Source organism: Callionymus lyra, chromosome 1 (assembly GCF_982586985.1).
Source record: "Callionymus lyra chromosome 1, fCalLyr1.hap1.1, whole genome shotgun sequence".
Taxonomy (NCBI): domain Eukaryota; kingdom Metazoa; phylum Chordata; class Actinopteri; order Syngnathiformes; family Callionymidae; genus Callionymus; species Callionymus lyra.
In genome coordinates this window covers 9,475,195-9,597,090 of record NC_141818.1, presented here as the reverse complement: position 1 = coordinate 9,597,090, position 121,896 = coordinate 9,475,195, and the positions used below count along the sequence as shown (strand labels likewise).

The window sequence follows — 121,896 nt, the reverse complement described above, 5'->3', positions numbered from 1 at the left end:
GGCAATATTAAGCAATAATTAAGATGACATATTTATATTTACATCTTTGTATTAATACATGCAAATATGCATTTTAAGTATAACAATATTAAGCGATAACTGAGCTGACATGTACTGTATTTATATTCACGTTTTTTTTATTAATACATAGAAATACTGTATGTATTTTAAGTATAACAATATTGAGCAATAATTCAGCTGACATGTATTTATATTTACGTTTTTGTAGTAATACATATAAATATGTTAAGTATAACAATATAAATAAAAAGTTCAACGTACATATATTTATATTTACGTTTTTATATTAATACATAGAAATGTGTATTTTAACTATAACAATATTAAGCAATCATTGAACTGACATACATTTATTGTTATGTTTTTTGTATTAATACATATAGTTTTCTTGTACTTTATAAGCAATATTGAGCAATAACTTAACCGACATATATTTGTTTTTGTCCTAATACATGATGATGCAATATACTGTATCACAATATATCGTTTTGTTGCCCCTGTATCGTGACAACTATCCTATTGCAAAAGTTTTGCCAATACACATCCCTATTATTTACCTTTGATAGAATTTGAATATGTATTTTAAAAACTAACATAACTTCTCAGAGGTTTATTCGATCCAAAACATTTTAAAAGCACTTGCAGTATAATGGAGAACAGATACACACAGCTGTCATTACAGTAACACAAATCACCTCCACCTAAAGTTGATTTTTCTTTTTTAAAGCGGAAAACAAGATCTTACCAAAGATACCCATGACTGAAAAAAAATAAAAGATCAATTGGATTTCGCAGTTTAGTTGAAAAATGGCAAATTAGGAATCGTTTTTTTGTTTAAGTTTAGACTAATCTCAAAACTAGGACCTTCCGAAATCTTTAAATTCCTACCATGTAATGAAGTTTAAAAACTTTTTTTTTTTTTTTAATGTTTCTTCTTTTACTTTATAAATATTAGAAAGTAAAAAAAAGTGAATAAAATAGACAAAACAAAAGATGACTTTAAAAGCACACTAGTTTTATTAAACAAAAACTCAGCACATGAAATTAAAAACTCTTTCCAGCAAAACATATTCACATCTTTTACATACACAACCAGTTCAATTACGCTTCACACGCACGACAACAGGGGGAAACGCAGTGAACATCGTATCGAGGGGGAAAATGCAGAAGTCGTTTCAAACGTTTTTTTTCCTTTGATCAACCACCTGTTCAATAATATTGCACGCAGGTAGTATTACACGCAGGTAATACACGCAGGTAATACACGCAGCAGCAGCATCAGAGCCAAACCTGTCGCCGACATGCTGCGGGTCATAAAGTGCCAGCTTGAGTACGATCAGAGCCAGCCTCGGGATTATTTGGTTCACAGGTCAGGACCGTAGAAGCAGATTATATCAGAATCGACGTCTGTTGATTGACAGGAAAAAAGGGGGAAATCGGACGAGATACATTCGAGTTTAAATCACACGCAACTTAAAACCACTTGTATTTGACGGTTAATGATGAATAGAAAATATTGTTACAATGGATCGATGTTTAATTCAACATAAAAAAAACAACAAAAGGCAGCAAATAGAAGGACCCACAACCTTTTACCACGACAACATCCACCAGGAGTGACCTAAACTCAAACTGAACGCAGCTTATTGCCAGATGTTCACAACTAGGCAGGTGTATTTAAAGAATATTTTTTAAAAATAAAAAAGAGGAAAGGATCGGTCGTTGAGGTTTCTCCAGGTCAAGAAGAGGTAGTTAGCATCTGACCCTCCCCCACGATTAGGACATTAAAACCTGAGAAAAACTCACAACTGTGACCCAAAACCTCTAGAAAAAAAAAAAGAATGTGGAAAGTGATGAGCAGGCACATAAGTGTGTGTTTTTGTGTGTGTGTGTGCGACTCTTCCCGTCCCCGTCGGCCTGATCAGCACCAGTGTTGTGTCAGCAGTGCAGAAGTAACAGATGGTGAGAGCACTTGTAGTGAAACCTGAATCCTTTTGCTAATAAAGTGGAGCACCAGAACCAGAACCAGAACCCAGTGGCGCGTCGAGGACCTTTTCTCTCCGGACGCGGATCAATAACAGTGACAAACTTTTCTCTTAGTGCACGTTTGTCCGATGAGAAGCCGTGAGGATATTATCCGTGTGCAAAAAAAAAAAAATAATAATAAAAGAGGAATAAAAACGGTGCAGTGTTACAGTGAAGGATTTTTTAAAAAACAACCATAATATGCTACTGACGTGAAAAGTGAGATTAAAAGTTACATCACCATCGATCGCAAACATCTGCTCTGAGTAAACCGAGTGTTTCCGTCAAAAAAAGAAAGGCACGGAAGGCGCGAGCTGTACGAGTCGCTACAAGGCTCTGGAGGTCCTCGAAACATCTAAAAACACAGAGAGCAGTGACAGCCGAACGATCCACGACATCTAGGAGTTTGGCTCGTGAAGTTAAAAGTAGGATTTGAACCGTGGCTGTGACCCAACATTTTTCGGTCGGTTTTCGGAGACTTTGGTTTAGACCATCATCTTTCATCAACAGACCCAGACCACTGCACCTCGTCGACCCCCCGTTACCCTGTCGTTAAAAAACCCTGTCCCGGCGACCGGACCCCCCCAATCCTCCTCCTCAGAAGGTCAACCTCTTGGCCATGACGAACTCCTCCAGCGCCACCTTGCCGCTCCCCATGAGTCCGAAGGCCGGGTACATGGTCCCCGAGCAGTCCACCTGCCGCTCGTAGAGGCAGCGCATGGTGTCGGCGTCGTAGAAGAACACCCGGCAGGCGTCGTAATCCAGGCACACGCCCAGGCGCTGGGGCATGGGGAGCACCCGGCCCCCCGGGTCGCCCGAGGACGCGCTCGCCGCCGAGGAGGAGGAGGCGGAGGACGAGGACGAGGCCTTGGGGATGAAGATCTTGCCCATGCCCACGGTGAGGAGCGTGAAGGGCTGCGAGAGCTCGTAGCAGGCGTCCTCGCTGCCGCTGTCGTGCCCGCTGTCGTGGTCGTACCTGGACAGAAGACCTGTCAATCACTCGGGGGACAACGAACATGATTCCACGCCTTCTCTTATCAACGGTCTAGACGGGTCCGCGCTGATGTCCACTTAATGATTCACAACATTCTTCCTTGGATCCACTAATGACTACTTAGATAGACTTGTACCTTCTGTGCTCAGACACGCTCTTGGATTAATGCCCGGAACTTCTTACAAAACCAAAAAAAAAAATCAGAGACTGACAGTAATTATTATTCCATAAACTTACTTTCTCTAATGTGATACAAGTTTTATTTTGTCGTTACAAACTCACTCGAAACCTACTGTCACGCGCGGAGGAAAATATTCAGTTTTCAGTACGTATTTTTAATAATTAAATATAATTAGTTGTATAATGTTTTTTGCAAATAATCAAACATATGAATAACAATCAAATTCAAGGAAACTTTTATTTTAATTATATTTTTTTTAAAGGAGCTAAATCTTCTTTTAGTATTATCTTTATACAACATTTTATAATACATTTAAATGGCTACAAATACGTTTTATTGGAATTCGAATATCAAACTGTGTAAAAAATAAAATTGTTGATTTTGTGTGTTGTGAAAAATAACATTTCAAGAAAGTTCAAGACATTTTTATTTGTTCAGGCTTTTCCTTGATTTTCTGGAACTCCTGTTGTGTTATCAGTTTTATCTTGATCTTTTAAGTATATACTTTATTGAATATTGTTTTGATTTTTTAAGCGCTTTGTGACCCTGGTCTGGAAAAGCGCTATACAAATAAAAATTACTTACAATCAAATTCAAAGAAACCTTTTTTTTAAAGGAGCTGAATCCTCCAAGTATTCCATTATACAACATCTAATAAAACATTTAAATGGCTACAAATACTTTTTATTGGAATTCGAATATCAAACTGTGTAAAAAATAAAATTGTTGAATTTGTGTGTTTTATAGTCGACTTAAGACGTTTTTTTTTTGTTCAGGCTTTTCCTTGACTTTCTGGAACTCCCGTTGTGTTATAAGTTTTATCTTGACCTTTAAAGTATATACTTTATTGAATATTGTTTTGATTGTTTAAGCGCTTTGTGACCCTGGTCTGGAAAAGCACTATATAAATAAAAATTACTTACAAGATTTCAAATGATAATCTTTGAATCCTTTGTCTTTGATCTATTTTTCTCTAGCTTTAGACTAAGATTGTTTCTTCTTGTTCTTTCTCTTTATTTCCCTTTGTTCTTGTTGTTTTTATTTTTATGAATAATTGCTGTATTGCTGTGTCTAATTGGGAAAAAAAACAATTTCCCGAAGAAGACCTCCTGAGGGATCAATAAAGTTCTACCTTACCTGAAAGGTAGAACTTTTGATTTATTAAATTGATTTATTAAAGTTTCCACATTTAAAGTGTTAAATTAATTCAATATTCTGACGCCGTCCTCTCACATCACGATCTTGTTGTCGTGTCGCACACACACACGACCAGACGCTCGGATTAACCTGCTAACGTTGAGCATCATCACATGAGGGGGGTAAAGGCGAGACCGTGGCGTGAGTAAAGCTCTTTAAGGTTAATGCTGCTCTTACATCACAGGATTACAGAAGCAGTTCAAGCTCTGCTTGTCAACTGTGTGTTTGTCCAGAAGAATGAACAGGTTAAAAGTGTGTATTCCAGGTGTGTTGTCGTCAACGGACGTGTGTTTACCTGGGACTGCTGGTATCTCTGGGACTGTGGAACCACTCGATTAACTTGGAGTCCGAGGCCACGCCCACTTTGACCATGTAGGAATGTGGCTCCACCTTGAACGCCCAGTAGTGTCTGCAAAATTAAACAAAAAAACGTTGTTGCGACATCAAAACTAATGAAGGTAAAGACAATAAAAATGGATATTGTTGTTAATTCTGTGATATGTGTCACACGTACAGAGGATTTAAAGTGACGTATATGAAGGAGAGAAAACAAAGCAGTGTTTTCTAAAGGTTAAGACTTCGTTATAGTGTTGTAACTTTCAGAACTAAAAATTGTAAAAAAAAAAAAGTTGTATTATATTAGGGTTTAAGGGGACGAGGAGGGGGTCTAAAAGGTTAGAGACCAGAGCGCCATCTAGTGGCCTTTAAACATAAGGACACTGTACCATAAAACTTCATCAATTCAGGCTTAGATTCAACTTTGTTTCATACAACTATTTTTTAAAAGGAACCTGATAAACTATGAAAGACTTGCTTCACCTAAACGGTTATTAACAATCAGTTAATTAGACATAATTTTCATCTTGTTATCCTTCGTTTTCTGTAGTGCAGTTAATCCTATTATTCATTTATTGTTCCGAGCAGATCAGCCTGGTTACAACTAAAGATTATGATTATTTAAATTGAATTAACCGGATCATAAACACATTGGTCACAGTTAACTACAGCATGAACCTTCATGCAGAAATGTTTACAAATACACCATTTTAATCGTATATACATGAAGAGATATTCACCTGATCATTTAAATGCATTAACCATTATATCAACCATTATATTTTAAATCGGTGTATTTCGACATACCGCCCCTGAGAGATGCCGGTGTCTCCTATGATGTAGTCCAGGGCGACGTAGCTTCCCGTCTGCACGCGCTCGGCCGCCAGCAGGAACGCCATCCCGGCCACGCTCTCCACCGCGTCTCGCCGCTTGCTCAGCATCAGGCGCTCCGTGCTGAAGCCGCACTTGTCGCTGAACAGGAAGTCAAAAGCTGCACGAGAAGAACGGAGACACATATTTGATCAAAAGCTGAGAAACGGGTGAATTATTATTGATCTGGGATCGATGAGGGGGAATGATCGTGTCCGGACACACGGGGGCGCTGTTGCACAGCCTCAACTAATCCTCTGAGACCTGCTCCGACATTGAAGCTGTCGATGAAGCAGAATCCTTGTGTTCCTCAGTCAATAAAAGGTCTTCTATAAATACTTTATGGGGTCGAAGCCTGATGAGAATGATCTCAAGAAGGTGGAGGTTTCCATCGTTACAGTCCTGGGAGGACTGGACCGTTCACGCGTGTCTGGGGAACTCCTCACAACTAGAGCATGAGATCCAGTTAATGCACAACTAACAGAGCATCATTAAAAACAGGTTTCTAGCATCAGGAGGCAAGAGTGGCCATTGAAACTGACTTTTACGGAATTATACAAGTCCCATCACAATATTGAATGGTTCAACTCACGATTCAAAGTAAAAGAATTGACATTTATTATTATTTGTAAATAAAGGAGGTTGAATTTGTTTTCATTTAATAATTTTATGTAATTTTTCTATAAAGAAAGGTTGAATTTGTTCATTTTTAACAAGTTATTTAGATAAATTGTTTCATAATTATTGGAATTTTAATACCAAACCATATGTTGAAAAAAAAAAAAATTCAATTATTGAATTTTAAATAATTCAATACAATTTATTGAATTCAATAGTTTTAAAATGTAGGAACATTTAAAAGTTTTTTTTTAAGCATTCCATTTTTTTTATATTTAACAATAAATATTCTGATACCACTGACATACTTCCATAGATTTTTGAATTAAACATTTAAAATAATCTTACATAAGAATTATACTTTGATGTTTTGCATAGATGGCAGGTGTTGAGTTCCTTGTTTGAACATCTCATTTTCTGACATTCTAGTTCTTCATTTATCCTTCTTCCTCATTTTTAAATATTACATTTTATACACACTTTTTTTTAATCGTTCTGTTGTTTTCTTGTGTCGTTATCTCACAGGCATCAACAGGCGTCGGAGAGAAAAATTAGCTCCATTTCCAGTGAAATTAAACTTATGTAATAAATAAATAAAACAATTTTGGAAATATTCATCATTTTTTGTAGAATCAAACATGAAAATACAAGATCACTGTTACACAAACATTAGGGCTACACAATTAATCAAATTTAAATTGTGACCCTGGTGAATAAATCCTGACAGATTTGATTTCGGCTGAAGTTTAAATGTACTAATGATCATCCAACATTGGTTTAACCAGTAGTCAGCCAACCACTAGGGGGCAACATGATTAATGCAACATTAAACAGCATACAAACTAAAAAGCCTTAATTTTGTATCATTCATCATTTGACATCATTTAAAACTAAACATTTTGCAATGGCTTTATATTGCAGTCGTGACTCAAGTTCAGCCAATAATAATCATGAACAATAGGGGCGTCATAGCTCAGATGGTAGAGTGGTTGCCTGCAGTCCAAAAAGGTTGCAGGTTCAATCCCAGCTCCAGACAAGCTTGTGTCATTGTGTCCCTGAGCAAGACACTTTACCCTGATTGCTCCTGATGGCAGATTCGGCGCCATGTGGTGCAGCCTACTCCCATAAGTATGTGTGAATGGCTGTCAAAGCGCTTTGTGACCCTGGTCTAGAAAGGCGCTATATAAATAGATATATTATTATTATAATAACTCAGAATGGAACGGGTGTAAAAAAAATGGCTCCATGTGTGAAAGAATGATCATCTCGACATGATATTTCTCACTGAGCATCTATATAAATCACAAAATAATCAGTTGTCAGCTGATGCGTTGCATAAGTAGCGGACGCCGACAGTAGTACACAGTTGTCGTTTTCCATGAAGCGTCATAAATTAACATGTGTATACGTGTCATGTGCGCACGTGCTGGCGTCCCTCTGGGCTCCACTCGGCCCTGAAATTCTACCTCATTACCACGTCCGTGGATCCGTCCACTCACGCTTCCACGTGTCACATGGCACAGGAATGTTCGCGCCGCAGTCACAACACAGGCGACAACTGACGGAGGGACGAACTCCAAGATCAATCTGAGCCTAAATCATGTCGTGAAAGTGAAATCAAGGCTTGAGACGGTCATGGATAGTTTAGACGTTCACACTTTTAAAGCTGCTCTGAAGAAGAAAAACATAAGTGACTGCGTTTAAACCTTCATGTGGACTCTATTGTTCCACCGGTGTTCTCCACATCACGTCATCAGATGGCGGACGCTCGACTCTTTTCAAAATCAAAACCCTAATCATCTCAAAAAGGCAGCACGGGGTGGAAATAATCAGAGCCGCAGTAAAGAGGATCTTAGAAGCTTAGACGAGGCTTTGTCCAGTGAAGGCCTGAATCATGGCGACCGGTCTTTTGGCGGCTCAAGAGTTTAAGCTCGACGGTAAATGTTGCCGGATGAGAGATAAACAATCAAACAATTTGAAAGAAGTTGATGCATGAAATAAAGAAGGAAATTCGTTTTTGCTTCTTCTGGCATGTTGATAAATCAGTATATTGAGGTGGAAATTATTTTACATTTAAAAATGGCTACAAATAGTTTTAAATTCAATCCTGACTTTTAGTTTATGGACCAAATATTGTAATTTTATGTACATTATATATCATCATAGTGATGTAACATACATAACAGTAACATAATTTATAATATTCATTCATACAGTACTGGTAACTGACACATTTCAGACACCATCTCTCCTGCTTGGTCTGGGATCTACTCCTCTGGGATCTACTCAGTATTCTCCAGAAAAGAGCTACAAGAATGTTTTCGGGGAGGAATGTCTGGGTCTCTTTGCTCCGGCTGCTGCATCTGCGATGTTTTGGGAACAAACACGTTTTTCTACAAAGCTAGCATCAGCAGCAGAAGGGTCAAGACTTTCAGTAGACGACTGAAGAAAAGGACGACCTCCCAGACCGTTGTCAAAAAGACTATTTGTCAGATAATAACGGCAACGAAACCACGTTCATTGAAGGCTCAGTGAGAAGTTGGGGATGGAAAAGAAGGAGATGCTGGTAAAAGCAACACAACATAAGAGGATGGAGAAAGTGAAACCCAAGTCAAACTCACCAGCTGCGGGGGGGGTGTGAAAAGAGACTTCTGGGCTATACGGGCTGTTCATGGAGTTCCTGCAGCTTCGTACTCTGAAGGCGTACAGACTGTCGGGCTCCAGGTCAGGCACCAGAGTACTGGAACCATACACCTTGTCCGTCGGCCTCCAATCACCGCTGTCCTCGCCGTCCTCCTGGAAGGGGGACTGGCTTGGACCAGAGAGTCTAGAAAAAAAACAAAAAAAACAATCAACACTGATCGTAGACCACTTGAAAAAGCCACGATTTATTCGTACGCACCTACGGTACTCCAGCGTGTGGTGGTCTGTGGGCAGGTGGTCTTCTGAAAGCTTCCAGCAGATTGTGGCCTCATTATAAACCTTGCTCTGCGAGAGGTCAATTATCGGCGGGTCTGGAACTGAAGAGGAGGAAAAGTTGTTTACACAAGAAACATTGATGCTAAAAAAAGAAATTCAATTATGTTTTTTTTTAAACTGGTGCTTGTTGTAATCCAGAAAAATCCCTCCCCGGTCTTGATGATCTGCGGTGAACAGAACTTTCCCCTCAATAAGTTGGATTTAGGCAAATGAAGCGCAGCATGGATTAGACGTGCCAGGAAAAGAAGCGTCCACTCAGGGCTGTCTCGCGTCAAGCAGCCTCTTAAGAGGTTTTCTCATACACAGTGGAATATCTGACAGGAAATGCACTTTGTAAAAGCTTCCACACTCACACTAATATCTTATTTTCCACATCCAGTTACAAGAGGTTATCTTGACGCAACACTTTAAGAACTAGTTTTGCATCGTCATCAAGTATATTTTCCAGATTACATGAAGCCTTTAAAATACGTAAACATAAAAAGTAGAGGCAAGAACCTGGTGATACGATATGCATCACGATACATGGTGAACAATAGGATATTTTTTGATACTGTAGTAACGAGGATATATATGTAGTATTGTCGAGTACTTGACTCCAGTGTTGCAGAATTGACAGACTCTTGACAAACTCGTAACTGCTTTCATTTGTTTTGAAACCAAAATATGTCCAAACATCAGCTTTAAAAGCTGCTGGAGTCTTCTGTATCTTCTCGTCCTCAGTCACCTCGGTGGATGTAATTTTTCCTTTAGCTGCGGAGAACGTAATGACTGCTGCCATCTAGTGGCTGGAGGTGTTATTGTAACACAAAAATGAATAAATGGCTTGATAATGTAAATTAAAAGTAAAAGTATTTTATACACACTTAATTGAAAAATAAACCAGTAAAATGCTAGAAAAAAGGAATCATTTAAAAGCAAAAAAGAGGGGTAGAAAAGGTTTATTAAAAAACAAAATCAATACTGTGCCATTGTTTAGCAGTATAGTGTCTTGGAAAAAAAAAAGACTACTAGGTGTGAGAAAATATAGTAACACTGACGTATAAACATTTAGGATTTAATAAAAATACTAAAGAAAAACAAAATGTAATCTTGCTGCATCATAATTTCGTCGATATAAGCTACATATAAAATTAGAAAAGCAGTTTTTTCGGTCAAATCAGTTGAGAATTAATTTGCAAACAAATGTATGTTCTAAGGAAATGTAAAAAAGAAACAAAAAATGACCGACATTTAATTCTAAACCTAAAAAACAACTTTAAATGCAGAATGTTCATCAGCTGCATGCAACACATCCGAGTAACTTCCAAAGTCAGGCACAAAGAGAAGACACCAGAGTTCTCTGAGACCATCCAGCAGCTTCGCCGACAAACAACGCTCATTGTTTTCATTCACGCAAAGCAGATGGAGCAACAGTCAGAGTCTGAAATCGGGCAGCGAGCCAGCTCACACAGCAGGTCGCTGCTGGGAGTCTGAGAGAAAAACACCATTGATCAGCTCAGGCCACTGCCAGGCCGAGGAGACCAGATCCAAGTGACACTTTTGGGTGCGGCTTGACTCCGGGCCAGACTCACTTCAGCCTCGGATTTGTGCTGCGACTATAAAGTCAAGATTTCCTCCAATAGATGAGAAGAAGAATAGTAAACAAATAAATATAGTACTTCTTGTTGTAATTATCGAGTGTCCAAGTTTGCACCGAATAATTAAGCAATATTTAAATCACAATCTTAATTTTAACTGCAGAAAAAGAAAAGTGTTTAAAACGGCTCAATAACAACTGCTGCCTGAAGCTCGGCCTCATTAGTTTTGCTTGTCGTCCACTAAGACAGGGGTCAGCTGTTCGCCACCACTCTGGAGCCACAGGCTTCGACAGCCTCAGCTGTTTTTTTGCAGCCTCAGCAATGCTCGACCTCTCCATACATTTTTTTAAAAAGAAAGACTCCGATGATCGGTGACCCGACAACACGACCGTCTCCGACTTGCAACAATGACCGAGGTCAAAGTCCAGCGGAAAACACAATCAATACCTCATTTGCAAGTCAGAGCATCAACTACACGCGACCACGTCATTAGTGCAAGAATGTGGTTCTGTCGGAGTTTCGTTGTAAATACTAGTCTGGTGGCGCTTTCATTGTAATGTCTCTCCTCACGACTTCGTTTCTTAAACTACACACGTTTTACACACAAGACTAACCTTTTTTGATCCATGTTATTATTGTTGTTTTGCAAGATTTTATCAATAGCAGCTTCTTTTTTTCAGGGAAATGAAAACACACATGGCTGGTGTTTTTGAAATGTTTAAAATAAAAGCTTCATTCAATTCATCACAAAATCAGGAACTACTTAACAGAAATTTTCTTCATTATTAGGAAATTAGCAATAAGTTTTAAATTTTCTCGTGGAATCTGGTCTTAAAAAAAGCTTGTATAAAACATATTATCTACCATCAATGATGAGTGTATTTTAAATCCCCTGTTTGAATAGTAGATTTCATATGGCTTGTAGTGTATTATAAACTAAACTGGGCAAAACTTTGGACATGGTTAAGCCCATTTAAAATAAATACAAATGGGGTAAGTGGGTTTAAGGGGTGTCGTTTTAGTGTCTTGATCCGGGGGCGCAATCACACAGGGGGTCTAAAATCTTTAAGAACTCTTGGTCACGACCTAAACTAATTTCACATTGAACAAACAGACTTTAACAGGAATGATTTACTTCAAACCAAGTTGTACCGTTGTTGAAAGTCTCTGTATAATAATTGTAAACATCTATATTCTCTGTTCCTTATCTTACCTTAATCACAGACATCTTTACAAGTCATCACATCAACAATATGAACACTAATGTACTTTGAATTAAATTCATTAGATTGACATGTGGTAAAGAACTACACAACATAGGTATCCGTTTCTGCTTTAGTTGCATTTTTCTGTCTGAAAGTAGTGAATAAAGTTTAATTTATTTATAGGAATGGATGAAAAAAAGGCAACGTTGAACAACAAGCATCACGCCTTCCAAACAAACGGTCAGTAAACTCATCAAACACGACGTTTGACCTCCGACTGCAACATGCTCCTGACATGTGATGAGCAGATTAACACGGATTATTTTACAATCCAGTTCTTCTAAACACACACGTGTGAAGACGAGATCAGTGAAGCTGCGAGTATAGTCAGTGAAGAGATCTTACCTCCACCGAAGCACATTTCTTTGAGCAGGGTTTCCTCCTTGGACGTGTCCAGAACAAACTCGTCAAAACATGGGTCCGCTGACGGGTGGAAGGTCCGGAGAGACTCCGTCGCCTTCTGGATTCTGAAAGTAATAATGAATTATCACATTTTATTCCCAGGCTGGTTCCTGTAACTCGTACGACGGTACCTGACGTGCAGCTGTTTTGCCGTCTGTACGAAACACGACTGATCCGTCTCCTTCAGAACTTCCTGTGCGTAGCCCACCAGACCACTGTTCTCCAGCATCCCCTGGTACTCGTCCACCTGTTGACCCACAGACTGTAAAAACAGGAGACCACGACACCATGTTCTGCCGGGTCATTGTTCCACGTCACCTGTGCTTTGAGTTGCTCGTAGCGTCTGGTCCGGGACTGCTCGATGGACCTCAACATCTCGGACTTTCTCTCCTGCAGCGTCTCGAAGAGCCGGTCGAAGTGCTCGATGGCTTCGCGCTCGGCTAACTCGCCGTTATCCTGTTTTGAAGACAAAACGTTATACTTTTTTGATCCACGGCAGTTTCTAAATATTTCAACAAATCAGTTTTACCCGTGTCTGGCTGATGAGGGACTCGAGACCGGTAATCTGAGTCCTGACCTGGTCCTCTTTGCTGATGAGATAGTGGATACTCTTGGCCAGCTTCTCCTGCAGAGACACCAGAACATCTCATCGGACTCACACTTTTTTATGTTTGGACGTCTAACAAATGCTCATATATCACTTTCATTTATTTGTATTTATTTAATATATTTTAAAGGATTGTTTTGCTTTATTTTCTACATGTTTTCAATGAACACAACTTATTCTAAAAGTTAATTTACAATAAAAACAAAACAGTGTTTCTTTTTGTTGAGACACCAAAGTATCTTTTAGTCTAATTAACTAAATCTCGCAACAGAAAAGAGCCAATAATATGAGCAACAATTGGTGAATTCAACGCAGATGCAAAGAAATAACGTTGTTTTTTGTCTCCATATTAATAGAGATAATCAAATTAGTTGTCATTTTTGAGCGATTAGGTTTCATTTTATTATCTTAAGTAACAATTTTAAAAAGTACCCGTTATGATCGAATACATTAATGCTTAAATATAAAGAATAACGTGCGGTAAACTAGGCATTTGACATTTAATTGACTCCATTTAATTTCAATTTGTTAATTATATATTGTTCTTTACTTTATTTCAGATAATTTGGGGTTAATCAAATAGCAATCCTTGTCTGGAAGTAAAACAAATATGTACCGATTAAAAAAACAAAACAAGCTGTGATTGACAAGACAAGTGAGGAACACAAGTGAGTGTCCATATTTGCATGAAAATACAAGTCTAATGTGATCTTATGGGCTCTGAGACTTGAGGAGTAATAAAAAAAACAGACAAGTTAAAACCCAGCGTGATTTCAACACATCAGGTTGAACAAACTTAATGACCTTCTCATGCGGCAACAATAAAATCCAGTAGCATTTCTCTTCTGAGACGTTCAAATACATTTCTTGTTCTCAAACGTCTCGAGTTTTCAACTTATACAGTAAAAGCGAGTTACCTTGAGGATTTTGTAGGCACTGCTCATGGAGGTGACTTTATGGTTGGCGTGGGATCCTCCGAGTTTACAGAGGTGACACACGGGTCTTCTGCACACTTCACAGTACATGTTCACCTTCTCCATTTCATGCTCGGGACACATTAGAACCTATTGAGCCATCAAAAAACAACATTAATTTCCTTCAAGGATTAATTTTTTTGTGATTGCTCGGTTTGACTCGAGCTGCTCTAGCTGAGAAGACGAAAACGCTTTTTAAAAACATGAAGGGGATTTCCCTGTAATTCAAAAAAAAAAAAAAAAGGAGATAACCAGACAAACTATTGCATCCGACAACACGAAGTGAAACTGGGAAATGAGACGCTTAAAAAAAATAGAGTTTAGCACATTTTCACTCAGCTAGAGCGTGACAGACGAGACAACTAGTTTCTTTAACTACTCGTTCTTCCTCCTATAAATGTAATAATCAATTGTTGGATTTTCACTTAAAATCGGTTTTGAAGGTTTTTCCTCATCAAATCTTCAATTTGAAGTTCAAAATCCTCAACAAAACTAGTTATCAAGTCATCACTGTTGTCTCTTTCTAATTTAGTGTCTTAAATTATTAAACGTTTGGACAGTATTGACAGGACGACGATCTCATCACCACTGACACGGATTTTCAAAGCTCAGCCGATTGTGAACTACAAGTAAGTAAGTAAGTAATATTTATTTATATACAAGCCGTTCGGAACCCCCACCTTGGGCCTGAAGTTGGTCGTGGGTCCGACGTACTCGTGCTGGGCCTTGGGCGTCCCCCACGGGTGGTGCAGCTTGAAGCACTCGTTGCAGTAGCTGGCCTTGCAGTCCATGCAGCTCTTGGTGGCCTCCTGCTGCTGCGGAGGCTTGCAGATGTTGCACATGATGGCCACGGCGGCGCGGGCCGCCTGCCTGTAGCGCTCCACGATGCTCTCCAGCGTGAAGTTCCGGAACAGCATGCTGATGCCGCGCTCCCCGAGGTCGATGTCGTGCTGGCACCCGGGGCAAGGGATGGCCGTGATCCTGGGGGTCACCGACCCCCGACGCCAACCCGGTGACGAGATGGAGCCTGGACCAGAAACTTTAGTGAGAACAGAACTTGCGTGCGATCGGCTCCAAGACTGGCCAAGATTCAGGATTTGTCGGGGGGGGGGGGGGGCCCTACATGCAGACAAGAAAGGTCTCTACTACTTGTTCATGAGTCGTCATGAGGGTCAAAGAGGGAGGAAAAATGTGGAGCGTTTGTGTGTTTGACAGCATCTGGGCTGGCTTTCATAAAAGCACCATGACGTCAGTGTCACCATTACGCAACAATGCTTTTATGAAGAAATGACCTCACAAACGTCATCATTTCTCTGCTCTTTGGAGTCCACTTTCACAATGACCTTCAAGACATGGATGTGTGTTACAGGCAAAGTACTGTTCAACCGTCGATGGGGGGAACACGGAGACGGGATCTTCATGTTCAAAGTACACACTACAGTGCAGTCGGGACTAAAACTTTGGGAGTGAAGTCGGTCGTGATGGCAGAGATTTGGGCACATCTGGCATCTTCTCAATGTCTTGAGCAAAAGTTCTTGACTTTAGATCCATAAACAAAAAGCTTCTAAAAACATGCCTCACTTGCCCAAGTCACTGCATCACTCAGATCAATCTATCCTTAAAGCAACAGTGTTACTTTAAGAGTCAGTCACAGGAGTGTGTTTCTGCTGATGCAGCAGCATCGTTGCACAACACACTGGCTTCGTTTGCACGGACAGCAATACGTTAACGGGGTTATGCTTAAGTTAATGAGCAGACAAAATAAAAAGGTAAAATAGAAGGTGTGTATTTTATGAATATTTACAAGATATTGGAGATTAATTTTGATGAAGTTAAAGACCTTTAATCGGAGGTGTAAAACCCCGAAAAGAGGCCAGAATTATTAGGTTTGGCCTGAAGAAAAGTATATTTAGCCAATATGATTGATTTTTACATTTTAAGGCTCAATTTGTCTTAATTATATCAGCATAAATACAGAAACAGTCTCTTATCTCATATGAAACACTAGCATTTACACAGGTCGCAATATCAACATGAACATTAATCTACTTTTAATTTGAAGAACCATGCGGAGGGGAACATACATGGGTTAGACTGTATGAGCTATACATTTACCCACAACTGCATAAAACAATGAGGTATAAAACTAGCAAAGTCATCTTTGGAAAGTCAATAGTTTGTTTTCAATGTAATTACATTAAAATGTAGCTTTTAAGGGCCATTTTTACTTGTTCACTTTGATTACATTTACAAAACAATTACATTTTAAGTGCTGAATTCAATGTAAAGATGTATAGATTTTGGAATTATATTTGCGCTGTTAAAACATGACATTATTTCATCCATTTACCAGACATTTAGCGGAAATCTACTAAATTAAATAAGTGTTTGATTATCATGCATGTACGATGCATTTCCAACACAAGATTAATCTGGTTATTGCTGTACGTGTAAACTAGGCCACGACACGAAACATTACACATGACACACACACGTAATATTCACAAGCAGAGGAGATCATGAGAGAAACGATGAACACACACACAAAAAGCCAGCAAACTTAAAAGTCACTACAGGCCAAAGTCATGAACAAAAAAAAAAAAAATAAAATAAAGTTGCTTCACGTTTTTGGGAAACAGGAGAAGAAGTGAGGAGTGCTGGATTTATGTCATTTTGAAAGCCTGTATTTCCACTTCGTTTCCGAGGACCTGTAAATTAAATCAAACACTCCTCAGGTAGGCAAAACAGAGGGAAACGGCATCCAAAGGCCACTCTGCCAAAAATAACATGTAAAAAAAAAAAAAAAAAGGAGCAGGGAATATGGAGCTGTGCGACATGTGAGGTCACGTTGCTGTGAATATGGCGTGAAGCTAGTGACTGTGTGACATGATCGCGGAGGTGACATCGTGAGAAAATAAATGATGTTTATGAAAGCCATGATTAAATTAAAATTTACGAGAGGTTCGTGTCCTCGGGATGGTGCGGCTTGTTGAAGGCGAAGTGACGAACTGGCTACAGGTGTGAGTGAGTAAGAGAGGCTTGACTTCAAGTGCGTTTTTTGTGCTAAATCGAACACTTTATTGATCCCTTTATCAACCTCAACATGTCAATTTATCGTCTTTTATTTAAGCTGCAATCTATTAATGTATTCATTGGATCTTCTAGACCTTAAAATTATACATATTTTTTTATTAAACCACACTTGTGGTCGGGCTTAAAGAGACGAGGAATGTTCAGTTGAAAATCCTTTAATGACCTGCAGACTCCCGTCACGCTCGTCTCTACAGTAATAAGTGAAAACACTTAAGTGTCTGACATGCTCGGTGGATATTCCTCAAATGTGTCGACTCATCTGCCAAAATAGTTGGTTTTTTTCCCTCCTGCTCATTTAAATTCGACAGCTGACTGACACACACCGGCTGGCCGAGACAAGTCTGTGTTTTCGTTGCCATAAACCGTCATGATTATTGTCGAGAAAACCAAACGCTTCCCTGGAGTCAAAACGCATTAATCAGTCGACTCAGCAAGTTTGAAGTCGACAAGCCCGAGCACACAGAGGGATTTCAAGCTAAATCATTAAGTGTTTTATTGGGAAATAGTCCCGACTTCAACATGCAAGAGTTTTTAAATGTATGAACTTGTATTTTTCTCCCGAGTCGTGTGCGTCAACTATCACTTCCCCTCCGTGCTTCTGTTCACTTCCTGTCTGTTCGATGCTCAGTGGACATTTCCATTAAGAGTGATTCATTCACGTCTACTCTGTGCGGTGTGTGTTGGTGTGGAAGAGCCATCAGGGGTCTAAAGTAGAAGGAAAAGTAGTACCAGACGAGGGTTTCTTTAAGGGTTCTAAGTAGCACTGTACTCACTACAGCTACGCAAAAAACGGAGGCCGCGTCTACCTCGGCTTCCACACGCCCTTCGAATTGAGGCTGCAAGCAATGAACAAAGAAGTGAGGTGAGACCAACAAGTCAAAAAAGAGAGAAAGAAAGAATAAAAAAAAACAAGTGTGAAGTGTCTCGCCCCAAAGCAAAAGATCAAAATGTCAATGTCAAACTTAAATAATGCAGTTCAAGTGATATACACAGTACATGACATGTGAACACGTATTTGCAGGTTTCATTTAGATTTGAGCACAAACATGCAGAACATGAACAGACCAGACTAACAGAACACAGAACTCTCTTGAAGGTTTTTACCATGAGTCACAGGAAACGTCACCAGAAAAACTTTCCAGTGTTTCCATACATAGTTTAGAAATTTGGTATAAATGTTATTCAGTATATATATTGGGACTGTTGTGGGGCGTCCTCGAGCCATACTGACAAACAATAAAAGGGAAGTTTTATATGATGAGAAAACCTAACATATATATAGAAATGGATATTACATTAGGCTCAAGTTTAATTTGGATTATTTTCAATTTATTTAGTAATTCAATTATCCTCAGTATAAATAATAAAAAATAATATATTTAAGAATACTCAATTAAAGAAAGCGAACACCCTGAAACAAAATACTTTAGAAATAAATTAACATGATTTAATGAAGTACAGATGAATCAGCTGAACGACAGTTAAATGAGTCGAAGTGAAGTTGATCTTGCAAATAGTCTTGGTTTGTGTCTGAAAATGCAGATCAATCTCAAAATGGGTTCAAACTTCAGGCGACAGTTGACTAGACAAACAACGCCAGAAGGAAGTGAATGTTAGATTAAGGAAGGAGCTGTAAAAGAATGGAAGTATATCAGTGACATCAGAGTATTGAACGGTTGAATATAATTTACATTTTAAACTTTTTTTTTTAACTGAAAATTCTTTTATTAATTAAAAATAATATTCACTTCCAGGTCCATAGTTTGGCAACTTGTGATCTTTCTGTGTGGAGTTTGTATGTTCTTCCCCAAAAACCCCATAAGGGAATAAGTGGCAGAAAATGAATAAATGAATTGAGTTATTTGTATATTGAAAAGTTAAATTTGTTTGTTTTGTTAAAATGAAATTAAAAACTTTAATCTTTTCAAAATAAATGGAGGGTTGTTTCAACGAGTTTGATATTCTGAACCCCACAACTCTATGAATTCTATATTGTTTTTAATAATAAATAAAGTTTTATATTATATTTCTAATAATATTGTGCTTAATTTAATATTTGTAATTGTTAGCCAAATTTAAATTCCATATAAAAATGCGGATATAAATCATGACGTAGAACAAATTCTATCATTTTGTCATTAGAACATTTAACTATTCCTGTTATTTTTAATTTGTTTATCAATTGGTTAAAAAAAAAAATATTAAAAATCTACCTTTCAATATAAAAATGATTTAAAATCCTAAAGAATAAAAAAACATTTAAAAAGAAAATCAAAGTTTCAACAAATTAAACTGTTCATTTCATTAATTGAATATACTGATGACACCGATATAGTCACTTTATAAAAAGGCCTTCAAGTTTCAAAGTGCAATAACATTTTTCGCTACATTCCTGTGAGCGACACACAAGCGAAACACCAAGTAGAGTTTTAGCAACATTTTAAAAGTCGGCCAATCTTTGATGCTCCATCTCGAGCGATCTTTTCAGATGGCAAAGGGGTGAACATGAGGCTTGTGAGGTGGCCAGACAACACATCTCCCCTCCTGGCCTCACAAGATTGGGAAAAGGGGACAAAAAAAAAAAAAGAGCCAGTTTGGCACCAATATAGCGTCAGGAGCTGCCAGGGAGGCGGAGGTTCTGTCCTAGTTTAAATTTGCACTTCTTGTTTGAATGTGGAGGAGCAGACACCACACAGCAGGTACTGAAGTGCAGCTCCAACCACAAATAATTAGGCCGGTATCCGTGGCAACAGGAGGCCGGGGTGTGCCGGCTCGGACGAAAAGACACCCTTTTGTCCAGGTGATCGTCAACACCGAAGAGTTTTTGGGGGTCCCTGGACCACAAGAATCCATTAGAATATTTTCACAATAAGATTGAAATGAAACCGGTTCAATCGGGATACGGCGTCCTTCATCTGTTCCCGCTCAGCGGGCTTGACCGTTTAATTATAAATATAGCAGAGTCCCTCCTGTTTTCCCTCCGCCGCCGCTAATCCCTCGTTCATTCCTTACAGGCGGGTCGCGTCGCCATGACGACCGGTGATCTGATCTGGCCACGCTGGTGTTCAGGACCGCGCCGTTGTTCTGGTCGCGGGGTAATGAGCTCATGGCGGTTCAGGATTTTCGGAATATTCATAACTCTAGGGGGGGGGGAGAATGCGGTTCTTCAAGAATTCCCCATTTCGTAATCGACGTGGCGAACACACAGAGGACATTATGGGATGATAATCCTGCTGGAGTGTACGGTTTCCGACCCACGACCACTTGACGCGTACAGTAGAAGAGTCGCGCGGAACTTAAGACGCGGCGAGGCGGAGAGACGGCGCCATTGTTGTCGCAAATAAAGAGCCTTCAGTGCGAGGCAGCATTTGTTTACACTCACGTCCGATTTCCATCTCACCTTTCAGAGCTGAAGAAACTCATTGAGGAGCGAGTGTGTGAGAGAGAGGAGGTTCTGTTCACCACACCTCCACTTGTTTGGCACTTTCCCTGAAAACACACTGAGCCTCTTTGTACGTTTCCGACTGCAGCGGAAATTTAAAAACGCTCCACCTTTTGTATTAAAAACATTTTTTATTTTTACAGCTATGAAGACTTGAAGAGAAATCCTGTTCAACTTTCACGACATGATCCGAGTGTCAATTGTTGCAGTGTATTATGGGATTGGTAGACCATTCCATCGTACACATTAAATAAGGCATAAAAAGATGTTTTTTTTACGTCTGAATTTGCTCTACTGTAATATAATATTGGATTACTTGGCTCCTGGAGAGGGTTTGAGTAATGTTTATTGACGTCTACATTTTTACATCAAAAGTAATAAGCAAAACTAGGGACAAAAGGAAAAAAAATTGGAAAATTATAAAACATTATATAATTATACCGCAGCTGTTGCAGTGCATCATGGGATTTGTCGATCATTCCATCACTTGCATTAAATAAATAGATGTCGTTTTTTATGTCTTATGTCTTACTGTTACAATTTAGTCTACTGTAATATGATATTGACTAATTTGAGACCTTGGCTCCTGCAGAGGGTTTGAGTAATGTTTATTGACATCTAAATTTTACATCATAAGTAACAAACGGAAAAATTTGGGAAACCATAAAACATTATATAATTATACTGCAGCTGTTGCAGTGCATCATGGGATTTGTAGACCATTCCATCACATACATTAAATAAGGCATAAAAATGAGTTGTTTTTTTATGTCTAAATTTGGTCTACTGTAATATGATATTGAATAATTTGAGTCCTTGGCTCCTGCAGAGGGTTTGAGTAATGTTTATTGACGTCTACATTTTACAGAGCAACAAGTAAAACTAGGGGAAAAAGTGAATAATTGGGATCTCTATAAAATTAAAAAATATATAATTATACCGCAGCTGTTGCAGTGCATTGTGGTATTTGTAGGCCACTCTTACTATCCCATAAATCTATTTGAAGTACTCTTATCAGTTTTCCATCCAAATTGTCTCTAAAGATCATTAAACTATATCGAATTATGGTGGACCCTGGCTCCTGTTTTGATTCAAGAAATGTTTTACTATAACATTCATTTGAAAGAATTAGGATCAAAATAATGCATAATAATGCCGTCAACTCAGGACCTCAAGCAGCGCCTTGTGCAGCATTCTTGGACATGTTGACCATCTTGATTGTTGAGTAGTATATAGACAAATATAGCAAATATAGACAAGAATAAATGTGTTTTTTATACGAATAAAACAATAAAGAATATATATATGCAACAGTACTGTAAAAGTATGCTTAGACCATTTATCCAAACTTTATATTTATTTACATTTTATTCATTATCGTTTTTGTTATTTTATTTTGGAATGTGTGTACTGTACGTTTTATCCATTTCTTGAAAACTGAAATGTCTCCACAGTTGAGAGAACAAAACAATATCTTCTCACATGTATTGCAGGTACAGAAGTTCTTGCTGGTCCCGATTGTGGGAGTCAATTAAAAAGCAATGGTTCAACGATTCAAAAGTACTTATTTCTACCATTTATCCTTCCAATATCTATAATGAATATACATTTATGAGGTCACAGCTACATGGAGATGAACAACACTGGACTTGCGTGACCTATAGCGGAGCATCGATGACTTATGGAAGTGACTCGAGACAATATAAAAGCAGCCTCTTGTTCCCGATGTGACGCTAACAATCCTCCTGCATCATAGAACTTTAACCATGTGCCGACCGGAAAAGCGTGATAAAAGAAAACGCCCCAGAGATGAGATTAGGAAATGTATCCCAACAGATTAGACGATACACCGAAGTTAATCTTCTAGAAACGACAGTTATCGTCCGAAACCTTTTTTTGTTTGAGAAGTTGAAGTTTGATGCCCTCGGGCGACTTCAGGCGCCGCCGACAATGAGAAGCTTGTTAACATGTCTTTTGAAAACAGCTTGTCGAGGTTTGTGTCTTTAATGAAGCGTGAAGAGACAGATTACAGGCTCCGGTGTTGACTGACACCATTATGGACGAGCGCTAAACTTATATTGTTTTGATCGACTATATGTAGGACAAAAGAAAGGGGGGCGGGGGGGGGGTCTGACCAACGACAACAACAATGTCTGGCCCATTTTCTTTTTGTTCCATAAAGATGTCCTTACTTTGTCTTTCAATTAGTAAGAGTTGATGAAATCCTCTTAAGTATTAAACCCCCCTGAGTGAAGACGAAATATTACTGAAGATTGTTTGTTGCCATGGAAACCAAGAAGTCCTTTTAATTCAGCTGATAATCAAAGTTACACTGAATATTTCCTACCAATCAAAACATAAAAACCAAACACTTCATTGTAAGTTTAAAAACAAATAGGTTTCTTACCACGAGACCCACCTGATCGTACGAGCCTGTCCAGCCTCTCCATGGAGGGAGAGGGTACCCTGGACCTGGGGCTGCCCGGCATGGAGCACTCGGAGCCGGCGTCGAAGGAGTCCTCGTGGTTGAGCATGAGCAGCTCCCTGACACACTTGTGGCAGACGCTGTGCTGACATGGCAGGATCAGAGGGTGCGTGAACAGCTCCTTGCATATGGGACAGATCAGCTCCCGCTCGATGTTCTTGATCGGAACCTGCAGGACGACCAGGACATTTGACATTAGAGGAGACACAAGTCATGTTTAGCTGCAACTTGACAGTTTGTTTTTTTTAATATTACTCTGATGTAAGATAACGCGAATAACCCATCAAATATACAAATTCACAGATGGCAAAAATCATTTAAATAAAGAAAACTTCCTGGATATATATAGATATAATCATACATACATGAATGTACATTTACCATCAGCCTGAAAATAATAATAAGGTATCTCTAAAAAAATGAATATTGGCTTGTTTGTTTCAAACTCAATTAAGACTATTCCCAAATATATCATTCAACCTTTATGTTTCGCAGCAATATATTAACAATAGACGGACACAAATATAATTATATTGTTTAATATGACATACAAGTAAAATGTTGCTTCATATTTACTTCAGCCGAGATCAAATATCATCAATATTCAAATTTGTGAACCACAGAAGTATGTTATTTAAGTTTTAGTAAACATAGGATCATCTGACCAGATTTATTTATGCACATATATATGTGTAAAGCATTTGAATCACACTTTTATTGACACAATCTAAAATAAAATAAAAACAGTTGCAAATTATATTTAAAAAGAAAAAAAAAAAAAAAAGAACCCTGAACTGTCATTTGTAGTTATTTTTGAAACTTTACAAACTGTATTAAAAAATGAAAAAAGCAAACGTATAAACTTTTTATATTTAAAGTTTTATTTTTAACATGCCGTTCTTTGATGGTCTGCATTCAAGAATCCAGGGTTTTACTTCAAAAGGTGAATATTTACTTTGCTTGTTTACAAAGTCCTGAAGAAATGACACTGAAATGGAAATATACTTTGTTTTCTACACTTTTTTCCATGTTTCTGTGTCATCTGAACATAATTTTCTTGTTAAATATACTTTTAAATAGAACTAAGTATATCACAGTAAGTAAGTCTAAATATTGCTTCATATGCACCCGACAATAAAATAGAATATACTAAATTGTGGACCACATGGCTACCTAGGTTTTTTTTTTCCAAATTTGATCCCACGACCAGATTTATTTACGTACATAGATAAGTACTAAGCATTTGAATCACACTTTAAGCTATATAATCTAAAATAACGATAAATAGCAGTTGCACATTTTATTTAAAAAGAAAAGAAAAATGTTTAAAAAAAAAACAAATGTAAAGATATTTATATTTTAACATGCTGTCCTTTGATGGTCTGCATTCAAAGATCCATAGTTTTACTTCAAAGGCGAATATTTACTTTGCTCTTTACAAAGTCCCGAAGAACTCACTGAACAAATGACACTGAAATTGAAATATACATCATCTTTTTGTATTATTTTCAGGTACAAAAGAGAAGTCCATGTTATTTATGAGAAAATATAAACTTTTATTTCTCACATGTTGGTTAAAACAAATGTGACGATGCAAAAAAATCGGGTCCTTACATTTTCCTGTTAATCAATATTAGTCCTTGAACCTCTTTGGTCTTTTTGTTATACATTAACAATAGAAGGATGTGAACATAATTCTATTGTTTAATGTAACTTTAGAGACAACTACATACATTAAATATTGCAAAATCAGATTTATTCACATAAATAAAAAGTATTAAAGCATTTGATTCACACTTTTATCTATATAGTCTAAACAATCATAACAAAATTTCTTCTTTTATTTTCCAACAAATGTAACCATTAAATATTTACATTTTAAGATTTTGATGGTCTGCATTCAAAGATCCAGAGTTTTACTTCAAAGGCGAATATTTACTTTGCTAGTTTACAAAGTCCTCAAGAACTGTAGAACAAATTATACTGAAATGGAAATATACTTTGTTTTCTACACTTTTCCTTTCCATGTTTCTGTGTCATGTGAACATAATTTTCTGGTTATATATACACTTTTAAATAGAACTAAATATATAAAATATTGCAGTACGTAAGTATGAATATTGCTTCATATTCACCCGAATAGAATATACTAAATTGTGGAACACAAAACTACGTACGTTTTTTTCATATTGATCATACGAACAGATTTATTCACATACATAAATAGTAAGTATTAAGCATTTGACTCACACTTGTCTATATAGTCTAAACAATTATAACAATATTTATTTTATTTTCCAACAAATGTAACCATTAAATGTTTATATTTTAAGATTTTGATGATCTGCATCAAGTTTTACTTCAAATTTGAATATTTACTTTGTACAAAGTCCTAAAGAACTCACTGAAATAGAAATATATTGTCTTTTCTACCGTTTTGTGTCATTTCCAAGTCCCACCAAAGACAAAATCATGTCATTTGTGAGGAAATAAGATGTATTTGTTGGTTTTCTACTGATCACAACTAAATAAAAAAGAAGTTCCAGCTTCTCCCACATGTTCATACAAAACGTAAGGATGCAACCAGCAGAACACAACGTGTGACAGTTGCTGTCTTCACCATGACTATGACATAAGAGAGGATTAAGCTCAACTAAATATAGACAAACACTAAAAAAAAATGGCTCAACAGATCACGTTTTTTACTACTGACACCCATTTAACTTCAGGTGCGAGAGGAAGCATCTCCGGCTGAGAACAACAATCGAGGAGGAAACAAAAGCTGCACGAGTGAAGGACAAAAAAAAAGTGACAAAGACCAGAAGTTTTGAAGGAAGTAGAAACAAACAAAGTGGTTTGATCCGCAGCGACAGGTTGTTTGGCCCTCAGAGCTCAGAGGTGTTTGAACGCAGCGCAGCGTCTTTTCTCGACAAAAAAGACGAACAAACTGTGACTTTCAACGCTTACCAAGCCGCTGCTACTGCGCCGCATCCCCGCAGACATGACGCCGAGACCCGGGCGAGACGTGGACGTGAGTTTTCGTGCGGAAAGAGCGGAGTTTTAATTCAAGAATGGAGTAAAAGCCAGAAGAACGAGGGACGAGGACGAGCAGCAGATGCCGACACGCCGGCGAGTGAATTTAAATAGAGTGACGCGGCAGGAGGATGAGCGCAGCTGGGGGGAGGGGCCGAGCAACGAGGGTGATGCGTTCAGGAACCTCCGGGACAAGTCGCCGCGGGGGCCGAATGAAAGAAAAGTTTTGGGGTTTTTTTTATAGGAAGGAAAGGGTTAAAGGTCAGGGGCCGGGAAATAAATTTACTTAGGCGGTAACTTGTACACTGCTGTGAAGAAGGGATGAATGAAGAGAGACTTAAATTAAAAAAGAAATGAATAAAATATAAATACAATTCCGGAAACTACATATTCTAAACAGTTCTGATATGACATTATAAAATATTATTTGGTCGTATTTTATTTTCTTATCTAGCTTTTAGATTAAACATAGACTTTAACAAATGATAAACAATTAAATAGTATTAAACTAGAAATGAAAAACAGAAAGTACAAAATAAAATGGTTATTTCTGTTCACATATTATTCTCTTAAAAAAATTACATTTTGCGTCTCACTAAAGGGTTTTTTACTTTACTTACTTAAACTAAGTGTATACAACAAACAAGTTTTTACATTTTAAATATAAATACGCACAAATAATCTAGGAGAATAGTGCTTAATATTAGCAAACACTTCTTCTGTCCATCATGCAAGATAAGTTTACTTCTAAAGGTAGATAAATAGAAATGAAGAGGAAAACATTTAAAATGCTGAAACTACGAATATTATACAGTTTGATATGGCGACAAGATTATATTATAAAATGAGCCAAAATTGTTATTTATTTATGTATTTAATTCATTTATAATGTTTATCTCAAACTTAAAAAACGTATATTCACGTTCAACTAGTAATAAATAATTATCTATCTATCTATCCATCTATCCATCTATCCATCTATCCATCTATCTATCCATCTATCCATCTATCCATCTATCCATCTATCCATCTATCCATCTATCTATCTATCTATCCACCTATCCATCCATCCATCCATCCATCCATCCATCCATCCATCCATCCATCCATCCATCTATCCAACTATCTATCTATCCATCCATCCATCCATCCATCCATCCATCCATCCATCCATCCATCCATCTATCTATCTATCTATCTATCTATCATCTATCCATCTATCCATCTATCTATCTATCTATCTATCTATCTATCTATCTATCTATCTATCTATCTATCTATCTATCTATCTATCTATCTATCTATCTATCCAGTTTGCATAAAGTTTGGCCAATATTTTAAATATTAATATAAATAATTCATATATTTCTGTCCATCAAGTAAGATAAGTTCATTGCTAAAGGTAAGATAAAGGTAAGTCTAACATTTTTGAAGTTCAGATTATCTTGAAAAGTGAAGAAGAAGTAGAAGAAGAAGAGAGGAGCTGCCTAATATAATCAGATTAGATTTGAGTTTTACGTTATTTTAAATGAATGATGGTGTGACGAGCCATTCAAAGCCTCCTTCATCCCTCAGCACGACTTCTGAAAAGTAGACGAATGGTTCTTCGATCGGCTGCTGTTACGACAGGAGATGAATCGTCCGGGTCGATCCATAACGTCTCTTTTGTGTGTGATTCACAAAATGGATGTTTCTCGATTCTCCATAAATTCACCTTCAAACAACCCACCGTCAAAACTGCCGAGTCACTGCGGGGCCCGGCGGGTCAGGCCGGGCCTTCGCTGAGTCATTCACTTCGACTGAACGGTTAATTCACACAGTCTCCCGAGTGCAGCTATTGATGGAGAGCACTCCTGCCAACACCAGAGACGAGCTGCACCCCCTAATTTATGCTTCAATTATCTGCTCACGGCTGTATATCAGCGGCTATAAAAGGCTTCGTCCACAACAAGGGTAGGAACGCTGTGTCACTCCAATAACACAAGGAAAAAGTTTTAAGTTTTGCACTTTCTTAGCGTTTACTTATTGTAAAAGTGGGTTATCATCAATGCAAATGACCTACGGAAACAATAAAGCATATATTCCTTTTAATATTATCCATTTTTATTGTGGCCAAGGTGTCATTTTCCGTCAAGGATATCTTTACCACCACATAAAAAAACATGATACAGTTCGTTTGAGATGCAAACTGTTCATTTATTTGTATCATTCAGATGGTTTCTGTCATGGAAATGTTCTTTATTTGCTATTAGATGTTGCAGTCTTGATATTTAATTGAAGATTCACAGTGTTACAGGGTAGTACGTTTCATTTTAGAATAACTACAAATACCAAATAGACCATTCAGTTATAATTATTATTAATAATTTAATGTTTGGGGCAGCAAATCGGGGTCCAAAAATGACCGTAGCCGACCGCGAATCAGTCGGAAAACTTGCAAGAACACAATTAGAATTACTGTATATAATAAGGAATACAATTGCCTATAAGTTTTCTATTGTAGACTTCCCCTGTTTTGGCGCCTGTTCGGGGCTTAAAATGGTCGTAAAGTGGCCGCAAAAGGTTACGTTTCCGAATGGCTATCGGCCACTAACAAACGACTTTAAACTTTGCACCGACAGAGTTTAGAGTTTTATCCCAGTATTGGAAAATCTCAGTCTGCTTTGGCCACAGGGACGTTTTCGAAAAAATCGCAACCTTATACCATAGTGACCTCAACTGACCTCAGATCCCTTTATTTCGAGTCCGCCCTACCTAATTTAAGGACGAGGATCACGGCTAACTCCGATCCAAGCCTCTATCTCGACCCTTCCTCGACCCTGCGATTTAAACCCAGTGAACCTTCACTCTTGCCCAACTTTTCGTTTACCCAGCAATTTTCTGGGTGATGGACCGACTGACACAATAATAAAGCCATTACCGTTTTCTTTTTGTTTTATAGTTTTCTTTGATGTGTTATGTGGTTGTAACAGGGTTGAGTATAGAAAGATTATTTATGGGGTGGTAAGCAGGGGACATGAACCTTTGAGTGGCAGCTAATTTGATGAGTTTAGAAAGCAGAATTTGGGTGGCAGTAAGGGTGGCATGCCACCCCCTGGTAGATCGCCCATGCCAAGGATAAGCTTTATGTACCTTAAATAGTTACCAAAAAATAGCAAATACGCATGTGACCTTGGCTCCTACGAAGGTTTGAGTGATCCCATCTGTTGGCTGTGATGTATTTGAGAGAGCCCGGCCAGGGTTTGCTATGTAACGTTACGGTTGAGCTTTTTAATTATACATTTTTTATTTTTAAGGGGAATTAAAATGTAAAGTTTATTTTTATTTTATTCTCCTTTTTAGAAAATTTGATTTTTACAGTTAGCAAGTTAACTCATCTTCACCATCCCATAATGGACATGATGCACAACATTTAAAAAATGTATATACATAATTTGTGTAAAGAAAATTCAATATATAAACTTGTTAAATGTAGCGTTTATGTTATTTTTCGATGTGTGACTTTCCAGACATGGTTAAAAAACTGGGTAAAACGGTGGAAGAATTCAATTTATAATGCAATAAAACATGTACCTCAATTACCATTTTGATTATTTTATCAACATTTTGACTCACATTATGACTCACTTATCAAATGGACTGAATAGAAAGAATAACCCAAACATAATCTATTAAAAATAAATCCTTCCCAAACAATTGAATATTGCACATACATTCAAATTAGCGGTTAAAATCAAACGAAATCTCCTCCACACAGGGACCCGAAACAAGTATGACCTCAATTCTATTTCTGGCATTTTTCAAATTGGCTGGACGTTCCCTTGTTAGCCAGGCCTGATTACACGTCGGAAATATGACTTCAGTCAGCGACATCACACGCTAACGTATCGCCGACACGTATGACTTGAGTGTCAGCTCCACATTGACGTGAACACCTCAGTAACCCACTGCCCTCTCTCGCTTCACAGCTGCTGCCGAGTGCTTCACATATTGACAAGAATGTGTGTGAGTTGGTTCCGCCTGCAGCTCCGACCCTTAATTACATTCTTTATTCTCACTTTTCTTTAGCAGAACAGAGGAGAAGCCTTGAAGCCACAAAACTGGAGCCTATTTATAGACTGTGTATGCTTTTTTTTTTTACTAAATAGAGCATGGACGCTACTATTAATTCCTCACGCTTCATTAGACAAAAGAAACGCACGGCGGAGGTTTTTGAGTCATTGTTGAATCATCAATAACGTAAAACAACATTAAATATATATTCTCTAGTATTTAAGATCTTCATGCGACAAGACTTAAATAAATACAAACGCATGTTTAAAAATGAGCTGCGTTTCTCTGTCTAGGTCTGACTATTGGTTTCCGGAGCCACTGCAGAGCTCATGCCTTCATTATTAATTCAGGTTGAGCAAAGATAGTGTTCCAGGAAATGTTGTTTTTTCAGGTGAAGAAGTGAACGGAAAAGTTTATGTAATAGATCATCCGCGTTTAGCGACGTAGACATGTGTTCTTGTTCTCAAAAGAATGTGTTTTCTATATTTTTTAAATATTACAATTTATGTCAACTATAGTCAAGAAGAGTAGTAGGACGTAGCGAGCTAACGCCACGCAGATGTTAATGTTGTTAGCTTACCTAGCTTTACGCGACTATAAGCGTAAAAACGAGTGAACGTATTTATTTTCTACTATTGTATATGCTTATATATTGGCATAATTATTAGTTTAAAATAATATATTTGTTCGCAAAATAACATAGCATACAAAAAGTCGATAGTAGCATCTTGCAGTTTGCTAACGTAGCTCAGTGCGGCTAAAATGACGTCCTTGAATGACTTCCATGACAAACACATTTAACATTGTGGGATGATATTTATTATTATTTTCTCATTATTCTTTAACTATTTCTTAGTTTTAAGCGCAACATCGACCAATACTTGTGTTTATTGTTAAGCTAAAATGGCTCAATTAGCACTTAGCCGCTAACTAATAAGAATTGCTCGTTGATTTCATACACTTGTCGACAAAACCATACAGAATGAAATCAATAAAATAACATTCAGAAGTAAAGTATGAACTAAGAGAAAAATAGTTAAACATACCGACCTGACGTAGGACTAGCTGTTACGCTAACTCGAGCTAAATCATCTTTATACTTTTTTAAATTGCAGGTTTGGTTAAATGTTTATCATAAACCATGTCAAAGATAACGTTTAAATGTCAGGTAAAGAAATAATATAGTTTACCTTCCTTCGTCTAATGTTGGAGGAAAATCTATACTCGATAAAATCTTTTTATAAAAACTTAAAAACACAAACTTAAGAATGTTTTTCTCCATTTTTCTCTTCTGTCTTTTAAAAAGTGGTGGTATTTGTCAGCATGAATACAGTGGAACTTTATTTCATTTTAAACCTGCGGCTCATTTCTATACATTACAGGGACTAAGTTGAAGTCTTTTGTTAGCCTGACTTAATTATAAATTTTAAACTTTTAAAATGTCACGCAAGCTTTTTTTAAATAAAAAAAAAACACACAACATGAAGCTAAATACTGTAATGTTTATCCTCGTCTCTGTGAATAATTGTAAGTTAAATAAATACACGCTTTATATTTGGATCTGGAAATGAGGTAACTAACGTGTCACTGGCCCCTCGCTCATTTACACCTCATAAAACGTGGCCCTTCTGGAAAAAAAATATCTGGACACCCGTGCTCTAGAGGATACACGAACATTCTATTTAATATAAATACTTGAAATAAATGACGACACATTTATCAATAGAAAAATATTTAAGCGTTATTTTTGTGTGCGTGTCGTCATTTATCAAAAGGATTGTTGCACAAACGTGTCATCGTGCACGAGCATCTCCGTCCATCTGTTGGCGCGCGTTTGACGGACACACCGTCGCTGACTCCCCGCATCTCACTCACCTCTCCCCGCATCTCACTCACCTCTCCCCGCATCTCACTCACCTCTCCCCGCATCTCACTCACCTCTCCCCGCATCTCACTCACCTCTCCCCGCATCTCACTCACCTCTCCCCGCATCCCTCACTCACCTCTCCCCGCATCCCTCACTCACCTCTCCCCGCATCTCACTCACCTCTCCCCGCATCTCACTCACCTCTCCCCGCATCTCACTCACCTCTCCCCGCATCCCTCACTCACCTCTCCCCGCATCCCTCACTCACCTCTCCCCGCATCTCACTCACCTCTCCCCGCATCTCACTCACCTCTCCCCGCATCTCACTCACCTCTCCCCGCATCTCACTCACCTCTCCCCGCATCCCTCACTCACCTCTCCCCGCATCCCTCACTCACCTCTCCCCGCTCGATCCGCTCCACGATGCTCGCGAACTCCGTCATATCCTCCGAGTCCGACATGGCGGTGCTGAGGATGACTGAACAAGGGATTGAAAAAAAAAGAAAGACGCAACAGAACAGGCTTCACAGATGCGATGAGATGAGAGACAGAAGCAGCATCATCCTCCTCTTCATCATCATCCTCCTCTTCATCATCCTCCTCCTCTTCATCCCTCCCTCCTTCTCTCTCTGGTCATGCGCCGGCTGCAAACAGCAGATTTTTACTTGGAGGGAAACTCCTCCCTTTTTCTCTCATCCGTCCATCTCTCCTTGCATCATCCCTCCCTTCTTCTTCTCCTCCTCTGCTGTCAAATCCATTTAAGAGATTCGATTTTGGGGGGTTTATATATACATATATATAAATATATATATATATATATATATATATGTGAGTGCTCTACTGCTGATGTTGGATTAACTTTTGATTATCTTTTACTACTAAAGCCACTTCATGACCAGATGTTCTCCATGCAGATGTTCAACCATGTGACCCAATAAAAGAATAAGACCAAATGTCGCCTCAAATACGTCCATCATGGATATGTGTCAGGGTTGTCTACTGGTGTGGTCTTCAAGCTCTTCAGATGGACCAACTGGACGACTGTGCCATTAACTCAATGGCCCCGATCAATAAGACGTATTGATCGGCTTGTTCAACTAAGTGGTATCGATTCAAGGGACTGTTATTCTGTTTAAGTCGCTTGTTTAAGATGTATTTGTTTAAGGGTTGGATTTAGTGTCGTAAGAAGTGGTAGATTGAGAAAATTATTTAAAAAATATATGTTAAATCCCATTTTTTATTGTTGGACATTTTTCCTCAGGGGCCACAATTTATACAGTTGCTGTCATGAGGGGCCAAAAGCAAAAAATAAAGGAGCGAAAAGTATAACATCAAGATAAATATGTTATTATTTTATTGTATTTTAAATGACTTAAATTATATATATTATATAAATATATATATATATATATATATATATATATTTATATAATATATATAATTTAAGTATATATATATATATATATATATATATATATATGATTTTCCAAATGGGTTTTATGTTCACGTCTTTTTTAAGGGCCAATAAATACTCACAAAAGTTCAGTAATCATAGTAAGAGATCATTTATGAAATAAATCCAAAATAAAAACGTTAGTATCGACTTGATCTTTGACCTCATGAGGGCCACATAAATAGGGTCAAAGGGCCACACTTTGCTCAGGTCTGATCTTTGACCTTATGAAGGGATTTGTGCAAAAATAGAATAATAAAGTTATACAAGATATTAAAGTTATAATAGAGGATTAGAAACTATAGAGAATCACTTTGAAATTGAGATTTAAACAACATCGTATGGAGAATTACTGGGGAGATGGCATGAAAATAAACAACATAAGCAGCAATGAATATTATATTTAACTTCACAGGTTGTGTAATTAATGGATTAATTTAAAAAAAACATTTAAATGTATTTTATTTTAATATTTTTTATAGGACTAACGTCATAATTTGCTGTACATGTGTGTGACAAATTGGGATTAGTTGGATTTTTTTCAACTTCAGACCATAAACGCTTCATTTAACTAGTGTAAATATTGAATTTTTCTACACAAAAATATGTATATAACTTTTTTAAAGGGTGTGCATCATTTCCATTATGGGATGGCGAAGATGAGTTGACTTGCTAACTGTAAAATTCTAACTTTCTAAAAAGGATTTTAAGGGAGTTTCTAACAGAATAATATACTTACTAGCTTGTCCAGCAGTCCAGGTGAAATTGACCCTGTAAATCATTGATATTTTCAACATTATAAATATCAAATATCAAACTATAAAGGCTTATAACAAAATCAATGAAAGTAAACATTTAATTTATTTTAAATAAATGTAAGTATTATGTATTAAATAGTACATCTCGGGGAGAGGAGGATTCACTGTAAAAAATGTTATTTTGTCTGAGGTGGGAAATATTTTTGACACAACGTAAATGTAGTGACTCGGATATTTGGTTCCTAAGCAACACGATTGGACTGTAGGGGGGGGTGAAAGGTCAAGACGAAGCCACACCCGACTCGGAGCTGCAGCTGGCCCCTGATGGAGGTCTCAAGTTTAAATCCGGGCCGAGGCTTTTATTCTCCGGGGAAAGAAAGAAGCATTTCTCCGCCTCGACAACACCAGCTTTGTTCCACAGAAAAAAAGTTGTTTAAAATTTGAGCAGCTCCAGATTGAGTATCAAAAGCCCAGGATTGGTGGGATCTCATTACGGAGGCGCTGCCAACACTGCACTGCAGCAGCGTTTCATTAAAGTCTTAGTCACTCACACTGACCTGGAATCAGCAGCAGCCTGTAAAGGGCTGGAGCGCCACAGCAGCCACGCCGGGCTGAAGGAGGGGAGTCTGGGAAAATGCAGCGCTAAGAATAGAGGCAGACGTCGAGCGGCGCATCACATCAAACGTGGAGGCTTCACAGGCGACAGTTTTAGACCCTCGTCATGCGTGATATGATGATGTTGAGGAGAGTTGCTGCAGCTCGGGCTCTTAATATCAGGGCCTCATGAAAACCGAAATATATACTTTTAAATACTGTAGTTTCTTTGTGTTACAATAATTAAAGCTAAGTTATTGAGGATATTTTAAAAGTACAGTTGTTTGTTTAATTTATAAACTTTATTTTATTTCATTAAAACACTTTTTTTTTTTAAAGAATACACAGTTACAATATATAGTTTTTTGAATTATCCAATATTTTAAAATATTTAAAATGTTTCATTGACCTTTGTTATTATTTTTTTCTTCTTTGTCTTAATTTATAAATAAATAATGTGGATTTAGATATTTAATCCAGATTTTCTATATTATTATTATATTTGATAAAGATTTCATTTTTGAAAGCTTTAATAATTTTTTCCTTATCTTACTCATGGAAGGTCAAATTTGACTTAATGTTACGTAACTTCTTTCGAAAACATGCTTTGTAAACAACACATACGGATATAATGTTTTATTATTCATTCCACAAGTTACATTACTACAGAATATACTTAATTAGCTTCTGTTATGACCTTTTATTCTGATTTCTTTAAAAAAAATGCCCACATAGTGTTTTTGAAATTATATATATATATATAAAACTGTAAAACAATGCTCAATAAATGTCTACTCTCTCTTAATTTAAATATGTGTTATATTATTGCACCTAAAGTTTGTGTCAACATCAGAATAATATTTTAAGAAGTACTTAAATACACATTTTAAAAAGAACATCTTGGTTACATGCGTTGGACTCTAGCTAACATGCTAGCACGGCTCATGCTAGTACGGCTCATGCTAGCACGGCTCATGCTAGCACACGCACAAGAACAGAAGCCACTAACACCATTTTTCAAACATGTTTATTGACAGGTTTCTCTTCCGCCTGTACAACAATCTTTTACTTTCACTCTCACGTCAAACACACCGAACCATCTCACCGACGTAAACATTTTCACCGTCTTTCAAGTCTCGCTTGAATGAATTTATCTACAACTTTCTACAAGGCGTAGAAAAAATAAATTCATTTACAGTATTTGTCAGCGTTTTGTAAGCGACTGACGGATATATTTCCGCTGCTTGTTTGACGAACATGAATGGAAGCATGACGAAGGAATCCATGTTTCAACACCGTCACACACGAGATGCATCTTCTTGGAACTTAAGGTTTGCTAATTTTGTTTTCTTACTCCGAGGTAGAGCTGTCAATCACGGCTGAACAAGATCAGCAAACAAAGAAGTGGTTCAGAGTTCAAGCTAAAGTTAAAAGTTGTATTAGGGTGCGTAATAAAAGAGTCGACACCACTTAAACCCTTGCAGGAGCCAAGGTCTTAAGAAGTTTCTTCTCAATTTGACTTATTCGCTCTTTTTCGGAAGTAAAACATCGTCCGATAATCTCGTCTTTACCGTCACGTGACACACAACCGAAGGGGGAAATTAAAATATTAAGTTGAATATTTTGGAAACTCAAGGCCCGGGGGCTAAATACGACCCACCAAAGTCATTTTAAGTGGCCCGCAAAGAGTTTGGTTCCAAAATCAAAGTAGATTTACATTTATATGGTGACTTATAAAGACAGCAGTGTTTAAGAGAAAAGATTCAATTATGTCCGTCGAAGAAGAACAAACGCAGAAATAAACATCAGATAAATTGAGCCTCAAAGGATGAAAAGACAATATCGAAATAAAAATGTAACTTTGATTGACCTATATCTTAGATTGCGAAATGATTTGAGCCTTTTGTAATTGAGTTGATAACAAAGCTATTCGGTAGCATTGCTAGAGTTTTAATTTACAGCGCGTAATGTAAACAAAAAAGTACAAAAAAATAGGTTAATGTCAAAATAAATGTACGTAAAAATGATTCATTCGATTTAAATGGCACTGGTTTCATACGACTTGACGTCTTCCTGTCTTGTGTCTATAGAACAGCCGAGCGATCGTTCCGTGGATGAAGAAAACGCATCATGTTGATTCAATTTCCAAATCGACCCGCTTCGGGGAAGAGATGCTAACTAGCGTAGCGGCATGCCCGAGTCAAGCGCAGAAGGAAAAACAAAAACAAAATCCATTCACATAATCCGTCAGCGGCGACTCCAGCCTCCACACCTTGAATTATAGATGCAGCCAAAAGCATTTATTTATTTATCAAGCTTCGTCCTCTGGTTTTTGGAGTGAGTGGCGTGGTTTGGGGCGGGGCGGGGCGGGGGGGTAATGACGTCAAGGTCGAGAGCATCTTCACACATTCTTCCTTGCTGTTATATTTGCCACCTGCTGGGCTTTTGTGTTCGCTTCCTTCTTTTAGGAGCAGGTGGTGAAAAGAAAGGGAAGAAAAAAAAAGGGCGTGGCTACAGATCCAAGCTGGAAGTACATGTTTTTGTTCAGCATGAAGGAAGAATTAATATTTAATTAAAGGGTATTTCTTTCTTCAACTGGACAAAGACGATTAGATTTTTTTTTGTTCTGGCTTCTATTGATTCAGCCTCTCAGCAAACTGAGCGGCTTCTCTCTGGAGTCTCCGTTGGCTGGAGGTGGGTTTTTAAAAAATAATGCAACAAACTGTCTTCAGGCATGATCTGTAGACTCCTCGGTTTATATTCTATTCATCCGAGCAAACAGTTCCTGGTGGTGTTGGATCTGGAAGGAGGTGAAAAGCCTTTCGGGAGGGAATCACCTCTGGAGGCTCCAGGATCAGCAAACAAACACCAAAAAAAAAACATCTGTTTAGCAGCAGGTTTTGTTGCTTTTCTAGCAGATATTTAGAGTCTTTGCTGTCGCAGGTTATGGCAAAAATGTAGAAAACAATTTATCAATATGTAAAAAGAAAAATCTACATCTAATCTTAGTTTGTTTTTATTAAAGGCAGCAAAAGTGTGGCTTCTATTGCTAAATATGTGAAAAGCAACCATGGCGCTCTCCTTGAGGAGTCTTTTTTTAAAAACGAGGGGTGGTTAGTGATCCTTGTGTGACGACCTGCTGGTCCGGCTGTCAGTGCTGCCTGTCGTCCCTCCACGTCTGCTGCAGCTGCTGCAGGTGCTGGAAGGCTCTCTGGGTGACGTTGAGGGCCGGGTGGACCTTCCTCAGGCTGGGCTCGCCGATCAGAGACAGACCACACAGACCCAGGTAGGCGTGAAGAGGATCTGGGGGACGACAAGAGAAGCTCACTTTCATCCGTCTGCTCGTGAATTATTCAAAGAGCCGCCCGTGACCCCGGGTCCCCCGGGATCAAATAAAGGCGACGCGGGCCCGTAAATGGAGCCGTAATTGAATTATAATGAAGTGACGGGAGATTGATCCTGACGTCGGAATCAATCAAAGCCTTGTTCACGGATTCTGTCAGGATTTATTGTCAGTGTGGCTCAAGAGTTAAGGGACTAAAGATGACTTTTACCGACTGAAAAGAATCATTTGACTGCACAGAATGAAGAATACAGTTGGATAGGAGTTGATGAAACACTTGGAAAATGGATCAGAGGTTGTTCTATGGATGGAACTATAGTGGAGGTTTGAACAGTTTTGACTACATCAACATGTCGTGCTGTTCGACTGATGGCAGCATGTGACAGTTGGACTGATAAGGGATGATAAGTGGCTCTACTTTTGGTCTCCTGATAAGCTACGGAGAATAAAAAAAGTTTTTTTACCTTTAATTATGCACTACATTTTAGTTTATTAGTGGTTCAACTTTATTCTTTCTTTTTAGGTGAGTATTTCCTCCAAATTAATTCAAGAACTATAATAATTAATTTTACATTTACTACAGTTAAATCAGATTTTTTTTATTTTACTTTTAATTATTAAGAGTACATCAGAAAAAATGACATATTTTAGATGTAATAACAAAAGGCAAACGCACAAATAAAATAAAAATAATAAAAGTACTCTAACCAAGTCCAAAAAAACTAACTGTTAGACGTATGTTTTATATTTAAAAATAAATGTATGACAAATGAAACGGCATCAAAATAATGAAACAATAAAAAAAACATCAAGCAGAAATGTTTTTTTTATACGAGAAACTACCTTATACGCCAATTCAAGATAACTATATACAAGTAGTTCAACTTCTTAAAAATAATTTTTTCCACTATTATATATATTTTTTTAATAAGGATTTAATGCATTTTGCTATTACCATAATATTTTTTTCTTGTATTTTTTTTCTTCTGATTTATCAACTAACTTTATACTATACAAAGTAACCAGTAAAATAATACTTTACAGTGTTTGGCTATAATAACAAAAAACCCACATATAACATACAAACAAATTAAACGCATATAATTAATTGTCTATAGGTTCTCTTAATATGTCCAAAATAATTTCACTTTGTTTTATAGACTCGTTTGTCTCCGACTTGCAGCATAAAATTCATTCATTCATGTTGATTCTTTTAATCTTCCATCATATTGAGGCTTTTGTTTCGTTCCTTCTTGCATTGGCCTTCACAGACTCTGATGACATTCACAGAATATATATGAACGTTAACCATCCATCTCTGACCCATCATTGGATCTAAAATGGAAGCTTGTTTTAGGGCAGAAATATGACCTTGACTAGCTCAGTGACTCTCTCAGTTAACGCCCTCGATAAGGAGGTTCAAGTCTCTCTCACCGGGGTCACAGTTGCTCAACAAACATCTGGAACCTCCAGTTACAGTTTCTCCCTCACTAGTGTTTCCGGACATCGTTTCTTAAATCATCTTTTGTCCGCTCGCATTTGTGACGCCGTTGTCTCGTCTATTGTCGGCGTAACATGAGGAGCAGCGTCTCGTGTGTCCTCCGGCCAACGGCGAACAATCGGCTCATCAATTACACAGCACAGGTCCAGCAAAGCTCACACGAGTGTGGACGTCTAGGGTTTCAATAGATGGTCTCCAGTGAAACAACTCCACCCGGATCTCTGTGCTGTTGTGAGGGAAGAACAAAAAAAACTGGACAAGCAAGGAAGACAATCGTGTCCGTTTACTTAACATCCGTGCGTGAAAGAGGCAAACATCTCAAAAAGAGAATCAGGAAGAAATTCCTGGTGTTTGGTGCCATGGGAGTCGACCATGGGGGGCAGATGAGGAGCAGCAGATGCTTCTAGTGTGTGTTTTAATCAATGCTCTTTCACATCTTTGCCATTCGCTGCTGTAGCTCCGAGAGGTCTCAGCTGTTAGATCGAAGAACTTCCTCTCTCTCTGACCTACTCCAGCGAACACAAGCTCTCCTGAGATATTATTGCAAATCACGGTCAGAAGTGGACGTCACATGTTTAACTCAGTCATACCATCCATTCATGAGCTCTTGAGAAAATATTTTTTAAACCGCAATTAAAATGATGAAATCTGTTGTTGTTTTAGTTGTCATTGTAAATTTGAATCAATACATTTATTTTTTACTAAAGACATGACATCAACAATTTTTCCCCAAAGATCTTTGACCAACTTTTTTATTTAAAAAATGATATTAAATTGTGTAGAGGTGGGTGCGGGTCTGGATTTCCGAGACCACAGGGAGATTTTCTACAGGGTGGGATCTTTCTTTGTTTTTGTATTCTACCTTTTATTTTAATTATTTTTTATTTTATTTTTTTGTGTGTGTGTCAAAATGTATGTCTTGATATCTGAAAATCAATAAAAAGATGTTTAAAAAAAAAAAAAAAGTGCTATTAAAACGATAGAAAGTAAAATCCTAATTAACGATTGAATGATTTTTAACCCGGTTACATGTTTTTTGGGTTGTATTTAAACCATAACATAAAGAAAAAAATACATGTCCCTCGTTTTATGTTCTGAAAACCCGTGCAATAAACATTATCTGCAAAGTTGTGACCGTTTAATTCTCCACTTGTTTAAATAAACGTTTACATTTTGAACTTGGTAACTCAACAGGTCCTCAGTAGAAAGCGACCCAAAAAAGCTACCGTAGTGCTTTGCCGCCCAGCCGACCAATCAAAGCTGACAAACACTTTCTAAACAGCAACTAGACGGTGAATTAAGATACAGTATTGTAGCGACCAATCGGCTGTCACTAAATGGAGCAGTTTGTCAAAAGGCATCATGGGAATTTACGGTTTTGTTGGCATCATGAGTAAGGTCGGTGCGGTAGTAATTGCCTCCCACTAAGTTCAGTGGTAGTGTTAAAGATTATCTTTTGTTCAAATATAAAACCTGTTTATAACAACGGCAATGAGTTTCCTGGCTGAAGCTACAATATCGGTAAATATGCAGAACCGTGTGCAAAAAAACAGGCCGTGCAAGGTTAACCTGGATATGTTGAGGGACCGCCGTACATGCTAGCTTAGCTTTTTGATATCATTCAGTCATTCCGAGATGAATATACTCCTTATACTCTTTTAAATATTTAAATAAACATGATTAACTTTGTATCAAATTATACTTCCATCTTCATGCAAAAGAATCATCTCTTCTCTAGTAACATCTCAGGGGGAAACACCGCACAACAAGTTGTCGAGATGGATTCCTAACAAACACCTTCATCAAACATTTACCTGGATGACTGTCAGGCCACTTGGCGAAGCCTCCCACCAGACGGTCCTGCGTGGACAGGATGAAGCTCCTGTTCTTGTCGAAGTCTGTGTATTTGAAAACGTCTAAAAGCTGTCGGACAAGAAAGACGAGTCAGGGGAATTGAACTTTTAAAGACATTCACATTTTTCTCAAACCAGCAACAGAAGCTCTAGATTCGAACATATAAGTTGGTGTTGGAGCTCGACTGCTGGAGGCTGCGCTCTGACCTCCCTAATTCAAAGCAACGTTCTCTTGTGCTCGGATCCCGGATGACTCACAGACGTTTTTTCGGAATCGTGTTCCTCTGGCAGAGTAATGACCCACTTACTCGACGTCTACCATAAACGCTCTCCGTGGTCTGGACCAGGTTTTTACCTCTAATGTAGCTCCCACCCAGAAGGAGTAGCACGTGTCCACGGGTTTGTTTGGGCGACCGTGGAAGCCGCTCTGCTGCCTCATGATGCACCAGCGGCGGATCCTGTCCAGCTCCCGCTGACTCAGCGCTTCCTCCAGTCGACCCATTAGACAGAGCGAGGCGATGGCGCAGAACGTCCAGCCGCCTGGAGAACCGTGAGAGCGGCAGAAGAAAGACACATTCATGTGAAAACATTTCTCATTGTAACCATAATGTTTTGCTAGTTTACATGTTTGTTAGGCTTTTTAAATGGACACGAGTAAAGTTTACTCTGTATTGACTGCAAATACAACAACATAATGATATTAATAATAATATTTAAAGAAAATAATGATATACTAAGTGGATGGATGGATGGATGAAGATTGTCAGAGTGCAACAGAAACAGGGAGAGATTTAGAAAGAGAGAAAGAAAGAGGCAGAGAGAGACTGAGAGAGTAGGAAAAAGGAAAACAGAGGGAGAGAAAGACATGGAAAGAAATAAGAGATGGGGGAAAGAAAGAATAAAAGTAAGAGGGCAAGAGAGTGAAAGAAAAAGAGATTCATAAAAATAAAGAGATGAGAGGGAAATAAAGAGAAAATGAGAATAGGGAAAACAGAATGAGAGAAGGGGGAGAGAGAGAAAGGGAGGAAAGAGGGAGAGAGAGAGAGCAAGAAAGACAAGTGAAAGAGTGCATGAGACAGACAGGTAAGAAAAAGAAAGACAATGAGTAGGAGAGCAAGAGGGAAAAGCAGATAGAGAGAAGGCAGAAACAAGAGACAGAGAAAAGTGGAGGAAGAGGTAAAGAGGGAGAGGAGGAGAAAGAAAGAGACAGAAAGACAAAGTGAAAGAGTGCATGTGACAAACGGGTAAGAAAAACAAAAGAGAGAGCAAGAGACGGATACAAAGAAAGAGAAAGACAATGAGTAGGAGAGCAAGAGGGAAAAGCAGATAGAGAGAAGGCAGAAACAAGAGAGAGAGAAAAGTGGAGGAAGAGGTAAAGAGGGAGAGGAGGAGAAAGAAAGAGACAGAAAGACAAAGTGAATGAGTGCATGAGACAGACAGGTAAAAGAAAGAAAAGACAGAGCGAAAGAGGGATACAAAGAAAGAGAAAAACGATGAGTAGGAGAGCAAAAGAGGGAAAGGCGGATGGAGAGAAGGAATAACCAATATAAAGAGAGAAAAGCGGAGGAAGAGGTAAAGAGAGATAGGAGGAGAATGAAAGAGACAAAAAGACGAAGTGAAAGAGTGCATGACAGAGAGACAGGTGCAAGAATGAGAAACAGAAAAAGAGAGACAATGAGAAAGAGGGAAAAGCAGAGGGAGAAAAGGAAGAAAAAAGAGAAAAAAGGGGAGGAAGAGGAGGATAAAGAAAGAGACAGAAAGGCAAAGTTAAAGAGTGCATAACAGAGAGACAGGTGCTGGAATGAGAAAGAGGAAAAAGAGAGAGAATGAGAAAGAAAGAAAAAGAGCAAGATACAAATAAAAACAAACACTTCAAAAAATTCAAATAAATATATCTAAATATAACTTTGACATTAAGGTGGAAGTGTGATCTCTGCTAGAAAACACATCAACACAAATCACGCTCTCACTCATGGTGATCTTTGTTGCTGCAACAATAGTTGAAAGTGAACAAATAAGGGATAAATGAGGACAATACATCAGCCATGAAGGATTGTGACCATAATCCCTTTAAACCAGCGACTCCCATCAGACTCTCAGCAACCCTCTGATCTTCACCTTCAAACATCACCATCGACCTCCAGGAGCAGATAAAAGCTGCGACCATAATAGAAGACATCAGACTCACCATGTGACTCCCGCCCCGATCCCTGACCGAAGCCATTGTCGTACGTCTGAGCGAAGACAAAGATGACATTATGTCAGACAAAGACAGAAGAACACACGTAGAAAAAAAACAATGTTCCTTATACAACATGGAAACAAGATGGCCGACAGACTGCTACTCACCAGACTATCTCGGATGTAGTCTATGGCCTTCTGGACGTTCATGCCGGACCAGTCGTCCAGCATGTAGCAGATGCAGGCGGCGCAGTAGATGAACCTGATGTCGTTCTCGCTTCCTTCTGGGACGGCGTAGTAGCTGTGAGGACGTCAACACTTAACATCCGTTTGTGTTTGAAATATTTATGCTTCGTTTTTCATCTGAGCACTGATGGGTCGACGAGGCTTCGTGAAACAGATGATGAGGTTCATGATACAGCTTCTTTACTCGCAGAGGCCACTAGATGGCACCGTCTGATTTTATTGAAACCTCACATTATTTTTAAACTAGAGCGCCACCTAGCGAGTTCCAACAACACTGCATCATGAAACCTCGTCAATCATTTCACTTTAAAGCTTTGAGCTGTGAACATGTTTGTCTTCGTTTCCATGTGTTATATGATCGATACGTCAGATTTTAGTTTTAAATATTAATATAAAGTAATTGATATGATGGGCCCGTTGTTTAGGTCTTTATTTTCTTATTTTTATCTTAATTTCCGTCGTCCTGATTTCTCATTATAAAAAACAAATTAAAAATAATTGAAATTTTTTGCTTTGGTAAATTTCCACCGTAAAATAAAACCAAAAAAAAAAAAATTCCACTGCAAAATAAATCCCCCAAAAAAAAAAAATTCCACTGCAAAATAAAACCAAAAAAAGTTAATTTCCACTGCAAAATAAAACCAAAAAAAGATAATTTCCACTGCAAAATAAAACCAAAAAAAGATAATTTCCACTGCAAAATAAAACCAAAAAAAAAAAATTTCCACTGCAAAATAAATCCCAAAAAAGAATAATTTTCCACTGCAAAATAAATCCCAAAAGATAAAAATTTTCACTGCAAAATAAATCCCAAAAAAGAATAATTTCCACTGCAAAATAAAACCAAAAAAAATAATTTCCACTGCAAAATAAAACCAAAAAAAAAAATTTTCTCTGCAAAATAAATCCCAAAAAGAATAATTTCCACTGCAAAATAAAACCAAAAAAAAATAATTTCCACTGCAAAATAAAACCCAAAAAAGAATAATTTCCACTGCAAAATAAATCCCAAAAAAGAATAATTTCCACTGCAAAATAAAACCAAAAAAGAATAATTTCCACTGCAAAATAAATCCCAAAAAAGAATAATTTCCACTGCAAAATAAATCCCCAAAAAGAATAATTTCCACTGCAAAATAAATCCCAAAAAAGAATAATTTCCACTGCAAAATAAAACCAAAAAAAAATAATTTCCACTGCAAAATAAATCCCCAAAAAGAATAATTTCCACTGCAAAATAAATCCCAAAAAAGAATAATTTCCACTGCAAAATAAATCCCAAAAAAGAATAATTTCCACTGCAAAATAAAACCAAAAAGAAATAATTTCCACTGCAAAATAAAACCAAACAAATTATTTCCACTGCAAAATAAATCCCAAAAAAAATAATTTCCACTGCAAAATAAATCCCAAAAAATTATAATTTCCACTGCAAAATACAACCAAAAAAATGATAATTTCCACTGCAAAATAAAACCAAAAAAATTATAATTTCCACTGCAAAATAAAAAAACAAAAAAAAATTCCTGTGGAAAATAAGTGACAAATAAACCTGATGTTCAATGCTTCTGTCACTATAATTTTTTCTTCAAAGAAACCCACACATTGAGGTTTTGATCACAGTTTGGTTACAAAAAGAAGCATCTTTCGATTCTCTGTGCTACAAAAGCATTTTAGTTTGTGCCACAAAAGAATTGAAGTTCAATACCCTAGTTATTGCCAATAAAAACAATTTAGCTAAATTGGACTTGATTCTTCAGAAAACCGTTTCATTGTGATTCGAAAATACGAAAAACTGTCAAAATGATCGTTTTCTAACTTTAAAACTTATATTTAGAGCAAAAAACCTTACACAAAAAAATAAACAACTACTTTTTTACTAAATTGAGTTTAAGCTCAAGACCAGTCACAATAATGTTTATTTTGCTCAACAGAACAAAACAACATGCAAACTTGTGTATCTTTTGCTTGCTTGTGTCAAAACCTCATGTCAGTAACAAAAGGTACATAGTAAGTACACAGTAAAGTACATAAAGACATCAGTTTGAGCCAGCTTATTAGTGAGCGACAGACAGGTTCCACTGATACAATAAAGACAGTCTATGGTTCAACTTTCACTTGTTCTCAGTGGTCACATGACCAAAGAAGCTTCCATCTGAATAACTTCATTTTTCTCTGTTATGCCAAATATTTTTTCATTTCACTTTTTCATTTAAGCTTGTTTGGACACGTTTAGTTTGACATATTTCCGCCGTTGTGCTGACAGACGAGGCTTTGTTTCTCTTATTTTCAACAAAACCTTTCATAAACACATGTCACAGAGTGCGTGTGCTTGTGTGTGTGTGCTTGTGTGTGTGTGTGTGTGTGTGTGTGTGTAGGTGTGTGTGTGTCCTGACCTGCCGTCCTCTAGCTGCAGAGCTCGTAGACCAGCCAGGCAGCCTTGTTTGTCGACCCGACTCAGGTCGTCTCCGAGGATCAGCAACGAGCACAAGCCTGTGTAGGTCATGGCAACATGGCCGCTGTCGTAAGGGTGAAGAACTCCAGGACCCTGAACGTGGAGAGAATAGTCGTGTTCAAAGACATTTGTATTCCCCAAAACTTTTTCTTCATCCCTTTTAAAAGTCAATCCAACTACAGCCATTTCTCTAAACATGAGTTTACCTTAGTGCTGTATGGAATTCCTATATGCGAGGAGCCTCTGAAACCACAGCGGCTCAGGTTGGATTCTGGAACATATTGAGGAGAAACGTGAACAAATAGATGAAAAACAAGATGGTCATGAGAATTTAGGTTTTAGGTTCGAGCTCTGAGGGTCTCTGGCAAGAGAGCAACGTTTAGCTGCCATCTAGTGGAGGAGTAAATGAGTGCAGCTACGAACAAAACCCGTTTGAAATAAGTCATATCGTGGTTTCAGAAACAAAGATTTGTTCAATATAGTAAAATTACATTAAAATATGAATCATCAATGATACTAATATCACATGGACTTGTCAATAATCTATAGACGCACTGCAGCTACAGAGAACCAGTGACATATCATCATTTTTATGACATTATTTTTGGCTAGAAAGGGATAGATCTGAAACACCTGACATATGGCACAAACAAAAAAAATGAAGCCAATGAAGCTCGACTAAGCTGAGAAGTTCTTGAATAATTAACTAACCGGTCAAATACACAGATGGCGCAGTGGAGCTCGCCTGAGAGAAATCAGGTCATTAAATAGTACGCTTACTTTTTACAGTTTGAAAAATAAAGCTACAAACAAATAATACATTTATGATTAAACCAGTCATGTTCGAGTGACTCAAAAATAAAAACAATAGTAGCAATAATGGGTTTTTTTAACCATCTTATCTCAACTTAAAGTTCTGAGAAATATTTTTTGGAATCATCTCATCGTAATTTAAGTTTGCCAGGTTTTTCTGCCGATGCAAGCAATATGGGAAAATTGAAATGGAAAATTCTGGGCCAACAATTGTGTTCAGCTTATGAAGAAAACCTTATTAGTTTAATGTAATTGAAATACCCAGATGTGGCATTCATCACATTATTGGCAAAGCTTTCTTTTCTACTTCAATTGGAACTTCCTACTTTTACAACTTTAAACATGTTCATACCTTCAGAGAACAAAAACTACAAGAGCAAACACAAGAATTGTTTTATTATTTAAGATATGACAGCCAATATTTGTGTTTTTTTTAGAGAAAACTGGCAACAATATCTCAATGAATATTTTACTCTATTTAGAATACTGTGTGCATCGATATGTTCTGATATTATGTATGTATGTATGTATGTATGTATGTATGTATATATATATATATATATACGTATATATATATAGTTAGATTGTTTCTAATTTCATTTATTCTCTCCTTAACTTTATTTCATTCATTTTCAAATCCCAGAATTGATTAATTTCGTGATGCAGTGGTTTTTACTTTTTATTTGGCTCTTCTCTCTTGGTTTTGTTTTTTGATTTTGGGAGGGAAGGGAGTTTTTGATTAAAAAAAATTAAAAAGAATTTGATGTACATAGATAAGAATAATAGAAAACTACCAATGTGTATTTTTAAACCAAAAAAAAATCTAAAATGTATTCAGGTTACCTTGTTTATTTGGATTTTATTTCAGTTTTGGTGTCATTTTTCACTCTTTAATGCCACCGAAAAAAACTCCTGTGTTGTGTTTACAAAATTGGCAATAATGGTTTTATGATTCTAATTCTAGAAATGTGGAAAATATAGCTTCAAGTTAGTTTTTAGTGTGGTAAAAAAAACTATTTTTTTGTAGTAGTTTGGATATAAATACTAACATTGCATGAAACAAATTCCATCAAATAAATAATTGATCTTATAAAATAAATGAAATAAAAATAATTGACTGGTACATTAAGTTTACATACTGTATTTATCGGCGCTCACTTTTTTTTGTTGATTTTATCAATTATATTCATACATGTAAAATTATTTTTTTAAACCATAAACAATTACCCTATAGTTCACAGTCTACATTTCAACTTAGTATTTTGCTGATTTTTTTAAGTTCGGAAGCGATTTAGCCCTGAAATGTTCAGTTTACCTCAGCTTCAAATATGACATGTAAATTAATATAAAATCTCTTAAAAGGTAGAAGTTTGTAGTATAAACACAAAATATAAACACCTGAAGAAAAACCACTCACGGTGTCACAGTACCAGATTAGCAGGTCGCCAAAATCAAGTGTCATTTTGTTGTTAAAAACACATGTTCCTTTTTCCCCATGATAAACTACATTCATAATTTCTCAAAAATACAGTGAGCTTTTATTAAACAGTTTAAATATCTTTGCTACTCATCCAGTCACCTCTCACTGGACGCATCACTGGAGCTGCTGGCATTTATTCATCATCATCATCAATAACGCACATGCCATATATAATTGTTCAGCTGTAATTTTCTATTGAAGCAAATAAGTAAATTAGTAAGTAAGTAACAGTTATTTGTAAGGCTGGATCAGATCACTGATGTAAGGAGGAGTCTGACCATGAATAGATCCGAAAGTAAGAACCAGAATTTAAAAATTGATCCTGAAAGAAACTGGCAGCCAGTGAAGAGATTTAAGGATCGGAGAAATGCGAGTTCTTCTACTAGAGCAGGTCAGAATTCTCGCAGCAGAGTTTTGTATTAACTGCAGGAGAGACAGATACTCCTTGTTCAGACACCAAAATATGTGTTACAATAGTCTAAACGAGAAGACAAAAACGCAAGGATTACAAGCTCCAGATCGTGTTGTGACATCATTTTCCTAAATTTAGAGATTTTTCTCAGTTGAAGGAAACAGTTTCTGGTCAGTTTTCTGCAGTGTTGTGCTAGAGACATGTCTTTGTCAAATACAACACCCAGGTTTCTCAGGCTCAGTTTGAATAACATGGTGACAAAAACAGCAGCTTTTAGTTGAACCGTGGATAATACTGGAGAAACTGAAACTGTATGATTTTTGTGTCGACTTTTGTAATGGGCATTACAAAATGAATAAGATAAATATGATCAAGTATAAGTTTAAATCTATAAATACATGGAATAAATGTATTTTTAAATCCTTACATATTTTAAACTAGCAATAATATCCAAGCTGCCAGAAGTCAATTGGAAAAGACAATTTTGAAATGACCAGTTGTTTGTACCACTTCAATGTCAAACATGTCTCTCATCCTGAAGCAGGGTGTGATGGTGTCTTACTGTCTTCTGAAGGCAGGACCTGCAGCGAGTAGATCCACTCGATCATGGCACTTCTGTCGATCACATCCAGAGCATCCAGCACGTCCAGGCCGGAGAGGGCGAAGAATATGATCGTCAACCTGCCGAGACACAAACCATACTTTTCAAACTGTTTCCTCAACCCCAGCGACGACAATTCACTTTTAATAAGAAACTGAAATTAATAATAATATTCTTCAAAATCCTCCAACAGCACAGATGTTGAACTGGACGAAATATTTATGAAGTTTCACTGATGTTTGGGCAACTTCCCTGGATGCTGTCAACATGCTAAGCTAGCTAGCATCTCCCATTCATCAGGCTACAACACAGTTAGCTTAGCATTACACGTTAAGTTACCGCGTTTGACGTCGCTCACCTGGTGGTCTCCAGAGACGCGTATCTCTCCGGCAACACCTGGAGCGTTCTCTCGAAGAACCGCACGTGTCGATCTCTTAAAAAGTCTATTTGTTCAAATTCTTCAAACTGATTCTCCTCTTCCGCCATCTTTGCGTCCGCACCTATGAGCAACCTCTTCCGGCGCCGAGGTAATTTTCAAAATAAGAGCGCAACTCGAATACAAACATGCTGCTTTTATTAAAACAATGACAAATCACATTTACTGGAAATATAAAAAAAAAAATTTCAGTGGTGTCATATTGTCCTCCAGTCAGATCAGGTTTTGTCTTTTGTGTTCTGCGATCATCAGACTGACTTCCAGTTGTCGCAGCTTCTCCTCCTGAAACACACAACATCCTCATTGCTGCAATGATCGTTCATCTTTAAAAAAAGTATTCATACTTTTGTTGACTGATTTATTTGTGTCCATTCAGTCCCATCGTCTTCTTCTTTGTCGTTCTCTTTCTTTGCTTCTTTCAACACCCTTGTTGTTGGCTTCCTTTCCTCAGTTACCCTGTAAATTAGTTGTTACTTTCTGGTTTTGATTGATAAAATTCATAATTATTTATTATTTTTTTACTTGTGTGTGTTGCTCTTGGGCCTCTCCTTCTTCCTCTCCTCCACTTTTAAATGGCGTTCCATTTCCTTGTTTACCTTCCACAGCTGGATAGCCTGAAAATCCAGTCCGGTTATAGACAGTAGCACAACCTTTTTAGTGATCTTTTTTTCTTGTATAAGCACGTATTATTGTATTCATTTTTGGATATCTACACTATTTTCCTCATAATATTTAACATCCAGAAAGTCCTACAATTATTTTAAAGTCCTCTAATTATTTTATAGCTTTTTTCATTGAAATTAGTGCAAAATATAACGTAAAGAAATACATAAAATATATAAATAAATATAGATTAAAAAATAGTGCACAAACTACTGTCCATCATGGATGATCTGAACACTGTCATCAGTGAACAGAGAAGCAGATGAAGCACGAATGCTCCTCCCATGATGCAACACTAATAGACTCAGGGACTCATTCATTCCTCGTGCTATTAGACTGTAATAGGAGGCGAAGTGAAAGGATGATGTTATTCTATGTTAATCTTTGTATCCTTTTCTTTGAGTCATTTCCTTTGATCTATGTTCTTTATATTTGCATTTTGTAATCCCTTGGACATTTTTCCGTTTATTTGCACTTTGTTTTTTTAATGAAACTATCGTCTGCTGTGAACTGGAAACCCAATTTACCAAAAGATATCTACAGAGTGATTAATAGTCTAATCTAATCTAATCTAAAATTACATATTGTTGCTTTTATTGATGCTTTTACTTTATCAGAACCAGAATCAGTAAAGGTTTATTTCCAGTGTAGTAAAACAAAACATGTTTTGTAGTGGTTTGGATATAAATCATAATATTGAATAAACAAATAAAATGAAAAATAAATTATATTAACAAAATAAACTTTTAATAAATACAATACTATATATTTTTTATATTATTTATATTTTAAGTTTATTTTCACACACTATTCATTTTTTATTTTTTTTTAACTTAAAACATACTTCATACGTGTAGAATTATTATTTAAAACTATAAACAATAATCTTTCATAAGTTCACAGTCCACATTTTGTAGTTTTTTGCTGAATATTTGTTGAATGAAATCAAATATTTGACCAGATCACAAAATTATATTTTCAACTAAAAATATGATATGTATTTGTAAAATAAAATAAAAAATAATGAAGGTAGAAGTTTGTAATATAAACACAAATTAAATACACCTGAAGAAGAGCCACTCACAGTCAACAGGTAGCCAAAAGTTTTTTGTTGTTGCATTAATAACACATGTTTATTGATATAGATAATAAAAGTAAATAAAAACGACTGATACTTCAACATACTTTTACATCTGCAGCTAAAGTTCGTTCACTTTGACTGTGAATAAATAACAAGATATATTCAGCTCCGTGTCTTCTACCTCTCTCTTCTGGTCCTCTAGCTGCACCAGCTGCTGGTGCCAGGCCTCGTGATCCTCGATGTCCTTCAGACTTTTACTGGGCAGACGCATCTTGGCTTCTTTCCTGTAAGTCTGCTGCCCCCCGTGCTTCCTCCAGACCTGCCACAAACATTCTTCTTAGTATTGGTGACTTACTAATCTGTCGGTTCACCATTTAAAGAGCGTCATCCTGGTCTAAACCTTAAACAAGTAGAACAGATTTGCTCCACATACATGACCTGGTTTCTAAATTCAGATTGCGGAGCAGTGGGAAGTGCTTTGGTCGTGTCATAACCCTTATTAGCTAGTCTGTTGTGAGTGCAGTCTTTATTAAAAAAAAAAGAGGATCCTACCTTGACAAATACTTCATGGTCAAACTTCTCCCAGCCGCCGAAGCTTCCTCCTCTCTTTAGAAAACATCCGAGTGCTCTGGCACCCACGGGAAGATCTCGGCCCAAAGACTGAGAATCCTAAACAGTACATTTGTGTATGTGTTTTTAAGGCTTTTGTGTTGGTTGATTTATTTGTGGTTACAAAACAGAGAAACATTTCTTTAAAAAAAAAGGAAAATCCTCAAAACAGACCAGAGCTTTTGAAGTATGTTTGACGTCTGAATTGACTGCCAGGCTCCAGTTTTCAATTTTCCTCTCGTAAGCGCCGACTTCCTGTCCACATGTCTGCTCTTCTTTCAGAAGTTCTTCAAAGCTGAAATGAAGAATAAAGTCAAAACAGCTTTGAAATGATTCCTGAAACAGGAAGTTAAAAAAAAAATCCATTTATAAAAGCTGCGTTTGAAGATCACAACGGTTCTTGTGTAGAAAGGTCTTCAGTACCAGGTACACTGCTCCTCCTTCAGGCCATGGATGGAGGTCTCTGCTTCTGACATGCATTTCTTCAGATGGTCCAACACTGAAGATAGAAAAATAAACACTCAAACTCTTCTTAAAACTTAAAAAATATTATGATACACTGAATAATATCTTACATTGAGGATCATGGTTCATGTCTTCCAGCTGCACCTGAAACCTTCTCACCTCCTTCTTGATCTTAGTCAGTTGTTGTCGCAGGAGCAACTCTGCAAACAACACGATGTAACTCATCATACGTCACATCCAGCGGCAACATTAAACACACTTTCTGAACGTCTGTCTTCCGCCATCTCTCTCTCATAGTCCTCCAGCGCTTGAGTCACGTCCGTCCAACCGTTTCTCCTGCTCAGGACCATGAACGTTCTGTCCTTTTCCAGCTTCTCGATCCTGTCACAAAAGTGGAAACAGTCGACATCTTCAGAGGTGCTCCACTTTGTTGATTCTTTCATTACAGTGGATTTAGTAGAACGCACACTTTGCAACACGGATACACAACTTACTGCCTCCGGTTCCTTTCAGCTTCCCTGAAGAACTGAGAAGCTCCTTTTCTGTCTTTCCTCTGCTCTTCTTTATCTCTTCTGACCGAGGATGACGACGATGTGAAGGACTTTTGGATTTTATTCTTTCAAAGAGGAGGCCAGTTATCTTAGACACTCACTTACTACACAATATGCATCCATTTAACATTCACATTAGATACTTCCTGGTCTGGTATAATAACCTAAATGTATATTTTTTAAATATAATATGGATGTATATTAGTTTTAAACTGTGTTTGTTGTGATGACAACTTTGCTAGCTAGCATCACAACTTCACGTCAACTAGCAACACAAACGTAAATCTGACACAATTTTAAGCGTTAAAGGAAAGACACTGAATAAATAGATTTAGATATTATTGACAATCTGTTGATATATGATGATACATTTTAGAGTAAACGTACCGAAACGTGTGGAGCTGAACGTTCAGTCGTTGCTAAGGACGCCATGTTAACACACAGTAACAAGAGTGAAGGTTCATAGTACAGCCAGCAGAGGGAGCCATTCTTTTTTAATTGTTATTTATTCTTAGTAGCCGTAGAACATAAAAAGTCGTATTCTTTTTAAATGTAGGCTTAAATGTATTTGACGAGTCCATTTTCTCCTTTATTTCTTGTTTCTTCCCATTAAAAAGAGTTTTGTTTTTTATCATTCTTTAGGATTTCGTCCCCTCGCAACAGTGCATGATGTGTTTATTTGTACTTATATATTTAGTTTTTCTAAGTAGTATTCATACCTTTAATTTAATTCCTAAGCCCTGTTTTATAGACACATCATTTAGTAGTGAGTAACTTGATGTTTTTTTTAGCACATGTCATTATTCATTTTTGAAAAAACAACTAAAATAAATGAATAAATAAATGAACAAGAAGTAAGCGTATACACCAAAAATGACATTGATAATATTATGAATAAGCGTTAGAATAAAATGAAGGGCCTCAGAAAAAGTGACAGCTTGAATTGGCATTGAAAATAAATTTTGGCTGTAAAATTTGTTGGATTAAATAATAATGGATGGAGAAAAAAAAATTGACATGGAAAATTGGAATTAAGCGACCAAAAGACAAAATATAAATCTTTGACTTTTAATTTTGATTTATATTTCCATTAACCTGTGGTAGTACATCTAATGTATTCTACATCTTATATATTTATTTCAGCCAATATATATATTGTTAATGCCAATTCAAGCTGGCAATTAGAAACAGGGTTGATGCGTATGTATGAAAAAAACAAAACATAAAAATGAACTTTTTTTTGTTCCATTAAATCTTGTGTAGGAAATGGTTTATTCTTAACACTGCACAATGAGGTGGGTGTGTCACTCAAAGTATCTAAAAAACAATCATCTATTATTATCATTATAACATCATAGCAGAAAATTGTTTCCACTGTTCCACCCAACACTGTCATACAGACATATAAAAACAAACTTAGACTTGAAAAACATACATAAAAAAGTGATTTTTGATCCTAACTATACAAAAAAAACTAAATGTACAAGTGACTAAGAAGCACAAGCTACACAGAGTAGGTTATAAAGAAGGATAAAAAACAAGTTAGAGTTTTTACAGAAGCATCTCTGAGGAGTTAAAAGAATAATAAAGCTGTTGACTTCATATCTAGAACGTCCTACTAAGCGTTCTGTGAGTAGCGTCCGCACCTGAACCCCGTCAGATACGCGTCACAGTTGAGGGTGTACGTGAAGTAAAGAACCCCTTTGTTGAGCTGGCAGCCCACGGAGTGGGTTCCTCTCTCCGGGAAGATCCTGCATCGACCCGCCACGTCGTTGTACAGCACGTCTCTGTCCCAGACCTCCAGCCTCAGCTCGTGGCCCACGTCCACGGACCCGAAGAACAGGGTGGTGTTCCACACGGGGTTGTTGTCGTCCATGATGGTCTCCGTCTCCTCGTACATGCTGTTGTAAAAGATCTTCACGTAGGCGTCCGTCTTGGTGAAGGTGTCGGCCTTCAGGTTGGCGGCCCGCTTGATCTTCAGCGCCAGGGTTCCCCTCCCGGCCCGCAGGGGGCAGCAGTTGTGGTCCAGGTTGGCAGTCGGGGAGCAGTTCTTGAAACCCGCCTGGTCCTCCTGCAGCTTGTTGGCCTCGATGTACTGGGTGACGACATCTCTGAGGTTGGCTCTGATCTGAGGGTCCTCCACCAGGAGATGCAAAGGGAAGATGGCGTAGGAGACCACGTCGGGGTTGTCCTGGAGGCTGTTCATCCAGTTGTAGTAGGCCTCGGTGGGGTCCTGGTGGTGGAGGACGTCCGGCAGGTACCGCTCGCCGCCGATCACCTCGATCTTGTTGGCCATGAAGCCCTGGTAGAAGCCGGTGCTCGTGTTCCCCTTCAGCATCCGCTCGCATTTGTTGGAGAAGGAGGCGTTGGCGGGAAGGATGCCCAGGGACACGCGGAGCTCCAGGTTCAGGCAGGTTTTGATGTCGGACTCGGAGAATCCCTGCAGGGTGGCCTGGCAGCTCCTGAGGGCGGTGATGCGCCGCACTTTACCCCCGAGGTGCACCTGGAGGGGGGGAAACACAAATGACTTAAACCTTTGTGTTTTCGGGGCTCCGGGTCACCTTGACCCTGAGATAACACAAGGGTTAAAGAAGTATTAAAAGTGTCAGGTTTTTTTTATTGAAATGTTTTTTCATTGTTTCTGAATAATTGAAATCAATAATTTAACATTGAAAGGTTTGAATTTGTTTTTTAAAATAATTTAATTAAATGATTTGTACATTAAAATACTACATTTTAATAATTGTATACAATTTAAAAAATATATTTTTAGAAATATATATATATATATTTTACACATAGATATTGTAATTCCAATAATTTGAAATTAAATCATCTATAATCAATATTTTCCAATTAGTAGCCTTTTAAATAATTTAATAAATATATATACATATATACTTTTTTTTTTTTTACTTGATTATTCAGAAAAATATATATTCAACCTTTAAATAAACAAATGATTGAATTCAATTATTTCAAAAAACAATAAAGAATTCAAAAGTTTAAGTTTTTAACCTTAAGCCTAACATTTGAAATCTAAACCCTGTTAACAAATGTGTTTGTGGTATCCCTTGTGTAATCTCTAGGTCAAAGGTCAACGACCTCCCTGGCTTCCATAAATACATATGCAGTGGTGGAGGTCGTTCATCTTGACCCAGAGACTACACAAGGGATACCACAAACACATTTGCATTGAGGCCACTGGGTCAACTTGACCCCTGATCTAGCACAAAGGTTGAATTCAACGTCTGATATTCTGTCGCCACGGATACGCATCCAAGCCTGAGACCTGGTGGATGTAGTGAGTCCCGTAGGTGTCGATGAGGCGTCGGTACAGAGCTCGCTGCTGGCTGGTGTCCAGAGCCCGCGGGAGTCTCCTCAGATGTTTGCTGAACTCCACGCTCAGCTCGGGATGATCGGCCAACCTGTAGCTGCGGAGGAAAGACAACTTTTAAAAAAGATCTTTATTTTTAGAAGCGGTTCGTCTAGTCGTGAACCACTGACCCAGTTCGAGGCTGCGGTGTTTTGTTGTTGAACGCAGATCACATTTTTCTCTTGACCCACTTTTAGAATCGAATTTAAGCTCGTTCGGCAGATTAGTCATGTTTCAATCCAACCCACTGCGTTTCTCAGCATAAACAGATCTGCTGTTGTTTACTGCATGTTATCGTCTGTGTGACTGATTGTTTTCTTTCACTGCTTATCAGTCAATACTACATTTCACTGCTACACTTAAACATGTCTTTATGTTTATGGTGTAGTGAGATAGAACAAAAGAGTTACTGTGTCTTTAACAAAGACAAAGAAAAAACACACAAAAAGAGCGCAGACAAGCTTCCACACGCATTTTTGAAAGCCAATATAATTATCCTGTCTCTACAGACAATACAGAAGATGCACAAAACAGAAGGAAAACAGAAAAAAAGAAGCACTATCGCCCTCTATTGACAGTGACAAAACCCTCAAAATATTCCTATATCCGGATGGATTTCCAAAAACAAGACCATAATTCAAACAATTTTGAAATAAATAGCATTTAAATAGCATTTACTGATATTCTGACTTATATTGCTAATAGTCTCAGATAAGTAGATGACAATGACCTCCTTGGCAGAGGTAACAATGAGCATTATCTGTGAAGATGTTGAGCTCGACTCCGTTAAATTAAAAATGTTAAATTAACATTGTTTAGTAACCTGATTATCCTTAAATTGGATTTAAATGTTGTTATTCTATTAAGTATTGGATTATTATATTGAAGAATTGAGTCCAATAATTTGTATATTAAAAGGTTGAATAAAGAATCGAATTAGAATACTTGAATGTATTCCAAATCAATGCATTTTTACACATTAATTTTTATATTCCATTTTTTATTCCGAATTCATGTTTTTTTAATTAGTAGCCCCATAAATTCAATATAAAAATGTTGGTATAATAGAGCTACCAGAAAATTTTGTTAGAGCTTCTTGGTCATGTGATCAAGTCGCTTGGTACTGTTTTAGAATTGTCTTTTATATTGAAATCATTTAAAAGACCACGATTTTAAAAATGTTGAATTTAATTATAATTTTTTAATCATTATTGGAATTCAAAATCATAATATATGTGTAGAAAAAGTTATAAATTATTTAATTAAATGATTAAAAAATAATAATAATAATAATTAAATGCTTAAAAAAACAACTTCTTTAAATAAAAATAAAATAAAATATAATAAAATAAAATAAAATAAAATAAAATAAAATAAAATAAAATAAAATAAAATAAAATAAAATAAAATATATTGAATTACAATGAACAAACAAAAGACATTACATTTCCTCATGTTACAAACAATGAAGTAGCTTTGTATCAGGTACTTCTGCTTTCTTTAAAAGTACTTATTAGAAACTGTCATTTTCCTTACATTTATATTTTGTAATTTAGTATTTTTTAAATTACAGTAGTATTGAGTAAAAAACTAATTTATTAAAAAAGTGAACTAGTGAGAGATTTTAAGGTTTCATTATGTCTTAGCATAATCTGCTCTGTAGTTGTTATTACCTGTAGCGAGTGCAGCTGATCTCCTGGATGACGAACGTGGCCTTGTTCATGCTGTGCTGCGAGCGAGCGAACTTGGCCAAGTCCGAGCGACTCCCTCCCAGGACCGCCTTGCCGATCTTCTCCAGACTCAGGTCCACGTCCCAGTTGTTGTTGACCAGCGAGTTGGAGCTGCGCAGCAGGGAGTCCACGGAGTGATGCACGGCGCCGGTCAGCTGCTTGCTGCAGCGGTTGAAGGGCCTCCAGTCCAGGACGGCCGCCGGCAGCCTCTGGAGCTGCGACCCGGGGAAGGAACAGACTTCAGCTTTGGATCAGGTGCGCCTCACTGGTGTGTTGAGGTCACCTGTCCGTCATGGTAGCGGTTCGGGCACAGGGTACAGGTGCGGTTCTCACTGAGGTGACCTTTGACATTGATGACGTACGCTCCGGTCCGATGCATCCGCACCACGTCGAAACCTTCTCCGGCCAGATTGTAGCCCGGAACAAAAGAGGCCTTCTCGCACTCGGGGCCCTGGACCGTCCGACAACCGACCACCTGCTGGACCTCAGTTACCAGTGACCACAGCAACACCAGCAGCGCCACCTGGCTGCTGCCTACTGCCGCCGACATCCCTGCACTGATGGTGAAACATATTAAAAAACATTTTCCTACTTGATTATTAACAATATTATTTGTTATTGTGAGCCAGGTGTGGTTTAAACTAGTTTCTGAAAGAGAAAATAATTTATATGTATTGAATATAATTGTCTGAAAGATGTTTTGTTTCAGAAAAAGATGGTATTTTCTTTGAAATGACGCTCGTTTCAGTCAAGTTTACTCCAAAAAAAACAACCTATAAACGTGAAAATGAGTAAAACACAAACTATATGAGGCCATCTTGTTCTGAATCATCTCGCTGATTCAGCGTAATGATGAGATATACTAGTTTACTTTGGATCTGAAAATATAATGCAGACTCTAAACTGATCCGGGGAAAGAAAAAAAAAAAGTTGGGGACCCTTGTTTATATTACTGACCATGAATAGATCTGAAAGTAAGAACCAGCATTTTAAAGTTGATCCTGAAAGAAACTGGCAGCCAGCGAAGAGATTTAAGGATCGGAGAAATGTGAGTTCTTCTACTAGAGCGGCTCAGAATTCTCTCTGCATAGTTTTGTATTAACTGCAGGCTTTGTTTAGACACGAAAATAAACTGTTACAATAGTCTAAACGAGAAGATACAAACGCATGGAAAATTGCAAAGGAAAATGCAGTGACATTGTAATAGACACAACAATTGTGTTACATTTGTATGTAAAGCTATGAGGGGGGAAATAAAATCTAATTTACCAAAGGATTAATATCTATCTGAATAAATCATGATTTTCACACAACAAATTATACATAAAATAAAAAAAAGATTAAGTTTTAAATGCCATAATTTTGTGAATTAAAATTTGGCTAAAAAATTGTATATGTCCAACTTTTGTGTGGGACTTGTCCTTACATTATATTGTTAAATAAATAAATATAGTTTTGAATCTTTTTTCAAGTACTTTTGGACACTTTACAAACATACTGTATCTGGGTATTTTTGGGGTAGAAGCAGAATTTTTACCATTTAATTCTGCCTCATTCAGTCCAAATTCCACTAAAACCTTGAGTTTAATTGAATGTATTGTGTCAAGTTTTAATTGTATCAGGTGAGCTGAGTGTGATCTTTATTTTTATAATTAGTTCAATTAAACTCTGTGTTTTATTCTTGTTTTATTCTAGTGTAAAAGTCACTCACTGAAAGCCTGGTTTGAATTGTCACATTCATCGTGTCATTTTTCTCTGAATGCAAAAGGTTTTCAAGCATAAAAAGTTGAAAATAAAACCATCTTACCTTCACTTTACCTTTTTTATTTCAAGAACCTTCCGACCGTGAACCAGAGATGATCCAAAAGATGAACTTCTTCTCTTGTTACGCACATTAATGTTCCCGAGCTGAGGTCACTGTGGACAGATCTTCGTCTCGCTGCACTGTTTTTCAAAGTCTGTCCTCTTTTATGTGTTTCGCCCTTAAAAAAAAAGAAAAAAAAGAAAAAGAAAGTCGCCTCCGGCTCCTTCTTTCTCCCTCTTTCCCTCTCTCTCTCTCTCTCTCTCTCTCTCTCTCTCTCTCTCTCCACGCCTCCAGCTGTGATTTCCTCAGCGTGACAAGAGTTTGTTTTCGGTCCAAGTTCGGCCTCTACGTTTCCCCGGCAGCTGTGCAGGAGTGGGGGAGGACGAGATTCTGTTCCAGCCCAGAGGATGCACATGAAGCACCTTTTACTGGAAGTGCAGGCATGTTGTCTTTTGTGTGGCGCTGAGCCGGCCTGTCTGTGTGGTGATAACAGCAGAGAATGTTGAGGTCACGAGCGTTGATGCCGTCTTTGTAGGTGGAAGAAAGAAAGACCTTGTTTGCATGTTGGTGACTCATGTACGTGAACATATAGATCCTGCTTTTACGACGTGTCTTCTTGTGTCGTCCACAATCTGTGTTCCAGTCAGGTTGGCTACTCTCTCGTAGGTCCTACAGAACTCTTCTTCTGGCCTCAAAATGACCGCCATGTACTGCTTTGTGTCCGGACTAAGGCCCCATTTGTCTCCATAATAGTCGTCCTTGTTCCTCAAGATCAACCCCCAAAACTAAGGATTTGGCGACCATCATCATCATCAAGTTGTCCATTAGCATCAACATAAAATGCAGCAACAGTTTTATATCCTTAGCGTGGGCTTGCGGCGTTTTTTTTTTTTACGATTATCTACTGCCAGGCGCAAAAATGTCGGAGAATAATTTTTTCGACACATGGTTATACTTCTTGATCAAACTCAGGATTGTAGAATATACTGAATACAGGTATTGTTGTAGGTTAGCTTGACTAGCCGACAACATGCTAACGTAACAAGTTCAAATTAGCGCTAGTAACTTTAAAACATTAATAATGTATTAATCCATTAGAGATAAAGCCTTTAAGCATGTATTGTTTTAGGTTAGCTTGACAAGCCCAGCACATGCTAATGTAACAAGTTCACATTAGTGCTAGTAACGTTAAAAGATTAATGTTGTATTAATCAATTAGTGATAAAGTTTTCAAGTGTGTATTGTTGTAGGTTAGCTTGACTAGCCGACCACATGCAAATGTGATAAGTTCACATTAGCGCTAGTAACGTTAAAACATGAATATTGTATTAATCCGTTAGTGATAAAGTCTATAAGCGTGTATTGTTGTAGGTTAGCTTGAAAAGCCCAGCACATGCTAAAGTAACAGGTTTACATTAGCTCTAGTAATGTTTAAACATTAATGTTTTATCCATCTACTAGTAAAAAGAAAAGTCTTAAAGCGTGTATTGTTTTAGGTTAGCTTTACTAGCCGACAACATGCTAACATAACAAGATCAAATTAGCGCTAGTAACTTTAAAACATTAATATTGTATTAATCCATTAGAGATAAAGCCTTTAAGCATGTTGTTTTAGGTTAGCTTGACAAGGCCAGCACATGCTAACGTAACAAGTTCACATTAGTGCTAGTAACGTTAAAAACATTAATGCTATATTAATCAATAAGTGATAAAGTTTTCAAGTGTGTATTGTTGTAGGTTAGCTTGACTAGCCGACCACATGCAGATGTAACAAGTTCACATTAGTGCTAGTAACGTTAAAACATGAATATTGTATTAATCCGTTAGTGATAAAGTCTATAAGCGTGTATTGTTGTAGGTTAGCTTGACAAGCCCAGCACATGCTAAAGTAACAGGTGTACATTAGCTCTAGTAATGTTTAAACATTAATGTTTTATCCATCTATTAGTGAAAAAGTCTTAAAGCGTGTATTGTTTTAGGTTAGCTTGACTAGTTGACCACAACAAGTAACAAGTTCAAATTAGTGCTAGTAATGTTAATATTGTATCAATCTATTAGTTGTGGAGTTTTTAAGCGTGTTTATTATTTTAGGTTAGCTTGACTAGCTGACCACATGCTAATGTGACAAATTTACATTAGCGCTAGTAATATTTGAATGTTAATGTCTTAGCCATCTATTAGTGATCAAGTCTTAAAGCATGTATTGTTTTAGGTTAGCTTGACTAGCCGACCACATGCTAATGTAACAAGTTCATATTAGAGCTAGCAACATTTAATTTTAATATTGTATTAATCCATTAGTTATGAAGTCTTTGAGCGTGTATTATTTTCGGTTAGCTTGCCTGGTCGACCACAAGCTCACGTTACAAGTTCACAGTAGTGCTAGTAACATTTTAACGTTAATATTGTATCAATCCATTAGTGATAAAGTCTTTAAGCATGTATTGTTGTAGGTTAGCTTGCCTGGCTGACCAATAGCTAACGTAACAAGTTCCCATTAGCACGTTAAAACCTTAATATTGTATCAATCCATTAGAGATGAAGTCTTTAGGCCCATTTTTTGGGGGGGCCAAAAAGGCCAAAAACAGTTGTGTGCTGAAAAACTAAAATATAGCTTTGTTGCTGAAATATTAAGCAAGTTACAGCCTTTTAAAAGTTTTCGGTCTTCTTTTAACCCTTTATAGCTTCTGCGTGGTTTCTCGAGATCTTTCACGATGTGCCGAAAAATGGCCTTTGCATTTTTCTTGTAAATTATATATTATTAAATATTGTATTTGTGGTTTTGTATCTTATAAAAATAGCCCTTTTTTAAAGCCCAAAATGGTGTCAGAATTTTTGGTTTACTCCGAGGTGATGTTAGTGTTCTGACCCAACCTGGAAAACACATTCAAACCGGCCTTTGGCTTCTGTTTTAAATTGTGTTTGTCCCATTTACATTTTTACTTATGCTGCATGTCATCAGGTTTGGTTAAAGTTGAGCTTAACTCACAAAACCAGCAAATAAACCAGATAAAATCGCCTGCTTGAGATCTTGAGGTCTATGAAAGAAACAGTGACATTGTAATAGCCACAACATGTAAGTGTTCGGGGTGGTGTGCAAAGCTACAGGTGGACATAAGATAGAAGATTACAAAATATTAATAGAGTACTATAAAGTACTACCAGTATCTAAATCACGATTTATTTATTAATGTTTTTTTATTACCACAAAGTATTAAATAAAAAGAAAAATAGCTTCAGGACCCTTATTTTGTGAATGCATTAAAAAAAAAGAAGAAAAAAAAGGGAAATTTTTATTTACATGTGCATTTACATTTTAATAAAACATGAAAATCATTTGTCATTGACTCACAGATGGTGTAAATGTTCTGATCCTTCCTCACATTTCTTAACCAGCCTTTGGCTCCTGTTTTAATTGTGTTAATCCGATTAATAATTAGATTTCTGCTGCAAGTTCAACAAGTAATCGTCACACTGGCACTAAGAGTGTGTTTGTAGAATCTGAAAGTGAGCAGGACATTAGCTAGGGGCCACTCATATTACCCATAATGCAAAGCAACTATTCTTGACACACATTTGTGTAGAAAAAGTTTATAGAGTAAGTAAGTAAGTAAGTAATTTATATTTATATACCGCTTTTCTAGAACACGGTCACAAAGCGCTTAAACAATCAAGAAAAAAATTAATAAATAAAAAATACTCCAGAAATATATAATAAAAAGGTCAAGATAACACCGAGAACAACACAGGAGTCCCAGAAAATCAAGGAAAAGCACAAATAAAAGTGTCTTAAGATGTTTCTTAAAGGAGTCAGTAGATCATCAAACACAGAAGAAGATCGTTCCAAAGCTTAGGAGCAACAGTCTGGAAGGATTTCTCTCCTCTGGTCCTGAACCGTGTGCGTGGAACCATCAGTAGATTCTGATCCACAGACCTCAGAGCCCGAGCTGGGGTGTAAGGCTGGATCAGATCACTGATGTAAGGAGGAGTCTGACCATGAATAGATCTGAAAGTAAGAACCAGAATTTTAAAATAGATTTTTTTTATAATTTTCGAGCAAGTTTCACCCGGATCTTTAGAATTTCCAGATTTAGGAAAATATATTTAAATATACATTTTTATTTTACTAAAACTGTTCCAGAAAAATTCAAGCATTTTCAGATACAAGTCTTAACCCTTGTCACCCTGACCCGGAGATAACACAAAGGGTTAAAGCAGAAGTACGTAACACTTTCACAATATTATTTTCTTTTCATATTTACTGTAATGACTGCTATTATTTTGAAATCTGGCTCAAATAGTCATGTATTGTGACCCGCAGGTTTGTTGTCTTAAAAATCGTTTTCATAATTACTGAGATGGGAATGTATTTATCTAGTTTAGTAACAAGTGTACATGTGGTATGTGGCAACGGAGGTTGCACGACATTGCTCTGACACAGGGGTAACACATGTGTTGCTGCTTTAAACTCATTGTTTTCCATGAAAATCTAATCAAAAGTTGTTAGATTCATTTAAAATATTTTAAACCTCAAGATGAAACCATCAACCAGACATTTTATCTACTTAAGGACTCACAATCGGATCAGTTTTAACAAACATTACTAGTTTATCTGCCATTATTTAAAAGATTGAATCATGTCTACAAGTGTCGCCCTTGGTAGCTGGGACAGCTCCCAATAGCATGTCAAAAAGAGTGGGATATAACGAATTAGTGATTAAAAATAGATAATTAAACGAGTCTTGAATCTGACTTGAATGTATTGGGTAATATTGTTGACCACTAGAGGGAGCCATTTATCAATCACCACCGTCACTGAACTGGACCTGACGTGAAACTGATGTTTCAACATCAATTCCATTTTTTTTCCCGTTTTTTCCCGAACTTTCTCCGGATTGTAAGAACCTGGATAATTCTTACCTATCTCCTTAATTACACTATGATTTATTATTAAAAACAACAAATTCTCAGTTTTATGATAAAAAAAAGAAGAGATTATTTATCAATCACTATTTGAGGGAGTTCTACTGACTTCATTTAGAATTTTATTTTAATTCCAAAATGTACCAGAAAATGCACAAATATAAGCCATTTATTAAGATAAACATGTAATACAATCACATAATTACCATTAGAACTATTTTTGACGCTGATAATCGACAACTTTTGGCTTCACACGCACTGAGACAATAAAAACAAATTATTTCTAAGAATAAAACAAGTATTTTAATTCACTCTCGTTATTTCTGACAGCAGCCTTCAAACACGCCCGGCGGGCGATAATCATCAGCAGCAGAAGACAATAAGGTCAGTAAAAATAGATATGATTCTCTCTCCCTCGGAGACAAGAGTTGTCATAGCAACATAAATAGCTCTCACATCCTGTCCTCGTGCTCTCCGGGGGTCGTCTCTGAACGAGCCGTCAAGAGGGGATCAAAACCAACGGAGAAAGTTGGGGTTCAAAGGTCACGCAGTGAAATTACGTAGCCATTAGTCGAGAAGTGGCTGTTGCTATGGGAACATGTTGGATTATTCGATTTTTTATCAGGTGTTTGATCTTCACCTGAAGTTTTTCACCATTAAAGTAAAGCAAATATGTTTTATTTATTGAAAAAACTTGTCATATAGAGGCTGTTTTTCTAAATTTCTTATTCAACTTCCTGTGTGTTTTCAGCCAACATGGCGACGTTTACTGGGGTCAAGCAGCAGGCCAACAGAGGACCACATAAAGCAGCATGCAAACAAAAATATAGCAGAAGCACACACTCAACAAACCACACACACACTTCGCTCTGACACCTGACCAGCGGCGTAACTCAATATGGTGGTAAAACTTAATGTGAGCTGCACATGTCAGACTCACTAGTGTGTGTGTGTGTGTGTGTGTGTGTGTGTGTGTGTGTGTGTGTGTGTGTGTGTGTGTGTGTGTGTGTGTGTGTGTGTGTGGCGGACGATCTTGGGACGAGCCGGGGAAAGTGATCAGTCGCAGCTATTCCTGCTCCCTCTGTTATCTGCATGTGACGAGAGTGAATGTTCCCGTGAACATGTGCGCTGCATGCGTACGGCTGAGAAGTTGTGTAACTTTCTCACATGCAGGTGTTTGGATGTATATATATTTAAAAAACAAACAACGGCTTTCGACCAGAGAAACTGTAGTAACTGTAGTTTTCAATCACCAGTTCCTTCATTAAAATAAAATGTTTTCTATTAAAAAAGATTGATTACATCAAAAATAAAACTGTATTTTCCAAAACAGTTTTATTTGGTGATTAAAGGAACCTTTTTTAAACGAAGCAACTTTTTTTTATAAGGCAAAATGTTTTGATCAAAGCATTTTTTGATGGAAGCAACTTTTTCTCAAACATGGCCCTTTTTTTTAGGCAATTTATTAGGATCAAAGCAACCTTTTTTGATCGAAGCAACTTTTTATATTAGGCAATTAATTTAATTTATTTACCTTTATTAGTCAAAGCTAGCTTTTTTCTTATCCTAGCAACATTTTTATCGAATCAACTTTTTTTTAAATGAAAGTTGTTGTTTTTTTGTTTTTTAACAAAGCAAATCTTTTTTTATTGAAGCAACTTTCCTTTTGTAAAAAAAATGTTTTGGATTAAAGAACATGTATTTCTATTTTAAATGTTTTTTTTAATGAAGCAGCTTTAAATAATTATAATAAGAAGAAGAAGAAACTAAACTACTCCCATACTAGCCTGATTCTATTTTCCACTTAAATATTTTTCCAAATCCAAAGATATATAAAGTCATTTTTATTGTGACCCATGCACCATTTTTCATTGATCTGAAGAATGAATCTTCACGGCCCGTAACGTACGACAAGCATCCGAGACATGATGTGTACATTTAAAAAATATATATATATTTTTATTGTCATAAAAATGTCTCCAATTGGATCCAGTAGTCCTACAGTAACCAAGCTAGCGCGTAAGGCATTCTTCTAAAAATCGAGTTGTTTTTTTAAAAGAACTTCAAAAAGAAAAGATGTGTTACTGTCCGGGAACCTTCCTGCTTGAGACCTTGGCTCCTAAATAATTTTAAATAAAAAGTATTGGTGTTTTGGACTTTATAAACATGTTAAACAGATACAAATCCCCCCAAAAAAACCCTGTAGCTTCTAAGCACGACATCACAAACCCTTCTTTTTCGTCTGGCTTGTCCAGTTCTCAAGCTGATCGGACACATTGGACCCAACGACCTTGGAGCTGGTGCTGAGAGACTCTCCGGTCCTGACGCCAGGATCCCACGTCCTGGAGTGACTCCCCAGGATCCGCCTCGCCTCATTACCTGCTGGACACACACAGGTTTCTGTTTCCCGGCTCACGTGTTCTTTCAACCAAATATAGTGAATCAAATTAGATGAAGTGGGTCGTGGTGTCGGAGCAGCACAAGTCTCAGGAGGTTCTGTTGGAGCCTCACGTGCTGGTGCTGGACCAGCTTGTCTTCGGTTCTGATTGATCGTTGAAGCAGCTGTTGAATCTTTAACAACCTTATTGTGTGTTTGCTTTTATCGCTGGCACTTTTTTTTTAATATATTTTGTTTAAAAAAAGGATTCAAAGCTATATTCACTTCAATTTAAAAAACAACAACTTCAAAACTTTTTTTTCTTCAAAATAAAAAAAACATTTTTGGGGGATTTAAGCCATTTCGTTTTTAATTGAAGCTATTTCTTATTGAAAATGTATATTTTTAAAGAATTCTTTTTTTTTTTTAACAGGGTTTTTTTTTTAATTAAAAATATATTTTTTGATTTAAATTTTTTTTTTGTTGAACTAAGTTTTTTTATATTGTCGCTGTTTCTTTATTAAAAATATATCTTTTGATTGAAAGTAAAAAAAATATTGAACCGAGTTTTTTTATATTGAAGCTCTTTTTTACTGAAAATATATTTGTTTTATGATTTTTTTTTTTATTGAAATGAGTTCATTTTTTAAATATTTAATTTTTTTCTTATTGAAAAAGTATTTGTTTAATGAATTTTTTTTTATTGAACTGAGTTTTTTTTTTATATTGTAATTCTTTTTAATTGAAAATATATTTGTTTAATGAAAGTTCTTTATTATTGAACTCTGTTTTTTTTTTTTATATTAAAGATCTTTTTATTGAAAATATATTTTTTGATTGAAGCAACTTTTAAGACAAAAAATATGCGACTAAATAAAAAAATATAACTTCAATTGAGGAAAACATTGTATTTCATTGACAAACATTGTTTTTTATTGAACTTCATTAAAATTGAAAACTATTGAAGCTACTTTTTAAACTTGAAAATATTTGTTTTCATTAAATAAAACTTTTTTTTTAATGAAAGCACATTTTTATCTGTTAATAAAGAAACTTCAGACTTTTTCTTGGATTAAAAAAAAAACACTAATAGAGTTTCAAACTTTCCTCACCAGGATCTCCGGTCGATCCCTTAGCTCCTTGAAAAAGATCTCATCGGTAGAACGTCACGAAGGTTCATCGATCAAGAAGCTCGTAACGTGTCTGCAGTTATTAGAGGTGTGTGTGTGTGTGTGTGTGTGTGTGTGTGTGTGTGTGTGTGTGTGTGTGTGTGTGTCATGTTTCACGAGTGACCCTGGCCCTGAGTGCCCACCAGTCCCTCACGGTTCACAGGGTGTGCTTACAGTTTGGTTTGCAAATGTGTCTGTGATTTCACGAGCCTCCCAACGTGTCCGTTTGACATTTGCAAAGAAACGACCCTCGACCCTCGACCCTCATCTCCCTCAAACTCTCCCTGTCGGTGCAAAAAAAATTCAAATCTTGAGTGACATTTGATCAGTTCTGAAGCTGACCTGGAACCTGGAACTGGATCTCCCAGCATGCATCACTTGGACGCGGTAAACGCGGCAGCTAAAAGATCAAGTTGGTGAAGAGAAGTCGGCGTCGACTGCTCTTGTATCCGCGACACTCCGGCCCACGCCAGTCGTGCTGCAGATGCAGAGGAAGGTGATTTATGAGCCACTTTATCAACATTTCTTCAAAAACACCACAAGAGTGGGTTGATATGATGCGTCAGCAGCGCCTCGTGGCAGATGCTCGTTCAGTTCAGTTGAAGAGGAGCTCGCGCTTCACATCAACCGAGAATGGGTTTGAAAAAAATGTAGAAAATCCATTCAAAATGATCATTTTTAAACAAAAAAAGCCTTTGATACTATACATTTCATTTTAAATATATACAGTATATTATTTTAAATTATTTAAAATGTATCTCTTGCTCTTAAATATCACCCCTTAAATACCTTTTACAAATACACTGTTTCTTGTATCACTCTAGTCCTTGCAGGAGCCGAGGTCTCAAGCTTTTGATATGATTAATTAACCTTTTTTATAGGTTGTTAGATGGTTCATTTCAACACCTCTTAACACATTACAGACAAACTATTTAAAGTACGTTTTTTGTTGTTGTTTATTTTTCTATATCTGTAATACAAAGTGAAGGCCATGCTAATCATGCTAGCTTAGCAAAGTTGATAACAGTGCTAGCTTAACAGTGCTAGCTTCTGTGCTCTGGGGTGAAATGTACCACCCCGTAAAATTTATACGTATAATCTAAATTATGTTCATCTCCGATAAAATCACATATCTAAACCTTTTTCAGTTTTATCTTGACCTTTAAAGTATATATTTTATTGAGTATTGTTTTGATTGTTTAAGCGTGACCCTGGATTGGAAAAGCGCTATATAAATAAAAATGACTTACTTACTTTTAATGTTTAATTAGCATTAGCATGTTAGCCTTTTGTCTCAAATAGACTGCATTTTGTGTGTTACACGCTGGTGAAAATGACAATATTAATTATGTATACATGCCTACGATAATAATAAATAAATAAATAAATAAATCCATATTTTTTTGCAGATCATATGTAAATAGTTTGTGTTTTTACTCATTTACAAACGTTTTTTTTGTGAGTTTAATTAAAACAATTGTACTTTGAGTTGGGTACTTTTCTTTAGGACGCCACGAGAGACGTTGTCTCCGGGTGGATGAGGAAGGTTCCTAGTGTTCTCCCAGAAGATCTGTGTGAGGACAGGAGAGTCTGAACAACCTTCTCTCAGCGACACACTAACAGCTGCACGACTCCTGAGAACAGAGTTACCTGGACTGAACCCAGAGGAGCACGAGGTTGAAGAACCACAAACAAATGATTCCAGTTAATGAGTCGATTAGTGCGGACACACTCTTCACTACACACACACTTCACTACACACACTCTTCACTACACACACACTTCACTACACACACTCTTCACTACACACACTCTTCACTACACACACTCTTCACTACACACACACTTCACTACACACACTCTTCACTACACACACACTTCACTACACACACTCTTCACTACACACACACTTCACTACACACACACTTCACTACACACACACTTCACTACACACCGAGTGTGTGTTGACTCTCGGTCGTCCTCACAACATTTCACACAAACACCAGAAGATTGAGACTTCAGAGCCTGGCACGTCACCACCTTCTCATTGAGACGTGTGAGTGTGTGTGTGTGTGTGTGTGTGTGTGAGTGTGAGTGTGTGTGTGTGTGTGTGTGTGTGTACTTTTGTTTGTAATCACTGCCATGCCAGCTAATTCTCCCGCTATTTATACGTGTGATGTTTGGACAGCTGACCGGAGAAGTGGAAAGTCTTGATGACAGTTTAGAAGAGATCGCACAAACACACACACACACACACACACACACACACACACACACACACACACACACACACACACACACACACACACACACACACACACACACACACACACGTGCACACCCACATGCACACACACTCTCACTCTCACACACACATACATGCTCACACACACACACTCTCACTCTCATGCTCACATACACACTCTCTCTCTGCCACACACACATACACACACATTATCTCTCTCATACACACTTCTAGACACTCACACACTATTAAACCTAGACACCCACACGCACATTCTATCTCACACACACACTTCTAGACATGCAGAAAAGCACGCACATACACACATGCATGCCAACACACATAAGCACACACACACACACACATACACACACACATACAGATAAAGATACAGATTCAGACACACAAGAACATACACACACGAAAGCGCACACACGTACACAGGTGCTATAACCTACAGACATGCACACGCATACATGCACACAAATATACACATACATGCACATACATGCACTTGCGCACAAGCGAACATACTCACAGACACGCGCACATACACACAGTGTGCATGCAAACACACACAGACAACTTTAATTAAAAGTTGTCTGTGTGTGTGCTTTGTCTTTTGTGTGTGTGTGTCTTTGCGTGTGCACAGTTTCTTCTTTATTTGTGTGTGCATGTATGTGTGTGTGTGCAAGTGTGTTAGTGTGTCAGCATTTGTGTAATCATGTATGTGTGCAAGTGTGTATGTGTGAGTGTGTTTGTATGTGTATATGTATGTAATAATTTGTGTGTGTATGTGTAGAAACTGGAAGCCAGTGAAGAGTTTTAAGGATGGGAGAAATGTGAGTTCTTCTACTAGAGCAGGTCAGAATTCTCGCTGCAGAGTTTTGTATTAACTGCAGGCGAGACAGATCATTCATATGTTTTTAATCGTGTGTGTATGTAGGTGTGTGTAATCATGTGTATGTGCAAGTGTTTGTGTATGTGTGTGTAATCATGTGTATGTGCAGGTGTGTGTGGGGGTGTGTGTGTGTGTGTGTGTGTGTGTGTGTGTAATCATGTGTATGTGTAAGTGTGTGTGTGTGTGTAATCATGTGTATATGTGTGTGTGTGTGTGCATGTGCATGTGTGTGTGTAATCATGTGTATGTGTGTGCATGTGTATATGTGTGTGTGTAATCATGTGTATGTGTAAGTGTGTGTGTGTGTGTAATCATGTGTATGTGCAGGTGTGTGTGTGTGTAATCATGTGTATGTGCAGGTGTGTGTGTGTGTATGTGTGTGTAATCATGTGTATGTGTAAGTGTGTGTGTGTGTAATCATGTGTATGTGCATGTGTGTGTGTGTGTATGTGTGTGTAATCATGTGTATGTGTATGTGCAGGTGTGTGTGTGTGTGTATGTGTGTGTAATCATGTGTATGTGCAAGTGTGTGTAATCATGTGTATATGTGTGTGTGTGCATGTGTGTGCATGTGTGTGTGTGTGCATGTGTGTGTGTGTGTGTGTGTGCATGTGTGTGTGTGTGTGTGTGTGTGTGTGTGCATGTGTGTGTGTGTGTGTGTGTGTGTGTGTGTGTGTGTGTGTGTGTGTGTGTGTGTGTGTGTGCATGTGTGTGCATGTGTGTGTGTGTGCATGTGTGTGTGTGCGTGTGTGTGTGTGTGTGTGTGTGTGTGTGTGTGTGAGGGCCAGAAAAGGAGTGAGAGAGACAAAATGGCTTCAGACAGTATCAGCTTCACTCACTGATCCACATGTTAATTCCCTGCACATCTATTTCTGAGGCTCTTATGTAACGGCTCACGTTTTTCCAGCTCGACTCTGGACTGCAGCGTCTTCTCTTACAGCAGGTGCTGCATCCGTGTCATCACATCACGGTCCACACGCAGCACTGAGTGAAGCTGGGACACGGAACATTCACGGACCTGGGGTCACACTTTCACTGGGGGGGGGGCGTTAGGTGGAGGACCTCGGTCGAGCCCGGACTCAGAGCTCAGACGAGGTCCTCGGTTCAAAACCCAAACTGTCAACGAGCAGGACTCTATGGTTCAGAAGTCATCAGTTCACAGGTCCAATGATTACATTCTATTTAATTGTTAAATTCACAATATATTTTATAAAGTTTGAAACGATGAAGTCACAACAAAATATGAAATAACTAATAAAAGGTCAAATTTATTAAAATTTTATTCCAAAATGGACTTATTTTTAAAAAGTTAATTAATTGAGTTTTCTTTGTAGTTTTTTGTGTTTTAAGTCTTTGGAAATTAGTGTCAAAACCACAATATTACACATGCAATTATTTTTTATTATTATTGGAGTTTAAAAATTAAATTAAATAAATCTTAAATAATGTTATAAATATTTGTATTATATCAGTTTACAAGTCTATTAATTCCAAATGTTAAATTCATAATATATTTAATACAGTTTAAAACGATCAAATCACAATAAAACTGACTCATAAATGGTCAAATTAATTTACATTTTTATTCCAAAATAGACTCATTTTTAAAAAGTTAATTAATTTAGTTTTCTTTGCTTTTTTTGTGTGTTTTTAGTATTTGTAAATCACTGTCAAAACCACAATACAACACGCTTAATTATATTTATTATTATTGGAGTTTAAAAATGAATTAAAAATAAATCTTAAATAATGTTATAAATATTCGTATTATATCAGTTTACGAGTCATTCAATTCATTATATATTTAATACAGTTTAAAACGATTAAATCACAATAAAACATACTCATAAATGGTCAAATTAATTCACATTTTATTCCAAAGTACAGTCAAATAATTCGATTTTATTCTTTTTTTTTATAATTTGTTTTTTTTGTGTGTAAAATATTTGTAAACCACTATAAAAACTAATAATATGAGTATAATAGGTCGATTGATTCGATTCTATTTATATTTTTATTCATAACATTCATAACATATTTAATGAAGTTGAATAAAAATAGAAAACGACCAATAAATGCTTACATTTAATTTGAATGAAGGCAAACAGGAAGTGATGTCAGTGAAAGATGTGAGAATACTTTCAAAACGACTAAAAGTCGCTGCCATGGTAACGAGGAGGCGCGCGGGGTCACATGCAGGAGGTGCACGGCGGGGCCACGGGGAGCAGGGTTGTGTGTCTGGTGACTGAGTTCAACAGGAGGTATTGAGAGCTTAATGTAGGGCGTCCCTCCAAGCGGGCTTTATTCGGCCCTAAAGATAGACGCGACAGAAGTGGTTCTGAGCCGCTGCTGCTGCCAAAAGGCCGTGAAAATAAGCCTTTACGCGAAGCCTAGTGAGGAGAGACGAGCGGCTCGGGTTCACTTTCACAGATCAACATGTGATGGAACCTCAACTGCAGATCAACATGGAGGACGAAGAAGAGACGTGTGACAAGATGGTGGAGGTTTAATGAAATATAAAGTGTTTTTTAAAGACCTTTGATCTCGTTTTTATTTGGTTCATTCGCTACTTATGTTTAAAAGATAATTGATTGTCTTTTTAATAAAGGCAGACCTGTGGCCTAGGGGCCAAATATGGCCCTCTGACAACCTCTGTACGGCCACCTTTTCCAAAAATGTCATAGAATAAATCATATTTAAGTTTTTTTAATTAAATGATCAGATCCAGAAACATAAACTATTTGATGTTAAAAAAAATATAGATTTTTTTCTGCCCATTTCAAAAAAAAAAAACCAACCTTTCAAAAAAAAAAAAAAAAGTTTATTTATTAAATTATTATTTTTAAATATATAAATAATTTACCATATTAAAATTAAATTAAAATATAAAATCTTATATAACGTAAAATTAATTTAAATATGATAGTGTTTTTTTAATATCCTCAAAAATGTGTTGTTGAAAATAGAAATCATTTTCCATGTTAAAATGACATTAAAATATAAAATATAAAGCGTTTTTTTTAAACCCCTGAAATATTTATTTTAATCAACTCCATGTTCTTAATGTTTCCTGCTTTTGAGAATAAAGTCACTGTGTTTCTTTCCTATTATGTTTTTTAGAAAATAGAAATAATTTTCTGTCAAATAATTACAATTAAATATACATAAAACATTTTTTAATTGTAAATCCCTAAAAATGTCTTGTAAAGAAAGTGGTCACTGTAGTTCAAGATTATAAAAACATAATTATTATAAATAATTTTCCATTTAAAGATTACGATTCAATAAAAATGAAGTGTTTCAAAAAATTACTTAAATATGATTATAATCAATTCAGAGTTGATGTTTCCTGTGTCAGAGAATAAGGTCACTGTAGTTCTTCCCACGTTCATGTAAAAGAAAACATAGACGCCCCAAAACCCTGAAGAAAACTTATATACACACTGACACACATTAACTCCGTGTTCCTCAACACGTGCAGCTACACAGATGAAGTTACATGTTACATGAAGTTACATGTTAAATGAAGTTACATGTTAAATGAAGTTACATGTTACATGAAGTTACATGTTAAATGAAGTTACATGTTACATGAAGTTACATGTTACATGAAGTTACATGTTACATGAAGTTACATGTTAAATGAAGTTACATGTTAAATGAAGTTACATGTTACATGAAGTTACATGTTAAATGAAGTTACATGTTAAATGAAGTTACATGTTACATGAAGTTACATGTTAAATGAAGTTACATGTTAAATGAAGTTACATGTTACATGAAGTTACATGTTAAATGAAGTTACATGTTAAATGAAGTTACATGTTACATGAAGTTACATGTTAAATGAAGTTACATGTTAAATGAAGTTACATGTTACATGAAGTTACATGTTAAATGAAGTTACATGTTAAATGAAGTTACATGTTACATGAAGTTACATGTTAAATGAAGTTACATGTTAAATGAAGTTACATGTTACATGAAGTTACATGTTACATGACGTTACATGTTACATGAAGTTACATATTACATGAAGTTACATGTTAAATGAAGTTACATGTTAAATGAAGTTACATGTTACATGAAGTTACATGTTAAATGAAGTTACATGTTAAATGAAGTTACATGTTACATGAAGTTACATGTTACATGAAGTTACATATTACATGAAGTTACATGTTACATGAAGTTACATGTTAAATGAAGTTACATGTTAAATGAAGTTACATGTTACATGAAGTTACATGTTAAATGAAGTTACATGTTAAATGAAGTTACATGTTACATGAAGTTACATGTTAAATGAAGTTACATGTTAAATGAAGTTACATGTTACATGAAGTTACATGTTAAATGAAGTTACATGTTAAATGAAGTTACATGTTACATGAAGTTACATGTTAAATGAAGTTACATGTTAAATGAAGTTACATGTTACATGAAGTTACATGTTACATGACGTTACATGTTACATGAAGTTACATATTACATGAAGTTACATGTTAAATGAAGTTACATGTTAAATGAAGTTACATGCTACATGAAGTTACATGTTAAATGAAGTTACATGTTAAATGAAGTTACATGTTACATGAAGTTACATGTTACATGACGTTACATGTTACATGTTACATGTTACATGAAGTTACATGTTACATGAAGTTACATATTACATTAAGTTACATGAAGTTACATGTTACATGAAGTTACATGTTACATGTTACATGTTACATGAAGTTACATGTTACATGTTACAGACGCAGGTTTGCTCTGCAGACGGTCGACTCACGTCATGATGGAGGAGGAAACGTCTGCTCAGGTTTGAATTCATCCAGAAGCAGCTCAGTGACTCACAACATTTAAATAATAATAAAATAAAGATCAAGAATCTGTCGATGATCTGACGAGCAGAAGGAAGAGGATTAAACTACAACTGGAACCAAATGATATACTTAAATATGAACTAAACATTTATATGTATGATGAAGTTTGTATAGTATTTCTTAGTATAAATGAAAAATGTATTATGCAATTTAAAAAAATATATATATAATGGATGGATGGATGGATGGAGGGAGGGAGGGAGGGAGGGAGGGTTGGTTGGTTGGTTGGTTGGTTGGTTGGTTGGTTGGTTAGTTGGATGGATGGATGGATGGATGGATGGATGGATGGATGGATTTTTTGAGAAATGACAGGTTCATTGTTGACATAATAAAGACTTAAAGCTTCAACTGTGATAGTTATGATTCAGTAAGTTTTTCAGCAGATTTTAGCAGTTAAAAGACACAAATAAACACAACCTGGTCTCGTTTTATAACTGCTGTGATTGAGGTTTTATTCACCTTATTAAAGTTAAGTGAATATATAGAATAAAAACCATAATATAAACAGGGCCAGATTTGGACCATTTTGTTCGACTCAAGTGAGCTTGAAACGTTGAACTGGTGACGATACGAGTCAAAACATGTTTCAACAAACTCTAGAAAGATGGAAAGAAAACATCTATTAAGAAAGGCCCGGGGGCCACATGCGGCCCTTCCTGACCTGATTTACGCGCCCGCATAGGCCATAATAATACTATAATACTGACCATTTTGAAAGGTTTATGATGGCTATTTAACCATTTTATTACTGATTAAATGTAACTTGTTCCTTTTGATATATTTTTTTCATCCTTTTATTACACCTTTTTTTGTATTGTTAATGTTTTACATTTTTTGGGGAAAATAAAACGCACTTATATCACATTTTAAAGTGGAATTTATATTAAATGAAATATTATACTTGTTTTTTGTAGGTTTTACGTATTTCATTATTATTTTTAAGTCATATACCATCTTCTATTAATTTTAGAATCTTTTAATAAAATAAATACAATAATATAAAAATACAATAATATACAATCAGATTACCACTAAAGCTTAATTAACCTTTTATTTATTTATTTCGTTTTTGTTTGTTCTTTCCTTTTGCTTGACGACCCCTTATAATACACACACACGCACTACATTACGAGGCCCCTTGACAAGTGCATTACGAGGACACTGTTTTTTAAACGATTCAAGCGATGCCTCCACAGCTTCCATGTATTCGTCAGGTGTGTGAAAACATGAGTCACCGTAACCAGCCTCGACTAGTTCTGGCCAGCGAATCCCGAAACACGCCCCCCAGCTACACACCCGTTTAATAAAGCCACCGCCGCCGCCGCTGTGGAGATAACACACACACAAATAAACGTGGATGGTTCCCTAAAAAGCGTGTCGGAGCCAGATGGTAAAAGAGAAATAAAAGCGACGACGGCATTGACCTCGGTTAGATAAGGCTAAACTATTTTTAGAGCGTAGGTGTGGTGGAGTATTAAAGTGGATCCTCGTCGTCGTCGGCTCCGCCTCAGAAAAACAAACATGGGGTGAAACGTGGAGGCGACGGAGAGTCAAACGTGACGCTTTAAAAAACACGCCCATGCAGGGAAAAACCCTCCATTTAACGCTGACTCAGCGGTTCGCGTGCGGTCGAGGCGTAGATATGAGCGGAAATCGTGGGTCACGTGTCGAGGTCGGAGGAAGAGAATCCCCTTCTGGGTAGACCCCGAGGACGCCGCTAACGCTAAGGTTTCAAATGTCACCGGGGACTTATCACGACGAGGACGGTGTCGACATACAAAAGATGAACAGATTTTACTTGAAGGGATTTTATCAGGAAATAAAAGTCTTAAAAAACAACACTGTCATTAGTTTAAATAATTAGAGGTTAATAACCTTTGATATAAAAGACTAGCTAAGCTAGCCCAGCATTGACTAGCTAAGCTAGCAAGCATAAAATACTTTTTTTTTTACATTACAGTTAGCTAAGGTGGTTGACTCGTGGACTTGAGAAGTTGTGGGTTCAAGAATGAGATCGTGATTCTGCTCCCGATGGTTGAGCTGCGTCGCGGCCTACTCCCGTCAGTGTGGCTGAACTGTAACAGCGAATTGTAGGTATCCTTGAAAAAAATGCATTCTTTTAAAAATGAATAACGTATTTTTAAGTTTCAATCTTTTGTGTGTTACGTGGGTGTAAAGGTTAAGCTAAAAATCTACTAAATTATACCTTTATTATTTTTAAAATAAGTATGGAAGGAAATGTGTGTGATTGGAATTTCGAACACTGAATTTTCACCGCATCAAAATAAGACTTTGAATTTTTTTTAAACGTTTAATTCATAGCACTTGTTTTTTGTTTTTTGCTTAATTTTCTTATTTTAATGCAATAATGTATGCATTGATGTCAATGTAAAACAAAAGTGTAAACATTTCAATGTTAATAAATTCAGTGTTAGAAATTCAGTGTAAAAAAATCTGCGTTAAAATTCGGCCAACCAGGGAGAAGCAATCGATCACATCACCTTTGATGGTCGCTTATGCCATTTCTAACTCTATTTTTTTCCCATGTTGAATTTCCACTGAATTTATTCCTGCATTAAAAAAATGGAAAAAAATAGGGCTTGAAATGTGATGTTATTCTTAAATTCTAAAGTCTTATTTCGACGGTTTTAAAAATTAATATCCAACGTCCAATGGCAAACATATACTTACATAAGAAAGTAAAGTATTATAGTCATTTTATTTAATGGCATTAATGAAATTTTGGATAAAAAAAGAAAGATAGTTTCAAATGTTTGATGAAATCCATATTCTAAATCGTGATTATATGTCAGAAATAATCATTTTGGTTCGTTTCTGGCTGAACTTTTGTCATGTTTTAGTCTCGTAACTTTTGAAAACTTTCAAGCGACTCTCCGGGTCTCAAGTCTGTAAAGTGGTTTAAGGGGGCGAGGGTTGAAATAAGATCAGGGGTCACAAATGTTTTCAGTTGAGGACTCGCCTGACATTCAAGGCGACAATTACATCTTCATCGAACCATAAAAAGGGGATTTTTGATGAACCTATTTTTCACACTCGGTAAAAGATTAAACAGTCGCAGTGAAAGGTTGACCGGAGCGTCGGTGGACGACCGGAGAAGATCGTGTTGACGTGACGACGACTGAACAAACAGTCGGTAAATCAGTGGCTTTTAAATCGGGAGCTTCTTCCTGGAACCAGCGGGAGCCGCGAGTGTTGTCGAAGGTTCCTGTGGCAACATTCCAGGCCCAAGAGCTCGAGTGTCCCGGCTCGAGACCACCAAACCCTCCGAGGGTCTCGCAAGTTCACATTTTTAGGGTCGGGGAGAGGGGGGCGGGGGGGATCGGTTGGTACTTGTGCAGGTTTCATCAACGTCACGTGACCTCGCATGTGTGCCGGGCGTGGAATCAAATTGAAGAACACTTAAGTGAAATGATCGTCAGGAATGAGGAACAAAAGAACAACATGAGCTCATGAAGACACAGAAGACAGAACTGGACACACTTGTCAAAAGTATCTGTTGATCATTAGAAAAATAATTATGTTTGGTTGACTTACGGGACAAAATGTGTTCTTAAATTAGTATAAAACTATTTATACATGCAATAGTAACAAACTGTATATTGACGATGAATATGCAAAATAATCATTAAAAAACAAAAATGTTATTAAAGATAATAAAAAAAGTAAACGTTTTGGAAGCACATTAAACTAGCGTGAGATGAGACAAAACACAAAACTGATCAAGAATTATCTTTATATATATATATATTTTATATATAATGGTTCTAGTTCAAGTACTTTGTTTTTGGAACCCGATATTTTTGTTCTCCATGGAACAAAATAAAATTCAAAATGTTTTTGGAAATACACTTTTTAAATCATTCTTTTATAATTTAAAATAAAATGCATTTAGAAAATGGCTAATTGACGACTTAAACTCAACTTTAGTGAAACAAAATACACACAAAACATTAAACAACGAAATTTGAATAAAGTTTAATCCAAAAGGTTTAATCGTGTATCATAGGGTCACGCTGACACAAAGGCCCAAAAACAAATGAGTTTGTGGTATCCCTTCTTTAGTCTCTGGGTCAAGGTGACCCGAAAGCACAAAAACAAATGTTTGTGGTATCCATTGTGTCTTCCCTGGGTCAAAGTGAACGACCTCCACCAGGACCCACCGGCTCCATCTGGACCCAGAGACAACACAAGGGATACCACAAACATTTGTTACCGGGCCTTTGGGTCAACTTGACACAACAAAATAATTTAAAAACTTCGGCTCAAACTCAAACAGCTAGTCTCAACGAAGATTGACCTACAGACTGAATCGAGGTGATTAATAAAAACATTAGGACAAGATCAAGTGCAAGATGGATTTATTGTCAAACGGGTTATTAAGACATGAACTTGATTAATATCATATCAAATCTTAAACTCTTACTGTAGTAAAGTGCAGATCCCCCAAAAAAAATAAAACCGATTTTTTGAGGAATCGTCATACATGTCCCGGTTTGATGAGTCGTCGGGTTTTGAACACGAACTGCAAATATGGAAAAAAAAAAAATAAGCCCTTTTTCTCTCCACCCAAAAACACACCTACAGCTAATGTGCAAATGAGATGATATCGCGAAGACGCCGCCGTCGCCTCCGTCGGGTCGTGACGGCGGCGACCTCGGCCGACGACCACGACGACCCGAGGAAACCGCGGCGGTCGATACGCTGAACGTGCGGCCAATGACGTTCAGTCGGATGACATTGTTGTTGGGGGCGGGGGGGTGAAGGAGTCGTTTGACCGAAGCATCATTGGAACCACACTTACCCTCCGTTGACATCCACTCTCTCGCACACTCACACACTCACACACACACGCGTCTCATACACTCTTCAGAACAGCCAATAATACGGTGGTTCCCCTGGTGAAGCCAGCGGGACCTTAAAGGAAACGGCGGCGATGAGGTAAACACAACAATGTATTGCACAGACGAGTGTCGGCACAGAATAAAAACAGTCACTTTCCAACAGCCAAGCCCGTGCATAGGAAGAATAAAGCACTTGTGGTGTGACGTTTAAAACCCCTCCTTTGTAAAGCTTTTTTTTTTTTTTATACACACTTTTGAGCGGGGAATAGGAAAGTCGTACTCCCACAGCTTGGCAGAAATCCAGATGTGCAGGTTCATAACTAAAACGTTGTAAAAGTACAAAAAAAAAAAAGATATATTCAACTGGATTTTTGGGGGGGGTTGAGAAGTGTTGGTTGGCGATGAGTCGGGGGTCCGTTTAAAATTGAACCTGAAGTCCCAGCATGTTTTTTCGGAGAAAAATCGCCGCAATCCTGGCTCGGAGGAAAGAAGCAGGCAACGTGATGGCGGAGGAAAAAAAAAAATCTCTTAATAAATAGCCTCGTCGGATATGCAAAAAAAAAAAAAAGTTTTCCGAAGCAAAAAAACGTGTAAACCCCCTTTTTGCTCTCGTTGGCTCCTCCCACTCCTCATCGAAATACATCTTTTTAAGTCGAGTTCGTTCTCGCCAAAACGGGTTTGTAAACCAAAAAGAATTGTCTCTCCTCGTGGATATAGTTTTTGTAGGGAGGTCCCCGGTGGGGGGGGGCGGCCATTATCTGTGGAGCAGCACGAAGGCCTCCAGTTTCTCGGGGATGTGACCCTGGTATTCCAGGCTGTGCTTGATGATGGTTCTGGCGGCGAGGCACTGCAGCGTAGTGTGGTTGATGGGCTGGATGACGTTGCGGGCGAGCTCCTTCTCGTCCAGGAGGTCGCAGGCCGTCTGCTGGAAGGAGTTGGTGCTGTCGAAGTGGGTCCCCCACGAGATCAGGAGGTTCATGATGTCGGAGTGGCCGTTGGTGGCGGCGATGTGCAGCGGACTGATGGAGGAGGAGGCGTTTGTTAGTGGAGCCATGAGAGCCGCTGACTTCTCCGGTTATTGACCGTGTTTAACCATATCTACATCATTAGAAACAGTCTAAAAATATCACAATACCTTTATTACTAGTATTGTTAAATCCTTTTCTGTGGCGTTTTAATACAGTATTAAATACAATTTATGTAGTCAAATAAATAGAATAATAAAATTTAAATAAATGAGTGACATGTACATTAAAGTGTTTGTAAATGTCATAATTAAATAAATAACACCATTTAAAAATCAACTTGAACTTTTTCCAATGCTTTGTTTGTATGAAATTACATTAAATATTACTTTATTGATCCCATTTAATAAGATTCAGGATTTAAAACAGTTTAAATCAGGACCTAGTTATACCAACTTAACTTACACTAGCTAGTAATGATGAGCTTGGTTGCAGTACTGGACTTTGACAATATTTTCATGGACTGGCCCATCATACATAAGAAAAATAAATGTTATAAAAAAAAATAAAAAAAAACAATGAGAGACCTGGGCTTGTTTCTGTGCATCTAGTGTTTTTATATATTCCTACTTTTTCCACCACATTAAAGGTTTGTTTTTGTGCAACTATCCTGAAGTGTTTGTCAAGAGTCAAGTGTTTTTTACTTCATTCATTAATTAATTAATTAATTAATTAATTCATTCATTAATGTTCATTTTCATTTAAGGTCCAGTAACGAATGCTTCATCGCTCAGAGCTAGAATACTTAGAACCCATTAAAAAAGAAAGATCATTCTCATACAAAACGTTCCAGGTTTAAAAAAGTTAATTTGCTTAACTTTATAATCGGAGATACAAACGTGTCAACTAACCATGTTAAGTTTATTTGATTTTCTTTAATAGCCGTTTTAAGTGAGTGTTTTTGTGTCTTTTTTTCCGGGATTTAAGGGAGAAAAAAAAAATACATAAGCACACATTTAATTACTTTTCAATAAGTGGCAGGCGAGTTCTTGACCCTCTACTAAATGAAAATGTATTTTTCTGGGAGTTGATCAATTAATTTTTAGCTTGTGTGGTAATACTGAGCAGCCGGATTTCATTTGCCACATTAAAAACATGGGACAAAAAGCTGCTCAAATAAAACAACTTTTCCACCATCTAAACAGCTCTTCTCACTCCCTCTCAGTGAACTCATCAATGTTTTTCAACATAATAAATGGACCTCAATAGATTGTACTTAGATCGAATTATATTCTGTGTATTTTAGAAAAACAGTTATTGAAATGTATTGTGTTATTGTAAAACTGTATTATTTTCAATAATAAAGCATTTAGATGGAAACACTTTATTGATCCCTCTGGAGGTTTCCTTTGGGAAATTGTTGTCTTTCGATCTCGCTTGAGGGGACGGATGCTCACGCAGATATTACATATAGACAATACATCAGTGAATAAATATACATGTATATTATTACTTTCATATTGATTTTTGTGTGTGAGCTTGCAGCTCAAATACATGTAAATAAAGTGTTTTCAATAAAAGGCCTGCAGTTAAACAACCTGACGTCTGTTAAAAGACAACCAAATAACTTTATGTAAATTAAACTCATTATTATACTGCATTAGTTTTCTTTGTCTCCCTCATTATCCGTCTACAGTGGCCACGGCACAGTACGCAACAAAAAAAGGATGTACTCCGATTTTAAAAATGATTTTTTGCAGCAACAAAACTGAATCAAAAGAATTAAACTTTACAGTAAATAAACAAACTCACCTGTTGTCGTCGTCGTCTCTGCTGTTGAAGTCAGCGCCGCACTCCAAGAGTATGGAGGTGACGATGATGGAGGGGAACTTGCACACGGGGTACCGACCCACACAGGTGGTGTTGCGATCGACCGCCAGGTGCAGCGGACTGTAGCCGTTCTTGCCGCACGGGTGAAGTTTGAGAAACCTGCGTGAATAATAATAATAAAGTTAAAGATAGCCACACCAGGGAAGTGACATTGGTGGTGGCGAGAGGTTCTTCACCTGTAGACGGTCTCCTTCTTGAAGTGGTCCTGCTCCGTGCTGCACGGCACCTTCTCCAGCAGACAGATGAGGTGCAGGATGATCGACAGCGCCTTGGTGAGCTGCGTGGGGTCGGGGGGCACCGGCCCCCGCTGCCTCACCGCCCGCTCGATCTCCAGCACGCTCTTGGTGAGGATCCCCATCAGGTCCTCGAAGGACACCGACGTCCCCAGCAGACCCTTGGCCCGGTCCTGCAGCATGAAGGAGAAGAGCTCGGCGAACGACAGCAGACTGGAGGAGGTCATGGGACTGAGGGGGTCCAGGTTGCTCTGCTGCATGTCCAGAGCGTATTTCCAGAGGTTGATGCAGCGCTCGAAGTTCCCAGAGTCGGCGTAGACGGCGCCGCGGTAGCGGATGTAGTAGGAAGTGTCCGGATGCTGCGGGCCGAGGATGCGCTCGCGGATGAGAAGAGCTTGCATGCGCATCTCGTCCGGGTCGGATATTAGTCCGTCCAGCTCTTCTCCGTTTGTCACCTGGACGAAGGTGAAGGAAGATTATAAAAACCACCTCCTTATATAACAAAACTTTCAGAGCTTCTCGATTTAATATAATAAATCGTGTTGCAATTAAAACTCCTGCTTCTAGATGGCAGTGAAATCCCGCAAGGTCCTGGCGATGACTGGGGACGAGAGGATACAGTCGACTCCAGCAGCTTTGAAAGCTAATGTTTGGACATATTTTGGTTTAAAAACAAATGAAAGCAGTTTCGACTTCATCAGGAGTCATGTGGTCCTGTAATTACGCCGGACCTACTCGGTCAATACTCCAACTATAAAGGTCAATTGCATCAGCCTCAGTCACTCACACACTTATTGGGCTGAAATGATTTGGTGTCATTCGTTCGCAAAGGTCAAACCGTGTAGTGCGACAACGACCCCCTCATCATTAGTGCTCCAATAGAGTGTATAGACCCTTTGTTTCATTCCAAGAAAATGTTTTAAACCAAAATAAAAGCTCCGTCGCTCTCAAATATACAAGTTATATTCATTAATTTTCTTTATCGCTTAATCCATTATGGGGTTCGTGGGGGGCTGGAGTCTATCCCAGATTCTAAGGGCAAGATGCAGGGGAAACCCTGGACCTACTGTATAGATAATTTCCCCAAGTTCTTAATCAACCTCTGTATGTTTTTGGACCGTGGGAGGAAACTGGATTACCCGGAGTAAACCCACGCAACACGGGGCGAAACATACAAACTCCGCACAGAAAGGTCACGAGTTCGCTCCATCCTGACCTGGAAGCAAACCAGCAACCTTCTTGCCGTGAGGCGCTAACCACTGCGCCAACGTGCGTCCCTATGAGTTACAGCCTTCTAAAAACAACAGTTTTACTTCTTCCAGCCCGGACAACGCCAGGTACTTCAGCTAATATACATTTGTTTCTACAGTATCTCAATACCAGTATTGTGTTACATATCGTATCACCAGCTTCTTGCACTCACACCCCTGTCGTACTAGATCCTTTAATGCAGCGAGCTCAAAAACAAGTTTTAAACCCAAAGCCTCTGAGCCACACCTGGCGTAGCAAGAGCATTAAAAACGTGATTTAGCAACAACCTTAACTTTAGTGTTTGCCACTCATTATTCAAGTGAAGATTTTACGTTTTGTGTCGAGTTTAACACTAGGGCTGTTGAAATGTATTTAACTTAGTTCCCATTTAATTAAAATAGCCATTACAAACATGATGGTCGACCAGAACTCTCTCAGAACCAAGCGAATTAATGACTTAAGGCTTAGTTTGTAGATTTGTTTGTTTTTTTGCACATAAAACCACCCAAGCAGGTTACAGGTTAGCAGGTTCTGTGGTTCTACACCAATCCAACCCTCACAGATGCAGCTCATACCAGGAAAACTGTGGCTGTCCCTTTAATGTCGACAGCAGCAACTAGTTAGCGGATCAATCCAAACTTGTATGCATAAGTTTTAAGACTCCTGGACTTTGTTCTCATCCAGTCAGTGATTTTCCTTATGGGTATTCCCCACATGGTGATGTCACATCTGTTTTCCACGGAAAAGTTTATTTAAAATCTACCACTTGACAGATTTGTGATTACTTGGTTATTGGTTACAGTAGTGTTTACGTGACAGAGTTATCACTGCTCTAATGGTTATATTTTCAAAAACTTCTGGAGTCAACGGATCTTCAGAGTTTAGAACTTGCCCTTACATGTCTCAGGGAGGAGGAGGAGGAGGAGAAGAAGTGAAACATGAGTGAACGGTGAACCAGAAGCAGCACGGTTGTTCATCAAGACAACAGAAACACAACAAGCAATAATTTGGAGGTAAATCTTCTGACCCAATTCTATCCCTCACTCGTTTCTACAGCACTGTGGTTTGACCCACTTCTGCAAGTGAAACCACGCAAACGTTTAGTCATGTAGTTCTGAAGTTCGCTCGAACCCACATCAGACACGGGGAAGACCTTTTGTGACATTTAGTCAAGACGCATCAGATGGAGACGTGACTCACCTCGCGGGCGTAGTCGTAGGCCATGATCAGCTGCTTGGGTTCTGGTTTGTTGACAACGTTGTTGCTGTCCAGGTACCTGAGATCCATCGCCCTCTTCCAGTACTTCAACGCACCCAACAAGTCCCTCTTCTTATCCACAAACGTGGCCCCTAAAAGTTCCAAGGCATCGATGCGCTCCTTGTGGCTCGTCTGAAACGATTCATAGACAATTAGATTAAAATGAATAAAATAGAGCGCCGTAAACACACGTTTGAAACCCACCTGCTGGTGTTTGGTTAGATAGTCTACGATGTTCGTGTGGCCCGTGATGCTGGCGGACAACAGAGGCGTCATCCCGTAGCCGTCCTGCTCCATGGACGCCCCGTAGTGCAACAACATTCGCATGATCTCTAGACTCCCCGACTCCGCACAGTCGTGGAGCGCCGTGTTGCCTACAAGGACACATCGAGCATTAGTTGTTGTTAGCCGTGGAAATTATAGACATTTTGTCTTTATACTTTGTGACAAATGTTTATTTTTCGTCCTAGCTCAAACCCTAGACTGGTCATTAAAGAGAGATATATATCTGACTTTGTATAGTGTTACCAGGATTCGTTCAGCTGTAGGAATTTAAAAATAGTTTTATTATTGTACATTGTTTTACAAATTAACTAGTTGGTTAACAATCACAACAGGTAAAATGGATACCATTTGTATATAATTTTAACCAGATATGGTGGAAGTTATTAAAAATGAAAGTCCAATTCACGATTATGTACGAATAAACAATTAGCCAGAATATAAAGTTACGCTCTTTTATTATTTTATTAATGTCTTAAATATAAGTAAGCATCATTTTTGTTCAAATTAAACCCATTTGTGACAAGACCAGGCAAAAGATATCCGCTGTAGCAATACACTTATCTAGGATATAATCAGCATGTGATGGGATATCATTTGATACACTTGAACTATTTTAGGAGGCACTTTCCCGGCACTGAATTAGTAAAACCGAGCGTCAAAAAAAGCCAAAACAACCGCTTTCAAGGCATCTGGAGATCACTGTGAACTGTTCAACATGAAAATTGACAAAAGCCATCAGTATTAGCCTTTAAACTGTCAATATAAAATCAAATACAAAATTGGTACAGTGCTATTGAATATCTATAAGCTGCCTTGGTGTTTGGTTCCGTTTTTCTGTTTTCTTTTGTGAGTTGTCCCAATTCATAATTTTATTCTTTACTTCCACTACAAAGGAATTCCCATCTTGTGTTTAAAACCCTGGCAATTCAAGTTTCTGATATTTTCCTACAACCCTAGTGGGAGACGGCACCAAAACCCTAGTTGTAAAACTAATTTGAAAGATACAAAGATGGATTACAAGTCGAAATCAGCCAATAACAGTTATATACAAGTATCTTTTAAATAAATTGACATGCTACGACATGCCGAGCCAGTTCCAAACATGGAATCAATAAAAAAAACTGGGGAAACGTCAACTGACAGAAGAGGTTTTAGCTAAACATCGAGATAATCTAGATTTTAAAACGGAGGTTGAGAGAAAAACCAAACAGTGATGCTACAGATAGATTAACGTATGATCTTTTGGTTTGAATGAGGTCAGAATTGTTTTGTTGTAGGATCGCCATGATTGTCATTCATCCACGTAATGGTTATATCACAACAGTGAACAATGATCCAAGTCAAATTAACCATTAAATATATGAGGCCATAAAACCACAGGATAAAGTCCAACAATGAAAGTCACTTTGTTATCATAAAGACTGAGATCTAAAAAAAAGACTACATGTGACAACAAGCCAAACAACAACTAAATCGTAAAGTCGAGGAATCCATGAACACTTTTTGAGTAACCAAAACAAAAGTTTGGTTCAGCGAGTTACAAGCCATTGTCTGAGCAAGAGACATTTCTAAGAGAGTCGATTTTAACATCCATATTGGAAAGATGTACAAGTAAAAAAAAATGTTTTGTCTTTCTTTGCTACAAGAACTTTAAACGATAGATGTTTTGGCCAAGAGATTGCCAACTGCTTTAAACTTGAAATGTGTTTGTTAACTTTCACTATAATTGTCCGTTTGCACTTTCCTGGTTAATGTTTTTGAGATGGTTCTTGTTTAAAAATCAATGCTGATGGCACCAGTTTCTTAATCTCTGCAATAAATCAACATGAACTTTGGGCACTACATGATGAGGGCCAATAAGTTTCAAATGGGGAATTGAATGGAAGTTGTTGCGTTGTTCTTCTAGCAAACAGATTGAGCGTCACTTTTGACGGAAACAAAACAGATTAATAAACATCATAAAGTACTTATTTTCTGATCGTTACCAGTCCGCTATCTGGATCATGAATACTACTTAATTTAATGATTTTTTTAAATTGCAATTTCATTATAATTCATCTGTATTTTATTCATTCTATACCATTATCGACACAAAAATATATAACAATCGGAAACATTTATTGCCAGTGTTGCAACACCACATACTCATTTTTGATTCGCAGTAAGGAATAAAACAAGATAACAAAGAATAAAACAAGATAACAAAAAAAATAAGTAGAGAAACTGAACCAAGGTAGCCACATTCTTGTGTTGGGTTTGCAACACTGGCGATAAATAATATCGTTTAATTCAGAATCAGAAAAAGCTTTATGGTCAGTGGTGTCAGAACAAAACAGGTCATGGTTGGCAAGATATTTAGGAATACTTAAGTCAAACTGACAACTCTATTTAGACTTGGTTTAATACTTTAAAAGATCCAATTCTCATCTCACCATATCTAGTCGTTGGGCGTTCGGTCTTCATTTCTTTTATTAAAAGGAAGTTAAACTATTATTTCCCAGCATATATTTAGCCGAAAATGCCTCTGAAAAACAAGACAATGGATGCGAATGCTTTTCCTTCTTGTAAATTAATTCAACCATGACAAGACAACTAGTCATCCTCTCCAGTGTTGACTTTGTGATGTTGTTATTAAGAATGTTTGAGTCATCATAGATGAACTTTTAGCAACTGCAGTACAGTTCGTTCCCTCCTTTTTAAACATTTAAACACGTTTAACCCTAAAAGACCTCATCGTGGGGGGGGGGGGGGCTCACCTTTCACGCTCTTTCGGTTCACATCCGCCCCCTTTTCCAGCAGGTACTGCGCGATGTCCTTGTGGCCCTTGTAGCAGGAGATCATGAGGCAGGTGTGCCCGTGCCTGTTGGCCACCTCCAGGTCCGCCCGGTGCTCCACCAGGTACCTCACGATGTCCAGGTGTCCGTCGAAGCAAGCGGCCCGCAGCGGCGTGGAGTTGGTGAGCGTGGTGCTGTTGACGGAGGCGCCGTGACCCAGCAGCGACTGCACCACCTTCAGGTGACCCGCCGCCGACGCGGCCCACAGCGGCGGCGCCCCCTCGATGGTCTCGCCGTCGAAGTTGACCGAGCCGCCCAGCTCCACGGGGGCGCGGCAGCACTCGAGCAGGTACTCCACCAGGTCCAGGTGTCCGTAGCGGGAGGCCATGAGCAGCGGCGTGGCGCCGTTCGTCTTCTCGCCCATCATCCGGCTCACCTCGCGTCCATCTTTGTTCTCCAGCAGCTTCTGGAGCAGCCGGAGCTTCCCGTCCCGGGCGGCGTTGAACACGGCCGTCTTTAGATCCATGTCGCCCCGGTAAACAAAAGATGGAACCCCCTCTTCCTCCTCCCTCCTCCTCCTCCTCTTTGTTGACTCGTAGCCACCGAAGCTAGCTCGAGGTGTTCCCTTCGATAACCCGGAAACAAACTATTTTTTCTCTCAACAAATTAAAGGTGTAAACATTCTACTCCTTGTAAATAATTAACAAAATAAAAAAAATAAAAAAACTACTTCCGGTTAGCTAAAAGCCAACTTCCTTTTAGCTTCGCTTAGCTTCTCACAACTTCCGCTCCCCCCGGTTCGTCGAGCCTCTCACCTACAGAGTCCCCCCAAAATTGTCATAGTTCCGAACCATGATCCCGGTGCTGGGGGTCCAACAACAACACGCCGAATTCCACCCTCCGCGGGTGTAGCTTAGCTTTAGCCTCTTGGCTCGGGCGGACAAACAAAACGCGGTGGTCGCTGGGAATCCCTTCCTTTTCTTTTCTTCTTCTTCTTCTTTCCCTTTAGGTCGATTTTTTTAGCACCAGTTGTCGGTGGAAGGTGTCGCTGTCTCGGGCTGGTTCAGGTGGGGCGGGAGGGGGGTCTCGCTCTCTGGAAAGGTAACACGGGGGAGGCTCGGTCCACCCACGACTCCACCGGAGGATCACGACTCACTTTCTGTCAAACCAGCAGACGCAGTCTTTTTCTCCACAGGCGCGGGGTGATTGACGGGCGCGGCGGCCAATCAGAGCGCAGCGTTTTGACCCCCCCCTCCCTCCCTCCTCCCGACAGCACTCGCCCCACAAATGGAACAATAGTGACTCACTTGTGTTGTCGCTTTAGAAATGTAATTCCTGCTTTAGTTAGCTATTAAATGTTTACAATCGAAGTATTTAATACGTCATTGATTTAATTATGAATAAAAAAGAATGACTCAACGGTTAATCGAGACCGTTTTTTTGGATAAGGGAATCCGTTCTCCAGTCATCATGAATATTGTTGAATTAAATGTAATGTATTTTATTTTTTATTATTCTTCATGTTTAATGTGTGTAACATTTTATGGCAATGTCTCCTATTTTTGTTTTAATTTATTAATTTAGTTTATTAATGTCTATTTATTTTATCCCTATTATTATTTCATTTTTGTAAGTAAGTAAGTAATTTTTATTTATATAGCACTTTTCCAGACCAGGGTCACAAAGAGCTTTAACAATCAAAACAATATTCAATAAAGTATATACCTTAAAGGGTTTGTATTCTGTAACTAATTCCTACAAGTTATATGACTCAAGAGAGTTACTATAAGATATATTAATATTAAATTGTTGAATCTATATTAAAAAAAAAATCTAATTTCATGCCAGTCGTGCATTTTTTACTTTAGTTTCCCTCACTTTAAAATGCGAGTCACTTCATTTATTGTCGTCTCATTATCTTTTCTTCTTCCGCGTATCTGGGTTCGGGTCGCGGGGGCAGCAGCTCATCCAGCTCTTCCTGGGGGACCCCCGAGTTGTCCCCTCAGACCAGCTGAGATACATAGTAAACCTCGTGGTCTAGTACAAGTAGGAGAACACCTCACCTCATCCTTATTATATAATTGTATGTATTTATTTTAATGTATTCATACTTGTTCCAACTAGTCCATGTTGTACTGTCAACACCACAAAGACTATTATAAAGAGATGTGTTTCTTTTAGTGACATCACAGAGAGCAGACTGCATCAGGAGGTAAGGTCTCAGGCAGGCATGTTTCAGAATGATAAAAAAAATACAAGATTTTTTTTAAAGTTTGGATAGGTTCCTCTAACAATACCGCTCTGGAAACTGTTAAAATATAATTTTCTTTTCATCTAAAATAAGGATGAAGGTTCTATCTATCTCTCTAATGTCAAGTAAATACATTCTTTTATTCCTGTACTGCTATCACAAAAAAAATCCTTTGTGTTCCAAAAACTTTCTGATAGTGATTTTTAAACTCAATGCTATTCTTGCTAGCTTAGGTAGAAACAATACTAGCTTGAGTTATTGTATGTGAAGCATACTCACCCATAACACTTATCTTTATCAGTTTTTTTGTGCAGGCTTTTCCTTGATTTTCTGGAACTCCTGTGTTGTTGTCAGTGATATCTTGACCTTTAAAGTATATATTTTATTGAATATTGTTTTGATTGTTTAAGCGCTTTGTGACCCTGGTCTGGAAAAGCGCTATATAAATACAAATTACTTACTTACTATTTTTTAATGGTCTCATACTAGGCAACAACACTTTAATTACTAGTATCAGATTGAGGACATTTTAAGACCATTTTTCACGGGTTGATAAAGACGAATTGCTCCGTGAATTAAGAAATCTGGATCACAGTAATAACAATAATAATAATCTGGATTTATGCCTGAGGTAGGAATTGTTTTTGCAAGTCATATGTTTTCTATGAAGTGAACACATTTTAAAACATGTACATGGAAATGGTGGTTTGTAGAATGACTCCAATAAAGACATTAATAATCATTCATTTAAACGGTGACTGATTAAAAAAACTGAAGACAGTTATAAGTGCTGCAACACGCAGATGTTTGCAGGTTCAAGATCTAGTTTAAATTCGCTTCGGTTCCAGTTCACTTAAGATACATTGGAATTTTCATTTCCTCCAAAAATTCCAGAAACATATAGTTTGTCTGCACCCCATGACCCGTCTAATGGATCTAAAGGATAGGTTTGTATGGATGTATTCGGTTTTGATATTTGTTCAGGATTATGCAGTAAAAAGTTGTTTTTTTAAACAGAAAAAAAGTATAATTAAATATATATATTGTTTAAATATACAACTTTACTCACTTGTTTTTTTCGAATAATTTCCCAAATATGTATTGGCTGATTACACCAGTTTAACATAACAGCACATAAAATATACTTATATCAAATTACAGTTCTATCATATTTCAAACATGTGAGGCTGCAGCACTTCTGAAGATTGCGTTGTATCACACCCTACAGGTGAAAAGAAGCATGACTGCTGAGCGAAAAAAAAACAATTCAGCTCAGCACTTTATAAAGTTTATTCTTTATTTAAACCCAATAACTTACGGGCAAATTCATCAGAGCATAAATTTAAGTCCAAAAGTCTTCAAGTGCAGAGATCGTCAGTAAAATGCCCACAAAGCACGAGAGTTATCAAATGAATGACAGAACGAGCGAGAAAGATGCAGATAAAGATCTACATTGAAGTTCACGAGTAGAAAAGGATTTTCTCAGATCAAGTGTGTAACGTAAGGCGGCTAATCCTGTCAATCTGAATATAGAGCCTCTTCAGTGAACTGCTGAAACACGTCCAAGAGTTATATTTAGGTGGGATTATCAAATCGTAGCGTGTGAAATAGTGAGACAAGTTTTTCCATTTCTATTTAAACACTATCGAATAGTGAGAACTGACTCCTCGTGTTAGTCGACAGAAAATAAATCAAACTTTAGTACTAATGCTTCTTAACCAGACCCTTCTAGGTCTATAGGTTTGGTTAACCGAGAACTTTTAACTAGCAGGACGATACACTCAGGAAGTATGTTGTATGTATGTAACAATCATTTTTAACAGCTGCTAATTAAATAAATACGCTCACAGACAGGCGGATATGGAACCTCGTCATAATCCAGTGAGTGAAAAGCTTCCAAAAACAAGATGTTTTCTCTTCTCTCTGGTCAGATAATTGCTTTTAAAGACGTCATTTTCAGGATCTTAACACCAAATTAAAAATGGTTTCACACAAGTTTACATTCCTCAGGTAATTTAGATGATAAAACATGTTCATACACAGCAGATATTGAAATAGAAATTAATGTTAGATACACATATTTTATCACCGAAATAAGCTTGGCCACCTTTTTTGTTTTATTACAAACTCTGACCAGGAAACACGTGTGAAATATGAATGAGAACCTCAGTAAAACAGGAATACTACAAATAAAAACAATCTCATACATGATGTTTGCAAAACAAAAAAAACACACGACCAGCTGCATGGACAGACGAGACGATTAGCAACACAATAAAGCCTTTCTGCAAGTCTGCACCGTTGAAAAACCCTTCAAGACTACGTTTCCTCTGTGCTCTTGACTCGTGTGTGTATAACGTGGTTTAGGACAACAGAGTTGAATACGTTCTCAACCCTGTTGTTCTAAACTTCTCTACACAGACCAGCCAGAGCAAGGACTAAGATATCGATGAACCCGCGCCGGAGGTTATGATCCGACACGTGTCGTCGTCGTCTTCTTGTCGGAGAAGAAGCTCCTCAAGAGGATCACCTGACTGATGCTCACCACCAGCAGGATGATGGCTTCGCCGATAGACCAGAATGCAACACGGGTGTTGAGGTCTTCCGCTCGACTGCGCCCTTGAGCCTCGCGGAGACGGAAGTGTGTCTGGTAATCGATGACTGATTTAAGGGCCTCGTGGATTGACACACAGGCGGATTCCATCTGAGAAATACACAGAAGTGCCACGGTTACATTTTGAAATAAACGTCAAGTACATAATATCAAGTATAGAAACACACACCTGGGTCAGGGCCGTTACCCGGTTTTCATTGGGGAAGAGTGGGGGGTCGTCCCCGACCTGGAAGTCAAAGTAAACCGTCTTGTGCGTGAAGGTCGAGAATTCGTTGCTGAAGCAGAACTTGAAGGTTCCATTCTTGGCGGCGGTGAAGGTGAAGCTGTCGTATTGCTTCTTCATCTCCTTGTAGAGAGTCACACCGTCCGGGTCCTCCAGACGACAGTCCACGTCATAATGGCCGCCGGTCACCACCTGTGATGTGAATACAAAGAACGTCGTCAGTCACGCCTCAAAGCGACAGTGAAGAATGACGATTCAATTTTTTTTTAACAAGAAGCCACGAGACAATCCTGTTGCAAATGCCTGCTTTAAGACAAGAGGAACCGGTTTTTAAAAGTATTTACAGGACAAACTACTCATCACAGGTACTTGCATTTTCAGGTATGAAGACACTGTACAGGTGACATTTCAGATACTGTCAACACTATATAAAGATCAAATTATCAAAATGTCCATTTATTCATCAAATAACTTCGGGTCTCTTCACTTTTAGTCTTTCAGTTTATATATTTTCCTCTTTGAAATGTGAAAAAAAAAATCATTAATTCAATAATAACAGTATATAGAAAATAGAAAATAACTTGTCTTGAATGCAAATATACTTATCTGAAATCAATAGTGAAAGTGAAACTACTATGACAAAAATATATCTACCTGTATTCAAATTAGTAACAAAAGACTTGCTTTAAACATGCACTTTATTTGGTGTTAAAGGGAGGAATATAATTTAGCAACGTTTATTAGAAAAAATACAATGAACTTGTGATCTGTAGGACTTTTTTGGCAAATCCAGCGTTGTGATTGGTCAAAAGTTGCTGTCAAAACCGTAAATTAATTACTATTTATAGCACAACATGAATTTCTTCACTAGAGTTCTTTCATGAAGATGGACGAGGGGATCTTTCCGCGGATGATGAAACTATAAACAACCTACAAATAATTCTTATATCAATCCTAAAGTCTAGACTTTCTAGTATTTACAGGCTTCCTGTGGCTTAAGGCAAATTCGAAATTAGACTTTTTAAATACCATTTGAAATTAAATCCAAGACCAACTCATCAATCAACCAAAATTGTCAAATAATTAAAAAACATTACACACATTTGTTTAAAAAGATAAAATATCCTGCACAAATTCAATTCTAATTTCCCGTGTTGCTCAAAGCAAACGGCTCTTTCCAAAGTTGCATCATGAACCCTGGTGATGTAGAAACTAGTGTTAGTTTTACTACTGTGGATTATTCTTTGAAAATAGATCAAATGTTACCAGACATTTTAGGATTTGAAAACAACACTAAATCTTTTTTTTGGAAAACATATTTAAACTTCAATGAAGGCTTTATTTTAGATAAATTGTTTTTTGTATTTAATGATTTTTAAACGAAGAAAGTTACTGTAAAAAAAAAATCACACCGAGAAGGGGATAAAAACAAGAGGCATTTTTCCCAGTTTTCCAAAGATTATAAATATAAAATAGTTTTTTTTTTTAATTTGATTACAAGAGGGATATCTACAGTAAATCGATTTTACTACTGTGGATTATTCTTTGAAAATAGATTTAATGTTACCAGACATTTTAGGACTTGAAAACAACACAAAATCTTTTTTTTGACAACATTTTTGAAAATATATTTAAACTTCAATTAAGGCTTTATTCTATACAAATAGTTTTTTGGGATTTAATGATTTTTAAACGAAGAAAGTTACTTTAAAAAAAAAAAATAGATTTTATGACATGAATTACATCGAGAAGGGGATAAAACAAGAGGCTTTTTTCCCAGTTTTACAAAGATTATAAATACAAAATAGTTTGTTTAGTTTGATTACAAGAGGGATGTCTACAGTAAATGCAAAATCGATACAATAACGACTAGTTGTCAATTGAAATATTGTTATAGCTGAATATATTAAACTAAAGCACTTGTGGTGCTATGTGAACGGCAACAAGACAAATACGATCATCAGATAGGATTATTTTGTTTGCTTAAATAAAAGTAAATACTAGAACCAGTACCTGGAATTCAAGAGTACACTTGGTTCCGGTGATGATGTCCTCGTAGAAACACTGCTTAGCGTTGTCTGGCAGCTCGAACGTTAGCTCCGAGCCCAGCACACACACACACAGCAGCTGGGCTAGCACGACCTGCAGCATCAGCCGGAAGGTTCCGTCCATCCTGACCACTGAGAAGAACCCAGGAGTGAACATTGACACATTATTTCACGATATATATATATATATATATATTTATAAAAATAAAGAAGAGACAAAGCTAACCCGGACATTGATTAGCATCGAAGCTAACGAGGGCGACAACCGGTATTTCTGGGATGAAGGAAAAAATCTAAAACTTGTTTGATTCCATTTTCTTGTGATATAGTGTGTGTTTGTTGGTTGTGTTACCAGGTCTAAATAAAATGTTACATATATCGTTCGTTATTGTTTATATCGGAATTAGAATTTGCTACTCACCTCAGAGCTAACCCGGATGCGACTAATACTAAAATACGTAGACAAAACGTAAAACGTGATTGGTCGTCAGTTCAAGAGGATACGCCCCTTTCGTCTTTTCATTGGACATGACCTGAGAAGAGGATGGTCACGTGGTTGTATATGATACCATCTGTTCTAAGGTTCTTTCTCAAACGCAGGTGCTTTTACGAGACATCTTAGTTCAAAATAATATATTTAGTTATGGTTTTGACTGGTTTTATGCCGCAGGACTTAATTCTCCTCACTTTTACAATTATTTTGTATAATCCTGTAATTGCATTTTTGTTGGAACTTTTCATACATTTTATAATAATTAAATAAAAATCGAAACACATCCACAGTTACTGTACATTACTTGAGCTCCAAGGAGGAGTCAAACTGTAACGTATCAAATGAAAAAAAGGCTACATCTCTTATATCTCTTGGATGGTTGGTTAATAGATTTCACATATTATACAATTATATTTTGAATCCTCATATTGGCCAATCAGTGGCTATTTGGACTCAAACCTTTACAGCCAATTGCATGAATCCTTTTTTTTTTTTTTTTTTTTTTATATTATTGGGGTTATTTTTGTATTTATTTCCAATTCATTTTTTTTTACCCCCTAAAGTGGCCTTCCTGTGTCATCAATAATTATTTTTCTTTCACGAATACTTAACAAAATACTTAATAAAAAAACAATTTCCTGAAGGAGACCTCCTGAGGGATCAATAAATTTTTACCTTACCTTACTTTACCTTAAATGTTATCCGCTGCGAGTTGTGGGGTTGCTGGTCCATCACAAGATCTGTACAGAGAATCTCTCACACGTCCTCAGATGACAATTTAAAATAAAAACAACCCATGTTGTCTATGGCGCTTTGAAAGGAAACTGTGACAGTTAACATTTTAACCTTAAACCTTGTGCCATTACTACAAATTAAAATGTAATAATAAGGATTTTTTGCCATGTATTGATTATATTATATGAACTGAGGTTGATGAGTCTAAAAAAAGAATAATGTTGATGGTTATTAAACTAAATTAAACCAGTATATGATATATAAGGGAGCATATAAGACCTGCGCTGCTGAACTAGCTGAGCCACTCCAGCATGTCTTCAACCTCAGTCTACGGCTGGGGAAAGTACCAACTCTGTGGAAGACTTCCTGTATCGTTCCAGTCCCTAAAAAGATCCGACCAAGTGTGATGAACGATTACAGTCCGGTGGCACTGACTTCGCAGCTGATGAAGACACTGGAGCGGCTGGTCCTCAAACATCTCAGGCCACAAGTCCAGCACGCGCAAGACCCTCTGCAGTTTGCCTACCAGCCAGCAGTTGGTGTGGAAGATGCCATCCTTCACCTCCTGCATCAGACCTACTCCCACTTGGATAAAGGAAGCGGTTCAGTGAGAATCCTGTTCCTGGACTTTTCTAGTGCCTTCAACACTATCCAACCCACTCTGCTCCAGGACAAACTGACTATGATGCATGTGGACCCTGGTTTGGTCTCCTGGATTACGGACTATCTTACTGATCGACCACAGTATGTCAGGCTGAAGGATATCAAGTCTGACACTGTGGTGTGCAGTACAGGAGCACCTCAGGGGACAGTACTGGCCCCTCTCCTCTTCACCATCTACACTTCAGACTTCTGCTACAACTCAGAGCTGAGTCTCGTCCAGAAGTATGCTGACGACACTGCCATTGTTGGATGCATCAGGGACAACAGCGAAGACGAGTATAGGAGTCTGATAAGTGACTTTGTGGACTGGAGTGAGAGGAACCACTTGCAGCTGAACACCTCAAAGACCAAGGAGCTGGTCTTGGACTTCGGGAGGTCCAGGACAATGCCACGTCCAGTGTCCATCAGAGGCTGCGAGGTGGAGATAGTGGACAACTATAAGTACCTTGGTGTGTGGCGGGACAGTAAACTGGACTGGTCCTGCAATACAGACCATGTATATAAGAAAGTTCAGAGTAGACTGTACTTTCTGAGGAGGCTTCGATCATTTAACATCTGCAAGAAGCTCCTCTGCATGTTCTACCAGTCTGTGGTGGCCAGTGTCATGTTCTATGCTGTGGTGTGTTGGGGTGGAAATGTTTCCAAGAGGAGTGTCAACAGGTTGGACAGGTTGATCAGGAGGGCTGGCTCTGTGGTTGGAATGAAGCTGGACTCACTGGTGACAGTTGCAGCACTGTCAACAGTGAGCAGAGAAGCAGAATGAGTGCACGAATGCTCCTACCGAGGTGCAAAACAAATAGACTCAGGGACTCATTCATTCCTCGGGCTATTAAGTTGTACAATTCTGAGTTCAGGGGCACTAGTGGAGTGAGAGTATCTGGATGTTCTGTTCTATGTTAGTCTTTGTATCCTTTGTCTTTGTTGTTTTTCTTTGACTCTATGTTCTTTATCTTTATCTTTATACTTAGATTGTGTCATCTTGTTCTTCCGCTTATGTTCTTTTCTTATTTTATTTTTTATGTATTATTTTTTATTGTTTATGAAAAATTGCTGGCTACTGGAAAAAAACAATTTCCCGAAGGAGACCTCCTGAGGGATCAATAAAGTTTTACCTTACCTTACCTTACCTTATAAGTTAGAAGAAAATTATAATGTAGTATTTATGTATATATTATGTATTTATGTATTTCTGCTTAACATATATGCATACATACTATACTTTATCATACTATATTGTATTATATAGCTAAGATATAAGATTTATAGCTATGAGGGGAAACATATTATGTATTTATATAATTTGATCTATGTTCTTTATCTTTATACTTAGATTGCATCATCTTGTTCTTTCTCTTTGTTCTTGTTCTTATTTTATTTTGATTATTTTTTATGAAAAATTGCTTTATTTGCTGTTGATGATTTGGAGAAAAAAAACAATTTTAGTTTAGTTTAGTATCAATAAAGTTCTACCTTACCTTACCTTACCTTAATTATATTTCTAGAAATGTGTGTCAATTTTCTACAAACTGAAGAACTTTTTTTAAAGCTCTGGGACATTTTTAAAAACGTATTTTTACTTCTTCTTTCTCTTTTTTTTTTAACTACAGTGTTTGTTATATTTTGGAAATGGTCATACGATGTGTTTTTATCATTGTAACTTGCTATAAATAAATTCCTTTTTTTTATTTAATCATCCATATCATGGTCATTTATTGTGCTGTTTCATATAAGGTAAAGGTAAGGTAAAACTTTATTGATCCTATATAGTCCCATCCAAGATATTAAAAAAAATATATAAGTAAGTAAGTAGTTTTTATTTGTATAGCGCTTTTCCAGACCAGGGTCACAAAGCGCTTAAACAATCAAAACAATATTCTATAAAGTATATACTTTAAAGGTCAAGATGATACTGAGAACAACACAGGAGTTCCAGAAAATCAAGACAAAGCCTGAACAAATAAAAACGTCTTAAGATGTTTCTTGAAGGAGTCAATAGACTCCATCAAGCGCAAAGAATGTATGTATGTATAAATCTATATCTATATGTATTTATATGGCTATCTGCTTAATATATATGCATACATATTAGACTTTATCATATATATCATATCTATATTGTATTATATAAATAATAATAGACGAGATATAACATCTATTGCTATGAGTGGAAATATATAATGTATTTATATAAATATATTTGTGTTGTCAATTTGCTACAAACTGAAGAAAAGACTAAAAGCGGTACGAAATTAAAAAAAACATATTTTACTTATTCTTTCTCTTTTTTGATTCGTTTTCATTGTTTGTTGCTTTATTTCTTTAATGTATTTTTTTCATTGTAACTTGCTATAAATATATTTTTTTAATAGTCCAAACCATGGTCATTTATTGATCAATGTGCTGTTTGATATAGTCATATCCAAGATATTAACAAAAATATATAATATAATCATTTATGATGTCATGCCACTTCAAACCTAATCTCGCAAAGTGTCGCGGGAACAGGTCGGGCGTGATTTGGCTGTGGGGAGGGTTCTATGGGGAGCAGGCGAGACAAAACAAAAGGCACACATTTCAAGAGGCGCTGGTCGCTTTGAGATTGTTTTTTTTTACTACATTGAATATTTTATTATTATTTTTTCTATTATCCTTCTATTTAACAGACCCGCGATAGACGTTTTTTTGCAACCATGCCTAGTAGCACGTCTTTGCTGGAGGCCGACGAGGGAGAGTCCGAAGTCCCAGCGCCGCTAGTGCACGCTTTCGCCGGTATGGGCCTCGAAGAGCACATCGGAACCCAGAGCCAGACGACCATCATCGAACCAACCGACGAGAGCCTCGCATTCCACCGCCACCGAACGGCGACCCAGTTCAGCATCCTCGGTACGGTTTTAGACCTGAAGCCCCTGCCGAGACACCGGCGGTCCTCGGGGGACGAAGCCATGATGACTGCGGCCGAAGACGATGATCCAGATGTGGCGGTAGTAGCCTCCTCCTCCTCCGGCTGCACAGGTAGCAGTAGTTCGCTGCTACTAGCGCAGGCCCACCGCCACCAGAACCACCCGCCCGGGATGGAGCAGCTGGAGACGGTGCTGCTGTACAACGGGGGGGACGAGCTGCTGGATGACGGCAGCATGGCACCGGCGGGCGGCTTGGCGATGCTTCCTCACGGCGTCTTCGAGACGGAATCCGCGCTCATGGCTCGGAGGAAAAGTGTCAACACGACCGAGTGTGTGGCGGTGCCGAGCTCCGAGCATGTCGCCGAGATTGTGGGCAGACAAGGTTGGTGTTAGCTTTAGCTTCTTTTTTTCTTTCTGTTGCCATGTTTATGGGGGCGATGATGCCATAACCACGAGGTGAAGGGGAATAAAGAAGTGTTTTTAAAATCATTTTAGTCCCGAATGTTCAGTTTAAGACTCGTAAAGGGGCGAAAATAAAAACTTTATGAAGCTGCCTTTATTGTCAACCACTAGCTCGACAAACAAAGAACTGAGACACCCTTTGTTTTTTTAATCGAAAATGGCTTATATCCTCAAAAATAACAAACTAACAATATGGATGTAGCTTTTTATTATTAGCAAAATAGCTAATGCTAAGTTTTTAAACATATAGCTACATAGCTTAGCACGAATGCTAAGCTATTTTAGACATATAGCTACATAGCTTAGCACCGATGCTAAGCTATGTAGACATTTAGCTAAATAGCTTAGCATTCGCGCTAAGTGGGTCAACGGCTCCCAACTTAAGTTTGCATCTCAAGTCTATTGTGGAGCAAAAAAAAAAAAAGCTCATGTGACTACTTACTTAAAAAAACTAAAGCCACGTTCGTGCTGTTTTTTGGTGTAACTTGTGTCCAAGTCCAAGAGTCTATACGTCTTTTTTTTTAGTGAGAAAACGAAGCGTCTTTGTCTTGAAGGAGCATGAAAAATGGTCACCATTGCTTCTGCCACATCAGCTTTGATGGATGGTGCCCCCAGAAGAAAGGGCTACCATGTGCTGGATTAGCAACATGGCCTTCTCTGTTAGTGCTTTATTAGCAGGGTTACACATGTGAATAGAAGATTCTTTGAAAGTTGTGTTACAGACCAGCTGGGGTAATGGGGGGGGGGGAGGTGGACTCAGTGTTAACGACAACAACAGGAAATGGCTGGTACTAGTGTTGGGTCTCAACCTCAGCTGACACCAATATGATCCCTCGGATGATCCACTTGAATGTGTCTGTTTAATTGGGGAAAATAAGGATTTAAATAAATGCTAAAAAATATTTTTCAAATGTTTGATGGATTAAAAGTTTCAATGTGGAATATTTAAGTAACCACCCCTCACCCCCCCATTTCCTGTTCCCTGTTTTTCTTTCCTTGGACAGGCTGTAAGATTAAGGCGCTTCGAGCCAAAACCAACACCTACATCAAGACTCCAGTCAGGGGAGAGCAGCCGGTCTTTGTCGTCACGGGCCGCAAGGAAGACGTGGCCATGGCCAAGAGGGAGATCCTCTCGGCCGCCGAACACTTCTCCCTCATCAGAGCCTCTCGGAACAAAGCCGGCGGGTCTCTGGCCACCGTCGCCAGTCCGGGGATCCCCACGCTACCGGGTCAGACGACCATCCAGGTGAGATCAACCGCTGCTTTATAAAGTGCACGCTAAGAGTATAATGTGCGCTTTTAATGGAATTAAATTAATTTGTGTGTTTTAATTCCTCCAGGTGCGGGTTCCCTATCGTGTTGTGGGTCTGGTTGTTGGTCCCAAAGGTGAGTTCTTTGACCTCTTCGTACATATTATTGTGCTATCTATTATTGATATGATCTACGAGATGATACACATTTACTCTTCTCACATTGCGGAACGTTGGTTGGCCGGAAATATTAACCATACAGACATTATATTATGACATAAAATACACATATTTAAAATAATAAAACAAACGATAATGAATTTTAAAGCGATTTATGTATAAACGACCATAACTGTTACAACATAAATGATTATTTGTACTGTATTCTATTGGAGAAATTTAGGTTGTCACTTTAGTTCATAAAAAGATTACATAGATAAACATTATATTAAGAAATAAAGTACACATTAATGTATTAACAACAATAACTGTTACAACAAACGTTTATTCGTACTGTATTCTTTTGGAGAATTTTAGGTTGTCGCATCCGTTCATAAAAATATTACATCGATAAACATTCTATTAAGAAATAAAGTACCCATTAATAATAAGAAAGCGAATGATAATGAAAAGCAAGATGGTGAACACTAACTGTTACTACAATAACTAACTGCATAACTGATTTCTTTACGTTTCGTACTAAATCCTCTCGTGTAAACGGTTTGCAGCAAATGGTATTTTAGCGTCGCTAAGTGCTGGTTATCAATATTAATACCCTCCCTTTGAATGGTTTGCTCTCCCAGAGTCATTAACCTCTTGCACTGTTGACATTACCACCATGGTGTCAGAGGACCCTGGGGTTGATTTGTAAATTGCACCACATCACTTCTCAGCCATGTGCCATTTAGACGGAAGAGGCCAATGTTGAATCAGGAGAAATTATCAGTTGCGTGCTGTTGAATCTGAGGATTTATGTCAACCATTTATATATATATTTACAGGAAGTAGTTTTTGGCAAAAGTCATTAGATGTGTACAGTTGGCTAATATGATTATCTATCCACACTTGAGTTGGTACTATTTAAATCTATTTGCATTGTTTATTTTTTACTTCCTACCACTTTGTTTTTATTGATATTTGCGTAATGTTGTGATGTGACAACAAAGGCATGCGGGTTGTGACCTATTAGGTCAGATAAATAAGTAATTAAGTTAGTGATAGTTATTTGTAAAGAATCTTTCTAGACCAGGGTCACAAAGCTCTAAAACAATCAAAACAATACACAGTTCAAATAGATACTTTAAAAGGCCAAGACGCATAAGACAAACAAAGGAGTCTCAGAAAATTAAAATAAAGTATTTTTCCTAAAAGGCAAATGGTCATGGAAGGTAAAGATAATATACATTTTTAAACTTTGGAAAAAAAAATGTATAGAACAAAACATTGTCACTCACAAACGACAATATGCACATTGGAAAATATTCCCTGTTTTTTTTCCCTTTGGAAATGTAAACAACCAAACTAAACTCTACAAATAGTTGACAAAGTAGGTCAAAAGGCTGTGCAACTTAAGACACATGGTAAACAACAACAACCGGAATAAATGTATTCAACTGTGCAAATGACAGGAGTTATTCCCCAAAACGCCAGTATTTATATATATATATATATATATATGCGCATACACAGTTTTCTGTTTCTTCAAAGGGTCATACCAAACTGGTAGTTACACTTCTGGGTACTCTGTGTCCTTGGTATAGCTCGAGGTATCAAGACAGTTGATGACCCCGGCGTTAAGGAACTGTGAATGCTAGAAAACTAAAATGCTTCATGTGATAACCTTTAATAGATGTTAGGGTCTCTAAAGTGTCTCCTCGTCGTCATTCCAGGTGCAACGATCAAGCGAATCCAGCAGCAGACCCACACCTACATCGTCACCCCGAGTCGTGACAAAGAGCCGGTGTTCGAAGTCACCGGGATGCCAGAGAATGTAGACCGGGCCCGGGAGGAGATCGAGGCCCACATCGCCCTCCGCACCGGGACCTGCGGCGGGATCGAGGCCCCCGGCGTGGACAACAACGATTTCCAGTTCAACGGGACGGACGTCAGCTTCGAGAACTCCGCGGCGGCGGCCGGACTGGGCGAGCAGGGTTGGATCCAGGCGGGCGCGTCGACTCTGACCGGCGCCGGCCTGCTGCCCGTGAGCCTCAACGGTACTCAGAGAATCAATAGCAATATCAACGCCGGGGTCCGCATGTCTTCCACCTACCGCAACGACAGCTCCAGCTCCCTGGGCAGCGGCTCCAGCTCCACCGACTCCTTCTACGGCAACGGAAACCAGCTGGCCGACTTCAGCCCCACCGGCCCCTTCAACGCCAACTCCAATAACAACAACAACAACAACGCGGGCAACACGAGCTTCTGGTTCGGAGACAGTCTGCCCCCGCTGGGATCCGAAGAGCTGACCGGCCTGGCAGGAGGAGGAGGCGGCGGCTCCTCCTCTGGGTTCGACCCGTTGACCATCTCCACTGCCCCGGCATCACACTCGGCTGCATTGCCTCCCATCTGGAGCCCCTACGTGGACCACCAAACCGTTCAGGGCTTCGATGCTCCTCCGTCTCAGGTGGGTGTAACTTCACTATTAAGACTCTTAAGAGAGTGAAGGTACGATGACTAGAAAAGCACTGAGGCGGCACATACATCTGCCAAGGAGCTCCGGTCACATTACATGTACATATGGAAATTGTGACACAAGTTTTTAAGTGTTTCAATGTTAAAAATATATTTTTTGTACGTAACGTGGTAGTACTAGTTGTAGTACTGGAGACCTCCAGTTGTGTTATCTTTTTTTGTCGCGTCAATATTTTTCTGAAGATGATATTTAATAATAAAAACAACCTTTTTTTTTTAAGGAAGTATTTTTGAGTTTTTTAAAGCATTTGATTTTTTATATACTTGAATTAAAAATGTATTTATTGACAGATGGACCAATTTTTATTTATTTAAATGTTGCCCCTTTTATACCAACATTTAAATATTGAAATCAACGATACAATTATAAAAATATTGATTTGTACATTTTATTTTTGGAGTTGTACTATCAAACTGTAAAAATAATTTGAGACTATTAAAATGTTAATTAAGTTAATTAAATACAGGAATTATTGAATTCAAATATAAAAAAAATCCACCATTTAATACTGCGATTTTTGATTCGAGTTAATTTTGCTAGGAAATAACGACTGTTATATTATAATCCCTCCCCCCATAAAGATGTTGTCTTCCGATCCTTAAAATAATTGACTTGTCGTGTCCACAGACGAGCCAGCCGGGGACCCCCCGACTGTCCCCGACCTTCTCCGGGACCGAAGCCCTGGAGCATCCTCAGGCCCAGCATGTGCAGCGAGGAGGGACCTTTGGCTCGGCGGGCGCCCACGCCAACCAGCGGCTGCCCTCCTACTGCTCGGCCTTCTCCACCTCCAGCGAGAGCACGGCGTCCTCCTCCTCCCCTCCCGAGTCCTCCCTCTCGTACCGCCTGGGGCTCGGGTCGGCGGCGGCGCCGCGAGCCCAAGAGATCTGCATCCACTGCATGGAGAACCAGGTGATCGCGGCCCTGGTGCCCTGCGGCCATAACCTCTTCTGTCTCGATTGTGCCACTCAAATATGCCAGAGTGCTGAGGCCATGTGCCCCGTGTGCCTGTCCCCGGTCACGCAGGCCATCCAGCTCCGCAACATGTGACTCCCATCCCGACCCCCCCCCCACCCCACCACGGACCACTGACGAGGGATCGGCCTTCCCCAAAAATTCAAAAATTGTGCAGGGAAATTACAAATGGTCCCCCGACTCAGCCCCGGTCCGACGGATGAGGAAGATGTATTTTAAAGGTCATGGTCTCGGGCGTCGACACACCCGCTCATGTGCCTGTCGATTGTGAAGTCTTCTTTTCGATTGGTCGACGGTTCCCGACGGATCCGTTCGACGGGAGGGTCAGAAACCCTCTATGTAGCAGTGGGTGGGATCTCGCTCTATCTTTTTAGACTCTTTAATTTCACCCACCTCCGACATCATCTCTGTTCGCCCACCTATACTCGTCTCCTCGCCCTCATCTTTTTTTTTTTTCTTTTCGCCTTAAACATCTCTAACATACTTTTTCTTCTCGTCCAGTGCTGAAGTAGTAGCCCCGCCTCCTTTTTTTTTAGTTTTTTATTTTGCTCAAGGCACGAGCGAGCCAGTAAAGTGAGCATGTTTACACGTGAGACCCCCTCCCCCCCGACCCCCCACACTAAACTGTACATATGTTCTCATACTAATCGTATACTATTTAGTGGATGGATTTACAGTATATTGTACACGCGCTTCACTATATCTCGCTCAATGTTCCTGAGAGTCGATCAAAGGCGATTAGCTTTACGCTTTAAATAAAACCGCTGCCATGGCTGCGATATTTCTCTTTTTTTTTTAAGCCTTTTTTTGCTAAGATTTATTTTTTGCTATTTTTTTACAGAAAGGATTATTTGTGACTTGGAAACAATGGAGCGCGGCAAAGATTGTAACTTTCTATATATCGAAGATCTTAAAAAAAAACCCACAGCCCAGCACCAGCCTTAATAACCACCTTTACGATGCTTTCTACCGTTTCTAAAGTGACACAAGTTTTTCTTTTTTTTTTAAATACGAAACGGCACAACATGGATGTTACATGACGGCGTTACAACACGACTTCAAAGCCGTTTTAACTCGGACAGATTTCCCGGGCCTCTCGACGAGCCTTTTAATCTTAATCCGCCGTGATGACGACGTCATAAGACTGAAGATCAAAGGAGCGACTAGAAGAAGTTATCGAGGGTTTAATCGACGACACACCGGGAAAAACATTCTAAGGCTGATTCAAACTTTAAGCGAAGAGCGAGAGACGAGATTCCGACCAGAACGTCACGGTCTCGAGCGATTTGACTCGATCAGTTGTCAAACTGCTAATCCGAACCCGGGTGCTTGTGATTATGGCGCAACATTTAATCTTTAGGAACTTCTTAAAAAGACCGGGATCTTTGCTTGATGGCTGACTTTTGTTGGGTTCATCTGATTGTTTTTTTTTTTTTAAACCGAGTAACATTTAATTTAGTTTTACAAAATCTCTTAGATCTTATACAAGGTTTTTAATCAGAATTTAAATTAAAGTTAGTTTGTCTTACCGGCTGATTAGTATATTAACTTTCTTCCCTGATTTAATTCCAAATCCTGCTATATTCGGCCGATCACAAGTCGGTAACTTCTTCCCCCGATGACGCCATTTAACTTTAAAAAGATTATTATCATTTCTTTCCCGCCAACCCGTGCCGTCCATCAACGGCGAAACTGCCGATGTTACGCGTCACCGTGTTGCTCTACTTTGAATTCAAGTTTACGATAGATTTGTGCCTAATTCAAGGTTTCTCTCCGTCTTAACCACAAACTTAGTGGCCTTTGAGAAGAAAAAAAAAAGACAAAAAGCCTAAAATTAACTCTCAAAGCTGTTGGACCGAAGTCTTAATTATACTTCCAGACTTTTTATATATATATATTTAAGTATATATATATTTACGCTTCCTCTTTTTGTTGCGGTTTATGAATCACTCCTAGTCGACCAGCGTGTATATTTTTCTACCTATATATATTTGATTCTTTTATTTCGGAAACAAAGTGCTTCTTTGTCTCCGAAGAGTTAATGCACAGATTGTACATTTTCATTGGTAACATTCCTCGACTTGACCTGGAACCTATAACGGCTGATCTTCCTGAGAAGTCTGCCTGAAAACTGGATTTTTTTTTCTTTCTTTCTCTCGTGGACCAGGAGGTTCAGTCAATTATTTCTGATGGTCACAGTGGATTATTATTAATTTTTTTTGTTTTGTTCGCTTCCGTTTCTGCTTCATCAAACGCGGAGCCTATGCAAATATCCTCAGTGGGTCGTCGACACAATGAAGCTTCATGTGTCGAACCTGAGCTAACATGATGCATGGTTTATCATTTCATCCTCCTCCTCCTCCTCCTCTTCACCCCTTCACTTATTTCTTACTCCCTCACCATTACTTCAAAGGACGGGACTCGTCGAAGGGGTTCTGGGGAGGAGGGTGGGGGGGGGGTTTAGGTTTGGCTTCTATTGCGCTGATCAGTTCCCAAAAGTGACTCCGGACCCTCAACAAGTCCAACATCGGGATGTATCTCACGGCTACGTTGTCTCTCTGATGGAGCTTTTCAAAAAGGAACTTGAGCCAAACGGGTACCAAAAGTGCAAAAACAAAACAAAAACATCTTCCTTGGTCTCCGTCCCGGTCCGACAACTCAAGAGGGAATGCAATACACTAACAACCCTCGACTAAATGATAAGAACTTTTTTTTTTTTTTTTCTATGTGTATTATATAATATTCCTGTCGACTGATGAATATACAGATCTTATTTTTATTTTGTTACATTTCATATATATATAAAAAAAAATATATCTATATTAAAATGTTTACAATAAGATTTTTTTTTTTTTTTTTGTTGCTTTAGTGAATGAAGAGCTGGAAAAAACGCCGCAGGAGGAAAAAATCTGCTCGTAGTTTTAGTAGTTGACAGTATTGAGGATTCTAGTATTGAAACAGTAGCTGCCGTTCAAGTTTTTCCGGGAGTAGATCGCGCACCACCGAGCATGTCTGCATATTTAACAACACCACACTGCAAGTGTACGAGAGGAGGCGCCCGTCGTGTCTGTACGCCACCAAATTACCAACGTCATACTGTAAAATGTATTAGATCTTATCTCTCTATATATGAATACATATATTGTTCAGCTGTTGGGACAGTTCCAAGAGTATTTGCTAATTTTACTACACTTTTGTTATGTATATGTAGGGGGGAGTCGTGTGGCATATATAAATTCTTCAAATTGAGTCAGGAGTTTAAAAGCAGACTATATTTTATATCGGCCTTCTAAGTTATTGCGGCCAAAGCACTGATATTATATATTTGCTGTAAAGAGAATTTTAAGAGTTTTATTTTTCTGATATTAAAGTTACTTAATAAAGACGGTTTCATTTAAAGCCATATGTGACGTCGGTGTGTTTCTTTTAATGCTGTTGTGTGTATGTGCGTGTTGGGGTGTGTTGATAAGGCCACTAGATGGCACCGAATGCTCTAATGGGATCTGAACTCATTATTGAATGAAACTTCAAACTTTTAAATTATAAGAGCGCCACCTACTGAGCTCTGAAAATGTATCATAAAACATAAATCCATCACTGGTGTGAAATCAATATGTCCAAACATCAGCTTTAAAAGCTGCTGGAGTCGAATGTATCCTCTTGTCCACAGTTATTGCTGTGGTTTTGCGGGATTTCATTGTTTCTTTAGCAGCCAGAAGTGCAATTGCAACACGAATATGGACAGACAGGACTATTTGCATTGTAATATAAATAAAAAAAGAAATATTATTTAATAAACACCTTGTTGAAATTTATATAATAAAACAAAAAAAAATGATTTGAAAGCAAAAAGTACCTGGGGAAAAACTACCGGCATATTCAAATGTATATTTTCTCAAACCCGCAGTCAAAACTAAAGAAATAATTGGTAAGTAATATTTGTAGAGCACTTTTCTAGACCAGGGTCACAAAGCGATTAAACGATCAAAACAATACCCAATAAAATATATACTTAAAAGGTCAAGATAACACCGAGACAAACACAGGAGTCTCGGAAAATCAAGAAAAAGCCTGAACAAATAAAAAGGTCTTAAGATGTTTCTTGAAGGAGTCAGTAGATCATCAAACACAGAAGGAGAGGAAGATCGTTCCAAAGCTTAGCAGCAACAGTCTGGAAGGATTTCTCTCCTCTGGTCCTGAACCGTGTTTAGGAACCATCAGTAGATTCTGATCCACAGACCTCAGAGCCCGAGCTGGGGTGTACCACTGCAGGCGAGACGGATCCTTCTTGTTTAGACCTGAAAATAAACTGTTACAATAGTCTAAACGAGACACAAACACATAGATTACAAGCTCCAGTTGTGTTGTGACAACATTTTCCTAAATTTAGAGATTTTTCTCAGTTTCTGGTCAGTTTTCTGCAGTGTTGAACTAGAGACATGTCTTTGTCAAATACAACACCCAGGTTTCTCAGGCTCAGTTTGACAGACTGACTTAAGTCACCCAAGTACTGACTCAACCCTGGAACCTTATCAGGAGCAATCACAAGAGTTTCAGTTTTGTCCACATTTAGCTGTAAAGTGTTTTCACTCATTGTTTGATTTCTAGCAAACAATTGACTAAGATGTTCAGCCTCTGGGGCTCAGTTGGATCAAAAGAACAGTAGAGCTGGATGTCATCAGCAAAGATGTGTTAAAAAAAACATCATAGTGAGTGATATGAAGGCAGAATAACTTTTTCCAATACTAGGTCTTTTGAAATTGACGTGAATCCTCGTCCTTCTTGAGAACATCTTCATCTCCGACACGTCTATCGTCTCTTCTGTGCTTCCGAACAACCGTTTTCCAATCCACTTATTACACAGCTTTATTCCTCAAAAGCACTCATACAACTCAATCTACTCCGTCTGCACTCTCTTCTTAGTCTCCCTTCATCTGTCCGTAGGTTCAGAAAAAAATACTTTACAATAAACGCATACATTACTTCATCTGCATCTACTTTTAAATTTGATTGAGATTTTTACAATCTTTACATTATCTTGCAGTCCCTATCAAATTTGAGTTTGAGTTTTACTGTAACCTACTGAACTTGTCTTTGAAACGGTAATGTTTTTATGCTGCACGGTTCTCTAGGCAGCTAAGAGACAGTAGAGAAAGGGTGAGAAAATATGGATGAACTTAAATATCACACTATTTTGTTCATGATACTTTATATAATTTTTGATTTCAAATCAGATTTGTTGTGTACTAAATATTAACAAGCAAACATTCATGCTAGAAGCAGTCATAGCATCATCTGCAGCTGAAGGACCAATGAAATCCCACAAAATCCTAGTGATGACTGAGGACGAGAGGATACGGTCGACTACAGCAGCTTTTAAAGCTGATGTTTTGACATATTTTGGTTTGAAAAAAAATGAAAGCAGTTACGACTTCGTCAAGAGTCATGTGGTCTGTAAATTCTGCAACACTCTCAGAGTCAAGTACTCGACAATACTACAAACTTATCCTTGTTACTACAGTATCACAATATATCGTATTGTTGCCTCTGTATCAAGGTAAGCATCGTATCGACCACATTCTCGCTAATACACACTGCGATTAGACAGCGAACCAGACACACTTTAAGGTTTTTCTTTATTATCATCACATAAATAACCCACATTAACTATTTCTCTCCCCCTGGACGTCAAGCCTTCAAAAAGAGTGAAACTAGAAACTTGTAACGCAGATCATTATGTGAAAAAATGAGTTTAAAAAAGTTTTCTAGTGGAAAACAATAGGTGTTCGGTCAGGTAGTGTAGAAAAACCAGCCAAATATTTGCCCTTTTGTGCAGAAAAACTTGAATTTCACTATAAGAAAATGCTTGGAATTCAAAAGTACTTTTGTTTGTGTGTTAAAGCCTTTCTTGGTTTAGTGTTAAAAGTGTTTGTAGGTCATGATTTAAAAAAATGTTTTTCAAACTGACTTTGGTTTGATAAAAACTCAGATAAAACATTAAAAGTCTTTCTAAAAAAAAAAAAGAAAAAAGCTTCAGTAACATCCAAGAGGAATAAAAAAAAGGATGCTCAGTAACCACCTCTCGGTCTGGAACATAGTCTTTGCATCGGGTCTGATACTTTCTCCTAATGATGGACCCGTCGACCCCATCGAGGCACCAGAGCTTCAGGGTCGTCTGAAGGTCAAAGCTGCCCTGGATTAAGAAGGTGAGGAGGGTCAGTCCAGGGGTTGAGGGTCCGCGATGGGCATGGTATGCAGGACTTCGTCCAGCAGCTGCAGAGCCCTGTGGAGGTGGATCTCGATCCAGCAGGGCGTCTCCTTGATGCTCTGGCGAGGGTAGTCGGGCCCCCAGCCTTTGACGAAGCTCATCCTGAGGATGCAGAGTCGGCGCAGGTCGTCCACCCCGATACCAGCGGCCGCCGACAGACCTGCGGAGATCAGAGGCGTCAGTTTCAGGAGCAAAATGTCGTCTCTGTGACGTCTTACTGATGGCGGGTGCGATCCCGCCCACCGATCCGGGTCCAGGGATGTTCCCGGCCACGGCGGCGGCCTGAGCGGCGGCGGCCGCCTGCGCCGTCGCCGCCTGCTGCTGCATCTGTCGGTTGCACTGGCGAAGATCGAACACCTGCGGAGAAGGCGGAGTCGTTCCCGGAGTCGAATCGAAAAGGCCGGATCCATCGGGGTTCCTACCTTGATGTAGGCGCTGGGGTAGATCTTGTGGACGGCGTCGCCCGGAGCGCGGCCGGCCTCCCGGTCCAGGTAGTAGCTCTGGACGAACACGGCGTGGTCGCTCTGGCAGCGCACCCACACGTCGCCCTCGCCCTTGCACTCCAGCTGCACGCCCTTGCCGATGTGCAGCCTGGAGTCATGACGACACAAGGTTAGACCACCAGGAAGAACATCTCGTCCTTTTTATCCGATACTGATAACATCTAACGTTGACTTAATTTTTATTGAAATGTTTTATATGCATTGAATCCATTTTATAATGAAAAAAATTCTATAAAGTCAATATTTTAAGGTTGAATTTGTTTTATTTAAACATTTAATTTAACTATTCGTTTATTAAAAGGTTGAAATTATTTTCCTTAATAATTACATTAAAAAGAAACTTCAAATTAATTAATTTTAAAAACATTTTTAACGCAGTTCAATATCCTTGATTTAAAACATGTATATTTCATTTATTGCATTAAGTATTCGTTTTAATTCGTAGCCTTTTAAATTAAATTCTAAAATATTTTTAACGCAGTTCAATATCCTTAATTTAAAACATTTATATTTAATTTATTGCATTAAGTATTCGTTTTAATTCGTAGCCTTTTAAATTAAATTCTAAAATATTTTTAACGCAGTTCATTATCCTTAATTTAAAACATGTATATTTTATTTATTGCATTAAGGATATTGAACTGCGTTAAAAATATTTTAGAATTTAATTTAAAAGGCTACGAATTAAAACGAATACTTAATGCAATAAATTAAATATACATGTTTTAAATTAAGTATTCATTTTAATTCATAGCCTTTTAAATTCAATTTAAAAACATTATAATTTGTGTGTGTATTTTTTGGAATATCAAACTATGTCATTATACCAGCATTTAACTCTATAATATTGTAATAGGAATATCAACTCAAAAAATTAAATTAGAAATAAATACAATTTTAACCTTTAAACATAAAACATACTGAATACAAACACTGATTATCCAAATGATTTACCATCTAGTCCTTTGAGCACAACCATTAAAAACATTTAATGCTTTAAAAAAAGATAATTTGATGAATACATTTCAACAGTTTCTACATTAAAAGTTTTAAATTAATAATTCGTTAATTAAATGCCACTGATATACTTCTACAGACAGTCTTCTGTCAGAATCATTTTGGGGCTAAATCGCGCGTCACACCTTGCTCTCTCGATGGCCTCGGTCCGATGCACGTTACTGAGCTGGCCCAGGCAGAACCGGTCTCCTCCTGACGGGTCGACGTAGCCGTCCACGGTCACGATGTGGCAGGTGGACGGGACCTTGAAGGTCTCTCCGACCTGGACGTCCATCTCAAAGTAGGCGATGGAGCACCAGTAGTCCGGCGCTGAAACACACAAATAACTCTTATATTCACGCACAAACAAACACACACACTCAGAGGTTCTCCTTCCTCACCTGGATGATTGGATATCGGAGGCTGGAAGGTGTGGTCGTAATGAGGCGGCCCTGAAAGTAAAGAGGACACGATCATGCGTGAACGACCCACAGTTTTTCCGTGTGTGTGTGTGTGTGTGTGTGTGTGTGTGTGTGTGAGACTCACAGCACTGAGCCACAGAGGTGTGATGCAGCAGGTGACCGTTGGACAGGTGAGGTAAGGCGGGAGCAGGGAAGCCGTTCCCAGACCAGGATGAGGGAGCGCCTGAGATCACAGGTGTTCATGTTTTAAAGGCTTTGTGCTCATGAAGTCATCAGTTTGGTGTCACACCTTTGTGTAATCTCTTGGTCAAGGTGACCCTAAGGCCCCCCTCCCAAAAAACGTGTTTGAGGTATCCCTTGTGTTGTCTCTGGGTCAAGGTCAACGAACTCTCTGGCCTCCATAAATACATAGGCAGTGGTGGAGGTCGTTCATCTTGACCCAGAGACAACACAAGAGATACCTCAAACACATTGGTTTTCGGGTCTATGGGTCACCTTGACCCTGACAAAACGTACGAGTTAATGATCTTTTCTTCGATAACAATTTCATAAAATCAATTCTGATAAAAAAAAAAAGGGATAATAAACGTAGTACAAGTCTTATGTTGAATTTTTCTACTTTTGTAAATTTACACTCAAAGCCCTTTTTCTCACAAACACAAAGAAATGAGCGCAAAATAACACTTGCTAATAAGTAACACAGTCTGATGTTCACTGCCTTTTTCAATAATCCGTTCTTCTTCAGGAAAATCCACACATTAAGTTTTGATGAGTTTTAAAACGAGGAACTTTCCAGACTCAGAAGCCGATGCGTTTTGATCCGTGCCACAAAAAAACCTAAATAATACAGAAATGCTGCTTTTTTTCCTTCAACTGAGAATATTGAAGAAAGAGGTTGACGACTGGAAATTAGTGAACTTCTAAATTTAGGAAAATGTTGTCACAAGATGATCTGGAGAATATAATCCATGCGTTTGTATCTCGTATAGACTATTGTAACAGTTTATTTTTTTGTCTTAACAAGAAGGAACTGTCTCTCCTGCAGTTAATACAAAACTCTGCAGCCAGAATTCTGACCCGCTCTAGTAGAAGAACTCACATTTCTCCGATCCTTAAAACACTTGACTGCCAGTTTCTTTCAGGATCAACTTTAAAATTCTGGTTCTTACTTTCAGATCTATTCATGGTCAGGCTCCTCCTTACATCAGTGATCTGATCCAGCCTTACACCCCAGCTCGGGCTCTGAGGTCTGTGGACCAGAATCTACTGATGGTTGCTGAACACGGTTCAGGACCAGAGGAGAGAAATCCTTCCAGACTGTTGCTCCTAAACTTTGGAACGATCTCCCTCTGTGTTTGATGATCTACTGACTCCTTCAAGAAACATCTTAAGACACTTTTATTTTTTCAGGCTTTTTATTAACTTTCTTGGACTCCTGTGTTTGTCTTATGTGTCTTACGACTACTTTTTGTGAAGCAAAACAAGTTGTTATTGAACTGATAAGTGAAGTTTTCATTGTGGGTTTTATTATTCCACTATTGTCTGCACTCGTTTTAGTTTATATTTTGGTTATTTATTGAACACTTGCTGTTGTTCAGTTGTATTGATATTTATTCAGTTTGCGTAATCAATAGAAAAGTGATCTTGTGTGCGTTTATGTTGCTGGGGAAAAGATAACAAATAAAAAAGATAAAAACAAATCTGCATCTGCTTGTTTAGACTCTCAAAATATCAGCAAACAACATAGGCCAAAAAATCCATACTAAATGTAGCAGCAGCAATGAGTTCACCGAGTGGGGGTGAGACGTAGGTAGAGCCATGTTGGAAAACTAGTTCAGGGAGTCGTTGGAATGTTTATTGAACTAGAAAGTGAGTTTAGCCGTTTTGTTTTTACATTTTTGAATAACCATGAGAAAGAAATACTCCTAACACACCTGCTGAAAACACCTGGACAGTAAACTTACAGAGACGTTGAATATTATGGCGACATTTATGACATTTTAAAGTTCATTAGTTAGCAGCTCTAAACATAAATAAGCCGACACAGGAGATGAACCTACTTGCAGCAGGAACAGCATTGAAGGAGGAGGTGACGGCAGACGTGGAGGCCTCAGCAGACGGGAGGTTCTGACCAGAGAAGGCCTCTGGAGGCGCCGGGCGGCTGCCGGACGGAGGATGCTGGATGGTTTGGAGCGAGTGACTCCCGTCCAGGGAAGGAAGACTTGACGGACCGTCGAAGTCGTACTCGTCCTTGACGATCATTCCGGAGCTGGGTCCAGAGGCCCCCCCGAGGGTCAGGCTGGACAAGTCTGTGGAGACGCATGAAGGTTTAGACAAGTTATCTCGACTGATTCATGCGCCTTGATCTTGACTTTGAGTTCTACAACAAATAATATGTATAATATAAGGTTTCTTTTAGATGTTTTTTGACTTCATTGTGTAGTCATTTACACTTGGAGGAAACTTTCATTAACCCTCAATTGTGTCATTGTTTGTTTTATATATATATCTATATATATATATAGATATATATATAGATATATATCTATATATATATATATAATAACTCGTTTCCGAGTTTGTACTTTTCGTTTCCGAGTTTGTACCTTTCGTTTCCGAGTTTGTACCCTTCGTTTCCGAGTTTGTACCCTTCGTTTCCGAGTTTGTACCCTTCGTTTCCGAGTTTGTACCCTTCGTTTCCGAGTTTGTACCCTTCGTTTCCGAGTTTGTACCTTTCGTTTCCGAGTTTGTACCCTTCGTTTCCGAGTTTGTACCTTTCGTTTCCGAGTTTGTACCCTTCGTTTCCGAGTTTGTACCTTTCGTTTCCGAGTTTGTACCCTTCGTTTCCGAGTTTGTACCCTTCGTTTCCGAGTTTGTACCCTTCGTTTCCGAGTTTGTACCCTTCGTTTCCGAGTTTGTACCCTTCGTTTCCGAGTTTGTACCCTTCATTTCCGAGTTTGTACCTTTCGTTTCCGAGTTTGTACCCTTCGTTTCCGAGTTTGTACCCTTCGTTTCCGAGTTTGTACCCTTCGTTTCCGAGTTTGTACCCTTCGTTTCCGAGTTTGTACATTCGTTTCCGAGTTTGTACCCTTCGTTTCCGAGTTTGTACCCTTCGTTTCCGAGTTTGTACCTTTCGTTTCCGAGTTTGTACCCTTCGTTTCCGAGTTTGTACCCTTCGTTTCCGAGTTTGTACCCTTCGTTTCCGAGTTTGTACCTTTCGTTTCCGAGTTTGTACCCTTCGTTTCCGAGTTTGTACCTTTCGTTTCCGAGTTTGTACCCTTCGTTTCCGAGTTTGTACATTCGTTTCCGAGTTTTTACCTTTCGTTTCCGAGTTTTTACCTTTCGTTTCCGAGTTTGTACATTCGTTTCCAAGTTTGTACCTTCCGTTTCCGAGTTTGTACCTTTCGTTTCCGAGTTTGTACCCTTCGTTTCCGAGTTTGTACATTCGTTTCCGAGTTTTTACCTTTCGTTTCCGAGTTTGTACATTCGTTTCCAAGTTTGTACCTTCCGTTTCCGAGTTTGTACCCTTCGTTTCAGAGTTTGTACCTTTCGTTTCCGAGTTTGTACCCTTCGTTTCCGAGTTTGTACCTTTCGTTTCCGAGTTTGTACCCTTCGTTTCCGAGTTTGTACATTCGTTTCCGAGTTTTTACCTTTCGTTTCCGAGTTTGTACATTCGTTTCCAAGTTTGTACCTTCCGTTTCCGAGTTTGTACCCTTCGTTTCAGAGTGCGTAAATTTGTTTTTATTGCAATTTGTAAATATGCTTTACAAGTGACAAATAAGTGACTGCAAATTTAATCTAGAGTTTGTAAATGTGTATCGATTTAAACATTTGCTTCAAGTGCTTTTAAATTGGTTTCTGAGTTTGCAAATGTGTTTCAGAATTTTTTTTAATGCATTTGAGAGTTTGTAGATGTGTTTGACAGTTTGCAAACGTGTTTCAGAGTTTTCAAATGTATTTCAGAATTTGTAAATGCATTTCAGAGTTTGTAAAAGTGTTTTTAGAGTTTGTAAATGCGTTTCAGAGTTTGTAAAAGTGTTTTTAGAGTTTGTAAATGCGTTTCAGAGTTTGTAAAAGTGTTTTTAGAGTTTGTAAATGCGTTTCAGAGTTTGTGAACATGTTTCAGAGTTTATAAATGTATGTCAGAGTTTAAAATTTGTTTCAAGTTTAAAAAGTCGCATAGGGGTTTGTAAGTTGTTTCAAAGTTTATAAATGTGTAACAGAGTTTTTTTTTAATGTGTAAAAGTGTGTACATTTGTTTTAGAATTTTAATTCGTTTTTACATGTTTTACATTTGTAAATTTGCTAAAGTTTGTTTATATTTTTTCCCCCAGAGTTTGTAAATAAGTACATTTCTCAGAGTGGATTGTTTGTGCTGTACTTCCTAGCCGCCCTAAATTACTGAAAGGCTATCAAAGGTACTTACCAATGCCTGGCGACACAACTCGCTCGTAGTGATAGGGGTTCACGCAGATGTTGTCACACTTCAGGTCGAAGGCGTACTGACAGTACTTGACGTGTTTCAGCTCGTTCTTGTGCAGGTCCGGCCATCGCCACAGCCTGGCGTAGATCACGTGCGGGAATCCTTTCCGTCCGGCAACCTGCCGTCAAAACGCGTGAGTAAACCAGAAGAGAAAACGTTTTCAAGTGGTCGTCCATCGTACCTGCAGCCGTCCGTCCAGCGTCCTCTGGATGGTCACGCACTTGCTGGGGTGAGCTCCGTTGGTGGTGATGGCGGTGATGAGCGAGTCCAGCTCGTCCTTCTTCTCCTTCAGCTTCTTCACCAGACTCTCGATGGCTCTCTTGGCGAAGGTCTCGCTCTCGCCTCCCTGCCGGTGGCACATGAGGCTGTGGACGATGCTGAGGCAGGCGTCGCTGCTGGAGGGCGTGTTGGGCATCGACATGTTGGCGCTCGTGCTGATGGTTTGTTCCACTTTACACCATTGGGAAGACATAGCACTGCATGAGCCTCTGTGTTGAACTGGAACCCACGATCTGTGAGGTAAGATAAGGAAATATCAATTAATTTAAGACTTAAATACAGTTATTTTAATGCGTTTCAAGATAAGGAAATGTTAGTTAATTTAAAGCTTTAAAAACAGTTTTGTTAATGCGTTTTAAGATAAGGAAATATCAATCATTTAAGACTTGAAAACAGTTATTTTAATGGGTTTCAAGTTAAGGCTATATTAGTTAATTTAAAGCTTTAAAAACAGTTTTGTTAATGCGTTTTAAGATAAGGAAATATCAATTAATTTAATACTTAAAACAGTTATTTTAATGGGTTTCAAGTTAAGGCTATATTAGTTAATTTAAAGCTTTAAAAACAGTTTTGTTAATGCGTTTTAAGATAAGGAAATATCAATTAATTTAATACTTAAAACAGTTATTTTAATGGGTTTCAAGATAAGGCTATATTAGTTCATTTAAAGCTTTAAAAACAGTTTTGTTAATGTGTTTTAAGATAAGGAAATATCAATTGATTTAAGACTTAAAAACGATTATTTTAATGTGTTTCAAGATAAGGCTATATTAGTTAATTTAAAGCTTTAAAAACAGTTTTGTTAATGTGTTTTAAGATAAGGAAATATCAATTTATTTAAGACTTAAAAACGATTATTTTAATGTGTTTCAAGATAAGGCTATATTAGTTAATTTAAAGCTTTAAAAACAGTTTTGTTAATGCGTTTTAAGATAAGGAAATATCAATTAATTGAAGACTTAAAAACAGTTATTTTAATGTGTTTCAAGATAAGGATATATTAGTTGATTTGAAGCTTTAAAAACAGTTTTGTTAATGCGTTTTAAGATAAGGAAATATCCATTAATTTAATACTTAAAAACAGTTATTTTAATGTGTTTCAAGATAAGGCTATATTAGTTAATTTAAAGCTTTAAAAACAGTTTTGTTAATGTGTTTTAAGATAAGGAAATATCAATTGATTTAAGACTTAAAAAC

General features: G+C 37.9%; 8 protein-coding genes across 14 annotated transcripts in view; 1 reads left to right on the top strand and 7 right to left on the bottom strand.

The window, feature by feature from the left end:
- Positions 1-1,017: 1,017 nt before the first annotated feature.
- On the bottom strand, positions 1,018-32,583 carry trim36 (tripartite motif containing 36). 6 transcript variants are annotated; one of them, XM_087792562.1, is made up of 15 exons: positions 32,421-32,583; positions 23,004-23,238; positions 17,907-17,978; positions 16,674-16,757; positions 14,730-15,076; positions 13,993-14,139; positions 12,998-13,093; positions 12,787-12,924; positions 12,600-12,715; positions 12,412-12,533; positions 9,145-9,262; positions 8,864-9,069; positions 5,562-5,745; positions 4,714-4,827; positions 1,018-3,022 (listed from the first exon to the last, which is right to left on the bottom strand). In XM_087792562.1, the coding sequence occupies exons 1-15, from the start codon at positions 32,481-32,483 to the stop codon at positions 2,644-2,646; spliced, it is 2,421 nt and encodes an 806-aa protein (XP_087648688.1). In that variant the 5' UTR covers positions 32,484-32,583; the 3' UTR covers positions 1,018-2,643. The 6 variants fall into 6 exon arrangements, with proteins under 6 accessions (XP_087648688.1, XP_087648649.1, XP_087648656.1 ...); XM_087792523.1 differs by lacking the exon at positions 16,674-16,757 and having other exon boundaries at positions 17,916-17,978; positions 22,992-23,238; XM_087792530.1 differs by lacking the exon at positions 16,674-16,757 and having other exon boundaries at positions 17,916-17,978; positions 32,421-32,582.
- A 3,254-nt stretch (positions 32,584-35,837) lies between these two features.
- On the bottom strand, positions 35,838-50,224 carry pggt1b (protein geranylgeranyltransferase type I, beta subunit). The gene is made up of 9 exons (XM_087792214.1): positions 50,071-50,224; positions 49,674-49,792; positions 46,613-46,677; positions 46,348-46,499; positions 43,874-44,006; positions 43,713-43,758; positions 41,880-42,064; positions 41,486-41,594; positions 35,838-38,130 (listed from the first exon to the last, which is right to left on the bottom strand). Exons 1-9 carry the CDS (start codon positions 50,196-50,198, stop codon positions 37,979-37,981), a joined length of 1,089 nt encoding a protein of 362 aa, XP_087648340.1. The 5' UTR covers positions 50,199-50,224; the 3' UTR covers positions 35,838-37,978.
- A 45-nt stretch (positions 50,225-50,269) lies between these two features.
- Positions 50,270-53,966, bottom strand: ccdc112 (coiled-coil domain containing 112). The gene is made up of 11 exons (XM_087792203.1): positions 53,905-53,966; positions 53,461-53,582; positions 53,226-53,347; positions 53,077-53,166; positions 52,925-53,000; positions 52,676-52,796; positions 52,445-52,561; positions 52,074-52,211; positions 50,671-50,762; positions 50,493-50,604; positions 50,270-50,430 (listed from the first exon to the last, which is right to left on the bottom strand). Exons 1-11 carry the CDS (start codon positions 53,947-53,949, stop codon positions 50,362-50,364), a joined length of 1,104 nt encoding a protein of 367 aa, XP_087648329.1. The 5' UTR covers positions 53,950-53,966; the 3' UTR covers positions 50,270-50,361.
- An 807-nt stretch (positions 53,967-54,773) lies between these two features.
- On the bottom strand, positions 54,774-60,671 carry prf1.5 (perforin 1.5). Of its 2 annotated transcripts, none has more exons than XM_087792180.1 (5): positions 60,431-60,671; positions 58,907-59,180; positions 58,567-58,838; positions 56,810-56,951; positions 54,774-56,020 (listed from the first exon to the last, which is right to left on the bottom strand). In XM_087792180.1, exons 2-5 carry the CDS (start codon positions 59,171-59,173, stop codon positions 55,136-55,138), a joined length of 1,566 nt encoding a protein of 521 aa, XP_087648306.1. In that variant the 5' UTR covers positions 59,174-59,180; positions 60,431-60,671; the 3' UTR covers positions 54,774-55,135. The 2 variants fall into 2 exon arrangements, with proteins under 2 accessions (XP_087648306.1, XP_087648315.1); XM_087792189.1 differs by having other exon boundaries at positions 60,442-60,671.
- A 20,619-nt stretch (positions 60,672-81,290) lies between these two features.
- On the bottom strand, positions 81,291-91,590 carry fem1c (fem-1 homolog c). Its single transcript, XM_087792170.1, has 6 exons — positions 90,428-91,590; positions 87,591-87,760; positions 87,330-87,518; positions 84,822-85,333; positions 84,568-84,744; positions 81,291-82,809 (listed from the first exon to the last, which is right to left on the bottom strand). Exons 1-6 carry the CDS (start codon positions 90,969-90,971, stop codon positions 82,545-82,547), a joined length of 1,857 nt encoding a protein of 618 aa, XP_087648296.1. The 5' UTR covers positions 90,972-91,590; the 3' UTR covers positions 81,291-82,544.
- Positions 91,591-93,972: 2,382 nt separating this feature from the next.
- Positions 93,973-98,083, bottom strand: tmed7 (transmembrane p24 trafficking protein 7). The gene is made up of 4 exons (XM_087792157.1): positions 98,003-98,083; positions 97,547-97,713; positions 95,480-95,725; positions 93,973-95,400 (listed from the first exon to the last, which is right to left on the bottom strand). Exons 2-4 carry the CDS (start codon positions 97,703-97,705, stop codon positions 95,164-95,166), a joined length of 642 nt encoding a protein of 213 aa, XP_087648283.1. The 5' UTR covers positions 97,706-97,713; positions 98,003-98,083; the 3' UTR covers positions 93,973-95,163.
- A 3,921-nt stretch (positions 98,084-102,004) lies between these two features.
- Positions 102,005-108,509, top strand: LOC148087875 (RNA-binding protein MEX3B-like). The gene is made up of 5 exons (XM_087792573.1): positions 102,005-102,754; positions 103,839-104,080; positions 104,175-104,220; positions 105,974-106,707; positions 107,404-108,509. The coding sequence occupies exons 1-5, from the start codon at positions 102,163-102,165 to the stop codon at positions 107,821-107,823; spliced, it is 2,034 nt and encodes a 677-aa protein (XP_087648699.1). The 5' UTR covers positions 102,005-102,162; the 3' UTR covers positions 107,824-108,509.
- Positions 108,510-113,365: 4,856 nt separating this feature from the next.
- The window catches only part of LOC148087874 (SMAD family member 4-like), an 11,274-nt gene continuing 2,743 nt past the window's right edge, over positions 113,366-121,896 (bottom strand). Inside the window, exons 2-10 of the mRNA XM_087792093.1 lie at positions 120,602-120,932; positions 120,364-120,538; positions 117,998-118,246; positions 116,062-116,160; positions 115,917-115,967; positions 115,662-115,845; positions 114,439-114,607; positions 114,235-114,373; positions 113,366-114,176 (exon numbers count right to left, since the gene is read on the bottom strand). Of these exons, the coding sequence (XP_087648219.1) occupies positions 113,965-114,176; positions 114,235-114,373; positions 114,439-114,607; positions 115,662-115,845; positions 115,917-115,967; positions 116,062-116,160; positions 117,998-118,246; positions 120,364-120,538; positions 120,602-120,892 (1,569 nt within the window). The 5' untranslated portion in view covers positions 120,893-120,932 and the 3' untranslated portion in view covers positions 113,366-113,964. The remainder of the gene's footprint in view (positions 114,177-114,234; positions 114,374-114,438; positions 114,608-115,661; positions 115,846-115,916; positions 115,968-116,061; positions 116,161-117,997; positions 118,247-120,363; positions 120,539-120,601; positions 120,933-121,896) is intronic.

Bases quoted from the DNA above. Each gene is read 5' to 3' on its own strand.
- trim36 (XM_087792562.1), bottom strand. From the start codon at position 32,483: ATGTCGGACTCGGAGGATATGACGGAGTTCGCGAGCATCGTGGAGCGG. The intron at 15,077-16,673 runs GTGAAGCAACTT...TTTCTGGTCCAG, and splicing joins TTCTCCTGTTTCCCAAAAAC to GCTCCATCTCGTCACCGGGT. The intron at 9,070-9,144 runs GTGCGTACGAAT...TTTTTTTTCTAG, and splicing joins CACACGCTGGAGTACCGTAG to ACTCTCTGGTCCAAGCCAGT.
- pggt1b (XM_087792214.1), bottom strand. From the start codon at position 50,198: ATGGCGGAAGAGGAGAATCAGTTTGAAGAATTTGAACAAATAGACTTT. The intron at 46,678-49,673 runs GTAAGACACCAT...AATATGTTCCAG, and splicing joins GGTCCTGCCTTCAGAAGACA to AATCCAACCTGAGCCGCTGT. The intron at 46,500-46,612 runs GTAAACTCATGT...CTCCACGTTCAG, and splicing joins GAATTCCATACAGCACTAAG to GGTCCTGGAGTTCTTCACCC.
- ccdc112 (XM_087792203.1), bottom strand. From the start codon at position 53,949: ATGGCGTCCTTAGCAACGACTGAACGTTCAGCTCCACACGTTTCG. The intron at 52,562-52,675 runs GTCTGTTTTGAG...TGTACTGTTTAG, and splicing joins AACATACTTCAAAAGCTCTG to GATTCTCAGTCTTTGGGCCG. The intron at 52,212-52,444 runs GTAGGATCCTCT...TGTTTGTGGCAG, and splicing joins ACCATGAAGTATTTGTCAAG to GTCTGGAGGAAGCACGGGGG.
- prf1.5 (XM_087792180.1), bottom strand. From the start codon at position 59,173: ATGTCGGCGGCAGTAGGCAGCAGCCAGGTGGCGCTGCTGGTGTTGCTG. The intron at 56,952-58,566 runs GTAATAACAACT...TTTCCTCCGCAG, and splicing joins ATCAGCTGCACTCGCTACAG to CTACAGGTTGGCCGATCATC. The intron at 56,021-56,809 runs GTCTCAGGCTTG...CCCCCCCTCCAG, and splicing joins GGACTCACTACATCCACCAG to GTGCACCTCGGGGGTAAAGT.
- fem1c (XM_087792170.1), bottom strand. From the start codon at position 90,971: ATGGATCTAAAGACGGCCGTGTTCAACGCCGCCCGGGACGGGAAGCTC. The intron at 87,519-87,590 runs GTGGGTTTCAAA...GAATCGTTTCAG, and splicing joins ATCTAACCAAACACCAGCAG to ACGAGCCACAAGGAGCGCAT. The intron at 85,334-87,329 runs GTGAGTCACGTC...ACCTTCGTCCAG, and splicing joins CCTACGACTACGCCCGCGAG to GTGACAAACGGAGAAGAGCT.
- tmed7 (XM_087792157.1), bottom strand. From the start codon at position 97,705: ATGGACGGAACCTTCCGGCTGATGCTGCAGGTCGTGCTAGCCCAGCTG. The intron at 95,726-97,546 runs GTACTGGTTCTA...TTCACATCACAG, and splicing joins AGTGTACTCTTGAATTCCAG to GTGGTGACCGGCGGCCATTA. The intron at 95,401-95,479 runs GTGTGTGTTTCT...TGTATTTCTCAG, and splicing joins GGGTAACGGCCCTGACCCAG to ATGGAATCCGCCTGTGTGTC.
- LOC148087875 (XM_087792573.1), top strand. From the start codon at position 102,163: ATGCCTAGTAGCACGTCTTTGCTGGAGGCCGACGAGGGAGAGTCCGAA. The intron at 102,755-103,838 runs GTTGGTGTTAGC...TTCCTTGGACAG, and splicing joins CGAGATTGTGGGCAGACAAG to GCTGTAAGATTAAGGCGCTT. The intron at 106,708-107,403 runs GTGGGTGTAACT...TCGTGTCCACAG, and splicing joins TCGATGCTCCTCCGTCTCAG to ACGAGCCAGCCGGGGACCCC.